Raw genomic sequence first — 124066 nt, 5'->3', positions numbered from 1 at the left:
CTTGTCCGTGTTAATGTTGCAGCACCGGCTAGATCAGAGATGTGAGATTAGTACATTACCATTTGTAGACTAGAACTGAATTCTGACCCAAGGATTTGTGAGTCTGCCAGGACCATGAGCATGTCACAAGGGTGGTAATTGCATTAGCAATTACAATAATGAAAGACAACTTTAAAAAACAAAATAATCCTAAGCTGTTTCTCTCAGAAATTCTTTCTGCTCTTTAAATCCTCTGAACAGTCAGACACAGACAGGATATCTAAAAGGGCGCTGTCATTTATGTAGCTCTCAGCATGCTGCATGCAAATTACATTTGCTCTATCTAATGGCAGGCGGCAGGGTAAAGTTGTAATGTTACGGCGTCAAGTAGAAAATCAGGGTGAGAGAAAGTATGTCAGTGGTAAGTCTCAAGGAACCATGACATGTCTTGAGGGAATTTTAGTGCAGATGCCCAGCAAAAGGTCAGAACCCAGCCTCCGGACAGGCATTACTTATGAGGCAAGATGTCCCTTGGCACCTTAGCGGCAGGACAGAGTGGAGAGCTCCTTCACGTGGTGCTGCAGAAGGGAGGACTTGGGCTTCATCACTGGGATGCATCAGGTCCCTGAACTGCAATGCGAGTAAGCACTCAAATGTGTCAGTTTTAAATGTAGAAATTCAAGTGATATATGAATAATTTGGGCATTTCAAAAACACATGATGAAGAGATGCTTTTGAGTGAAGCAGATTTTTTGGCAGTGGTCCAATCTTTCATCAAAAACTTAGGACTGAAAATTTATAAACAGTTGTTTATTAACCATCCCACTACACTGAATAGCTTTTTAAAAAATCTGCCAAAATACTATATAAGTTGCATTATTTAAGTTTTCTCAAGACAGATTTTCTAGACTTGAGATCACCTTGGTAACTTAAAACCAGACTCAGTATCTAATTCTATACAATAGTAATGTTGTCTATTCATTGCTTTTTTGTGTTTATAAACCCAAAGACTGCGTTTGCTCTTTTTGTTCCAGCACCTGATGCAAGTTTCACAATGAAATGAATACCTCTCATTACCCAGAAGACACTCTCAGCATGGCAAGTAGTGGGCAAAGCTTAGGACTAGTTGTCTTACCAAAAAAATATGAAGGTTGAGGCTTTGCATTCTCTGTAAGCAATTTCTGCTTTTTCAGTTTTGTAGGAAAAGCACATCTGAAAGATGAAAGGGAAAAGGCAGAGAATACAGAAGTTCTAAACTTTGATTTTGGTATTCCAGATTTGACCAGGTTATTTAATAGAAACAGAGTGAATACCATGTTTATCAATTGCCATTGATCTGTCTTCCTTGAAGGCATTCAACTTTCAAAAAGTGCCAAAGCACATCTGTTTATTCTGCTTCAAGCATAGCTCTTGCACAGCATGTCCCTTAGAAAGCTATTAGAGCGCAACATGGTAGAGTGCAAATACTTGGTCTCAGAGAATTCCTGGTCTCCTGATGAAGAAATGTCATTAACAAGGCTGATGATTTGCTATGATCCAGATTTTGTTATAAGTAAAAAGGAGAAACAGAAAGAAAATGAGAGTTAACTATAAATCAAAAGATTAACCTTAGTATTGCTTCATATGATAAATTAAAAATGGAACATGCAAAATATTAAAGCCACTTTAGTGATTGTTGAAACCTAAGACAACAAGAAGAGATTCTGTAAGTACACAAGTAGCAAAGACCAGCCTTCTGTGATTATAAATCCACTGAACTACTCCTGCAGCAGTCTATCTACTACACCCATAGAAAACCAAATCTGTTAAAATTAATGCAGGATATTTTCCCTATGGCAGACTAAACAAGGTGAAGAGAACTTTTTTCCCTCCTGCAGAATCCTGAGAGCCTCTCCTCTAACTTAAGTGAATTTCATGCAGTCAGTCTTTGAGTTCTTTGACTACTTTCTACCCGATTTAAAACAGAGATACTAAGTTTGTGCACCTTTAATAAGAAACAGGAGCCATGTAGTGAATGCAGCATTTGGCGGCATCTACCACCACCACGCCCTGACACACACCGATGGCAAAGAGAGGTCATCCCTCACCTGAGTTTCCTCCACCAGCTGCTCAGTCCAGATAAACTTATGAACTTGGCAATCAGAGCCCAAGGCTGCAAACCAGACACATAATTTGCTAAGTCTTACCAGAACAGAGAGACTGTGGGTGGCTGGTAGGAGTGCTGGGAGCAGTGAGGACAGGGAAGGGGAATGAAGACAAGGAACTTAAGGAATATGGAAAGGGAGCAAAAGTACTGCAAAAGAGGACTCCAAGCATTGGAGGAGTACCTGGGGGCATTGTAATAAACATAACTATTGGGAAATCTGAGGTTACTGTTGTGTTGCTGAAAGCATAGAGGATGTAAGACTCAAAAGAAAACCAGGGTTAGTTTCATTGTTTATCAAACAACTTGCTGTACTACAAGGATTGTTTCATAAATCTGGATACAAATATTCTTCTTGAAGGAAGTTAAAAAAGTTATGAGAAAGGAGGGAAAGAAGCAATCCACTCAGGAGAGTAACATTCTGAAATTCAGATTACCTTCAAATTCTGCAATATGAAAAACTACAAGGAAAAAAGAATGAATTACTTAAATTTCACTAATCAAATCCTCATTTTTTTACCTTTGTTACAGTTACAGACCCTAATAGCAATGTATTTGAATGTCTTATAGGCAAGGTTTTCTCCTAAACCTTCAACAGTTATTGCAATATTTGATCTCCCTGGACACAGACACTGAAGTAAGTGGAGTTTGACAAAACATTGCCATTATAAAATGGTGCAGATAATCACACTTTCCTGTCTCTTTCCAGTTCCCTTGTAAAAGACTGTATAGAAACCATGCTTGCTTTGCTTTTCATTTGGTGTTTAAATAACAGCAATGGAATATGCTAACTAGGAGCTTTTAAGTAAGCAGAGTACCTTTCCTGCTGATATCATTAAAATTTTGGTGAAGGGGAAAGAATAGGGGGAAAATAATAGGGCATCGCTGACCAGTGAGCGTAAAAACGACTCTGCATTCATTCAGGCTAGTAGAAGCATCCTTCATCTAGCCTGGGAGCATGGCCTCCTCTATTGCTAGAGCCTACACTTTCTGAAGTACCCACTTTCTGCTTCTCCTAGAGCAGATCTCTTTTTGAAAAGACATCCAGCTACAAATCACATCTTGGCAAACACTCTAGTCTATTCATGTGGGCTGTGAGACACAAGTATGAGAGCATATGTAACTTGAACTCATATAAAGGGTGAGACAACACACGCTATCAAGACCTCAGTGAGGTCTTAGCTCTTACCAAAGATGGAGATAACCCTAATCTGGTTGCATGGGAGAGCTCTACATCTGCCATATGATTGTACATAGTACCATTCCTACACAGAATTGTCAGTCTGTGCATGCTCTACTAACATGAAATGTGCTGGAGGAACATGCTGCTACCAGAAAAAAATCCTGTATGTGCTGCTGCTCACACTCTTTCCCCAGTGCAACCAAAGAGAGATTAGCTGTCCCAGCAGCTGCAGCCTGCTCCTGAAAGTTCTCCTTCCTAGAAACCTCTACATCATCTCCTGTCAGATGATGGATGAGCATGTGTTACTTCAACTGAGGTTAATAGTCTTCATTAAATAAATGTTGCCTTCATTATACAAATTGAGACTAAGGAGCTTCAATGGAATACAACCTTTTACACTAAACATCTGCTAATGCTATATATAAATGATAATTACTGGCAGCATCCAGCATCTGTTGGATCAGACACAATGGTGATTATTAAGCATTTCATTAATAACAAATTAGTCACATGGATCACTCATACTGTTTACATACTTATTCTTACCCTTACATATACTTAAATTAAGACTTGTAAACAGTCTATCCATTCAGAAGCAGATCATCAGCTATAGGAGAATGCTTTTTCCAGCAGTCGTCAAGGTTTACCTGCACCATGTGCCAAAACAGAATTGAATGAATGGATTTCCAGCTGTGTTCAAAGATTTGTCACTTTTTTTGGACCTGCAAACTCGACTCTCATCTAGCAGAGATCAGAAAATGTTAACATTTATGATTTTTAGACATAACAATCCTTGACTGGTCAAATACACATATAACTTGGTAGTTCTTACAAATATTCAGTATTCAGATAGCAATGGGGTCAAGATTGCTTGTATTTCTTGGGCTAGAAAATCTGTAGATCTGTTCTTTGTTGTTTGTAATTTGGTCTCTGGAAACAGCCTAAGCTCTTCTTCACTACTTAGTGTGCTTTGGAAGTACAATAAAGATCTTGACAGTTCTGTTACAGGATTGTAGATCTACAATTCAGAGCTTTATTTTTTCACTAGTCTTGCCAGTATATAGTTTTCTAACTTTATATTCACTTGGAAATCAAATCTGATAGAAGTAATGCCTCCAGACTTACAGCATTGTTTTTAACACTACTAATACCTCTTGCAATGGCTGCTCTGAACCAGATGCTCAATACATCTAGCTCCCAGGACTATTGAATCCATCTAAATGCACTCATTACATGACCATACTAAAGCTCTGGTCTGCAATACAAAGGTTTATCTCTAAAACTTGTCTCATGTTATTGAATTTTGAGTTAACAAGTCTTTAGATTCTGCATTCATACTAAGTCACCTCTTCTATTGGAAAAAATCGTGTACCAGCTTTCTTTCCTGGTACAATACCTATCCTCCATGAATACTTCCTGCTATTCTTGTTACCGCAACTGAAAAATTGTAAAGAAATAAAAAGAAACAGAGAGAGCTGACAAAGATAAGAGACAGATTCTGTATGAAGACAAAGTAAATTATGATTCTGTAGCTTGGAAAGCCACAACTGAATGCAAATGTGATACAGATCTATAAAAGTATGAAGGAAGGTGACTATTCCATAGTACATGAATGTAATATATCAAAGGACTTACACTTTGGATCAGTTTGGTCAATGATATTAACCAAAATTGACTGTCCTAAATTTACATTTTTTTACCCAGTACACTCTTCACTCAATAAGAATGGCAAAAGTTACTATAAAGAACAGTAGATTTTTTTACTGGCTAGGACACAGAGCTAATGGATGCAATTTGAAGCACCTATTTTACAGTTTCTAAAAACCACTGCTCCTAATACTAGGTATATCTTAATTCGGTGCCATTGTTATTCATACACTATGTAAGTAAAGGCATGATTCTATGCCTTTAAAAAATCAGATATCAATAAATGTATCAAAAGGATCATTTAGTTGCTGAATTCAATTTATGTAAGCTATAAAGATATTTATGCTATCTAAACCCTGCCCTCTGGTGCAGCTACATGATAATGCATAATGGTAGTATTTCATACTGGGTGACTCATTCAGCATTTAATCAGGACACAGCTAGTAAAACAGTCTACTTTCTGGGCAAGATATTTGTCCTCTTGTAATAGAAAGTGGAAGCTAAAGACTAAGATATTAAAAGACTAAGATACAATGCTTCAAGGAGGGAGGATATCTCCTGGAAGAACTGTTTTTACTCCTTAGTTCCTACCTGATCCTGGGAAACTAAATACTCATTTCAGACATTCCACTCTTTTAGATACCCAGATTGGGAGCACTGGTACCTGATATATGGATCTTCTGAGCACTACAAAGTCAAGGAAAGCTGAAAGCGATCAGTGAATCGGCAAGGTAGTATTGTCTGCTGAAGTAAGTACAGTTCTGGGCTTTCAGAGAATCCACATGACAGTCTTACTGTGTCACTTTGGAACACGTGTAATACTGGCCTTAGAAATGTTCCTCGTTAGTCTTAAGGTAAATTATTGCTAACAACTGTAAGAAAACAGAATAAGGATTAAAACAGTAACCATTCCAAAACAGAACTACTGTACTTCCTGGCAGACCGGTTCCTAAAATCCCACAGTCCCCTTTAGGACCAGGCTCATCTTGTTGTCCCTAAATAAAAAATAAAAAAATTAAAAAAAAAAAAAATTGAATTTAGAATAATTTTTCTAAATTGTTTGACTTCACTGACAGCTTAAAGCAAAGATGACCAAAGTTTTTACGTGCAGTGATCACATCATCTGTTGTGTAGCCATTTTGTGGCTGCAAAAGATTATTATTTTGAAAAAGTGCTTTGGTCAGGCTCAGCAATATCAGACTACATATTTTTTCTTTTTTGTAAAGTGAAATGCAGCAGCAGACTTTCATAACTTAATTAGAAACTGCTATGTCTATAAAAAGTCAGTGTTTACATTGTGTTGCAGCATGTAAAACTTCAGTAGTATTTAGGTATTCTGTTTCCATATTCCTGAAAGAATTTGGCTAGTTTGGCTAGTTCCCCTTGGCCAGACATGACACAAATACAATAAATCTCAGAGATGGACATAAACTAGAAGAAAAGCCAGCCTTCCAGGAATCAAATATGGAAAAGCATAACAAAGTTGTATGGAAAAACTTGTTTCCAATTAATATATAAAAAAACATTAACTAACTTTGGTATACCTTGATCTCTTAGAAATTTTAAGAGACTTTTAAAGAATAAAAGAAGCTCAAAATGGAACTTCCACTGTACAAGGTCCTTACATGATTAAAAATTCTTAAAGAACTCACAGACTTGTACATAGAGCAAACTTGGAATATTCTGCAGTCAGAATTTAAAAAAATGTAAATTTATACCTCATCCATGAAGAGAAATTGCTGAAAATAGTTTGAGATACAACTGCATGAAAGCAATTCTCAAATATGGTATTAGAATTAAGCAGATCTTACAAGGAATATAAAAGGGATTGATCAGAACTGTAAGCAATGTCTGAGAGGCCAGAAAATGTATGATTAAAATATGACTTGCCAAAAGTCAATCTGAATTAGATCCTTAATGATTTTTTTTTTTTATGTGTAAGTTTATTTAACCATATCAATCACAAGGAACAGGGAAATATAAAAAGCAGCTATTATGCAGTGGTGGTGGAGATATTAATAACCATCTAGGTACAACCTCAAAACTAAACAAATATTCTGGATTATTTATAAATAATGATGCTGCTATTGGACAAAGGTGCAAATGTAGAGAGAGCTACAGGAAAACTAAAAGTGGAAAATCACAATATGGAAAACAGAAGGAAAGATCCAAGACTTTAAAAGGCTTAGACACTTTTGAGAAATTCACAGCATCACTAACCGAATACTGTTCCAGCATTTATTTTGAGATCAACATAGGAAATACAATGATCAATTATAAAACATGCATGTCCCAACAATTCATGTGATCTAGTAACTGTGATACAGGGGTCTCTGAGAAGGTGGAATTCTTTCGCATTCTTAAACACTGAATAGTTCTTGTGTTTCCATTAAACTTGCTTGCTACCTATCATTAGAGTAACACCACCATTTACTGGTTCAAAATAGAATTTTTAATTTTTAAATTTCTCTGAATCTCTTTTGTGCCAGACACACAGGAAATGCCTCTTCTGTAGTCTGTGTGTATGTTAGTAGTGTATTTGGACAATCATTAGGACTCAAGAAATGAGTAATATGTCACATATTTAAGGTGCTGATTCCCTAGTAAAGAACTTCCTCTTAAAATCAAAGTTAGATGATGTGATTATTGCAGGTATAAACTAAATTTGTGTCCCATACCTTCCTATGAAAAATGTCAGGAACACACAAACTGAAGTTCATCTCTGTTATAAAAAGAACCAATAGGTGACTATTGGAAACAGATGTGAAAAAGTCACTATGTCGCACTTCAACAGTAGCAGAGGAAGTGGAATGATGAAAAATGAAACAGATAAGCATGAAAATACAGGCTGCCAATTTTGCCTTTGATATATGATAGACTACTCTATTTGAATGACTCTTAACTTTTCCACACATTTTGGCCTACTTTATTCATCAAAACAATCGCTGAGTTCCTAAAGATTACTAGTATTAAGGAAAAAAAATGCTGCTTTTATGAGGAAAAATGCTTTTGAAATGGAAGGAATATTAGAATGAAATCTAAGCCAACTGAATGTTATACCATTAGACCACATTTGTGGCTTAAATTAATAAACCCTGTGAATATATAACACATGAAATGTAGTTTCGTGAATAATACAAATTCTCCAGCATGTTTAGAGACAAGAAAAAACAGCCAACAAACATTCACACAAATGATGGAAAAAGCCAGTCCTTCCACATGTTTTTAAATGAGGTACTGAATGCAGGGAGATTATTGGAAGGATGGAAGAACAATGGTTTATCATATGTTTTCTCTAAAAAGTTTTGCAAAGCTATAAAAACATTGGAAAGACCATTAAAAATTATTTACTGTAACTCAAAAGAGAAAGCAGAAAAATATTTAATAAGGAAGCCAAAGGCTATGTGTTTCCTTTGTTTTCTCAGAAAATAAATAAATATGAGGCAGCTAAAATAAGGAACTAAAATCCTGACTCTAACAGTGCCAAAATGTGACACTTAAATATTTTCAGGCCATCTATCAGCCTTTGTATCTGAAGAAGGAAGTTATTCAAAGAGAACCTGAATTGTCCAATTAGTAGTTCAGCTTATAATTTCTATTTCAGACAATTTTAAAAAGACTCAATAACAAATAAAGGAGAAAAGGTAAAAATGCACACCTCCATGGCCTGCAGAAAAGCAGGTTCTGAAATCCTAATCACATAGGACCAAGGAAATCTTTTTTTCAGGTAATTTATAAATAAGAAAAAAACTTTATTACTGTGAGTGTGATCAAATACTGGAACGCGTTGCCCAGAGAGGATCTGGAGCCTCCATTCTTGGACATACTCAAAAAAAACTGGGCAACCTGCTCTAGCTCACCCTGCCTTGTGCAGGGGAGTTGGACTAGATAATCTCCAGAGGCGCCTTCCAAACTCAGACATTCTGTGATACCAGGCCATGTTTCACTGAGAAACTAGCCTGTATTTCAGACATTTCACTCAAAGTACAAAAACATTCTCATAATTGTACCTTACTCCCATTGCAACTCCTCAGCAACTGTGTGGGTAGTGTCCCAGACTTACGAATGTGTACCTATTTCACCTTACTTTTCAACCATGATGTTAAAAAACTTATTTCTGATCTTCTGTGAATGACATGAAAACGCTTATCATCCCTTCCTCTGTTAAAAAAACACCAGGTCTGATAGTGGGATAAACCATACAAAAATGCATCACTACATAGAAGCACTAAAAGTCACAAATCCAATAATGAAAAACATAAGTAAATCATATTTTTGCTCTGTCAAAGCAAAATTGATGACCTAACTACACAGATTTGGCAAGAGCTGACCAAGAATGCAGGCATGCCAGAAACAGCGTGCTGCAATTCAGATGTCTCCCTGTTTTAAAGGTCTGAGATCAGCTCATTTGCTTAAGAGGAAAGACAAACAAATGCACATGGGTTAGGGTGGGCATGCTTACCTGTTTAATAGCTGGTTTTCCTGCATTGTAGTTTTGAGCTGACCACTAATTGAAAATGTTACCAGCTATTTTAACAGCTGTTCTCCTTCATTTAAATAATAAATTCTACTCTATTAAGTTAATACCTAAGGGACATGTAGAAATCACCAGTATCTTACTTAAAAGTGTCTTACAACTCAAAAATTGAAAAAGTATTCCAAATAATCACTCTTTTATGAGGCATTTATTTTTCTTTATGAAATAATGTAACTTACTGATATGTAATTGTCTATAAATACATTAATATAAATTATTATGTTATTTGTCGCATGTTTATATATTCATTGGTGGTTGGACTAGATGACCTTTAAAGAGTCCCCACCAACCCAAATTCTATGATTTTATGATTTATATGCCCATTAGTAAGCAATTTATTCCCACTATTAGCTGTTACAGTAACTTATTGGATCAATTCTGATTTAGTAGAATATTCATCTGCTTTTACTTTTCAGCAATTGTTTTGTTTGGTATGAGAAGTCTGTAAAATATAAACAGAATGTAGGCTGTAATGTTATGCAGCATTAATGTAAGTCTTGAAATAAAGAGATTATAGAAGCAATGATCAAAATAACTAGTACATACTTAAAAGAAAAAGGTAATTCAATCATCTGGCCTGCTTCCACCTTAAAAAATTATTTTAACAGAAGTCAGTTGTGACTTCACGTGGAAGACCAGCTAATATTTTAAAGTATACAAATTGAACATTGCAGTAACAACTTAATTTTTGCAAGGAAATGCTGACTCCTTTGTTTCTCTTGTTAATCCCTTTCATGGCAGATCTTAAATCTCCCAAATCCTTAATGTTCTTCTTTCGTAATTAGCAAGGATAACAAATGTTTTTTCTTCTTAGACAGCAAAAATTTGCTTTTGTTAAAAATACTAATGTTGCGTGGTATTGTAGAAATGACACTGTTCACTATAGGGAAAACTGAGTGATACTGCTTTAAACTACCCAGAACAGAATTTAGGACTAAAGATTCATGTTCTGACTCAAGTAAATTCTCCTTAAGTCCCTACTGTCTTTCCCAACCTCAACCATTCTGTGAATCTGTGATATTCTGTATTGGCTGTACTGTTTCATCTACTCCAGAGATGCTCATGTCCAGGCAGTTGCACTGCAGTACGAAAATTCTGTCCTCACTTTGTCAACATACAGCGCTAGTAGTATATGACAATGTTTATGAGATCCCTGTCACAGTAAGCAACTCTCTACAGATTCCTGTCTCCTCTCCAAAAAGACTGTAGAAGTTAAAATACCCAATGGCTGCTATAAGGCCTTCCAGCAAGTGCTGCGACAGAAAACATCAGCGACCTGCCACTGACAACAGCCAATGAAAAAAAAAGTGTTGGGCAATCACTACCAAGGGGACTCTTACTTTTGATTTTTCTCTGATTCAGCACAGAGTTATTTAACAATCGCAGCATTTTGGAGACTGCTTGATTGGTTTCTCTCTCTTCAGCTCTTGGAGGAGTTACTTTGTCAGTCATTCTGGGACGCTGTGGAAGCTGCCACTTAGGCTACTTGAGTAGCTTGCCAGAAATTTGAGCAGCAAGGAAAATGAACTGGCAGGTCCTCAGTGAAAGGAAAAAAATATCACAGCACGTATGGAGAGCCCAGCTGAACAACCTGGCTGCAACAACACAGCTCTGTGCCCTGTGCCAGATGTGCAGCAAATTCTTGGAATTACCAGAATGCATTAGTTTTGTCCCCAAATGTGTATCATTTAGCAACAAAATTAGATTGTGTATGAAATGCGAAATGAACTCTCAGAAAACCACCTAAGAATACTTTTAAACCTTATTTTTCACTTACCTGAGGTCTCCAAGGTCCTTCAGGGCTAAATGGACCTTCCAGTCCCTACAGATTAAAAAAAGAAAAGACAAAAATAAAATATTTTTCTTTATTAATATTCCTTAATAATGACTAATAATTTGGTTGGACTATCAAAAATTTAAAAGAAATTTAAAAAAAAACATGTTCAGTATTAATTCTTAAATATTAGCTTAACAAAAAAAAATCAATTTTAAACAATGTGCCAATATTCTGCATTGAATACCCTGAACTGTCCTCCTTCATACCAAACCAAGTCTTTTGTTGCCCTTTATAACCTTTCTTAGTTCATTATAGTTTCTGATAATTTATAGATGGCAAATGCTTGTTTCATCATTAACTTTTAGACGTTACCTAAAAAAGTTTTATAATCCTCCCCAACAGATTCAAAGTAAAGTTTTCTTGGCTGCTATTTTACATTCAGAAGGCCCTCAAAACATGTGCTGAGTAACTTCCTGTTATCTGACAAAACACTTTGTCTGGCCTCCTAACCGCTTAAAGTTTAAGACACTCTATGCCTTCTTTGTATGAGAGATAAAATTATTCTTCTCTTGAATGATGTTTCAACCGTTGTTTCTATAATACCCTTATTCCTGAAAAGATGTTACAAACCCCAGAGGAGACACAAAGTTCCTGTGCCTTCAAAATGTTACCATGACACAGTTTTTTGATTTATTTTTGATTTCTTTCGACAAAGCTTCTTGCTTGCCTTTGAGCTCTTTATTGAAATACTTTGCTTAATGACAGCTCTGTAGGAATTTACAAACATTTCTACTTTGTATTTGATATAATGTATAGAATGTAAGGAAAAATACTCAGAATTACCATGGACAAGATTTAGTTATGATCTGCATGATAAATCTGAGCAATGACAATAATCCCTATTTTTCAGTATTTTTTTACTTACATATGTAAAAGTGAGATAATTATAGTTTATCCTACATATCTAGGTAATACAGCCTCAAAATTGTTCTTCTCCTGGGCATGTTTATGAGTCTATGAAGTCAAAGAAAGACTGCTGTTTGGCATCCACAGGGCCTGGATTAGATTCCATATACACATGTAATTCCCATCACAGAGCACATTCAAAAACAGAGATGAAACAAAGGACACATCTAGAGAGCATGTATAGAACACATCTGTATAATCACTGACAAGCTGTGTATGACACCCTTTAATTAAGGTTGCCCAATATTTCCTATTTAAGACTCTGCTTTTTGTTGTTTATAGCTTCATGTAACTTTAAAGACATAAACTGAAACTGTTCATGCCAGATGTTTTTCTAAGTTTTAGTCAAAGCAATCTAGTCATTTCCAAGAATAAGGCTAATGAAAAACAGGTGTTCTTCTTTGGTCAAATAAAATCTGCATCCTTAACGTTTTAGAGCATTGAGGTACACTTGGTAAAGTATAGAGCTTAGGGGAGGAGAAAGAAGGTGAAAGTGGGATGTACTTGCTGTAGTTCCTATGCAAATCTACTGAATTTTGGCCAAACTGTAAGCCTTTGAAAAATGTAATCTGTACCCACTCATTCTTGGGGTAGACTTGGACTGGAACAGGGAAAAGAACTTGGAAAGAGAGAAGCTAGAGGGACTAAATGCAAAAAGGGCTGAACATGAAGGTGACACCCACAGTCTGTCCTTGTGGACTGTATTCCTCTTCAGATCTTTTTACCAACCTTTTTCATCCCTCTCTGAGGATAGTCCACAGAAATGGTAACAATCTGGTGTTGCTGTCTTTTACTACATTAGCTCAAGAGGTAATGTCTGGGTGGAAGATTTCAAATCTTTACCTAAGGATAAAACCTGATCTTGATGAAGTCAGCGGTTTTTATGGAGAGTATAGCTCTATCATTAGCAGTTCCTTCTGAAATACAACCTTTTTTTTTCTGAAGAAGATATGTTGATAAGACTTGTAGGGAGAATGCCTCTTGTATTGACAAAATTTCAGCAAATTATTCCTGCACTATATCCATAAAATATACAAATACAATATACAATGAAACAGTTATTTTAGTTGGTTTGAAGAGTTTGAGTGTTGGAAAATACTACCGTATCTGTTATCTGTTCCAATGATTATTAGTTCTGCAAAATGTGTACTCAATATTCTGCTAGAAAATGTCATGTTTCCATTTCCAGCCACAGGCCCTCAAAATGTCTTTGTAAGATTAGAAAGCCCTCCAGTATCAGGTATTTCCTCTCTTCATAGGTAACAGCTGACAAAGTAAGAAAATATTTTTTTCACACAGAAAATACAGAAATTTTTTAAGTTTATTTTACTTGTTTTCTGAATAATTACAACTCCAATTAACAAGTCACTGCTAATATTTTAGGTCAATTGTCATCTGCCCTCTTCTGACTACAGAAGTGGATCTCCAGGGGGCTCGCACATCTTGTTATTCAGCACTCTCTATTCCATACTGGCAAGAGAGAAGTTCTTAGTTGCAACAACTGGTTTGCAGATGACGACCATCATAAAACACATCCCAACTGTGCCACAACTTGGAGCAGAAATATTCTTTCAATGGCACTACTATGTCCCAGAATTACTTTCAGAGAAAACAAAACTATTCCACATAAAATCAAAATTTAATTTAGGAAGATGCCCAAGATTCCCACCAGAAACAGTTTTAAACACAATTTCTTATCAGACCCACTTATCAGTCATATACAACTCTTTTCATGTTTGCAGAGGTATTGCACTTATCACATATGCACATGAGAAAATCTGTATTTGTTATGTTGCCAATAATGAAACACTCAGAAAAATCAGAAGCTAAGAGAACTACTGCTACCAGAAAATATCTGTGTCACACCCCACTTCTGTGTGGGAAGGGTTCTGAAGAACCATTTGGACAGCAACGAGGCAACAGCAGGCTCCAAACCAAATGAGATTTTCTGCGGCTTTGTCATCTCGGTTCATACCTGCTGCAATTTTCAGTCGCTCCTGCTTGCTAGTTATTTCCACTAAAAAAAAAAAACTGGGCATCCTTGCCACCATTAGGCCTTTTTCCACCTGTCTTTGACGTGCTTATCAACACTAAACTCTCAATGATGGCAGACATTGGACAACGTTACATAAAGCTGCAAGAGTACGTCAAGAGATAAAGCAGGGCAAGCATCAAGCACTCCTTCCCCCGCTCTGTCACTGGTTCGCAGTGTGACCTGTTTTCCTTCAGCCGTACCAGTTCTTCTTTCTTTGATTAAAAAGACAGCTCTTCAACTTTAATCAAGCCACCCAAACCCAACCTGGGACTCTCCGTTGGCCAATCTACGTGAACTTTGCCGGCCTTGCAGCTCCGGCCAGCGCCGGTGGAGGCGCCCCAGCCCGCTGGAGGCCGCCGAGCCCCAGCGTGCACGCGCCGGGCATGACATCACCGCTCCCAAAAGCCGCGACGGCACGGAGGGGAGGGGCTCCCGCGGACCAATGAAAGAAGGCTGGCCCAAGACCGGAAGTGAGATCACGTGTCCGTCCGGCGGAACACGTTCTCCGTGGGCCGACCCTCACCTTTCCTCCCGCCCCGCGCGCCGGAAGCGCAGCATGTTTTCTTTCCGCGCGCGCCGGAAGTGCCACATTTTTTCTTTCCCCGCTGCCCTCCCAACCGGAAAGCCTCGTGCGCCTCCCGTTTTTCCTCCTCGGACGGCGGGGCCGGCTGGCGGCGGGTCGCTGCCCGCCCCTCCCCTCCCTCCCCGGCGGTGGCGGCGGTGGTGGTGTCGGAGGGCCCCGCGGGGTGGGTGAGCAGCTGCTGCGCCCGGTGGAGGTGGGGGGTGGAGGCTCCGGTCCGTTCCCGCCGTCGCGGTATCTCTCTGCGGGCCTCGGAGGCCTCCACGTTCGGCGGCTCCTGCGTCGCGCCGCCCTTGGGCGGGGAGCGGCGAGGCGGGCCGGGCTGCGGCCGGGGGACCCTGCGGCCCTCGGAGCGCGTAGGAGCCGGGCTGGGGGTGACCAGCAGAGACACAGAGGAGGCACGGGAGAAGTAAATAGCGCTTTGGTTTCATGCTTCCGAATCTAGTATGTCCCTCTCTCCAATAATAGGCGTTTGTAGGATCTGTGGGGTCTTTTTCTTTATGTGTAGGCACGTGTAGTGATTCTGGACGTACAGGTACTGAAAGTGTAAATGATAATTAACAGCAGTGTAACCTTATGAACGCTGCTAGGCCAACTACGCATGAAGAGAATGTGGCGTTGGGGCAGCAGGTGGGATGAGGAGCAGTAGAATAAGATGATGAGTGGAAAGTTGTATTTCTGTAGAAATCTTGAAAGAGGGCGAGTCTTTCTAGGTGATGGAGCAGACTTCAGACAAAACAGGTTCTAATTTTTGTCAATTACTGCACATAAATTAGGCTGAGAAGTTTTCTTCTACATGTTTTAGGGAGTGGCTGTTTACCAGCAGCACACCCACATACCATGCCACATCATATTTCAGGTAACTCCTCCCTCCATAAGAATAAAATAATACTGGTGTGGAGTTTGTAAACGCAGCAAATCCTGTTGTTAGTTTGTGGGTGGCTATGTTGGTTCTGTCTCGGTAGGTGTATCCCAGCAAAACCAAACCATGCTGCTGTGGAGACGATTCAGCATTTGGCCTGAAATGTGTATGTGGTAAACGCTTGGGCTAAAAGTCATTCAGAACTACATACTTTTTTGTTTAAAGGTAATATCAGATTACAAAAGAATTTGAGGTTTGATAACATTCCTACAAATGATTTTCTCAACAGTTTCCATATGAATGGATATCACCTGAATCTTCTTACAAGAGCTTAAATTGCTTGTAAACTTACCCTAAACATGAGTGGCTCGAAACCCGATATCTTGTGGGCCCCACACCACGTTGACCGATTTGTTGTATGCGATTCGGAATTAAGCCTTTATCACATTGACTCCGCTGTAAGTTCAGAACTCAAGGCAGGGTCCTTGCGCTTATCAGAAGAAACTACAGCTACACTATTGTCAATAAATTCAGATACACCATATATGAAATGTGTGGCTTGGTATCCAAAGTATGATCCTGAATGTCTCCTTGCTGTTGGACAGGCCAATGGTCGAGTGGTACTTACTAGCCTCGGTCAAGATCACAATTCAAAATCTAAAGATTTGATAGGCAAAGAGTTTGTTCCCAAACATGCACGTCAATGCAATACCCTAGCATGGAACCCACTAGACAGCAATTGGCTTGCTGCCGGGTTAGATAAACATCGGGCTGACTTTTCAGTATTGATCTGGGATATCAGTAGCAAGTATGCCCCAGAGACTGCAATTGCTGCAGAGAAAGTAAGACTTTCATCAGGAGATCCGGAAGCAGGACTGGTAGTAACAAAGCCACTGTATGAATTAGGACAGAACGATGCTTGTCTCTCTCTCTGTTGGCTTCCACGGGATCAGAAGCTTCTTTTAGCTGGAATGCATCGAAATCTGGCTATCTTTGATCTGAGGAACACAAGCCAAAAGATATTTGTAAACACCAAGGCTGTCCAAGGAGTGACTGTCGATCCCTATTTCCACGATCGTGTAGCTTCCTTCTACGAAGGTCAGGTTGCCATATGGGATTTAAGAAAGTTTGAAAAGCCTGTTTTGACCTTGACAGAGCAACCAAAACCATTAACAAAAGTCGCATGGTGTCCAACAAGAACTGGACTGTTAGCTACTTTAACAAGGGATAGTAATATCATTAGACTGTATGACATGCAGCATACTCCCACCCCTATTGGAGATGAAACTGAGCCAACAATAATTGAAAGAAGCGTCCAACCGTGTGAAAACTACATTGCTTCATTTGCCTGGCATCCCACAAGTCAAAATCGGATGGTAGTAGTCACTCCAAACAGGACTATGTCTGACTTCACAGTTTTTGAAAGAATTTCTCTTGCGTGGAGTCCAGTCACATCCTTAATGTGGGCTTGTGGACGACATTTATATGAGTGTACAGAAGAAGGAAAAGCTAGCTCCTTGGAAAAAGACATAGCAACCAAAATGCGGCTCAGAGCTCTGTCAAGGTATGGTCTTGATACTGAACAAGTTTGGAGAAATCACCTCCTAGCTGGAAATGAAGATCCTCAGCTGAAATCGCTTTGGTACACTCTGCATTATATCCTTTATTTTACTGTAGTTTATATCCTAAGGAAGTGATATACCTTTATAGTTAAACTAGCTATATGAAATGCATGGAAGTCTTTAAATATAATGCAGCATCCTGTTAATACTTCACATATGTTAATAGGATGTGACTTTTAAATTTGAAAAAAAAATTTTCAAACACTGGGGAAAAATTAAGCTTCCTATACATGAAAATACTTATGAAGCAGTATACTGAAGATATGGATCAAAAACTTACAGGAAACAAAGGTCCTTTAGTTTATGCTGGCATTAAATCAATTGTGAAGTCATCTTTGGGTAAGAATGTTCCAACTTTTGATAAGTTCTACTGTAGTATCTTTACATAATGATGCACTCATGGGTTTGTCTTCAAAAATCATTGAAAGAAGCTATTTAAGCAGAGTATTTTTGTTTGTGTTTTAATATATCTAAGTTAACAGTTTATATTACAGTAATTTCCAGAATTTTCAGTGTTCTTTGAACGTTAGTAATCATAAAACCAAAATATCCTCAGAGGTAAATCATCAGCTGAACTATTTCAAGCATTTGGGGTTTGACTGTGGTGCTGAAAAGTCTTGCTCCCCACATAACTACTTTATTTTTGAAGTTCCATATAGGGGTGTAGTTCTAGGAAGCTGACTTTACTGTAGTCACTGCTGATGTACTAAGTAGATTTATATAACTATGTTTAAATAAGCTGCCATGTTCTGAAGTGGTAATCACCTCCAGTGTATCACGTTATATCTCTCACGCTCAGTGAAGTTTTTATGAGTATAAACTATTATTTGAATCTTTCCTTCTCTGTTCATTATGTGTCGTATTAATATTTATGCTCCCTGGAGCAAAAAATAGCTCTTTCGTGGTGGGAAAGCTTCTAGCACATTGATGCTTGCTGAGAAGAAGAGAACTAGTAGAGCAGGTGCTTGACTGTGTATTATGTATTTTCAAATTGAACATACTGATCACTCCTCCCAACTGTATAACAAGAATCTCCAAAATCTTAGGGGGTAGAGGAAAGAAAAAAGACTTAGTATGGAATATGTGTCAAGTTTAGATGCATGATTTTAGCAGATCAAAATAATTTTCTGTATGCTGCTCCTTACCATGGAGTTATTAGTGATGTTAATTTAAAGTACTAAAACATGATACTCAGCTTTGTACTCTGCTTTATGATTGAAATCGAAAGTGTTGCAATTGCAATTTAAATTGTGATTTAAGCATAATTTAACTCATTTCCCATTTCTAGGAACAACGGAGAACCTCAGGCACAGCAGGAGTGGATCTGATAGACAGGCAGATATTATTCAGTACCTGAGTGAGGAGAGATCCTTGGCTTTGCAGCTGTGTGGGTGGATAAAGAAGGGAACTGACTTAGATGTGGAACCTTTTTTAAATTCATTGGAACAGGAAGGAGACTGGGAGCGAGCCGCTGCTGTAGCACTTTTCAACTTGGACATACGGCGGGCAATACAAATTCTAAATAAAGGGGCTTCCTCGGGAAAAGGTGTGTATTGTGTTTAGTATCTTTTACTTTACTTCGGTGTTACAATACCTTAGTAGATTTTTTTCTGTAAACAGAATTACAGAAGATAGTACAGAAAAGAGGCCTGTTGTCTTACAAAATAGTTAGTTGAAGTGGTTGTATTGGAGCCTGGGAAGCTGACAAATCCTGATCTTTCGCTCCTCAGACTATCATATACCTTACTGTCTAGTTAAAATAGATTGTATGTTTCAGAGTTACCTATTGATACATAGACCAGAAAGTGTTACACTCAGAACTAGTGGATTTATTTTATTTATTTTAATGGAATTAAAATTTTATAATAATTTTAATTCCATTTATTTTAATGGAATCGCATCGTGGCTAGACGTCATGTATATCTGCTTCCGTCAGGCTGTATGCAGCTTTCCGCCAACACGATGGCTGTGGAATAACTGAAATGAATATTCAGGGTCTGCAGAAAACCTTTGTTTTGGAGCAATATTTGATAAGAGTTGCAATGTGTGAGGGAAAAGTTAAGATACTGGAGCCAAGAGACGGTGGTATTTTTGTTATGTTTTCTTGACAGCATTCCTCCTACAACTCCAGTTGGCATCTGTATTCTCTTACTAAATTTAAAAGACTGTCTTGCCACTAAAGTGGGTAGGTAAGACATGAAGGGAGCAGTTAAGGTTCTTTTAAATTTAATATTGCTCCAAAAGGGGTGGGGGGAAGTGTGTGTGTGCTTTCCATAGGGAAGGTTCAGAGTGGAGACATGCTATCTTTAAATTAAAAAATAAAATTGAACTTTCTGACAGAATGAATATTTAGATGAAATGGATTTAATGTTTTTAGGAAACTTGCTATATGCAATTGTCATCCTCCAGTTAGGTCTATTAAGTGATGGATGATGGCTTTATATATATGTGTGTATATATATATATATGGGGGGGTGTGTGTGTGTATTCTTGTGGATATGAATTATGGTAATGACAGTCTTTTGTGATAGCGATAGGAATACATTTAGCAGTTCAGAACTATTACAAAATACCAGAACCAGTGTGATGTTGCTTAAAGTATAATTCAAGGTGTCATGCATATGGGCTTTTGACTTTTAGAGCTGTTAACCTGAACAGGGGCGTTTAAAACAGAAACTGAAAAATGCTAGTGTATGCACGTTTATTTTAGCTAGTGTTAATTCTGCATTTTGTCTTGCATCCTGACAAAATGTTCTGTTTCAAACTAATGTTTTCAATTATAGTTTTAGTTGGATGTATTTTAAGTCCTTAACTTGAATATTGTTTCTCTGATTTTTTTTAATAAATAAGGTGATCTGAACCTTAATGTAGTAGCAATGGCTCTATCAGGCTACACAGATGAGAAGAACTCACTTTGGAGAGAAATGTGCAGTAGTCTAAGGCTGCAACTGAACAATCCCTACTTGTGTGCTATGTTTGCTTTCCTGACAAGTGAGTCTGGTTCATATGATGGTGTTTTGGTAAGTAAATTTCTCTTATGTTAAAATAACTTTAAGTAATAAGTGCATATATATACACACATATATAGGAGAATACTCTATTAATTAATCAGATTAGAATGTATTACTTTCTTCTGATGTTGGCAGATACCATTTTTTTCTCTTAAACAGGCATCTCATGTTAGTGAATGTTGTGTTAGTGAACAGAGTATATAAAAACATGCATAAGCAGCCAAAATATTCAATATAGTCACACAGAGGAATTATTTTTATTTTGGTGTGGAATTCTTAAACCATTAGAAATACAGTATCAAAACAATTTAAGCAGGAAGAAAAAGGGAGAGAGAGGTTGATAATGGAAATGCACAAAAGAGAGTAAGTGCAGGTGAGTTCCCAGAACTTTCACCAAGCAATATTTGCATTGAATTATATTTTATTTTTCCTTGCCTACTTGTGAAAATAATTTTACTGTGTTGAAACAATAATAGCTTCACATCTTCTGAGATTGGCGTAAACTTGCCCTGTGAAGAGCAAACTAAATTTTTAATTGTGAGATATTTTGAGCCTTTATAGGGGTAACATACTTGGTCCTTGGTTAGAGAACAACAGAAATACTTGATTCAGTAGGAATTATTTAGCTCAAGAGAGGACTCCTGTAATGCAACAGGGCAAGTGTCCTAAAACTATTTGAAGACAAGGTTGTCATAATATCGTGCTTTTAGGGTATTAAATAAGAATAAGAGAAGAATCCCAGGGGAGAGAAACCTGAGTCTGGCAAGAGAGAATGCTTTTGTTCCCTGGATGTTATGTAATATTTTTATAGTTGGGTTTTTATAGTTGGGTTTTTATTGATGAATTGGAAACTGGCAGACCATAAGGTTTTGACTGGGGTTTTTTGGTGGTTGGGGTTTTTTGCTTTTTATTTATTTTTATTTTTATTTTAATGGAACCTGGTGACATTTACATGAAAAAGATTTTGCCATGCACATCTCCTTATTTTGGCAGTGTCAATCACAACTTCTATTCTGAAAATATCAGTAGGGATAAATATGGGCACCGATAATTACCAGAATTAATCTAGTTGAGGATTTTTTTCTTAAGTGTCAGATCTAGTAAAAGGACTAGAAGCAGAAAGTAAATGCTATTGTATTGCTGTACCTTGAGTGCCAATATACTTGTGAGAAATCCATGTTCTGGGTGTTTGGGTTTTTTTGTTGTTGGGTTTTTTTTTTTAGCTTTTAGTTGTGATTTTAGGAAGGAATCGAGTGGTTAGGCTAGTTATTTTGTAAATATGGTAAATGAAAGTTTGTTTGTTTTTCTTGCCCCTGTGACTGGGTGAAACTCTTGGCTGTATGTGCTAGAAGAACTATGTGTCTTCTTTGCCCAGCCCCACATGTCTTGCAAAGTTTCTGTATCCAGGGTTTCAAAAACAATGTAGGATGTGTTGTACCAGGCTTTATGCCATTTGAATAGATTGTTCCAGTAGTCAGACTGGAACAGTCTGGATATATTCAAACTGTATCTGAATATAAATGATTAATCTGATAATTAGTGTTAGGTTTCTTCAGGTGCGATGCTTTCTTTGTCCGTTATCAAATTCATAATACTAGTTATACAGTAGCGCAAATGTTTACATTTGCATTTACATTCAAATTACATTTACATTCAAAAAGAATGTATTGAAAAAGTGGAAGCTTGAATGTGATGGTAGTATTCCCATTTTTCTCTCTGAAGTACGAAAACAACGTAGCTGTACGAGACAGAGTGGCATTTGCTTGCAAGTTCCTCAACGATGCTCAAGTAAGTCTGTGGTTGCACATTTAAGCAAACTGTTAAGCTGCATTTTATTTGGAGGCAGAAGAAACTCTGGGATGGACAGGGGTGAACAGTGGAAGCAATGAGTCGTGAGCGATTGTTTTTCTCTCATCACAATAGGATATAAGGTGTGGTATAATCTGGTCTTCAGTTTGTACCTTCAGCTTGATTTTTGTCTTTTTTTTTTAATATTGATGACATGCTAGTTTGTTGAATGTTACTGCATTAACTGTCTTACTGGAGAGTATTTGTACTTATTCAGTATTTATTTCCAGGTATTTATCTTCTCTGGAATTAAGGCTTGGTTTTACACCAGGAATGCTTTCTTTTAAATTCACTGAAGTATTTAAAGAACATGTAACTTCCCTCTTTGCACTTCATATCAAGAGGCTTAAAGTTTGTTGATAAATACTTTAATTCTGGCAATATAGTGGGTGTAGCCATATACTTTTTTCTTTATAACATCCATCAAGCAATGTATTCTGTTAGCAAAAGACACTCTTAAAGAAAGCTATTCAATTACTGAAAGTTTTTACATAGACCAATGTAAATGAGTTAGGAAGGGATGAACAGATGGCACAAGTTAAGTAAATTATTATTTGTTTTAATAGCTGAACAGGTTTATTGAAAAGTTGACAAATGAAATGAAAGATGCTGGGAATTTGGAGGGAATACTGTTAACAGGGTTGACAAAAGATGGAGTGGACTTAATGGAAAGTTATGTTGACAGAACTGGAGATGTCCAGACAGCAAGCTATTGTATGCTACAGGTTAGTGTTTAACTCAAAAATAAATGTTTATAGAAGACAACTAAGCATAGTTTCTTTAGCAGTATAGAATTGAATCTTGTGAACTAAAAAGTATTTTCTATAATAATTTGTGACAATATATACCATGCTTTTTTTGTGGAATCATCTGAAGCACTCAGTGTTAGCCACAAATGTGTATCTTCACTCTCTCTGGTTGAGATAGCTTGAGGAGATAGTGGTGGGCATGCAAAAATTAAAAATAGTCCTTTTCACTAGCTGAACTGGGAATACTTATTCCCCTGCTTATTGCTGGTGTGTTTCCTGATAGGTTTGAAACATTTTTTTTTGCTTCAAGATTTTGAAAGAGAACCGAAATGAGGGTTTGTTGTTTGACTGTAGGTATTGGTTTTGGTTTTTTTATGATGGACTTGTCTTGGCCCTTACACAGTTGCAACTATTGCCAGCACTGTGTTTAACTGCATATAAAATCATAACAATGATCTAGACTCTGATATGTGACAGAATTTTATAAACCTTCATCTGACAGACAGGGTTTTTAGTAGGACATGGCAGCACAGGTATTTTCAACTGGAGAGGCGAACTGAAAAAAATTTTTATTAAACTCACATTACAGTTTAACAGAAAATGAATATTCTTCTAGACAAATTACACTGTATTATTTCCCGTATCTTGTAGTATGCTATGTAAAGTCTTTTGAAAAAGTGAATAATACATGTTGTGTATCTTCAGTGTGTGTCTGACATTTTTTCCTGCCTGATTTAGGGTTCTCCATCAGATGTACTTAAAGATGAGAGGGTTCAGTACTGGATTGAGAACTACAGGAATCTTCTAGATGCTTGGAGGTTTTGGCATAAACGTGCAGAATTTGATATCCATAGGAGTAAGCTGGACCCCAGTTCAAAACCCTTAGCCCAGGTAAATGTAATTCTTGTATGAAGTTTGACCAATCCAGAAGGGAAAGTGGCATGGTACTTCCGTAGAAAAAAGTTGCTGGCTGCACCTTGACTTATGTGAAAGATTCAAGTGTAAAAGAAAGATTTCAACTAAAGCTGCCCTAAAAAAGTAGCCCTGTTTTTTCAAAGTAATTTTTGATATAGACTACAGAAATATGGTAAACAAAGCTACATTTCTTCATATCTAACCTAGGAAATCAGTTCCTTACCATTTTTATTCAAGTGTTGGGGTTTTTTTTCTTTTTTTAAGCCTTTCTCTTTCAAATAACAGGCTGTCTTTCAGAAACTGTAACTTTTCATAACTTTTTCTGGGGAAACCGTTTTTTTTCCTCCCATGTTGAAAAATAAAATCAGAGATGTATCATCCAGCTGAATGCTGCATCATGATGAGGATGATGCTGAAACCAGGGAACTGAACAAAGAAGCAGTTCAAATTGGCTCTGTTTTAATTGAAGCGAACCTCAAAGCTATTTTGGAGCCCTTGAACCTATGCTGAAAAGTGAACAGCAGCAACTTTCATTATCAGTTCTGAACATAAGCTAAACGAAAAACTGACGCCCCGTCCAAATGCTATCTACTTAACATCTGGTAGCCTTTCATATGGTCTCACCACAGCACCTTCCACTCCCTCATGTCTGCCAAGCATTTGCATTACAAGCTTTAGGGCCCAAGGGTTTCTAAGGAAGGCTTTTTTGGAATTCATGTATCCATCAGAGCTGTTTAAGGGGAGCTGCAGCTATACTGCTCCGAGTGGGAAGAAGTTGAGTTTACTGCTCCTTCCTTAATGCGATCAACATAAATAGCCCCTAAAGAGTTTAAAATGTGTGCTCATTGGTATCAAGTCACTACTTGTGGCATAAGGAAAATCCTCATGTTAGGGACTCTAGAATGTGTCACCTGACTATAAGGAGGGAGACACCAGATTTAATGGAGTGAACTTCATTTCTTTCCTTACTGCAGGTATAGCTTTTTATTATCTTAAATATTACCTTTCCAAATATTAGCAGTTGTACATGTTTTTATGTGCTTTTGAGGTAAGTGGGCACCATCAAGGCCTACTTCTCAGGACTGTGTGTCAAATCTGTAAGCCAAGATGTTAGGAACTCCTTCACAAGTAGCCTTGGCTTTCCAGGGCACTTTGTAGAATATCCAGTAAATAAGGCTTTCGTAGCTTGAGCAAATTCACTCATAGTTGTAGCAAAAATGGAACCAGACAAAAAAAAAAATTAATGTGTTTTTATTCACTTTAGGTGTTCGTGAGTTGCAATTTCTGTGGAAAATCAATCTCCTACAGCTGTTCAGCTATTCCTCATCAGGGGCGAGGTTTTAGCCAATATGGAGTTAGTGGTTCACCAACTAAGTCAAAAGTTACGAGCTGTCCTGGTTGCCGTAAGCCCCTTCCTCGCTGTGCACTTTGCTTAATAAATATGGGAACACCAGTTTCCAGCTGTCCAGGTATGACACGGTGTGTTTTAGTTACTCAGCTAGAGTACTAGTTAGAGGCCTAATGAGCAGTTCCTGTTGGAATACCTTCAGTTGCACCTTTTTCTTTATATTTGTATTTGTACTATAAATATTCATATCTGTCATTTTGAGGGAGGGAGACCATAATCGAAAACTTGTTTACATACCATTGGATTTTATGATGAAACCTATGTCTCAGTTCTTTGATGTCAGACAGTATGCACAATTACTTGGTTCTGACTGTTTTCCCAGTGAGATTGTCAGTAAAATTCCATGGTTAGACAGAAGCAAAGATTCAAGTATTGTGGTGGTCAGTATTGTGAGCCTTAAAACTGTAAGAAATGGGAATTGAGATTCTTGAGATGAACTGTAGGGATGCTACAGAAATCTTGGAATGTAAATGAATTGATTTTTAGCTGGAAGAGGAAGGGAAGAATAAATTTAATGTGATATACTTTCTGTCAAAAATTACGCAAAAATGTATGGGTCATGCTGTCACAGCCAGGAGATACTATGACTGGAATCGTTTGGTTCTAAACATCTTGGGCTCAGTGTTATACAAGGTCTAAATGAAATTGATTTTGTCCATATTTTAAAGTCAGTCTTGTTAAAGAGCCATGTGCAGTTGTCATCTATTTATATATCCTCATTCTTTTACTGATCTGTTATGACTTCTTTATTGTAATTGTTTAGGTTAATAACTTAGATTTTTTGTGGCTTTATATTTCTTTTTGAAGCAGAACATTTCATGTGCAGTAAAACAGGTCCATAATTCACTGGAACATAAATCAATCACTGAAACATAAATCACCATTGAAAGAGATTCTGTCTGTACAATTTGTTTAATAAGCAAGTTTAACGTGTCCATAAGATGTGAAACAGCAGCTCAGCAGTATAATTCTTGTTTTGGCTTTTCACCAGTTCTTATCTGTTTAATAAGCTTACTGACTTCCCTTTTAATTAAATCAGGCCATTTTTTCACATGATGTTTCTAATTTCAAGTTTGTTCTAATAGTGTTACTAAGACTGAAATATAAAAGAAGGATAATGATTTACAAGCATATTTGTGGGTGTGGGTTTGCCTCTGCACAGGAGGATCCAAGTCAGATGAAAAAGTCGATCTTAGCAAAGACAAGAAGTTAGCCCAGTTCAACAACTGGTTTACTTGGTGTCACAACTGTAGGCATGGTGGACATGCTGGGCATATGCTTAGCTGGTTCAGGTAAGTTGATGTTAAAATCTTTCTTATTCCACATGTGTATGCTGCACTGAGTAGGACATGCCTTGTTTGCTGCATCTGTTATTAGAATGTGTGTTGGTTCAGAACATAAGCAAAACTTAACTATGATGCTGAGTTTTTCTGAGATACTGTTTCCCTGCACATACTTTAACGTATAGCTTACAAAATTCTTGTTAGTTTTATTTTACCTGTTTTTTCTTTTTTTTGCGGTTGTTATCTAGGGACCACACTGAGTGCCCGGTTTCTGCCTGCTCTTGTAAGTGTATGCAGCTGGATACAACAGGGAATCTCATTCCAGCAGAGACTGTCCAGGCCTAAATATTATTTTCAAATGTGGGGCTCTCTAATGGATGTCTGTCATAGTCCAAGCATGTATTTTAGACAAAGGTCATTTGTGACTTACTGACTGTGGAAAAAATAAATTGCTATCTGATTAGTAAAGCGATGTGTGTATGACTGCTTGGTAGAAACAGGTATTCCTGAAATGAGCCTCTGTGGTCCTTGCTGAGAGGACTGAAGCAGTTCAGTTAAAAAGCACTCCTGGAATTGTGAATGCTTTGGATTTGCTAAAACTTTTAATAAAGTTTTCAGGGTAATGCTGATCGACCCTTTTCTTTGTTTTCCAAACAAAGCAGTGTTATATGCTGTGTTCAGTGAAGGTGGGCTTTCAAAATAAACACCTGAAAAGTGTTCTTCAGAAGATTGTGATGCTGTGGATTCCTCCACTCATTGTTTGATCACACTTTCTTGTCTGCAAACCATCATTTCCTTGTAAGTTCATTTGAAGTGCCACTGTTAATTGTATTCTCAAGATTTTTGTGTTAAAGGAAAATCCATTTCCTTCTGTTCCCAAGTTTTGTTAATCATAAAGCAATATCTTTGCAATTCAAGGTCTTACTTAATTTACCTACATACCTAGCTGATGTGAATTTTAATGATAAAGAATTCTGGGGTTTTGTCTCCTAGAGATGTCTATATCCTAGAGAAGAGTTCTCTGGAAAGTCATTTGTCTGTTTCAGTGCAGAGTGCCGGTAAACTACAGGAGGTTTCATTTGATTAATTTTTAACATAGTACTGTGAAGAGCTGAAGTCTCAAGGACTGGAGACATGTAAATATTTAAGTTTTAAACTACATGCCGAGTCTTGACTAGAAAAATATTTGAAGACTTCTGGGTAATCAGCATTTCCACGTACTTCTGAAATACGCTGGGAGGTATGAAATCAACCTGTGTAAATCCTGATTTTGGTCACTAGTGGACACCAGTCTGTTCCCAAAAGGATGCACTATTTTAGGTCATTGACCAGAAGTGGTTCTAGCTATGTTACCAGCTGGAATTAAGATTATTTATTAACTTGAGGGAGAGTCAATGATATTTTACTAATACTGTGCTAGGACCTAATCGGTATTGTTGTCCTTGATTTTGTAGGCAACAACATTCACACAAATTAGGGAAAAAAACCACCTGTTTTAAGGTATGTGATAATAACATCAGTTTACTTGGTGTGTGTTTATTTACTAGTAGAAACAGTATATGAGTTACTTAACACTTCTGTGCTATGAAATACTAAATGGAATGCTAGCAATAAACTGGTACCATATTGCCAGGACTGTGAAAATTGGTGTTTTGAAAGAGAATATATTGTAATATACCACTAGTTCTAAGTGCTCTAGTGTAGTTGCAACAAGATGGAATGTGGAAATGTTTTCTGTAGATGTAAATGATGACATTCAGGACTTTGGGTTGTATTTTCTTATTAAGCATTAATATTGTAATACATCTGCTACATTTATTCTGATCTAATTTTCTTGCCTAATTGGCAAAGATCTTTTAAAAGTAAAAAATCTAAGAGGTACTTGATATTTGTAGGCATGGGAGTGCAGTTACTTTTTTTTTCTTGTTAGAGTATTTATTTCTCTTTCCTGTATTTTTGCACACTATGTTGCTGTTGAAGGGCTCTTCAAAATGTTCTCCATTTATAAATGTAAACTGGGGGTTAATGTGTGATACTCTATTTATATAAAAACAGACAATAAAACTTGCTTTATGGAAATGAGATTTTGTAAGTATCAAGGATATGTTTTTATTCCTCTGTAGTAACATTTAGTAAATTTTCATGATAAATTCCATGTCCAGGTGATGGCAACTACTAACTTATGAGGTCTCATTTTCCTATGTAAAAAAACCCTCATTTATAACATTTTTGACTTGACTATACCTGTTTGTCAAATTCTATTAGTTCATTAAATTAGGTGCTTACTTTAATATTCAGCATGTCTTTGAAATGTTTTGGATTATGAATATGTGCATATTCTGGCACAGTGTAACTACCAGTTTTGGCTGTTGTAATTGGTAATCAGGCATGTTTTTAATGATCAGATTTTTTCCTTGTTTTGCTTTTAAATTAATAAAGCTGTGATTTTGGGGGTGATTTGTTGTCTTCTAACAAAAAGTATAGCTACAGACATTTTATTTTATAGGTCCAGTTACTGTTACATTTCCTGTTTTCTGATACCTGCTTTGATAGAGTTAACTAGATGAAGGTGACCTTGCATACTACAATGTTTTGACCCTATGGTTCATGCTGATTACATTCCATTATTTTCATTTCATGATATGCTCCAGCCTTGCCTCCCTTCCCTGATGAAGCACATTCCCCCTCTGAGCTGTCAGAACAGAGAGGGAAGTCACAGTAGCTTGCTGGCCCACAGGGCTGCTCCCAGCTTTACCTCGGAGTCCTTCTGTCCCGCTGCCAGGGACTTTGAGCAGGGGTGAGTTCTTAACCACTGAGTGAGGATTTCCATGTCGACCAGACTCACCAAAGAGAGGTTTGGCTTGAGAAAGTGGGGGTACCTGGACAGCAGCATGTCCCTTGTTACAGCGGCAAGACCTTGTGACTCCACACAAGCGCCAGAGGAATGCAGAGATTCTTTCATCCCATGTGTAGGTTCCCTAAATAAAACTCTGTCACCTGTTTCATAATTTTTTTGCAGTTTAGCCTGCTGGACAGCTAAAACAGACTGATGGTTTAAGAACTGTTTCTCAAAACACAGCTCTTCAGTGTTTCATGAAGACTGGACCACCTAGCAGTCCCTGCAACAAGGCAGGCACCCTTAAGCTGCATCTTATTTTGAAGAGCTTAGTAACCAGGTTCTGCTAAAGCCTAACCTCCACTGCAGCCAAGACAGTGCAGTTTGGGACCTGCTCAATCCCTTCCACCTTTCCAACCACTATCTTGCCTGATCTGTGCTTCCCCGGTGCCTCTGGCAGATGCCCCTTCTGTACCAGATTTGTTTTTTTCCAGTTACGGTTACTTAGAACAGGCTCCTGCCAACTATGCCAGATACTACAGGAGAAGGCAACATGACAGCATCCCCCAGGCCAATGTTAGGAAGGGCAGGGAGAAGGGTGCGAGGTTCCAGCAGTCACAAATGTGATGGGAGCAGTAGGCTTGCTGTCCTGCTCCAAATGACAGGAACCTCTCCCAGTCAGCCCCTATTGCATCATTCACTTCATAACCCCCTTTCCTCTCCCTGCTTCCCACCCTTTTCTACCCTTGTGTCCTCCCAAAGAAGCCACCAGCTCCTCTTCACACCTTCCATTACTGGCCCTGGTTTTGGTGACGTCCCCTCTTTGGTGTTTACAGTACAGTTGCCCTGGTGACTCCTCTTTGGTCAGCGACCCACAAAGTCACAATTTCCCATTTTATTATAGCTACAAGCTCTGGCAGTTTCTCACACCTTTATTTTCTTAGTGTAGTCCTGAGGGTTAGCAGGCCCCATGGTTATTCCCTTCCCATGGGTATCTGGGATGGCTGGCAGTTTCCCATATTGCTATCCTGGTTAAGTGCATGTATGATCTGAGCATTACTTGTCCTTTAATATAAGCATATTTTACAGTTCCTTGCATTGCTGTCTTGTTTGTATAGCTATATAGACAGGGTAGGCCATTTATTCACAAACCTTGACAGTCTATAGAGAATCAGGTGACTGAAAAACACATAGAGGAAACTTTCAGTTGTATATTGCTTGCCTAGCCACATATCGTCGCTGCAGGACTGCACGAACAAGAAGAGTCTTGACTGAAAAAGGGAAACTGTAGCATTTATCACTCGGATGTGTTCAAGTATTTACAACACAAGACCACGTATCCAAGCATGGTCTCTGCATGGAGGTAAAGTGCTATAGCCATCTAGTGGTAGATTATTTTATTAGGCCTGGATAGTCTTGGTAACTGTACATAACATTTTTACAGAATATATATACATGCACAAAATGCCAATTTTCTGAAGTAGAATAGTACAAAATAATTTTAAATGCTCCAAGTACATGCATGCAGTTATTAAGAAAGACATTTTATTTTACTGAGCATTACAATATAGCAGTGTTAGCACTACAGGACAGAGCATGGCATCATGCCACAGGGACCTCATGTTCTTGTTTGCTATATGAGACTGACTCATACTTCAGAAGTCCTCCTTCCCAGTAACAGTAACTTTGTTATTGTCTGTCTTCTAAGTAGAGGGGAAAAAAACAGATCACCTGTTAACTTTGTCATTCACCCGTTTGTAGTAACTTTGATAAACAAGAAGTCTTTAAAACATAAATTCCTGGAATGAAAGCAGAGATGTCTGTTTATAAATAAGCACAAAGCTAGCAGTCTTAATAAGGCACTAAATCTAGCTATTAAACCAGAATCCTGTTTGTGTGAAAGATTAATGAACATGGCTAAGGTATATTTAAAATACTTTGATTTTATTTATTCATTCACAGACAATATTTCCAAAGTTAGATGTCACTTTGATTGTATTACCTTAAGAGATGTAAGAACTCTGCTATGTGCTGTAAGTAGCCTGGATAGTAACAAAATAGGGAACTATGTGGAATTCTGTATGTCATCATGACAAGCTGGCTGAATATGGTACTTCTGCTTAGACTCCCACCAAGGATGAAGGCTGTGATGGGAACTCAACAGCACTTGAAATCCACAAGCCTAACTAGACATCTCCCAAGCATTTAACATCAGTGCCAAAGGCAAGTACCTTGTACTCCACTTACATCTGTCAGGTAAAATAGAACAGGAGTCGCCCTTTATCACTGAAAACAGCACTCTAACATGTAATACTGACATGAGTAGTTAAATTTAGTCAGATCTTTTTTATTGGAGAAGAGACCATTTTCAAGACACAAAATACCCTCCCCATGTTCAATAAATTTATATCAAAGTAAATGAAATTTAAAAAATTCTTTACATTAAAACCCCACCAAATGTCTTCGAGTTTCCTGTGAAGTATCCTGGAACCTCTGCCAACAAAAAGATGCCTACAAAACTTCAGTTTCTAGCAAGTCCAATCCTGCAAGAGAACACTCCTCATGGATGCAAAAGGGTTAGATATATACAGACAGTGAGATATCCACAGAAGTGTTCTCCTTACTGCATAAATTAATTTTCAAATAAAACATTCTTCAGTGGCCATACATGGCACACATAACAGCATCTTTTCAGTTTATTTGTTGGAAATGAATGCAACTGTTAACATGCTGTCAGGCAAGAAAGCTACGGTACTGTTGTCCCCTCTGAAACTCTAAATATATGCTAGGAAAAATCAGGTGTTCCGCCCAGTACCAAACGGGAAGTATTCAGGGAATTCATGAATAATTTTCAGTGCTTCATTGTAGAGTTCCAGATCTGAAACAGGGCAAAGAAAATTGTTATGATGCGTAAGCTAAACCCTCCACAAGCAAACGACAGTATTAAAATGCTGCTTATTTTAAAGCACTACAGCTGAGTGTTCCCAGTTTCCCTCATCCTCCCCAGTCTTCCCAAGGCAGTCACAGTCTCATTGCTTGCTTTCTGGAGGGTTATTTTTAGGCCTGCTAGCTGCACAAGCACACAGACAAGGTCCAGTGCAAGGCAAGAACCACATGGTTGGGAGAATCACCAGACCATGGCAATGATCTAGACTGGCTCCAGCTTTGAGTCAGTCCCTACAGTCTGACAGTAAACCAGTAATTTTGTACGTAATTTTTGCCATGACTCTCTTTTTCTACATTCTATTCCATATCTGGCAGCTTGAAGAAAGACCTTGTCCGTATGATAAGGTAATCAGGCCTTCCCTTCTTACTTATCAAAGAATAGTTCAGAACACAAAATGAATTTGTCATAATGTATATTCTTACTTACCAAATGGACTTTTATCTTCTCTGAACTGAACGTATGACATGCACATGATGGTTGCTTGATTTGTTACTCTTCCCACTACTTCAATAACTCCCGAGATCTCTTCATCTAGCTAGAAAATATACCAAAAATGAGATTAGTATTACCAAATCAGCTGCTGTCTCTACTGCACAGCACTTGAGCTAGGAACACTTCACAACTGAAGGTTAAGGTTTGTTCATGACAACAGATTTTGTTCCATGTCAAACAGTACAGTACTACTGAACAGCCCTGCGCCCCTCCCCCAAAAAAACACTACAAAAGCCTTGAGCAACTTACAGATTTACAGTTTTTGTAACAGGCAATTCAGGACCAACTGAAAAAAATTAGGAAGAAGCAAAGGGAAGATACCACTTTATAAGTACATAAAACTGTATAATTTAATCACTGAACAGAGACTAATCTAGGACACAGAGGGCAGAAGAATATGTATTTTAGTGCATTGCCTTCAAACCCGAGTAAATTATTGAACTCTGCAAGAGCTAAGGAAGTATCACACATGCCAGAGAGCAGTTCCAGCATTCCAGGTTCATGAAGTATAATCGGAAATGGTTTCTTAAGTAACCTGTCGGTAAGTGTTCAGAATATGAAGATGTTGACAATAACAAGCCTTTGGTTGAATAAGAAAGAAAAAAAAAGCTAAAAATGTTGTCTTACTCCAAAGTCATATAGCTTGAACGTGTTTTCTTTCTTTTTCTAAGATACCCATTTTAAAAGTACGGTACTATTTCAGTAATACTCTTCCAATATCGAACTCTTACTTTTAACTTTCTAGTAAGTTTCCTGGAATACAGCAATAGATTCCCTCCCCATAATTTTGGGGTTTGCTGTTGAAAGAAGGAACTACACACATGCAAACAAATGAATCTGTTACAGGGGGGGTAAAAAGTTAGAAAGCATTTTGATTAGCAAATCTAGAAGTTCCTCCATTTACACCTGGGGATCCAGAAAGATGAACCCTGCATGTTTTTTCTGTGCACACCACCTTCCTCTCCCTCACAGGCTGATACAACAGTGGAACACAGACTGGGAAGCACCCAACAGTGCAGCTATGCATTTATGAAATTTGCCCATTTAGTCTGTCATGGCAAGTTGTGGAATTGTTGGTCAGGTGCTGGCATCTGAAGTTTTGACAACCTAAGGCAGGAAACCTTTTCATGAGCTCAGGATGGAGTTAGGAGACAGGCAAAACTTGTAGGAAAGCCTTTTTTGTTTTTCAGTTTGAAGATGAAGTCAGCAAGCTTCACATTTATAAGACAAAACTCTTTGCGAGATCAAACTACATTTTTCATCAAGGAGAGACTCCTGTCTTGAAAGTCAAGAGTACCGTGTACAATTATTTCACATGGAAATGGCAAGATTTCTCAGCGTTTAACAACTCATTCAGAGAAAAAAGATGGAAAGGCTACATACATGGTCAGTTAAGTTAGAGCATTTGCCACCACAATGAAAATAATCCTTTAACTACAACATTTGCTAGAGGAAAAAAAATACAGACAAACGAGAATGCCAGGGCGTTACTCCTTTACTAGCACATGGTAACAAAGCAAGCAATATTTTTGTGCAGTACTTACAATCAGATCTTATACACATTGCATTAATTGCTTGATTTTTTATTTTTTTAAGAAAGAATGCTTCAAGCCAACTATGAAGTTTACTGGAATGATATGACAAGTGTTCTAAGAGGATATAGAAATGTCAACTCAAAAGCCTCTTGAGAATACCATATTCTTGGGGTTTTGGATTATCTTCACAAAATACTCTGTTAGGCATATAAAGGCAATATGAAAAAGAAAGGAAAAAGTGAAATTAAAATAAAGCTAATACATGTAGTGGAATATATTACACTATAAACAATGAATAGAGTAAGACAAAGTAGCCAGACAAGGATGTGTCTGTCAAGGAATGAGTTCTCTAAAATCAGCTGAAAATTGATGAAGACCAAGGCAGTTCATGAATATGAAGGCTGCAAGTTAGCTAGAAGACGCAAGAAGCAGAGGCAGTGAAACATAGGTGAAAAAGAGAGAGACCATTTTTTTGGCTTTTTTTTTTTTCCTTTCCTGACTAAAAACTCAATACATGCAAGGCATGCACAGGTTTCATAAGGGAAAAAAAACCTCTGGTATCCACCAGAAGCAACATCAAGTATCTACAAAGTATTCCTTAACTCACAGGTTCGCTCAGCTCCACAGTCGTATGTTTTCCTTCTCCATCCGAAAGCACGAAAAGCTTCCCAGTAGGATGAATCTACAAGACATTAGGCCTGTGCGCTCAAAAGGCGGCTGTAAGCGTCACAGCTTTGGCCGCCTCCACCAGAACTGCGCGGCGGGCCTTCCTCCGAAAGATCCCACCGCTACAGCCGCCCCCCGCCCTGGTCCCGGGCCGACTAGGGCTGCCGGCCTCCCTCAGGCCGGGCCGCGACAAGCTGCACCAGGCAAGGCGACACACCGCCCTCTCAGGGCGCCAGCCCCCCGCCATAGCCCGCTCACCCCCCGCCGGGCGACAGCCCGCAGCGCGCGCCGGAGCAAGGCCCCACTCGGTCCGACAGCGCAACCACCCGCCCTGGGGCCCCGCGGCGCAGCCCAAAGGGCAGTAGCCGACCGCCGAGGAGACACGGACCTTCTCGACGCGGCCCACGAAGCAGACGGGCTGCCCGATGTGCTGCGCCAAGTGACCGGTGGCGATGCGCGGCCGCGGCACCTCATGGACGTCCCCCATCGCGGCGCGATTTCCCGCTCTTTGCGGAGGGGAGGGGCGCCGTTACCTCTGGCAACGGGGGGGGAGGGGGAAGCATCGGGGCGGGACTTCCCCTTCGCCTGACGCGACCCGGAAGCGGAGGCGGCGGTTGGTGAGCGGTGGCGGCGGTGGCGGCATCGGGCGGTGGGTGATAGCGGAGCGGGTGTCGCTGCTGCCGTGGCGGGGAGGCCGACGGGGGGCTGAGCCCCGGGCGAAGCCGAGGAACCCGGGGCTCAGCCCCCGCCGGCCTCCCCGCCGCGGCCTTCCAGCTCTATCCTGTCATTTAATCCTTTTCTCTTAATTACCCCTTTTTCCCCCTCCCTTTAAATACTCGCTCCCCTTAGGTCACCGCTGCCCAAGCCAAGCATTCCCGTCACCGGTCTGTTAACCCTCGCTTGTTTTACAGGCCGTAGTCCATACGCGAAACGTTGCGTGTTAACGGCTGCCATGCCCGTTTCCACAGACGAGCGTCATCTGGGTGAGGAGCGGCTGGAGAGCGGCCCTGCAGCAAGGGGCTGGGGTGCTGATCGGCAGCAGGCTCAGCAGGAGCCAGCAGCGTGCCCTGGCAGCCGGCAGGGCAAACCGCATCCCGGGCTGCCCCAAACGCAGCATAGCCAGCCGGTCAGGAGAGGGCTAATCCCGCTGTACTCAGCGCTGGTGCGGCCTCACCTCGAGTATTGAGTGCAGTTCCGTGCACTGCAGTTACGTCCAGAGGAGGGCATCGAAGCTGGTGTAAGGGCTAGAAGGAATGCCCAATGAGGAGCGGCTGAGGACTCTGGGTTTGTCTGGTTTGGAGAGAAGGAGGCTGAGGGGTGGCCTCATTGCTCTCTACAGCTTCCTGAAGAGGGCAAGCGGAGTGGGAGATGCTGAGATCTTCTCCCTGGTATGTGTGGGAATGGTTCAAAGCTGTACCAGGGGAGGTTTAGACTGGACAACAGGAAGCATTTCTTTACTGAGAGGGTGGTCAAACACTGGAACAGAGTGTTTGCTAGAGAGATGGTCGATGCCCCAAGACTGTCAGTGTTTAAAAGGCATCTCCACAATGCCCTTAATAACATGCTTTAGCTTTTTGTCAGCCCTGAAGTGGTCAGGTAGTTGGACTAGATGATTGTTGTAGGTCCTTGCCAACTGAAATAGTCTATTCTGTTCTATTAATTTCATTTCACCATTACTGAGCTTACACTTGATTCCCAGGGTTAGAGCAACTGATGGGCGTAAGACAGGGCTAGCATCTGGACATGGCACTCTCACCATGTCTTGCCTTTTTCCGTGTGTTTTCCCCAACTGTCCCTTGTATGGAGAGGTTCCTCCCAATTGCCTTTGCAGCAAAGGCAGCTAATGGTATCCTGGGCTGCATTAGACATAGAGTTGCCAGCGAGTCGAGGGACATGATCATTCCCCTCTACTCAGAACTGGTGAGGGCACACCCAGAGTACTGGGTCCAAGTTCTGGGTACAGGGGAGACTTGGACATATCGGAGAGAGTCCATTGAAGGGCCACAATGATGATTAAGAGACTGGAGCATCTTACATATTAGGAAAGGCTGAGAGAGCTGGGATTGTTTTAGCCTAGAAGGCTCAGTGAGATCTTACTAATGCATATAAATACCTGAAAGGAGGGCATAAATACCTGAAAGGACAGAGACAGGCTCTTTTCAGTGGTGTCTGGTGACAGAGCCAGAGGCAATGGGCACAAACTGAAAAACAGAAGATTCCCTCTGAACATCAGGGACCACTTTTTTTGCCCTGAGAGTGACTGAGCACTGGCACAGGTTGCCCAGGGAGGTTGTGGAGTCTCCATCCTTGGAGATAGTCAAAAGCTGTCTGGACATGGTCCAGGGCAACCAGATCAAGAGGGCCCTGCTTAAGGAGGGGTTTGGACAAGAAGACCTCTGGAGGTCCCTTCCAATCTCAGGCCTTCTGTGGTTCTGTGATTTCCTTTCTGTTTCCAGGACCAGTGTTTCAGGAAATACCAGAAAATACTTCAGAAAATCTAACTCTGCTCTGGCTTAAAAGGGTGATGCCAACACTGCCTGTGTGCTGGCTGTCTCTTCTAATCAGCTGTGCGTTAGTTCAGCTTGCTAACCAGCACAAAGTGTTTTTTGTTAGTTGGCTGGGTTAGTGCTGTGATGGCTTGGCAAACTGAATCAGCTTGCCAAGGAAGCAAGCTGCCACCAGCAGCTGTGCAGAACCAGCATGTGGCCGGGGAGTGCTGTGGGGTTTTATCTTTGATGCGGTGTAGCCGGTTGTCATCTCCTCCGTGTCATTATGCCATTCACCTTTTCAGTAGTTTATTTGCAAGAGCATATCGTCATCTCCTTAGCATATCTTCAGAGATTTTAAAGGACAGATCTCATAAATGTAAATGAGCAAGATGCAGCAGGCTGCTGCAAAGTGAAGGGGTGTGTAGTTTGTGAAGTGAAGTTTGAAGGGTCACCTATTAGAAAAACGCATTGTAGAAGTTCTTACAAACGTGTCTGTATCATGCTTAGCAGCTGTTGAAGGTTTGCAGCCAAGAGAACTGTTTGCAGGGAAGGAAGTAGGCTTCAACCTATTGAGTATGATCTCTAATAAAGACCTCACTTTCTATTTTAGCATTTTCTACTTTCTTCAGGGTTTTGGATGTTTACATCGATTTGAGTACTGTTATTTCAGTCCTGGCTTTGCCTTTGTCGCCTATACTTTTATCGTCTGACTTGACTGTCGTTGATTTTTATGATTCAGCATCTTCGAGTGTTTTTAGACTACAGTAATTTGGTGTAAGGGATGTCCAACTGTAAGGGATCACCCGGCTAGACCGGTTTCGGAGCACAAAGGCGAGATGCAGGTACTTGTGAATCGACTCAGCTTGAGTCTCACCTTGACAGATCCTTATCTATGCAGAAGATGACTTGGGGGGAGCTGCAAAAACGGCTCAGCCCGGGGTTGCCTGAACCATGGTAAGGACCATGGTAAGGACCAAAACCTGAATGGAGCCTTCAATAATCCCGTAACAAACAAATGCCCTGAGCACCATTCCACCACTTTTCAGTTACTTGGTGTGCTGATGCGCCATCACACCACCAGACTAAACATATAATCCACTCAGACGAGTCCTGCCCACACCCATCAAATCAGGAGATAAAAACCGTAAGGTTTGGGCAGAAATTGGGGCAGTCTTTCCGACGATACAGCTGGCCTGTAGGAGATTCCTCCCCGCCTTGTCCAGGATGCTGGACAAGGTAACTTCCCAGGGATTAAGAGGCCTTACCTGAGAGAGGGTGAGTGATTAAGAAATATATGTATGGTATTTGGCATGCTTCAAGATTGTGATTAGTGCACTCTTTTTAAGGTATTAATATGTAGAGCGCCTGTGGTTTAGAATTGCAATAGTGCATTCCTCCGTTGTATTCATAAAACACTGCAATAGTGGCGTATTGGACCTGTGAGTGAAGTTCAAATAAATTGTTAATTTGAACCTTACATTGAACCTTACAGTGAGGTCTCTCTCACCGTCACATTTGGGTTGCATAGTTCTTGGTATTTCTGCTTCCCTTAAATTTTATGAAAACTTTAAAAATAAATATTCACATTTTATGTAAGTAAAAAAGTCTTTGTTAGTGTTTTGTTATATGTATATCCCTTTTTTGTATTTATGTTTCTCTTGACACTTCCGCTGTCCAGAAGCACAAACTAAAGGAATATGACTAACGTTAATGCCACATAAAAGAAAGGATACATTGTTTGGGTTTTTTCTTCACATAGTAACTTACACTGGGCCAAAAGCTTTAAACTGTTCTTTTCGTGTCACAGAGAAATCTTTTCGACATGCATATTCTTGACTTGGTTGTTTTCATGTCATAAGCAGGTCTGTACAGGGGTGTGAACATCTTGCTCTTTTTCTGTTTGTTACTTTATTGGTGAGTCACAACAGATGCTAATATGGAAGAGAGAATTGCTCTGATGCTCTCTGTTTTCTCCTTCCACAGATTATATAGCTTAAACTTCTAGCTGTGAAATTATTCTGGTTCGTTCTTTAAGGTCAGTGTTTGTATCTTGTACTGACCTCATTTCATCATTTCTGTAATTACCGGCAGTGCCACTGCAATTCTATTTTGCTGTATTGCTGAGCATCCTCTCTTTATCTTAGTCTGCATCTTTGGTGTTTTTAATATTAAATTACCTTCCTCGTGCTGTCACTTGTGAACATGCAGGAAAAAAGCTGAAAAGTAATGCTAAATCTGCTAGGATCTTCATTGTATAGAAAAATTTTACTGGATTTAATGTATTGGTTTGGTTCAAAGGTCACCCATACTTCTTGTCAAAGAAGACTGACAAAATGCAGGAGGAATAAATTAACCCCTTTGTGCAACTCTGTAACTCATCTTTGTCCAATCCCATGTATGTTCTCAGAGCCTTACAGAAAGACAAAACATTTTTTTCAGCCTCATAGAATTGCTGTAGTTCACAGTTTATTACTTGCTAATGGCTGCAGCAGTGCCAAAAGCATTATTCTTAACTATCAACGATTGAGATTGTAGAAAGAAAAAATCATGTTTACTTTTTGGTGAGGGGGAAACATGAGGAGAAGGGAATTGCATATTCCTACCAAGGGAGATTTTTATCTTTAGGCAGTGAATTCAATTTCAGGTCTCCTATAGAAATAAAATTAATCCCATCTGGAAAGGAAAAGTGCTGTGCTATATAGGAGAAATCACTGCAGGAACGTGGTACTATCTTTAAAGGGCGGGTGTATTTTCTGTGATTTTGTGCTGACAGCTTTTAGAAAAAAACCCAGCACAACTGAAGTGGTTTTTTTTTCTCTAGTCTGTGTGACCATGCATCCAGGCCCACAAACTTCAAATTTAATTTTTACTCTGAAATGAAACTTGTGCAGAAGCCGGTTGTTCTCAGCTTTCGTTAACTGAAACCTCATCTTATCTACAAGTAGTAAAACTCTAGCCTGATTTCTGCAAATGCTTAAACTGTGTTCTTATCTTCAACAGCACGAGTGTTTCCATTCAACTCTGTTTCTTTGTTGGACAGGGGCTTTGTTCTGTTTTTAACATGTAATTCAAGAAATTTAGTGGTTGCATTTCCTGTTGCTGGGAGATTTATGTTACTTTTGAAGTACCACAGTTGATAAAATTCTTAAGAGAGCAAATTTTACATGTCCCAGCATTGCCTGTCTACAGCTTTTCCTTTACCTACGCCATACTGTATACAGCTCTACTTTTTGTTTCTGTCCCTCCCCCTTCTATTTTGTTAATTGTTCTTTGTTATTTAGTTTAAATTTATTATTGTGTTCGGCAAAAGTACTAAAATACTGCAAGGAGTAGTTGGCGAGGTCCTTCCACATCAGTTACACAGACCTGAGATCTACAAGCACAAGTTTTGTTTCTAGGTGGTGAATAGCGAGAGAAGGAAGCAGCCTCACTAAGCACGTTAGTCTTTTTAATATGTGGATTCCTTACTGTCTCCCCAACGTTCACAGCCACAAAATACAACATATGCTATTTTCTTACTGCTGGACCAGTGGTTTTATCAGCGTAAGAACTTGAGGCCTGAGCTTAGGGGGTACTTTTGTTAGCTTTGTTTGCTTTTCTGCTTCAAGCAAAAGGACGTGTGGGGTTTTTTTATTTTGTTTTCTGTTTGAGCAAGACTAATGGCAGTGGATTTAAGTTAAAGCTGCTTCAGAAACTGAAAACTACAAAGTAAAGATCAACCCTCATGTATGTAGGTAAGATGAATTTTCTGGGTTTCAGAAAAAATGAGGATACTCAGGCTGCCTTCTATCAATGAAAGGAAAAAATGTAGTATGTGAAAGTGCTTGTAACATTAATTTAGCTAGATCAAATTGTACCGATTGTTAATTTACTCTGGATTGAAATGTCTGTTGTCTTTTAAGCAGTGAAGCTTGAGTATGTTAAATATGCAGAATTTAAAAGATGTGACCAAACGCGTGGTTTCCTATACAACTCTTTTGTGCCACGCATATACTGATTAAGATGCTTTTCTTTGTGCAAGAAAGAAGAGAAGGGGATCACTATGTGATAGAACTGAAAACTGTACAATAATGCAGATCTCAAAGAGAAGAAAAAAAAAGTGATTGGAGCAACTGCAGCTCTGGCACCTGAAGTGGCTGACTGGAATCTGAGCCTTTACCAAAGCCATCGGTTAGATTTTACACATCAAGTTGATTTTGCTTCTTGTTGTTGCACACTTAGGATGAAGGTAAAATTGCATTTTAAACTGTTCCACAACTGCCTCTCCTTCATACATCATCAGAGCAGAAACCTGACTCTTGAGCATTACAGCACAAGTTTTTACCACTTGAGCTATGGGACTGACAACCCTAATTGGTAGCAGGAGAAGACTTATTCCCTGAGGGCTGAAAAAGGAATATGCTGCTGGCGCCATGTGTTGAGCCTGAGTGTGGGGGAAGGTAACGAATAAATGAGGTAATTAGGAGTTTCTACTGTGTAATATCCACATAACTGGAAATATCAGTATTTCACATAGGTAGGAAAACAAGCAAAAAGGAATAAAGTCCAGATAAGTAACATTTTTTTTAATTACTGCATACCTGGGATTGGATGATTTGTTCTGTTCTTGTGTACATCAGTGCGGTTTATTTGGTTGCTAGAAATTGCACTGCGTCAGCATAAGCAAGCAGTAGCTGGCCAGCGTGAGAGGTATTCGGTCTTTAAATCTCAGGTATCAGGCCACAGTTTGAATCGTTTCTGCTTTTGCCATGTTATATACTGTTTCTGAAAGCCAGTCCTTTACACTTCATATAGGAATTTCTGTGATCTGGACTATGGAATGGAAGTGTTTGTTATCACTTGTAACAGCAGAGTGTGAGGCAGCTTGTATCTGGTGAATAGTCAGTGTTGATTGTGCAGTTAATTGCTACAGGTCACTGGCTAGGGCAAAAAAAGTCTTGCTTACAGTACCATGAATATTTGGGTGGGAAGTCAGGAATTTCCGCAAATCTTTAATCCAGGATTTTTATCTATCTTTCTTTTCTTTTCTTTAAATCCAGACACTACATGGTAGCACTCTTGTCTCTTTCCCACCTTCTCAAGATTCTTTGTTAAATTTAGTGTGAAATAATGTTACTGAAACATGACACTGTACACCTCTTTTCTTTAGACTGGACTCCTTTCCTCTGTGGGAGGTGTATATTAGATGTTGCTATTGGTTTGTCAGTCCCTTCTCCTTTAAATCATAGATCATAGAATCTTTGGGTTGGAAGGGACCTTTAAAGGTCATGTTGTGCACCCCCTCCTGCAGTAAGCAGGGACATGAACAACTAGATCAGATTGCTCAGAGCCCTGTCCAACCTGACCTGGAATGTTTCCAGGGATGGGGCAGTTACCACTTCTCTGGGCAACCTGTGCTGGAGTTTCACCACCCTCATTGTTTAAAATTTCTTCCTCACATCTAGTCTAAATCTGCCCTCTTTCAGTTTAAAACTGTTGTCCCTTGTCCGGTGGTAACAGGTTCTGCTAAAAAGTCTGTCCCCATCTCTCTTATAAGCCCCCTGTTGGTATTTGCAAAGTAAATTCTGCCCCTCAAACTCTATTTCAAACTTGAAATTACATTATTCCGCTTTTCCCAATTTTATATTGGTATTTTAGTAGGGAAGAGCTCCGTGTACCTTTCTTTAAACCCTTTTCTCTGCATTTGGCACACAGCATGTTTCAGCCAGGCCACAGCCTGCTCCATAGGTTGGTGTTGTCCAGTGATCCAAGTTCAGCCCTGGACTGGACGCCAGCGCACCTTCAAGAGGTGACTGCTGCTGTGGTGCCTCTTTCCTTTTCTCATTGTCCCAGTGCTATGGATGGAGCTGCTGCTGGAGGAGGAGACTGGGGAGACTCCATTGCTGAATTCTGTGGTGCCAGTTGGGTAGAAAATAGAAAGTAGGTGGTGGTATGTTGGTAGTCCTCTCGATAAGCTGAACCTGTTAATACATGCTTTGTATCGTTCTGTTGGTTATTCTTCACCAATTTTTCTTCACAAGAGTAACGCTTCCTTATAAAGCTTTTCTTATCGCTTTTCTTGGAAGAAGGGAAACTTCCTTAAGTCTACATCTTCAAGTTCAGAATAATTAGAGAATTTGCTTAGAAGAATGTTTCATGATGTATCCATGTTTATGAGGTGGTTCATAGGACTTAATTTTCTAAAAGCTGGCCCAACTGCCTATCTTTTGGATAATGCTCGTGGGGTTTTTAATATGAATTTGTCCTTTTTAAGCTTTCAGAATTGCTTCTATGTAATCTTCCAGTCTTGAGAGAGAAGAGATACTCAGCGTAATCTTTTGCAGTTAAGGTTTTTATCCCACTGGTTTCCTTTTTATTCTAGCTGTTGTGAACTCTGAGTTCTTAGCTGCTTTAGAAGATTCTGTGATTCTTTTCATGAATTATTGTTATGAAAAAATTACAACATGATTTTGTTGCAGTTTCTTTTAAGGGAATCGATGGTAACTGTTAATGAAATACACCCAAGTGTTAAGCTTTCTCTAAGACTGCAAACTGGAAAAAGGAAAATAGATACTGGGTGACGGTCTTTATAATTGATGCACGGACACTTAAGACTAAAAATCTCCAGTGCAATTTTCTTCATTCAGGTATTCCTGAATTATAAAGCTGCATTTCCTAAAGGATCATGTTTTGAGCTTCAACATTTAGATGCTTTAAAACTAACTCTGATGAGAAAGCTTGTGTTACAAGAGTTCGAAGTAGCAGAAAAATATGGAAACATGCTGGATAAATGCTGAAGGGAGTTTCTTTCTTTCACTTTCCTTTAGAAAGGTTGAAGGTTGTCTTTTTAATGGTTCCACTCCATTCATCACTTTATAGAGAAGTCTTTTATATTTCCCTCTCTTTTTGCTTATTGAGGTCAATTGCTACATCAAGAAGGTAATCTGTCTGACATACAGATGCCTGATATTTCAAATCTGGTAACAAAGATTAAGCTGTAATATCATTTATATGACCTTTGGCATGGTGTGAACTTCTTGTGGTAAATTCTGTTATCTACTATTTATTTAACCATGTTTTGTCTTCATTTTAGATAACAACTTAGAAGAAAAAAAATAATGTTCAGCTTCTTCCGAAAAAGTCAAGATTCAAAGAAGGTTACAGTGCCAGAGAGAGAAGCAGATGGGTTTGTTATTGTGGGTAAGTGGTGCTTCTGTATAAAGTGATTTTTACCATCTTTGAAATGTAAAAATTTATTTGAGATGCTTAGACCAAATGAAACATTAAGAGAAGCTGGATAAAAATTGTACAGAATTCTTGCTTTTCCTGAAGGAGTTCATACTCCTAGTCTCATCATTTGGACTAAATAGCTGAAGTTTTATTTACATAGGTATGAACTGTTATTCAGGAGCATTGAAAATGTAGTTTCTTGTTTTCCTCTCATATTGTGAGCAAGAAGTTATGTCCCTACAAGACAAGAAACCTCAAAGTTGAGGCTTCTAGCTTTATGATTAGAGTTGTGGGAAGAGAATATCTCATTGTACTTGTTAGAGGACTTTTTTTTTTCCTCAGGTTCCTTTTAGTTTTACCCCCAAAGTCTTTTTATATTGGAAGCCAAGAGGCATCTGTGTATTTCTAGTCACACAGCGAATGTAGATACTCTGTCTCAGAACCTGACTCTTGCTTAGTTTGATGACAATTAATTGGTTTATGGTTTTCAAAGTCTTTTTGCTATTCAAAAAATAACCTGAAGTGTCCTCACCTGTGAACTGGCTAAATTTGCAGCTTTAATCAAGCCTTTTCATAGTCTTGTAGGATGGCTCAAGCATGCAGACAATTAAGAATTTATTGCTGTCAGGCTGTAACTGATCCTTTTCTTTTTCCTCTTTTGAAAATTTGTGTTTTCCTCCTTGTAAATCTGTCATTATCAATATTCAGCTTCTGCTGCTCTGATTTACTGACTTGTTCTTACAAGGAATCTTACAGTGTTTCTCTATTTAAGTGTTACTTCTTGAGCATTTTCAAGTCACAGAAGTCTCTAGATTATCAAAATCTAACAATATGAGACACTATTGGAACTCTTTCTGAGGAGAACTTGCTTACATTCTTTGTAATAGTTCTCCACTAAAATGGATCTGGTTTCACATCTGTGACTCTGTGTTGTCTTGTTTAATGGTGGCCTTCCACTAGATGTTGTTCATCTGCACAGGTTTTGATGACTACATCAAATCACTGCAGCACTTGCATTGTGGAAGGGTCAAAGGAGACCCATTGTCATCCCAGAGAAGTCTGTAGACCATTTAGAGTTTCACGTTCTGTAATAGGCAGTGAGTTCTGCACCCAAATGTTGATTATGTCCCACAATTGCTGATCCTGGTTCTGCATTCAATTTAGCTTCATTCCTTTTTCCTGAAATTCTGTCAGTGACTATTTAAACTTTGTTCTTATAAATTCATATTAAATTAATCTGTTAAATATAAACTTAAGAACTATTATTTTTTCTTGAATCTTCTCTTTATTTCTATTTATTATTATTTTTTGCTCAAACAGAAGTTAGCAACCTGCAACAAAATGGGCTGTATTTTCATCTTAATTAACTTTTCCTGGGCAAAAGAGTTGCTGTCAACCTTGTCAGTGGAGCATATCACTGTCTTGCTAGATGGATGTAGTTACAAAATTATAGGTCAGCACTTAAGCAGATACTTTAGAAGTTTTGGTTGTATAGGAATAGTGGCAGTCCAAAAAACAAGCACAAAACTACACCACGTAGCTATTCTGCTAGTTACATTTTTATTGCTCAGATGGGAGGTTCTGAAGCTTTTTTAAATTTAGGTGTAAAATGTTCTAGAATACCAGCACTAAATGTCTTTAACAAATCTCAGTAGGATTATAAGAATGTTAATGTGAATACTGCTGTAGGCAGTGAACGCTCTTGAAGGGAGTGAGAATTTAATTTCTTACATTTGAAGTTGGTTCCTAAACCCAGTCTTTCGTTCAAAGCATGTAGGAAGAAAAAGCCTAGCTTGGTGATATTCTGTGGACATGAGAGGAAGTGCTTTGCTTTTCTTTCCTGGAGAAAGAAGAGGAAAAATACATCCTCAGGGGACGCTTGCTTCTGATTTCCACTGTTGTGGTCAGGAGAGCTTGTCTGTCGCAAATCCCTTGCAAGATTGTTCACACCACTGATAAGGGCAGCAAGAAGTCTTACTGGAAGTCTTATCAAGACTTATCGACAAGGAATCAAATGCCATGTCCATTAAAGTATGAAAGAAATCTATTCAGTAATGTAGTGAAAGTACTGAGCATCACAATTAAATGTAGATAATGAAGTGTGGTTTTCCTAACAGTATTTAATTATTTTAATCTCTTTCTGTATCATCTGATATTTTATAAAGAAGGAAGAAGGTTCAACACTTCATTGAGAAAGATCCACCAGAGCTATCACCCTGTCAAATCCTGAGGATAATTTTGGGGTTTTTTTTTTTTATAACTCCTCCAAGCCCTGTTATATATTGCGATATTTTAAATCTGCCTTTGCTTGTAGAATATCAACGCATTTGGAATTTCAATATCTGAATACCTATTCTTTGACTAGAAAGATGACTCATAAAAACACCGTAAGCAACAAAAACAACTTTGCAACATAGTAGGTGAAAGAAATTCTCTATTTTAGCTTTTGGGGCAAACACTATATGTGTGGGAGTCAAGAAAAAAGAATTCATAATTTACTCTTTACAAAATAAATATAAAATTAATTTTCTATGAGGGGCTAAAGTGTTTTTATGTCTAACTACCAGCTCACTTATTTTCTAGATACTGGTAATCTCATTTGTTCATGCAGCCATAAATGGTACTTTTTCTGTAACAAGCAGAACTATTATTCTGGAAAGGGAAAAGAAGCTTATGAAATGTGCACAACACATGCAGTTGGTTTTGATGAGTGAACCAATTGCAGAAATATGAAAAATTCAGGGGTTTGCCTGATCATAACAAATTGTTTTTAAAGCTAACATTCGAAATGCCAGAATTCAGAGAACAAGTAAGTTTTCAGTTATCTTGGGGATTTTGATGAGTAGTAGTTTTTAAGGAACTTGTCATGTTTTGTGGCGTTTGTTATATAAAATACATTGCAGCCTACCTTCCATTCCTACTGTTTCTAGCCACAGAGAATATGACAGGTTAGTGCTAGCATTTTGGTTGGGCACACAGCTGAAGATCTCCCATCAGGTCTCAAAGATGGCTGTGACTGCTAGTCCTAATCTCAATCTAAGATCAGGAATTGACTGAGGAATTGAACTGAGGCAGCAATGATGCTTCCCACGTGTGGTTGGCAAGAAGGTCAGAAGCTCTGCAAACATGGTGCTGATAGGGTGGGTGGTGAGTGTATTTTGCTTGAAGACAACTGAAATATCATAGAATGACAGAATGGTTTGGGTTGGAAGGGACCTTTAAAGATCCTCTAGTCCAACCTGCCTGCCATGGGCAAGGACATCTTTCAGTAGATCACATTGTTCAAAGCCATGTCCAGCCTGACTTTGAGCACTTCCACTGATAGGCATCCACAACTTCTCTGGGCAACTGGTTCCAGTGTCCCATGACCCTCATCATATAAAAAATAATAATTAAAACATCACTTATAAATAAGTGATAATAATAATTAAAAAAGAACTTATCCCAGAATAATATTGTTCTGTATGTACTCTTTAAAAATACTGCTAAATGTTAATTTTTTTTTTTTTTTCAGGTTTAGTTTAAGATGCTGATGTGCAGGGTCTTAGTTACTTTTCCAGAAAAAGATGAGGTAAGCCTGTGTGAGGGAGCAGCAAATGCCTGTGGCTCCACCAGGCAGGTGAGCCCGCAGCTGAGTGAGGATGCCAAGAGGCTGGGGCTTAGGCAAAGACCTCGCTGACAAGGGCTGCAGTCCCATGTTGCCTAAGCAGGGACAGCAGAGAAGGTCTGGTGATGGTGACCAGGATCATCCAGCGATTACCAGACAAGTCCCCAGGACAAGGCAGATCTGGGGCCAGGCTGGGAAGTGAAGTCAGGGGGTTGGGGTCACCGAGGTGCATGGACAGGCACAGGCATCCCTGTGGGGTGACACGTGCAAGGACCAAGGACCTGAGATGAGTCGTCTCCTGCAGCTGTTTGCCTGAACTCTGAGGCATGTTCTCAGGCTGCACCTCATCAGCGCTGGCCATGGGCAGGGACAGCCAAACCCCCAGGGCTGGGGCAGGGGCTGTTGAACCAGGTGGTGCACTGAGGGCTGGACAGCCAGGATGGTTGTGTTGGCTCTCACTAGCGTCTGGAGGCAGCACGGCCTCTCTGAGGAGCTGTTGATCTGAGTCTTTGACCGTGCCGGAGTTCAAGTGTGCTTTCTTTACTTTTAAATTGCGTTTTAAAGACCAATCTATTCCATGGATTTAAGAGTTGTTAGGTTTTGTTTTGTTTTCTTTCAGGAATCTCTTTATGTGGTAAATTGGAATGGAGTAAATGGCTTGGAGAAGCAGCTCAGTTACTGGTGCTGATAAGCCTGATTTGTAAACATATTTAACTTCTGTTGCTTCCTTGAACTTAGGACAGCTTCCTGTTTCATGTTTTTAGATGTAAATGAACATGGATTTTCAATAATGACCAAGGGCTGTTATGTCAGAGCTCTGCTCTTAGCCTCAGGTGCAGATCCCTAACAGGTGGTAGGGAGTATTGTTATTGACTTCTAGAGAGCATTTGACTGTCGTCTGAAGGTTGTTTTCTGCAATTCAACAATTCTGGTGTAGAGTTTTTCAAAGTTGCAAGAGTAAGTACCCAAGTCAAAAAGGACAGGCATGGGATTCTTGTCAGAGTGGAGTGATTGTCAGAGACACAGACAGGTTATGGCCATGGTGAGAAGGGTTGGCAGGAATTTTATAATGAAGATATACTCCTGCTCTCTAAACTTCCCTTTTCCCTACAGTGCTTTCTTAGATGTTTGGAGGACATCTAGAAGCAGTAAGCAAATTTTGGATTAACACTTATTTGTTATGCTTCTCATTACTGGAGCAAGCATGATTTTTGCCTGTTATGTTTCCTCTCAAGAGAACATAAATAGTCACAGACATAAGAAATTAAGTGATTTGAAATCTCTTCCCAATAAGGAGAAGGACATGTGGTGTTTAAATGAGTCCTGGATCTGTTGAATTAACCAACATGTACCTTCCGTTTCAATGGTGATGTCTGGAGAGAAGGAGCTCTACAGAACACATGTGGTCAGACCTGCACCAATATCTAAAACTTCACAGAAAAGGAGGTGGGAACTACTGTTTTTCATCCTCTGAGATGAAATACAGTATAAGGAAAATATTTCTTCATTATTAGGAAAGTAGAAGAGAACTGGTATTAGATGAAAGGTGGAAAGTTCAGGAATCTCTGTGAGAAGCAAGGTGGTATAGAAGTCATCACTACTACATGCTGTGACAAAGTCAGGAACATAACAGGATGCAAAAAGAGAACATGAGCTTGGTAAATTATGATGGATGGCAGCAGATATTATCTTAAAATATTGGTGGTCAGGTATAACTTACTATTTTAAGCTAATCTCTGCAAGGCATTTGAACTTTGGCTTTATCTTAAATGAGTTACTTGAACCTTACTCCACTGTATTCAGTATATGTATTACTAAGTTAATTTAGTATTACAGTTCCTTCATATGGGATCATCCTCATCTGTAGGCAGGAGCATCCTCACTCAGCTGTGAGACTATGAAAAGTATAAGTTACAGCTAACTGAATGTTTTCCTTTGTTAACTGCACTTATATTGCAAAATAATATCCTTAACAAATCAGGGGATCTTCTGTACTGAAGATGTAAAAAAGTAAAATGATCAACACTAGTCAATCTTTCGTTCTGGAAATCTTGTCTCTGTTTTTCTGAAGAGCAATTTTACATATATTTGGTCCCTTTCAACTCCCCATTTCTGTTTTGACATGAATTTATTCTGCATGCAGATATTATTTGGGGTACTTTTTGTTGTGGAAGGATTAATTGGATAAATTGCATATTTGAATTAAGGGACATCCCCACTGTCAAACAACATGTAATAAAGACCTATTTGTTTACATATTGATCTTAGTAGTACAGATCTCTGTATGTGTTTTTGAGAACTTCTTAAATGTTTGCTTCTGAGAAAAATGTGCAGTTTTAAAATCTTCAAGAGTGAGTATGTTATTAAAACAAAATTTAATATACTGATCCTCACAAATCGAAGGACTACCCCATACTAATTTTCTACTGCAATTCAAATAGGTTGGTTTCCCTACTCTGCATACACATTAAAAAAAATCAGATGCATCAAGAGATTTGTAAATTCTTGGTGTTTCTGCTGCTGTTTGTTTTCCAGGAGTCAGTAGTAATGTGTAGTAGCTTCCTGTGAATCTCTATGTTGTTTTTTTCATTAATATTTAAGGAGCTTTTAGTGGCACTAGTAAGGAAGGCTGGGCTGCTGCAGTGTTTTAAAATATACTATTACATTAAAGAAATGCACAAGGCTTTGTGCCAGTTGGAAAAAAGCAGTGTCTCAATGTCCTTTCACTTTCTGCATCAATGGGCTTATATTACGTGGTTTTTTTGTATAACAGTAAGTGCTTGTGTAGTTTTTTCCAACCTTGCAGTTTTCCACTAACCAAGCTACTATTTCGTTATGTTGTTTAAGTTTAAAAATACTTACTACAAACTTTATAATAATATGACATTTAGAGAAATATTTAAATATTTTTTTATCTGAAGAATACTTTAGATCTGTCACCCTATGCCACTTTAAGTGAACGCTTTTGATGCACACCAAGATGTTACTGTATTGTGACCTGTTTCTTAAAGTGCTGTTTTCTTGGTTTTATACTTAAAAATTGTTAGTAGCTCATTTAGGCATTGAATTTTACTGTCAGAGTTGACTGAAAAGGGAGGAGGAAGAATTCGGAAGAAACAGCCCTCTCCTGTTACCGATCCTTAGTTGCATAAGGAGGTAATGGCTACCCTTCATTCAATAATGAAGTCAAACTAATCCTCTTGGGTACTAATTTCGCACAAAAACAAACTGCGTTTTTCAGTAGTACCACTAGATGGGGATTTCTCTTGTATTCAAGAGTTGTAGGGCTTTTCTCTCTCTCTTTCATGCACACACACACACACAGAGACGAAGTGGAGTAGTAGTAATTATCAGTACACCATTTTATTAGACTGTAGGTTTTCGACAGATTTATAAAAAGCTTTTGAAAGCCTAATATCAAATCTATAATGGCATTCCAAACTAATAAAAATAATGAAGCTTGAAATGTTGACAAGCATGTATCTAGATGTTGGCTTATAATTCCTTCCAAACAGATCTGTTGAGGCCCATGTGGGACCTAAATAACACAAAGAAGTAAATTTGCATATTTTACAGCAGGGGGAAAAAATAGAATGCAAAAACATGAATAATTAGGAGCACAAGCTTCATGCTATATTAATACTGTTGAAAAGCATGTGTTGATTGTATTCTGAAAGCCAGTAGTGATTTGGTTGAGTGAACTCAGCATCTCTTATGCAGATTAAAGGAACTGGGTTACAGAACAACTGAAATTCATTGTTTTGCTGTATAAGGAGGTATATTTCTTAAAGGAAATATTTTTTTTCCTGGATTGTGTACAGCGCAGGGAATCTTTTTTTAATGCCCCATCAAAGGATGCTTTTGTTGACAAAGGACTGTTCAATTCTTCGTTTACTTGTATATCTCTAGATTTTAAAAATAGTTCTCTCAGCCACAAATCAGCTGTTAGTATTTTTAGCACCTTAGTGTATGTGACCTACTTACTTTTCAGTCCATTACATTTCCCTTTTTTTGCTTTCTAAGGCTTAAGCCCCTGAAACACATTCATGATGCTATGTATTTGATTATTTTTTACTTTGCAAAAATGCCCTTTTTTAAATGTTAGCATACAGGCCATTTTATAATCTGAATAATATGAATCATTGTGTTGGCTTCTATTGATTGCAACAGAAGATGTATGACTTACTTTTTATGGGAAAAAAGTTATTTACTTAAAAATGGAAAATAGTATTAAAAGTGATTTATTGATTGCTTTGGCTGAATATTGTATTGGCCCCTGAACTCACAGCTATCTCAAAAAGTTACCTGGTTTTGAACACTGACTCAAGGGACGAGAAAAGAAAGAAGATGAAGACTTCTTGTTTAACAGCAGTTTTAATTCAAGGGAGAAAAAAGAAGTTAAAGTATGTGCTTCTGTATTAGAGAGCTTTATTTTGGGGCTTTACGACAGACAAAAATGCACAGAACCAAACATTTTCAATCTGTCTTTTAAATACATCTTCTTAATTTGCATAACCAAAGGAAGAAAATGGTAAAATGTACCAGTCTTTTTAGAAGTTGATGTAATTGTAAGAGGTTAAAGAGACATCTGGCAAAAGGTTGTTTTGAGGTCACACATGCATCTGACAGTTTTCTGCCAGCCCTTTAAGAAAATATTGGTTGTAGTTGTGTTCCTGTTTTTCATATTAACTGCTTTCTGACTTGATGTATAATAGTCACTTTCTACATGTCCAGGTCTCCAAACTGATTTTAACTCTTGCAGGTAGTGATGGAAGTAGAATATGCTGAAGTAAGAAAATCCTTTTTCTGCTAGGAATTTATCCTCAGAAAAGATGAAGGCATTTCTTGGACATGACTATTCTGCAGTGATATATTTACATAGTTGACATAGTATTCTTTAACCTGTGCGTATAGTGGGGTGATTGCTTTTGACACCTGGGTTCTGACAATTTTACTCCCTTACATAGTAGTTTATTATCTAGTAGTAGTGCCTTAGTCTATTGGTTCATATAGCATTCTTAAAGCAATTTGCAGTTGGAATATAAGAAGGTAAAATAGTCATTGCTTATTGTAAAACAGACTAAAAATAGCAAAATGTAGTGTAAAAGTCGGGATTTTCAAGTGCTGGTTGTAAACTTTGTTTCCCAGAATATGCTGGTCATTAAATCTCTTTTACAAGTAAAAGCTGCTTTGCTTTATGATGCAAAGACAATTGTTCAAGATATGGTAATACATCTTTAGCCCAAGTCTGATTTTCCTCTATAAGGTGAACTTACAGCTAGGGCTAAGTGAAAAACAAGAGGTGGAAAATGTGTTGCAGGAGTGCAAGCTGCTATTCTGGCAAGTGATAAATTCAGGTTGAAGTCCCTCTTTCAGCAATTTACAGCATAGTTAGAAGATCATTCTTTGCAAAGAGAGCCCTCGTCATTAGCCCATGCAATCACTGCCTGTCTGGTTGGAGTCATTCAGACTTCTACAGATGTTAATCACGGTTAATTTTCTCTGAAGGAGATGTTATGTTGAGATGATTTTACAAACACCCCTCCTTATCTTTGGCAAATAAATGATTTTGTACATTTTTTTTTTTCAGTGGAAGAAGAAAAAATACTTTGCCAAAGATACATTGCCTTGTTTATTTTTAATTAGGTAGTATAAAGAAACTCAAGAAGGTTATGTTCTGTGTTTCACAAGTGTTTCAAGTCAGTCCTGTCATATGAAATAGTAACATAGTGTAAGGCTTTTCTTTATAAAATGAAAGATGACTTGTCACCTTGTGCATAAAGGTGTTTTTTCTTTAGCTGCTCTTTCTTGATATACTAGGTTAAGTACTTTCAGTGAGGGCCAAAGAAATGAAAGGATATAGGTGATTTATCCAGTCAATTGTTTTGAACTTCAGTGCTATTTCATCTGCTGCTGCCATAACACATCTTTGGTGGTTGCCAAAAATGTAATGTGCTTTCTGATCTCTGCTCACACAGCTGAATGATCTTCAGCTTTTTCATGCTGCTTTTCCCCCACAAATGAGGGCTGCATAGAGTCAGTTCTGAAATTATTCTTTCTTCCTTCAGTCAAAAATAAGCATTTGCTCACAGCATTGACCATGGCTTGCTGGGGAAATTATACAGTAATCATTTTTTGTGACCATGATCACTTCACTTTGTGCTTTTTATATCTTTTAGTAAATTATTCTAGTGCTATTTCCATTGTCATGGGGATGTCCTCCTACGTGATAACAAAAAATAGAGAGGAATGCAAAGACCTCCTAGAAGTAGTGGGTTGCTTCGTTTGTGCAGTTTGTTTCTTCAACAATTAGTGCACACTTTGCTGTTATTCCAGTTAACGATGTACATCATAGGATGTAATCACAGTCTTAATTCTGTATATTGTTTCCTCAGTTTACGCATAGTTATTTGCTACAAAAACTGTATGGGGCAAAAATTATAATGGACAAAAAATAATTTAAAAACTTAAGTGAGTTCAACTCGGGAATGTTGATACAGTGTGAGTGTTTCTCTGTCTTCCCCTCTCCCAGCAGTTGAGATACATGTGGGACTTCAGATACCCTCAGATGTATACAGTCTCTTAATTTCCTCCTTTTTGTCAGGGTGTCTAGGTGAAGTTAGGGGAATATGGATTTTGTATTATGTCTATAAGAATGCAAATACAAATTGCAGAGAGAGCTCTCAGAATTAGTAGTATTAATTTGTCAATGGTGAGGATAATTTGGTGGGTTTTTTGTTCTCTTTCAATTAGCCCCAGATTAATAATCAGGTTTTTGAGCATGTGACTGCCATTAAACATGTAAAATATGTTCATTTTTGTCAGTTAAAAAGGGAAAGCTTCCTTAAAATCATCCAAAGTCCCAGGCCTTTCCTGGAACAAAAAAAAGATTTTTGCTGTTAGACCACGTAATTCTAAATCTCTTTCTGCTGAGACCTGTCTAGACCAGCAATATGCTGCAGTTGTTCAGGAGTTTTCCTTATTCCAGGGTGAACAAGGGAGAGGAAGAACTTAAACCCCACAAGATTAATTTTTATCCTTCTTTCATTTTGTATGAAACTTCAGTTTTTTGAGAGGGAGGGAATGGGACTTCATGGCTATTTCTTTACTGTTGTATTTTTCCAATGGGAACTTGCCTACATAATTTCTCCTGAATGATTTCATCCTTAGGCCTTGCAGAAGGGGAAAGCTATGACTATGGAAGATTTGATTTACAAAAGCATTAGCAAAACTATTATAGCAGAAAACAGCCAAAATTATCTTCAAATCATTGGTATGAAATACACATACCAATGCACCCTTCATTGTGAGAGAGAACTGGGCGGGGGGGTTATTTGGTAGAACTGTTTTCTTTTACTAACCCACAAGTTATGTCAACACTGTTCTAAAAAGATGCACAAAGAGCTTCCCTTAGATTAAAAAAGAAAAAAAAGTATACTGACTCCAGTTGAATATAAACTTCAGTTGGATATACCAGCTCTTAGGAAAATTTACTCCTCCTTTACCACTGAGTGAACCAGAGGTGAGACCCAGGAACGAACCGGTAGTAGTTTCCAACTTGTGCATTATGGGTTTTTTTTTTTTTTAAAAAAAAAAAAAAAAAGGAAAGAGTGAACCAAGAAGTAGAATTAAACATCTCCGAAATTCAGTTTACAAAATGTGTTTTGAGCATATTTACCTAGAATGACCCACAGGCAAAAGCAGAGACCAGCAGTAAGCTTGAATTCTTGGTATGCTTTGGAGCTGAAGTTCTGAATTAAGGCACCGTACATCAAGCACATCTGTCCACTTGATTCAAAACCAAAAGCTGAAGTTACAGCGTGTTCTTCTTGAAATATGTTTGGTGTGTACTTGTGCTTATTCAGGCATTCATCTGAGAAACGAGAGACCTCAAATCTAGTTCTGCATAGGCTTAGTGCAGTCAGATGCACATCTACTAGCATCGAAGTCTAAAATAGTCCAGTTAGGAGGACCTGCACTGTTTATATTGGCTGCACAGTGGTTCTACTTCAATAATGCAAGATGTAGGAGCTTTTCTGATCCTGCATTAATCATTGAACTGCAGTGACCTGGGAGTAAGGAGAGTGGAATACTGGTCTACTCCCTAGCCTGTGTGTGTTGCGGGTTTGCATTTTTTTTCCTTAAACTGAAATGAGTAAAGGCTAAAAAAAAAAACCACCACCACACCCCAAAAACAGCAGGAAGAGACGAGTGTGTTGACAACTCTTAGGCATCAGGCTCAGTGTCTTTCTGATTTGTTTTACCTCTGTCCCAGGCAACCTTTCTTTTTTGGGTGAACCAGGTCTAGCTTCAAAAAGAAGGGGAAAAAGGTGCCCCGAGCAAATTAAAGTGTAGCTGACCAGGAGAGTTCTTTGTGGGAGGCAGAAGCTTGAATACCTTCAGACTAGGGGGACCAGTTCTCAGGTCTGTTGCTTCTTGAGTGGGACAGTTAGAAGGTGAGGGGAAAAGTGTGATCTGCTCTCGTTTCCCCTGTTTTAATTTTCAGAGAAAAGGTGCCCTTTATTCCTGGAACATGCTGTGGGGGAGGTGAGGGGAGGTGGGAGTTAAGCTGCTTCCCGATCAGATCCAGGACGTTTGTGTTCATGTGCAGAAGCGACAGCTAATGAATTTAGATCCGTAATGCATTTTGTGGCTTCTGAGACAGCTGCTTTTTTAGCTTATTGTTTCAAGTATGCCTTTCCAGGCATCATACCCATTCTAATCTTGTTGATAGGAAAATATGCATACAGTGTGAAGATAATGAGTTGTGGTTTGTCACAATATGCTTTTAATTTTAAATAGCATTAAACAGCAGTCAAATTCTGTACTTGTGAGTCTTTGCTATTAGAGTAAATTACCTTTTTAGTAGTATTAAGAAACTATTAGAAGAAAGAAGGGGGGGGGAACTCTAAGAAAAATAATTGAGGATCATATTTTCGGGTGATGTTCAACTTGTCACAGCCGCAAATGCATTCATTATCTATCAAAAGTTGATTAAAATAAGCCCTACTCTGTTGCTGGGAGGTGTGTTGCAGGCGCAGCTGTTTGGCGGAAGAGGGTGCGTTTTGTTTTTGTGTGCTCCTTCTGCCCGCTTAGTGAGCCCCTGGGCACGAACCCCTGGCCCCCCTGGGGGGGCTAGGGCCAGCAGCGCTGGCTGGTGAAAGAAATGGGATCTTCTTCAGTGTAAAATAATCGTAAAAGCTATCCAGCACACACTGATTGCAGGTTTGATTATAAGAAGTTATTGAGAACTTCAGATTGTAAAATGTCTTTACATTTTATTGACCTGTATATTGCTTTTTTAAACCTGAAGCACACAGTAAAGCGGTAAAAGTTGGTTTAAAGTTGATGGAGGCCATAGTGCAATAATGTTGGTCCGCTCCTTATACTCCTGAGCTAATTTTTCCTGCAGTGTTTGAGGTTTTTTTTCAGTCTTCCGTTTTAAAACACAAAGGCAAAGCTTTTTTTTTTAATCTTATTTTTTAAAAACACCTTTGCCCCCCTATTTCTTATGATGTCTTTTACTGGTTAAGCAATACAGGCTTAACCTGCATAACATAAGCAGGTATCTTTCAGCGGCATATCTTACACCCTGACCTTCGTAACAGCTGCTCTTGAGCAAGAAATGCTTTCTTTTCTAACCTCTGTTGGATGAATCAGATGTAACACTAAGGATTTCTGTGTTGCTCTATTGTATTTTTATTTCAGAAGGTGTGATACATGTAAGTGGTCTTGTCTACTACTTCTCTTTTTTTTTCTACCCTTTCCCTTGGGTCTAGTGAAACCCTGAATCCTCTGGGTTTTTATTTTTTCAAGTCTTCAGCACATTCCTGGCAGCATAAGCCATCTGTTTGCTTACGTTCTGTAGCTGAAGTTAATGAACTTCTTGTGCAGAGAATGAATTATGGAGTTAAGACATTTCTGGTGAGACCATGTCTAGGCACTTTTGATCTTGACTCTGGAGATCAGGCTTAACATGGTGTGCAAAGGAACACCCTCTCAGAGGCTCTTGCTTTAAAACTTCTATTTCCATTCTGCTGCTGATAATTTTCCTCAGATATACCCTCCATTACCTTTGCCAACTGGAAAGCAACCAACAATTAATTTTTGTTGTCTGTCTGTGTGACTTTAAGTGCTCCGATGTGATACCTGGAGTGTTAAGGACCAGTCTGTTGATGTCGTATTTCAGGAGTCCAGTGTATTCTGCCTCTTTTGAGAGGATTGAACCATGTGGTATGCTGACATGCTGCAAGCAGCAGATGATAGCTGGTATACTGTGGGGATATTGTTTGACTTTTGCTTTTAGTTTTACTTTGTAAGTATGTCTGAGATGCTTTTTAGAAATAGCCTGAAGTGCATTTACTTTTGACAGTTGTTAAAATCCTGTCTACTGTTAGATATTCCTAGCTTCTGATGTATTTATTAACAAAAGACAGATAGAAGAGTCTCGGCTTGTACACTTGATGGACAAAAGGATATCCAAAGGAAGAGCCTTCTATATTCTTAGGTTCCCCACATTCTAGTGGGGTACTAACTAATACATAGAATCATAGAAAAGTTTGGGTTGGAAGGGACCTTTTAAGGTCATCTAGTCCAACCCCCTGCAATGAGCAGGCACATCTTCAACTAATGCAGGTTGCTCAGAGCCCCGTCCAACTTGGCCTTGAATGTTTCCAGGGATGGGACATCTACCACCTCTCTGGGCAACCTGTGCCAGTGTTTCACCACCCTCATTGTGAAAAATGTCTTATATCTAATCTAAATCTACCCTCTTTTAGTTTAAAACCATTAGAAACTTGTTATAAAACTGCTGAAATGATCCGTGAAGAGTGGTACAAGTTTGTTCCTAGGCAATCTCTAACAGCATCTCTAAAAATATTGCTGCTCACACAGTCAAGCAGCTACCCAGAAACCCTTGCCAATCACTGAATGTTTTTCAGGTGTTACTGCCTATCTCCATATTCCTGGGCTATTCCCTTCTTCCTGGGGCTGAAAAAACAGAGCGTGTTAAGGTATGCGCCACCTATTTGTATCCTAGCTGTGGACCATGGGATCTTGGAAATGTCCTATATAGCCCTGCCCTGAGCACAAATTGCAGTGTACATGAGAAGATAGATAATTCATGTCAAAGTCCTTCCATTTCCTGACAAATTCCTTCTATTCTTGCCTCATACAAATCAATTTTTCTTCTTAAATGGAAACATCTTATTTGTACATATTACTATACACTCTGAAGCTAAGCATGATGGACTCTTACTAAGAGATGTGGTGAGGAAGCTCAGGAACAGTTTGTAGATTCCCTTGAAACCTTAGGGATGTGTTTGTTTGGGGTCATGTCTGTGGCCCTCCTACTCTCCCAAGGTGTATTTATGTACAATTATTTTTGTAGGTAAAACTGATGTTCTCTTGCCAGTGAGCATAATTCATGCTATAGTCATGGTGGAAGTGTTTGGATGTTTTAGATCTTGATGTAACCTTTGTAGATAGATCAAATAAATACAGTTTGAATAAACAGCATTACGTATGGGGGAGGCTTTGTTATATTTAGCTTATTGTAAACTGAGTGTCTGGTTACCCTTTTTGCCCCTGTTAAGTTCTGTCCCTATTTCAGCATGGAGGGTTAATTGTTGCCTTGCTTACACCATGTAGTGGAAATGTTGGACTATGGAATTGATCCTTATGGAAGACTACTAAAACATTACTGCATGTGCATCACCTGCCTCTGAACAAAATATTTCTAGTAAGCCATGGGTATATGCCTTTCTATTGCCGATGAATTATTTTCAGAACAGTGAACTGAAGCAGTAGCCTCAATTAAGGTAAGTGTGTGCACTGGAGATAAATTTGGTATAATGCTGAAGTGGAAAAGATTCAAAGCTAAATGTGGAGTTAATCAGGTGAAGCAGAGCTCCACAGTCTTGACTTTTTCCTGTGAGATCTTCTGGGGGAGATCTTCAAGCAAAGTTCTTCACTGGAAGAAGTCAGGTGTGTTAGTATCATCCATGATTATGCCGTCTTAACAAAGGGAATTTCAGGATGTTAAACATTGCGTATGATGGAACCACTGCAACTAAATCCTCTGTTAATGCCCTAGAACATGAGAGGAAATGGGAGAGGGACCAAATATGTCTTTAATTTACCTTTGAACTAACTGATTTCAGGTGGCCTGTCTAGTAGGTTCGTTTGTCCATGTAAATTAGAGTGCCCTTTTGACCCCAAAGCTAACAAATTTTAAAATTAAGAGGTAGACAGATAGAAAAAGGGTAACTTAACCAAAGACATGATACAAAGTGTTAGCTATCCCTGTTCAGAATTCAGCTTCTGTTGTTCGTAAGACTTATATCTTACAGAAACCAATAGCTCTTGGCCAGTTTCCAGACACTTGGGGGAAACTTTAGGTTATAATTACGCTTTACAGCTTCTTTAATTAAAAAAGTAAAAAGCAACTTCATGTTGCCAAGAATTTACTTGTGTCTAGGTGCATTCATTAAAATAAATATTGTACCAATGTGAAAATTTAGTTTCACAAGAAAATGAGCCTAATCTTTAGGGGTTGCTATATGTGAATGTATTTCACAGAGATATGTATTACCTATGCAAATTGTTGGTTTCAAGATTTGGCCACAGTAAAGGTTTCTTTCCCTGTGTAAACTGAAAGCAATGTTAGTCTACTTATGAGTATGTTTACCTGTTACTTTTTGCATTGCATATGAATTGAAAATTGATGACATCTATTTTGTATGCAGCTGTCTGTGTGTTTTCAATATAGGAGGAAATACAATCAGTTCAGCATGACTGGATTACTATAAATAGTTCTAGAAAATACCTTCATTTCCTCTCCACATTTATTTTTGTCATATGCCTTACCGACTCTTTAAAAATCTGTATGATGTAATCAAAGTTGAGTGTTATATTTTTATTTTAAAATTTCAAAGTTACGATGCAGAGTGGTGCCAATACTGGAGAAAAATAACAATAAAATACAGCCCATCTTATCAAAAAATTTTGGGCATGTTTTGCTCATTGTTTTTTTGGGAGGTAAAGAATTTAATTATTGCAGATAATAATGATGAAAGCAAGAATGCAATATATTCTTGTGCTAAAACCATAAAAAGTTATTTTGGGAACTAAATAGTACATTTCTGCATTAGTAGGAAAAAATACAGATTTCAGTCTTTTTTTTTTCCTTCTAGTGAAAGCTAATAGATAAAAATGATTTTACTGTACTTCTAACTTAATATTCATTTGTAGGTGGGTAAGTTGAAATTTTAAGTAGGATAGTTGTCATTTCTAGGTGTATCATCATCTGCTAAACAAGTGTGACTTACCTGCTTCTAACTAGCTATGAAAACTGTGCATTTTGTGAGTCAGATAAGTGCAGGCTGCAATAATGTGCAGTACATAACACATCTGAAAGGAAAAGCACCTTTCAAACGAACTCGTTCCATTACAAGCAAAGCCCATACAGCCTGCTCTTCTGTGGCTTTACTGCTCACTAGCCTTAGCCCTCCTCCTGTATCCTCCTTCAGTCCCATCCCTTCTCCCCACAAATCTCTCCTTTAATGGCTTGGCAAGGAATGGCACTTCGAGACTAGCTGGTGTGCTGGTCCAAAGTCGAGTAGCCAGCATGCGGGACAGCAGCCACCCTCAGATAAGCGCAACAGAGTGCTTGGCTTTGGGCCGCTGGTGGGTAACAACTGACTCAAGAGGCTGCTTGCAGCCATATAACCCTTGGTTGTGCTGATCTGGTTTAACAGCTCTGTTTTAGGGACCTGGTTGAAGCTTAATTGACACAGGCCAATGATCACAAAGGTTATTAATGAATAACAAGGGACAACACACTGGCCATCCAACTGCAAAAGCCTTGTTTTTACAAGAAATTTTAGCTGTGTACTGCTTGAAGCTTTAAAAACACAAGTATTTTTTTTGTACCCCTTACCTGTGAGGGGGTTTGTGGTGTTATTCTAAATTAACTGTTTCTTTTAGAAAAAAAATTCAGCGTTTTTAATCTTTTACTTTGTTGTAACCATTACATAAAACTTGATTAAAAGTGGGAAAAGTCAGATTTTCATGCCGAGTTGCTGTTATTTTTGCTTTCAAAATTGGGTGGTTCAGCAATACATTCTTTCACTGGTATAACAGTATCATTTATTTATACAAGACTTGGTAGATTGGTTTTACATTTATAAAAACTGTAGCTACTGAAGTATTGTCATACTGGATTGATACTAATTCTTTTTTGTTTTGTTTTGTTTGATACTATTTTCATCCTTTATTTGTAATTATTTCACTGCCTAAACTCTGGTACGTTTTAATGTAAACTTAGTTTGTTGGTTTTTATATGTGCTTTTTTAGTCAAGTCTATACTACAAAAGTAACTTTCAGGAGAGCTATGAAAAGGTCATATGTTTCAATTGAGAAAAACATTAGCACTGACTGTTCCCAGGGACTTCATTCTCACTGTTCTAAATGGCAAGTAAGTTTTCCATCGTTTGTGCCCATGCCGGCAGAAGATGACAAGCCATCTAGCCATATAAAAGCTGAATGTTAAGGGGTGTGCCTTCCTGTTATGAAACTTGCTGCAAATCCCAAAATTCAAAGTAAATGAGAATGTGTGCAAAACATCAAGAACAACGCACTAAGGGAGCATGCAATGAAATAAATGTGCTGGAATGTAGATTGATCGGGGTGACTCTCTGCAGAAATAAAGCTATGAACTTTGCTGTCCCTAAAAGCATCTTATTAGGTGAGTTCAAAGCCTGTCACTGGTGAGCTCACTGGTTTGAGTAGAAACAACTATAGGCAACTTGTCTGAAAGCAACCATATGCCAGAAGCTGACTTAAGAGTATGATAAGCCAATGATGTTTCACAGATGCATCTTTCCATAAAAGAAAGTTGCTTGCTTTTGCAAATCTCTGTGCTAGCTAGATACCTGGATGGTTTCATATCTCAAATTGAGTCCTTAAAAAGGGAGGAAAGGCAAGTAAGTATACAAGAGAAACATTAAAAAAAAAAAAGCATGTTTTTTTAGGAGCTCCATAAATTGGGAGCAGGATGTCACTGCTTTGTTCCTGAGAACACAAGTTGCCACCTGGAATTGTAGTGAAGGTGGTTGAGAATAGATGGGTGAAATGTGATACATAGTGGAAGAAAGAAGTCAAATCTACAGAGCTATTGCTTGATAGATTGAGAGACACTTAAAGCCAAGCATCATCCAAAGAAAGCAAATCTCTAAATCAATCAACATTGTTGGAGAAAATGCTGATGTAGTGCCTGTATAGAGTTGTATCTGCATAGCCACTGCAAATTTGTTGTTTAAGCTGATAGATTCCAGGCTGTTTTCAACTGTAGTTTAGGTAGTTTTACTGGTGTGTTTAAGATGCTTACTACAATACCTTGATACACTTAAGAAAACATGTTTTTTTAAATCAGAACTTTTTCACAAGGGGAGTGAAAGCAGGTTTTTTTCCCACAATGAATTAAGTACATGTGCTGTGTCCCACAGTGAATTCAGGTTGAAGCTTGGAAAACTTATTCCAGTGCTAATATGAAAGATGTCTGATTATCAGCAGATTCAGGTGAAGTTAGAACATTTTATAAGGCTGCAAAAAAACTGTAAGTCTCCCAAAAAAGTAGTCATCATCTATTTTTTCTCCTTTATGTGCAGATCAATCTTTTTTCTCCTTCCTCCATGTTGACCAAGTTACCTTTCGCTAAGACTTGCAAAGTCTTGATATGATTAAGCGAAGTTTTTAGAAAGTTAAACAGTTTTATATACTTGACATGTTGAGATAAGGTGTTTAATATTGCCTATAGATAGTACCTTCAAGTTTATTTTTAGATGTAAGTACTTAAGAATTCCCAAGTGCTGAACAGAGCAGTTGTCACCCTGAAAGTTTACAGTGGCAAGTTTTAGCTTGTATTAACTCAGACTGGGGAGGAGGCGTATCTTTTAGTTTATGTGTTCACCACAGTGACTTGTGAGAATGAAACGGTGTAGTTGGTAGATCTGGTTTGATATTGAAGGAGTTCATCCATCTACATTGTCTACATTGCTATATGTCCTTCTAGTGTGTGAACATTGCTAAATTTTTGGGGCCTAGAAAATACAGAATAGAATCTCAGAATCACTAAGGTTGGAAAGGACCTTCAAGATCATCAAGTCCAACCATTAATCCAGTGCCACCATGATCCCTAAACCATGTCCTGAAGCACCACATCCACACGTTTTTTGAACACTTCCAGGGATGGCGACTCCACCACCTCCCTGGGCAGCCTGTTCCAATGCTCGACCACTCTCTCGGTGAAGAAATTTTTCCTAATACCCAATCTAAACCTCCCCTGGCGCAACTTGAGGCCATTTCCTCTTGTCCTATCACTAGTTACTTGGGAGAAGAGACCAACACCCTCGTCACCACAACCCCCTTTCAGGTAGTTGTAGAGAGCAATAAGGTCTCCCCTCAGCCTCCTCTTCTCCAGACTAAACAACCCCAGTTCCCTCAGCCGCTTCTCATAAGACTTTTGCTCCAGACCCCTCGCCAGCTTTGTTGCCCTTCTTTGGACACGTTCTAGCACCTCAGTGTCCTTCTTGTAGTGAGGGGCCCAAAACTGAACACAATTTTCAAGGTGCGGCCTTACCAGGGCCGAGTACAGGGGCACGATCACTTCCCTACTTCTGCTGGCCACACTATTTCTGATACAGGCCAGGACGCTATTGGCCTTCTTGGCCACGTGGGCACACTGATGGCTCATGTTCAGCCGGCTGTCAACCAGCACCCCCAGGTCCCTTTCCGTTGGGCAGCTCTCCAGCCACTCCTCCCCAAGCCTGTAGCGTTGCATGGGGTTGTTGTGGCCAAAGTGCAGGACCCTGCACTTGGCCTTATTAAACCTCATACAGTTGACCTCTGCCCATTGATCCAGCCTGTCCAGATCCCTCTGCAGAGCCCTCCTACCCTCCAGCAGATCAACACTCCCACCCAACTTCGTGTCATCTGTAAACTTACTGAGGGAGCACTCGATCCCCTCATCCAGATCATCTGTAAAGATATTGAATAAGACCAGCCCCAGAAGCATGTAGCTATTTCTGCTGTAAATTAAAATGTGCCTGTATTTGAGACTTACTGTCAGGAGTGCCACCCACACTTTGAAAATAGATATTTGGAAATAGCTGAGTGGGCAGAGCAAATGCCAAACAATTGCCCATTTCCTGAAATCTCTGGACAGAAATTTGGAGGCAAAGTAATACAAAGAAATGTTCAGTATAAATGTGAGGGAGCTGCAACAATTTACAAGATGGATTGCATTGAGTAGGTCTAGAAGTTGACTGCAGGTCTGGCATAGAGAGCTTCCGTTGGCTGTGCTGATCAAAGCTTAATATTAGTATTGGTCAAGAAAGGTTGATTGACTCGTCTTTCACTGTCTTGATGCACTTCAGTTGATGAAGTGTTCTGTTGCATTTGAACAATGGTACCAGTAGGCATTTTGGCATCTTTCAAAGAATGTAAGAAAGGCTGTTAGGGATTTCGGGTCTCTATACTCTCATGCGTTATTGATCCAGATTTCGTATGATGTGTCTATAATAATTACAGATATTCTTTCATACCTTGTTCCATTCCATCCTGTCCAAGTACAAACTGAACTCTAGTTCTGTATTCCAGTGGCACAGCAAGTAAATCTGTGTAATATGTATTAAAATAACTTTTTCCTAAGCGTTCAGTGGAGTGGGTTCCAGAGCAAGAGATCTACACCTGCCCATTTGGCCACATGCTGGCCACACTGTCATCTCAGAACCCTCTTACTCTAGACGGTCTTGCTGGTTTTACCTATTGCTGCATCTGAGGTGAGGATTTCCTAATAACTGGAAGACAAATGGAGTCGTATTGATTCTAGACGGGCAACTTTCTAGGTGGAGCAAAGTTCTTTCTGGGTGGAGCTGTTCTAGGTGGAGCAAAGTTTCCCCTCTCAGTACATAGTTCACCAGGGGGAGATGAACACCAAAATTTGCAAGACCATACCAGCAGAGGGTTTGGCTAGGCCGGCCTTTTTGCATCTGAGAGTACAATACCTTGTTGCCACCTCTGTGTGTCAGAATCAAGATGTGGAGTGGTGGGTTGTTACTTGTACTCTTGAACAAAGAGGCAGGCCCTCACTGTATTTTTAACTTTTTGCTGCTATACCTTTGCCCTAGTAAAAACCTTGTAGGAAAGAGAATGGTAGTGATGTTGCTATGGATTTTCTTAAGCCTTTCTGCCTGGGTGGCCTGTGACGTTTGCGATTGATTTAACTTTAAGTTATATCTTCAGTGTGTCTGGGTTTGTCTGTATGGATGAGTCCAGACAGATTCTGGTTCACTTTGCCTGAAATGACCGTATGTCCCAGGTTGTCTGGACATGGGACTTCTGTACTTTTTAAAATGGAACAGTGTTGAACTGTGCCTGAGCTGATGACCTGGCTGAGAGGAAAGTTTTGCTTACCTTGACGCTAGTGACACTGTAATGGAGCTACATTGTCTGGGATGGAGCTGCCTTGACTCCTGCCGGTGTAGAAGGGTTGGCAAAGGAGTTTGTCTGTCAGCATATAGTTATTTAGGCTTATCCTCAGTCTCAAGGGCAAGTGTGTGCTGTTTGGACACCAGTCTGGAAACCAATTGGTGTAAAAGACTTTTGTGATGAGGTGGTTCTTTAGGTGTAAGAGACCAACAGAACTTAAAAAACCTGAATTTGGGACTAGTGGCTGCTACAGAATTTATACTGTAACTTTCTTTACGGTGTCATTCCAGTAAAATGTAACACAGGGAGGCTATATCTGAACTATAAAGGTCATGTGTCTTACAATCTTTTGAGCATGTTCAAGAAAAGGAAGTCCTATTAAATGCCTTTTTGGGGCATCAGTCTTGTTCCAAACCTGTTATTTAATAATAAGTTCACTTAAATCTCTTGTGAACTGATACCATTATCAGTGATTATTTTTAGTCAAGCATTTTAATTGAAATTGGGAGCTTTCGTTAAAGCTTAGTATTTAACTCAAACAGTTTTAACAGTTTGTCATTCTTAAAGAGCATATGTCATGATAAAGCTTTTTCCTTCAGTTATGTGTCCCACCTTTAGAAACGGAAAGCAGAGTTGTGCTTTTTGAGGTTTTTTTGGTGGTTTTGTATTGCATCTTATCATTGATCAAGTGATCAGAACAGATAATTTGAGTTTTAGCATGTGCTATTTGTTTTCCTATACATTAGTAAACAGAAGAACTGGGAAAAAGTACTTATATGTAGATTGTAACTCATTTTAGATCTTATTTTTAATGGCAGGTCGTCCATATTATCCAGGCACACTATAGTATCTTACATAGCAGTGTATTTGTGAGTCTTTTCCGGTTTTTCATATTTGCTTACCTGAAATCTGCTGGTTTTATAGTAATGATGTCAATAGTTCTGACCCAGTTGTCAGATAAATAGATTGCCCAGAATAGAATGGAAATGAACATCTGAGAATGTTCAGACTTGCCAATGAGTAGTTGACTTTTCCTCAAGGATATGTTTAGCATTTCCTTAAAAAAAAAAAAAAAAACCCACAGGTTTTACAGCTGAATATATTAGATATGGCAATTTTCTTGATTGAGATAAGTTTAAAAGACTGAGCTTCTCCTGCTGTGTGATTCTGATACCAGGGCACAACTGCACTCAGTTTTTACAGATGTGTCCTTTGGTGTCCAAAATACAAGCTGCTTGGGGATACCTAGAAATATTTTGCCATAGATGCTGTCATGTTCTTTAGAGATTTATTTTTAACACTGTTAACGTTAAGACTATAGTAATTTCCATTTTATCTTGGTCTAACAGTGTTTCATAGTAGTAGCTATAAAAAAAAAAATTGAAGTTGTAGGGAGGGTAGTGGGTTTTTTCCCCCCATTGTTTAACATGGCATAGCAAAATTAGCCAGGTTGGCAGGGCTTGATGTAGAAAGTCTTATGAGAAGTTTTCCATTAACTGGAAAGTCCTGTAGATGTCAACTTTAAAAGTAAAATAGTTGAAGTTGTATACAACATGTCGTAAATAGTTGTCAGGTATATTTACATTTGATTTTTGCCATGGTATTTCTGGCCACCTGCTGATTTTAAGAGAGACACTAAAATTGCAGATGTGGAATATTTTGAAAGACTTTTTTGGGTTTGATTTTTTTTTCTTTGTTTGCTCAAGTGATATGTTCTTTGACAAATAGGACAAATCTGCTCTAGTGAATGGTTGTACAGTTTATCTGTAATAGCTAAAACTGTGTTTTCTAAAGATCTTGTCTGTTTCTTTACTGTTTGTTTGATATCAAGGGCCACATTTATCAACTTGGAAGGTATGGGGGAATCCAGGCTCTTACCACTAATTGTTTCCCTCTTAGACTTTTATCCTGATCAGTGAGTTTTATGCTTTGGGTTTTTTAATTGTAAATTTCTATGGTAAACCACATTAGTTTTCCACTACATCCTGTGATAAGTGTGTTTAGCTAACAAAGAACCTCATCCTTGATCTTTTTCTTTCACTTTTGTGTTCAGCTGCTCCTGAATAACAGACTAAAAATAAACTAACTTTACTGAGATCGCTTGTTGACATTTGTGTTCAATGAGTCATTGTAGTGTGTTGCTGTATGATTAAGATCTATTTTGGCTTTTAATCATACATCCATGTGGCGTACTCTTGAAAACAAGTAATTGAATGTTGAAAATACTGACTTCTGTCTTACCAATTTATTGAAGCCTCAATCTGTGTATAATATTAAACTTCGTAGCTGTCTGTTGTCTGAATATATCAGGACTCAGCTACACTGCATTTTTTCGCAGTAAAGACTCAACACCTGTATCAGCAATAACATGGATAGTTTCAGTGACCCAGTACAGACTCTGTAAAAAAAACAAAACAGGAATTTTCATTGAAGTGTGCCAATTAAGGACACTTTTGGTACTTTACAAGAAGAGGACATCTAGAATCTGGACTTCAGCTAATTAACTTCAAATTATGCAAACGAGAGATTTGTCATAAGACCTGTGTTTTTTTTAACTAAGATTTTTGTGCATGCAGTGTTAAATTTTCTGTAGAAGGATTGTAGGGCTGATGTAAAGGATATATAAAGAAAATGAATATATCATTTGCCAAATAGCATATATGGCAATTTATATAAATTTCTGCATAGCATTTACTATTATCCACGACATTTGCTGTCTTTCACACTATTTTAGGATAAGTTTTTGTTAGTCTGTGGTTCCATGGTTGCTTTTTGCAAGCCTGTATATGTATCCCCTGAAGAGTGGCAGCCACATACATTCCTTGCGCCAACATTGCTGGTGTGGCTACACAAAAGTTGGATGAGAGAACTGATCAACTAATCAGGTACAGGTTGAGAGTCTGGCCCGAGGGCAATGACGCAGTCTGGCTGGGATGGGGATGCGGGTGGAGAGGGAGGGGATTTCAGCTGCATCTTGCACTTAATGTTGGTTAAATTGATTGTGAAACCAGCCCTCAAGGTAAACCTATAAAGCATATGTGTACTTACTACACTTTTGTAAATAAAAGTGCAATGAGGAAAATCTAGTGCTTCTTATAAAATCATTATTACAGTTGTCTGAATTTTCATAGTAAAGGTTGCTGTTTTTCACAAGCGTGAATCAGAAAATGTGCGTAGGCGATGCAAGGGAGGCTTGTTTATAATAGTAGTTCTTTTTCTGAAAGCTGCTCACTTTTGAAACTCAACATAGAAAAATGTAATTAGAAATATATCTTAGAATCAAGTGGACAATATATTTAACAGAAATGAAAAATCAGTTTTAGAGTAGTGTGACTGTACTGATTCCACTAACACAGTTATTCAGTAGTTAGCTCTCTTAATGGCCTGGCTTGCTGCTCTTACCCAATTTCCTTGTTTTTTTTTATTACCCAGCTATATCCATCAGACTAAATCAGTGAGGAGGTAGAGACCATGATACATCTGTATGCACATCTCTTGTGGTTTTTGAGTCCATCGGAGGCTTGGCCAGAATTTCCTGTAGGTGCAAAATTCTGTCCTGGCACAGTTTAAGGCAAATATGAACCTTGGTTTCTTAATAAGGAATATATTTTAAGCAGCTGCAAGATTCTTGGTATGAAACCAGAATTCTTTTTTCCATGAAAAATCATACCAACTGAAAAGTCCTGAGTCATTAATTTATGGTTCACCTTGTCAATCTCTGTATGACTAATTTTTCATGCAGTATCTTTTTTTTTTTTCCCCCTTCTTGTTTTATTGTTGCAGTAGAATATCACCAAACTGGGTGAAGATTAGTACATTCTTAAACTTCTGAACTCTTTTTTTTTTTCCTAAGCTGGTTTACTGTAAAGATTTCAAGCAGTTACACTTAACAGTTTAAAACCGGGACATAGTGCTTCAAAGAAAGTCTTGCAAAATCAGGGAGCTATATGTAGGAAAACCCTAGTAAAACTAACTACTTACTTACATCATGCTTCAGTGCTGTACAACATATTTCAAGGTCACCGAAGTTAGCACAGATGTAAGATTTATGTATGTATGTATGTGGGAGGGTCCTCCCCATTTCAACTATAAAAGAGTTGCTGCTTTATTGTACTAGTGGAGTTATTTCATTACCATTTTAATTTTCTACGTATAAAACACTGCATGGAATTATTTTTATGCATGTTTCTTCAAAACAGTTTTTAATCATATATTTGTACTTTGCAGCTTTGCTTAAAATCACACAAATGGAGCAGATTCTTAAATGTCAGTGAAGATGTATGTATTCATACACTTCATATGCATGGTATTATAGCTCTGTTTACAGTGATAGTAGGGATGTTTTGTATAAAATCAATATTTTGGGAGATTGTCTGGTTTGTCTAGTTAGTTGATTGCAACTTCCTGTTAAATGACAGATTATTTCAAAATCTGTTTTTACCAAAAAGTTCTGTTAAACACAGAGTAAAAATAATTTATTCCTTAAAACTGAAAAAGCAGAGGTTTTTTTATGTCTATTTGACACTTATAGAATGTACAGTTTTAGTTGACCAATATAAAGCTTTTGGCTTCGATCTAGTCCTATGTATGAAGTTCCAGCACTCACAAAGCTCCAGAGCATGGGAATAGGAGCATGGCAGATAGAATTTCTCATCTATTGTCACTGCTCACTAACCTAAAGGAACCATGCAGATACTGACACCATTGTTTCAATCTTGATCAGACATGCTTTAAAAGACTATATTAGTTTGTCAAGAATTAAAGCTCACTTTGAGAAATACATGTACATTAAAGTTTCAACTTTCAAACAGTGTGCAAGTAGCACATGAAGGAAACTACATAATGAAAGAAAAATCACCTCCACTTTACTGTGTAAACAATGTTCTTATAGAGCATTGCTCAAGTAATAAATCTTCATGTTTACCAAACTTTCATGTAATAGAAATAGATGTCCAGCTGATAAGAGTTTGTTTTTTATAGCTTCATTTATGGCCCTATCACTATCCACAGAACTCAGAATGTAAGAAATTACTCCCAGAAGTAGATCAACTAAATTATAATTTAATGCAATAGTGCTGGTATAGTGGAGGAGTGATTACTGTGCCTGAACACTCCTGCTGGCTCGTCATTAGAGGAAGGGACATTGGATTATTTTCTGAGCATCTAGTTCTGAAGTCCTTGCTAAAGCAAAACACTTTGTTTTGGAGGGGGAAGGATTTTACTGTGTTACTAAAGGGACTATAGCTTGAAAAGAAACAGTCCATTAGAGGGAAATACAAGGTAATAAACTGGATTAATTTCTTCTTTGGTCATGGACATGTTTAAGGCCAAAGCAAGACATTCTTCACTTTAGAGATGGAATAAAAAAGTTGTGCATAGCTTTCAGAATATTGCAGCTGCGGTTACTTACTCTCTTTTTCATACCATCCCTTTAGCCTTTGTAGTAAAAGCTGTATTTCTCCTCTGATTTAAACAAAATCGTTGCATAGTAGTAATTCCTGTTTGGCAATAACCTTGTTTTGTCTAGTAGCCAACTTTATGATGCAGTGTTATGGAAAGTGTCCCTGTCCCAATAATTTGTCATCTTAAAGATAGATAAGAGTTGCACGAATAAAAAAAAGATTGTGGAGGGTTTTTTCCTTTTTAAAAATAAGGTTAGAGTGGTTGTTGCTAAGTAGCAACCTGGTGTACGTGTTCCAGGGAGCAGAATTTTGGGAATTGTCTTGAAAACTCGTGTGAATTTTGTTTTGTAATTTCTCCCATGCGTGGCTGACGACATCTGGGAATTCATCAGAGACACCAGCTGATGTTATCTTCATGGGTACATTGGAAAAGAAGAAATAGCAGCAGTACAAATGGTGAAGGCTTATTCAGAGTTAAGGAGCTAATGTGGAAAGGGTGGCAGTGAGGTGTAGGAGGAGCTCAGAGTGATTTTGGCATTAGCAATAATTTGGTAATTGAGATACCTGGAGCAAATCTTCATGGTTGTAGCTAAAATTATGCCTGCGCCGTGCATAGGGACAACTTGCAGAGACTAGTGGTGACTACAGATTTTTGTGCATTACATAGAGACTTTTTAATTATAAAGTTACTGTATTAACTGATGCAGTGAGTTGCCAGCCATCATGGATCTAAGACCCAATTTTGTTAACCTGACTGTCATCTCAGCAGAAGGTTATCATGCCCCAAACTAGCATATGCTTGAGCTTCGATTACTGGCTTTTTGGACTGAATTGTTACCTATGAAGTTTTTTTCTAATCAGGCATTCTATTAAGACCATTACTACCTTTTAAAGTACAGGAAACTCAATTAGTTACACTAATTGTTATTAATTTTTCTCCAAGAAAATACCAAGTCATGGTATTTTCTAGGGCAAATAGGCTTAAGATTTTGCTTGGAAAAGAGATGAATGTTCTGCATTCATGTTCTGCAGGGTTGGTGACCAGCAGCTGTGGGGATGGGGACTGCTTGAGCTGCTCCAACTGGTGTCAGCTATCCTTACTGCGATAACATGTGAGACTGTATGTGAGGTTTTGGCCAGATGGTGTCAGTTATGGAACTGAGAACCAAACTCAGGAAATGCAGAAGTTAAGGCTTGATTACACTGTGTTAACTGTTTATCCATACACATCATATTAACGTGATTAATGACAGCAGGCTATTTTAAAATAGAAATGTTTAAGCTGTGACTGGACTTTGCTTTCTGGGCTTAGAAATGATCTTTGCCTTATGCTATGGATTCTTTGCTTTAATGTCTTTGAATTTAAAATTGCAGAAATTTAATTGAATTTGCCTCAAGTTTCAAAAGCAGATTAGTATTTTAATTTTTAGTGCAGATTTTCTCTCCCTAAACCACAGTATATGAGAACATACTTACATGTTATATTGAAAGCTTCTGTATTTCTCCTCTGCTTCTCAAAGGAAATGTTGAACAGTTGTAACTGAGATAACCTGATCTCTCAGTAACTGGTATAGAGTTTGTCTTTCAGAATTTTCTATTCATTCAGATACTTGGTATTTTTGTTTGGTAAAACGCCGTTAGGCAGAGGTAATATATCCTATTAACCGTAAGTATCATTAATGAGACAAACTAGACTACCTTTCTGGAGACACCAGCGCTTCTTCAGGTGTGAAAATGAAAGCTGCTGTTACTGCTCCTCAGCCAGATAGCATCTGAGACAGTTGCTCAACATGTAGGTAAACTAAATCATCCTGGGAAGAAAAGAGAGTTGATGCTTTTGAAAGGAGAGGAAGAGCTAGTGAAGTGGGAGGAGAGGTGATAGGGACCCAGATTTTTATGGGAGGGAAAGGTTAGTAGGGGATGAAGATTTAGAATTATTGTAAAGCAAAGATCTTTCTTGAGGCCATGATTTTTAATGACCATCAGAGAAAATAACAGATACTACTTACAAACTGTGCAAACCTGTAATCAACTCTTAGACAGTCATTTTGCGCTCATATTCCATTTTCAAAGCTTAATTGCTCTGGTTTTAGGCTTAAAGGACTTCTGTGACCCAAAGCCTGATATTGCTGTCTACCCTAGTTGATATAATAAGATGTATTACCTTTGCTTATAGACTTTGTCCTTGCCTGAGTTCTTAGACCTTTACAACTACAACAAACCACCACTACAGTTATTTTTTTAAAGCCACTCGTTATTTGTCCATACTCTGACAGATATTTATTATATTCTGGTAGTTGTCTGAGACCATGTGTGGAAATATTAAGAGGTCATCTTGGATATTTCCCCCTTCAATTTTTCTTGACCACCATTTTACATTTAACACAATCTACTATTTGGGTTCTCCAGCAGGCTGGGCTTGTTTTTCAGTGAGGTAAGTAGACAATTGTTATTACCCCAAAGATAGGTTCGTTGTATTGTTACTGGGACCAAAGCAAAACATGCACTTAAACTGGCAAGTTGAGCTTATTTAAAGTGCCAGCCCAATTTAACTTTTTTTGCATTCACGCTAAATGCAGCACTTGTATTTGTGTGTTGTTTCCAAACCAATTATTCGCATACGTTTAAAAAGCAATCAGATCTGGTCTGTTAGGTCAAGATAATATGAACATAAATGCACATTCATACAAATAAACTGCCCTAAAATATAAAGTAGAAAAACAAATGTAGTGTGAAATGCTATGTAAAACACAGACATGGCATAATTAGCAAAGGACAGTAGAAATGCTGTTTGTTAGGACTTGAATAGTAACAGTCAATTAATTTCTCACAACGGGAAACAGCAAAGCATTTAACAAAGAAACATCATCTGTCTCTACAGCATAAAGACTATACAAAAAATCACAAAAGTGAGACAATTAATAGATCATAAGTCATGAACTAAAAAACCAGAAGGGACTGACTTCATATTTCTTTGCAAAGAAATCTGTCTCTGTATATTTTAATAATTGATGTATTTTGATTTTTTAAAAATAGTATATGAATGATGCTATTTTATATAAAACAAGCACATACACAAAGCCACAGCTAGGTATGTATGTTTTGTTAAATAACATGTACAATGTAATTGTAGGCTTGATAACTTAGGCATAGCCATTGTTATTCAAACTAAATGTAAAAAACTCAGATTATCAGTTAAAAGGTAGCTAGTAAGGATATGATTAATGTTTCTTCCCTTCCTTTTCCTCAGTACCAGAATAATGGAAGTGATCTAAGTTAGATAAACAGAGAGGCAAAGCAGCATTGTGTTAGATGCAGAGAGAAAGCAGTTATAAACAGATCAAGACCTCAAGCTCGTGTAATAAACTCAAAACCTGTGATAAAACATTTAGTACTTCTACTTAAATACCTTGAATTGCCCCGAGAAAGCTTGGTGACCATGTAAACTCACTAGGCTCCAATTTAGGTACCTTCATTGAATTCCTTGTATTGGATCATGTGGGTATCTGTGACAAGCTTATTTTCGGTATACAGACAGTGGAACCTTTCTCCTGTAGTAGGCTTGATCTTGCATCAGTAAAGTTAATTACTTTTCATAGGACCAGGATCAAACCCCATGAGAGGACACAAGGATATTTTAAGGGTAACACAATTAAGGGAAGAAATAACATTATCTGGAAATGTTCTGTTATCTGGAATTTCTGGCTTTCTTCTCCAGAGCTTTTCCAAACATCCCATGTCAGGACTGTTGGGAAAGGTACAACTTTCCATTTAGTTCCCCAGAGCATGTGGGGATCTGCTTGGCAATGATTTGTATTGGGGTTATTCTGAGAAAGGCTGATGCCAAATAGATATTCAGTAGATTTTTAGTAGCTGTGCTAAGTTGGCTAGTGATACCATGGGTTTTGATGGTGCTGCGCTTTACTCTTGTTTGCGTAGTATTTTCAAAGTCCTGTTACAAAGCATATGTAACTTGGTATTACTCCTCTGGTTATTTGGAAAAAACCTCAAATCCTTCCCTCTCCTCTTTCCCCACCCAACAACAACAACAAAACAAAACAAAACAAAACAAAACAAAACACCCCCCCCCCCAAAAAAAGGAAGAAAATATTGGGCCTCATTTAAAGTAGAGAGATGAAGGCTAATGTAAATCGATTCCAGAAACAGTGGTTGAGGAGAGAACAGGGAGGAGGGGGAGAACAACTCGACTCTACATTGCCTCTTTTACCCACAGAGGAATGTTGCCAACAAGAATATGGACTTGCTGGAAATTAAGTAAAGTGATCCTTCTCAGAGCACAAGAAAAATAAAATAAATATGCCTTGAGTTGCTGGTTTTTTCAATGTTTTTTATATCTGCTTCTGGGCCAGTGCAGCAACACAGTATTCATTAGTCACGGCAATCTAGTCCAACAGTCATACACAGAGTGAAATATGCTGGATCTAGTGGTGCTGCAGTCAGATATGTGCATACAAATGTTGTCCAACAGTTAATGTTTAACTTCACTGGTTTGCCTTTGGTTTGCATGTTTACAACTGTTTTTTTTCTTCTGCGATGTTTTAAGACATTTGTCCACTGTAGAAGTACTTTAATACTGGGGACCAGTGGCACCATCTTGGAAATTATGAATGCCTCAAAATACTTGGTAATAAGAGATTGAAAATGTACCATTATCTTGAGGAATTATGGAGTCAAATGCAAATGAAATTTAGGGTATACACAATCTGACATTTTGTACTAAATCCCAGGCTGCAATTTAAAAAAGTAATTTGAATTCTATTGGACATGCATAAAATGATTTTTTTTCAATTCCCCTACTTCATTTTCAGCAGAGCTCTAATAGCTTTTTTTCTCTGTGGGGATACTACTCTGTCATTGCAACTTTAAAAAGCAGCGGCTTCTGCTGCAAAGGATTTTAAAGAAACATTCTACTTAGGGATAATTTCAAAGCAAGAGGAAGAATCTGAAAACAGCCCTTCATATATGCCCCTGGAGATACCATTCACAAATATTTAATATGAAATTGCTGACTTTCAGTTCCGAAGACATGGTGCTTTTTGATTGGTATATCTGCATATTAAAAATTAGTGCAATAAACAGTGTTGCATTATGTGTGATAAGTGATGAAATTTTAGAGCTCAGTGAATTGCTGATTTTTAGTTGATCTGCAGTAAATGTCTGTCGGTGCTCACACACACACCCTTTCTGAGGCACAGCCTAGTATTAGCTTTGAGTGCCATTCTTACAACATCCTTCTGTTTAAAAAAAGAGGAGAGATAATTTATGAATAATGGGAAAATAATCTTGTGGGGCTTTGCCCAAGAGGCTTCCACTTAAGGTACAGATAGGACTGATGAGTTCATTTAACAGATCACTGTCACCGAGAGGGGCTGGCTGTTTCTCCCCTGCACCTGAGTCAGTCTAGCCATTTGTCTGATTTCTTTGTGATTTGATTCATTTCACTGAGCTGGTGAAAAACAAGTGTGGCCTCCCGCCCCCCGCTTTGGGGTTTCCTGCCTGCTTAATAAACTGAACTGTCTCACCAAAGCATCAGATGTACAGAAGTTTGAAGGACTGGCTCCTTTAAGTGAACTTACCTTGGCTTAGCTGTCTTAAAACTACAGGCTAGGAATGACTGCATGGTACATAATTTATAAGAAACATAATCATGTTACTTCAGGTAAATACTCTGTAAAATCAGCTTGAGATACTGTTCAGAAGTCATGTGTTTTGAGTTGCAGTAAAAATGCAAAGATGTTCTGCTGCTGTTGAACAAGTATTTGCAAAGATGGAAAGTAGTAACGAGAGCATAGAAAGGAAGTGGCATAACTGGGAGATAAAAATGCATAGAAGAGCTTAATTAAGAGCGAAAGAAGACAAAAGGTATTGAAGGAAGGGGTGGCTTTTTTGTTCTACTAAAAATAGTCCTCAAAGACAAATATTGCCATCAAGAGAAGCCAAATTAAGCTGTGTCTAATAGCCCAAAGGAAGATGATCTTCCCAAATGTTGATTCCCATTTGCCTTAACTTTTACATGGGCCCAAACAGCAATATGGTACATTTTTCTGCTGTACATATAAATATTTTTGAAAAACATTTAGCCCTTTCAAATCCAGTATCTTCATGCTTGCATTGCTTCGTTAGACTGAAGTGACTTAAAACATAAATTGATCACTGAAGAAATGTTTTATTAGTTAAATGGGAGCTTGCAGGCAGTACTTTGCTGATTCTGTATACTGGTTACTTTACTTTCTCTCTCTCTCTCTCTCTCTCTCTCTCTGTAAGAAATGTGTGCGTGGTAAAATCAGCCCTTGCCAGTTCTCTGAAATGCTGCAAATTTAGTGAGAAGTACAAACGAAAGTGTGCAGAAGCCACTTGGCCACCAATCTAATGCTGGAGAAAGGAGGTCACTGTGCAAACTGGGTGATGAGTGTCTTTGTGAAATTTGAAAGTGGGAACTTGTCCAGGATGGTGACTTGTATAACATAGACCAAAGTCTTCACACGCTAGCAGTGTTTCTAAACCTTTTCAGAACAAACTTGTGTCAGTAAATACTCCTATGGAAAAAATCCCAACGCTATCACCTCACCATTATCTATAAAAAATGCAAGCTGTAAAACACATTCTGACTTTCTATACAGCCATTGCTGTAAGTTACTCCCCTATGTCCTCAACATTGCAATCCCTAGTAGGAGATCAATAATAAGGGGAGGATAAACATTATGTAATATGGAAAATGTTCCATTGCAGTAAGAAGAAACTGATGTTGCTTTGCCATATATATCCATTATTGAGAATAATGTGGTAGTAATGAAGCTAATCTATTGCCTCTTGAAATTATCTCTTTCTTTCCGTGTCCACACTGAAAATGACTTTTATAAGGGTTTTTTGTAATGGAAAACATGTTGTAACTTTTGAATCTGGTGGTATTACACTCTTTCAAATATCAGTATCAGCACTGCCATTTTCAAATTAGTGGAAGTGCAGATGACTGAGAACAAAGGTTCATGTGATTTAAATGGTTTTAATCCTGGATTATTTCAGTCAGAACTCAACCTTAAAATATAGTAGCACTAAGTGGGAGGGAAATACTTGGGATTTTACTGCTTTTCATAGTAAATGACAATGTGTCTATCTTGTTTAAAACATTTATAAAGATTTACTTCCTAAGAAAGGTTATGATAGTATCCAGTTGATTCCATTACTGCCAGGATATTTTATCAAAGTGGGAATTGAATCCAAACACTCCTTCTCGCCCCTTGAAATACTGCTAGGTCTGCTTATTTCTGATCCTGATCTTATTTTTGATCTAGACTTGGCAGGTTGTGCCTTGCACTTTATCACAAAATCCTGTCAATCTTAAATAGTTGGGATTTCAGAAAAGGTACTTTATAGCCTTGTGATACCCAGTACAAACTTTCAGACCTGCTAAATGATTAACAGAGCGACTGCTGTATATGCATAAAACATTTTGGTGTTTGTGACACTATATTGACTGTGGTTAGCTTTTATTTTACATATCTAAATGTCTAAGTTTAGCTTCTTTTGAAGCAGCAATGTATGAAGAATATATACTTGAAAATGTTGCTTCAAAAAGGTTTTGAGACCTTACTTAGATTTTTGACCTTAGTTTACATGGTCCTTACTAGCTTTCTTTTGAGCCCTTAAGGAATGTCACCTGATTTATCTTACTAACATTGCTGTGGTAGCAGGTCTTCCATCTGAGTGAACTGGAAAGTATTATCAAAAGTAAAAACTACAAAAGGAGTTTCATGATACTCTGTTACGGTTAAAACAACTTTCTTTACTTTGCATCCTAAAGCTGATTTGGCATTTCTTTTAATTCAAAACCTCCAGACTAGATAATGTTCTTGATGAAACTTTTATTAGATTATTAAAAATTAGACTTTCTTTTAAATTCCTCATTCTCCCCATCTAGAAATACTAAGTTGCCATAAGAAAATGGTGACATATGATATGCACACATAATAGACATCAAATGGGTTTTTCACTAAAAACTTTTAATGGTTTTCTCCTCTGGACCCTCTCCCCTGATGAATTCAAGTGAGACATTTTCCTGCTGACACAAGGCCTAAATCCATCTGTGATTGAAAATAAGGATTCAAAACAGGGGAACAGGCAGCAAATCAGTAATTTTGCCTCTTTATAAAGACACTGGAGGGCTTGGAGGAGACAAGGATCCTAGAACTTTTTCAAGTAGGCATTTTTAGGACATCTAGTACAATGAGAAATTATTTTGAAGAAACTAAAAAAAAAAATTTGAAAAAAACTAAAAAAAAAAAAAAGTTAATATAGGCTCGACGTGTAGGTCTACTCATTCCCTCCTTCTCCCCCCCGGCTCTTTGTATGTCGATCTTCCTGCAAATACAAAGAAGAAAAGTTATTGAGAGTGTGAATTACACTGCTGTTTCTGGTAGGGCTGGGATTATTGTAATCCTTACTCCTAGGGATTTTTCTCATTTATTGCAAAATCTGACTGAAGGCTTTTCTACAGTTGGAAACTCAATTTCTGTCTGCACAGCTTCCTTGTTCATGAAGTCTGTGAATATCTAATAATTTTTGAGACTTATATCCTTGTATTGTTTAGTTGAAATGAGTTGCTTGTTCCTCTTAGAAGACCAGACTGAAAAGAGGGGCTGTTCCGTGCATTGTGTTGAATGTGGTTTGGTTTGCTTTTCTCTTTCTTAATCTGGCCTGAAAATTGCTGGAAACTGTACTTTGGGGAAAATTTTAAACGCTGTCTCTTGACCGGGCTACAGTATTTAGAGAAATGCATGTAATTCTCCAAATACATGAATTTCAGAAACATTTTCATATTAGAGGAAAGGCTGGGGAACACCAATGCATTGGGTCCATTGACCTGGATTTGGTGGGTGCCGTAACAAATTGAAGGCTTTTCCTTGGCACTTTGCGTGGCCTCCAGACAGCCTGCGTCTTCCCTGTCTTCTCAAGTGACAGAATTGAAAATCACAAGTAAGGCAGGATTCTTCTTTGATACATGTATATACTAGAGTAAAACTAAAATGTGGATTCAAATTGTTAACTTTTGCTCTTAGAAGTATGACTTTTCAATACGTACAATATGCAACCTTACCATAGTTAACATACAGTTTGACAGTTTCTAAGGAGTAACTTTAAAAAGAAACCAGTAATTTTGCTTCAAGAAGTTCAAGAGTTGTGCTGAATTTAACTGCCTCGAAGACTTTAAAAAAAACCCAACAGCTTGGAAGTAGCACAATAACTTTGTGACAGGAGCTGTGGGAAGACCATTACAAATCCTTATTTTTCTTAGGGTTACAATTTGTTTATAGAAAAAGAAAAAAACAAACATAAAAAGCCCCAACCAAACAAATCAGTTCTTACTATGAAGTACCAGGTTTTAAAAATGAAAGTAGTGTTTCCATTGAAATAGGAAATTATCATTTGCAGATAAACATTCACTTTCTGTTCATCTTTCACAGTGTCTTTTTTTTTGTTTATAGAACAGACTAGGGAAAAAACTTTAAAAACAATTTATAAATCTGTTAACCTTTTCATATGGCGTGTGTAGACTTGTGAAGCCACCAACTAGTTCTTAAAATACTGAGCAGTGTTGTCAGTTTGTTATCCTGAGTTATTACTTTCAGACTACTGTAAAAAAAGCAAAAAAATATGGAAATTTGCTTGTAATAGTTCTAAAACACTGCAGTGATACATGTAGCCTAAAACCAGTCCTCATTAATTGGCGACACAAAATCAAATCTTTTTCAACCCCTAAAGGTAGAATGAAAAGGTAGACTAAGTTTTTTGGTTTTCCTCTTCTTATGTGTTGAAAATTGCAATGTTCTGAAGCCTTGTGTAATCTCTAGTCTATATCTAACCTGGTGTTTCTAATCTAGCTCAAGTACAATAGGGATAAGGCAAAATAAATGAAATGGTGATAGGGAAGCTACAGACAATATTTTAAAGAAAAATCCTTAATGCAACTCAGCTTGCTTTTTTTTTTTTTCTTTTCATTACTGGGAAATGAGTGAATTTAAACACCTTGAAGGAATTGGTTCTCATTTTTGCATCAGTCAACATTAGCTTAGGGAAAACTCCTGAATATTTTCATTTTAATAAAAAGGGAAGTGTTTTCAGCTGCATCCGTACATGTCTGGCTAAGACATCAAATAAATTTCATGTAGCCAAATAACTAAAAAACAAAAAATCTGACTAGGCATTCACTCTTTTTGAAGTATAAGAGTTAACTTAGCTTTAAAGTGTTTCCTGGACATATGCTAGCCTGACCACCAAGAAAGGGTTATTAGGGTATTGTAGGAAACCTATGTAATGGTTTTGATTCTGATATTTTAACAAAAACATTTTCTACAAAGCAGAAAAAAATGCAGCATTTTTGTGGGTATGTTTTGGGTGTCTTATGTTTTTTATTATGATGAACATTTAGATTTTGTTATGTTTACCTAAAAAAATGAGGAGACGCATACAAAAGTTGTGCATTGCAAGTTGTACTAAACATGCCTATTATCCAAATTACATATTATGACTTAATTTACTGCGCCTTCACTGTAATGAGGTTGTTCTATGTCATATGTTGTAAAGAAATGTACGTTCTTGGAGAGTAAGTGATCGGGAGTTGATTTTTTGTCTTGATGAAGGAAATGACAATTTTTTATCACTGTGTTAATGTATATCAATAATAATAACAATAGTAATATTTTCCATGAGTTATCCTGTCACTGAATATGATATTTAACAGCTTCAGTAGTGATCAGCTGATTAGCAGTATCTTGGTTTGTTGGGTTTTTTTTTTTGAAGTGAAACATTGCCGTTCCTATTTAATACATCTGCAGGATTGCTGTAGATGGTCATTAAAAGTACCTCCAGGAACCCGTGTGGTGTGTGTATGCTTGGGGGAGGGGTTCGTTTTGGGTTTGTTTTTTTATTCATACAGGAACACTGATGTAGAAATCAAAAGCTCGGAGTAAAAAGAAAATACTTGTTTCCAGAATAGTGAAGATTTTTTTTTTTTGTTAAGTCTTTGAAAATTTGGAAGTAGTATGGTTTGGTTTTATTGTGAAAACTCTCAGGAAGAACAATTCAGAGTCGGTGCCATTCTTCCCAGCTGAATGGCGCTGGGTTTGTGAAATGGAGCAGCTGCGGTAGTTTTAGCTTGGCTCACAAAACCATTTGCTTTTTAATCAAGAACTTCAGATTCTGTGGTGGTTGTTCATGATGGAGATGGCCAGCTATGCCCTGTGAGACAGCTGTAGTATAATTGAGACAGACTATGTGAAGCAAATATAAATGCTGCATGGAGGTCTTAAAAGCAGAATATTCACTAAACTGTGACTGAATTTTTAAAAGGATGAGAAACATTTATACAGGCAAGAATTTATTACATGATGGAACATTTTATGCATAGAGATGTTCTTACATATATTGCATAAAACAGGGTTTAAGTCTTCAGCATTAGCATTCAAGTTATACAGTGCAATAATCCAGGTTTTGGTGAAGTGTGTATATAACTGCATAATGAGAAATGCCCCACTTTTTGAAAAACGTTATCACAAATATAGTTGAGGTCTCTTTCTTAAATTTTCTGGGGTGTCTTGTTTGTCTGAATGCAGATATATACGTCACACATTGACATAACACTTATTTTAAGAAATAAAGACACTTGTATTTTATCAAATGGAATAGGCAGCTCCTGGAGGCACTGAGAGGAGTCATTAATCTTTGGTGGCAGTTACGGCAACTACACGTTTAGAAAAACTTTTTAAAGCAGGTAGGTATTGGGGAAATAAGTGCTCCATCTCGTGTAATGTAAAACCTCAGACTGACAGTTTGTTTTAGAAAGGATTTTTCTAAATAGCAGTGTTTGACTAAACCAAAAATATCTTGTTTCACATCACAAATCAAAAAGTGCTGCCCATATGTTAAAAAAAAGGTTAAGTTCTAACATTTTGTAGTAATTTTATAGTCACAGTTAATAACTATTTTGAACTTGGAGTGGCTAGTTGTATGTTTCATGCTGAACTATACATTCTTCATATATGTGACAAGTTTGTTATGGATTAATTATACCAATCAGAATGTTTCATGCTCTCCAGACAGGCTATTCCATTCTCTTGCTGCCTTTTACATGAAGTTCAGCTTAAATTTAAAAAAAAAAACCACAATTATTCCCAAGTAATATGAAGATAATAGTCCTTGTGGAAGAATATGATGTTGTTCCTTGATATTCTCCTTTGTTTTCAAACACTTTGTCCCATTTTATGTTTCCAGTGTGTGCAGTCTCAAACCTCTTTGATGCTGACTAATTGGGGGGGGGGGACGACGACACGACAATGTAAAAGGGTTAATCTGTTACATTGGTATTAATGAGTCAGCTGGATCCCTGCCATTCTCTCATTTCTGGTTCACTTAGCACCAGTTAGCACAAATGACACTTAGTTTTGTGGGAAGCAAGCTAGGAGGGTGGTAGGTAATGCAGACCTCAGATGAGAACAGCCTGGTCTCAGGTTAGTACAGGTAAATAAATCCATGCTATGTGGGTTGAGATAAGAAAATAATCCTGTTTTTCTGCTGGACCCCTGGGAACACTGAGTGTGTTGGCAGGGCTGGGATATTTTAAGCTCACACGTGGTCGATCAAAAGGTGGTCAGGTTTTTTTCTGAACTCCATTCTCTAATGTGCTGCTGGATATAATGAACTTTGGATATACTCACCTGACACCCATGCACTAGAATTAAGATAGTGAAAGAAAGTCATTATTTGCATGTCTGTGCAACTGAGAGCCCATTTCTTAAATCTGAGACCTGTTGTGACAAAGTTTTTAAGAGGTCTGATTGGGTATTTATACAGTAGTAATGTTTCTATGGTCTGTCCTGAGCTTTTAATTCAGGATTCTGGGACAATAGTAGAGAGACACTAATTCTAAGATGTATTGTATTTTCATTACTTTTGATTGCAACTGTAATGGTAAATTGATTAAAGCAGCAGATGGGGAGAAGGAAATCGTGGTTCAGAGCACATGTGTAGTCCAGTTACTTTTTACGATATTTTTCATTAATTTCGGAATAAATTCAAGCAAGGCAAACTCAGAATCCCTCTACTACACCTTCACTCAACATACACGCTGAAGTCCAGGTGAAGCTTTGACTCCTGTCCCGTGGTGCTTCTGGCTTGGATCTTCCCATGATTAAAGCAGAGACCCCTGTTCCCACCTCATTCCTTCACTGCAGGCATCCTTTCACTTGCACTGATGCCTAAAAGAAAACACGTGCAGTGGGCTGCAGTGTGGGATGGACCTCAGGTAACTAGAGAGGGGTTGGAGTGTCTCTTGTGCCAGAGCATTTGCTTACTCACCAAATCTCTTCAGTTGCTGGGATGCTCTTACAGGCATGCTCACATCCCATGTCTGAAACTCTTCTCACTGTAGCAGAGCTTTTCTTCCAATTGCAGCCTCTCAGAACAGTTGCCTAGGTTTGGTCTACCCTTCATGTTGGAGAATGGTGTAGAAATCATTAATTAGGTCCCTTACAGGAGTATTTGACTTCAGATGTCTTCATCTGAGAGCAATTCTTCCAGTTTAGTCACTGGATGGAAAGATGCTCCCCTGCATATGGAGCAGGTCTTTAACATAGGTGCCTCCTGGTCACCTTCTGGGTAAGCTTGTTAGTAATAACTGTGTGGGGAGCGTGATCTCCTAACTTAGGGGTCTATGTTGCAGCTGTTCCCCTTTCCCAATGAATTAGCCCCAAAGCATTCTGTGTGTTTGTACACCACACCTACATTTTAACAAACTCATCTAACCTCCAAGCGGTTTAGAAAGTTTGAGACTGGTTGATTTTGAGGCCTTTGTTCCTAATGAATCCCTTTGGGGCAGGACAGTAAAGCAAAGGAATTTTTTCTAACCACAAAAGCTTTAAAGTTAAGTAGTGTGGGATATCTCAAAGGCAAAATCCTGTATGCTGTCTTCTCCCATGTCTGATCTTACTCATGTAAGAGTTGTTTGGCCAGCAGTGGTTTTGCGAGAGAGGATAATCTGATTTTATCAGCTTGCTGCCACCCAAAAGCAAAGGTGCTACTTTCCTCCACTTGAGTGAATCTTACTTTGCCCCAGCTCTGGTGTTTGCTGGACTTTGTCAATTGGCTCAATTCCCATTAAAAGATGGGTTAATAAGCGGAAAGTCTGATGTTTGTCAGAGTCAATGCTAGGGCAGGGCCTTCAAGTGAGCGGAAGAGGAATTCCCCTTCTTCATGGTGGTGAGCGATTAGATCAGCTTGCATGGTCTGACACAACTCCACCTTTATCCAGGCAACATTTAAAAGACTGATCATGTTGCAAACAGGAATAGTTGCTTTGTTGAGAAAATCACACTGTCTTAGGCTAGCTCCATAGGTAGCTGAACTGATCTTTTGCCCCCCTGAGGGAGGGCTAGGTCCTTCATCCCACTTCAGAGTCTACACTCCTGCCATTTCATTTTCTACAATTTTGTGAACTTTCTTTGGGATAGTGTTGTGCTGTTCTAGGAAGGTGAATTGGCTCAAAGGTGTTGAGTGATGGAGCCAGGTAAGGTAAGACGGCAGACAGAAATGGGAGGTATGAATGTATCCTTGGGCATTAGTGAGCTGCTTGATTGCCTCTTAGTGTCTCATTACACAGTACTATTCAGGTATCTTAGGGAGCCAGGTCTGTGTACTAAGGTGAGGGCAAATTCAGTCAGCTGAAACAGTTCTGGATTAGAGAGCAGAGTGAGAAGCCAGGCTAACCTCAGAACGGATGAGAGGAATGGCAAGAGCAAACAGGTCAGGGTGGAGAGGAAAGATGGGTCCGCCCATTTTGACAGCATTGAGTTGGTCTGATGGCAACCATGTACAGTATCTGCCCTGCTGTGGTGGTTGTGTGTGTAAACCTCTAGGCAGTAAGCCTGTGGTCCTCACCTCTTCTCAAAAGACATACAGAATTGGTTGTTCCAGACAGAGGCCGTGTCTTTGGGGGAAAAAGGAGTGTCATTCTGTGTTTGTGGCCTTGGATTTTTTTTCCTTCTAGTTCTTCTGCACATCAGGCTGCATACTGATTGTGAGCAGATCACAGTGCAAGGATTTCAGGTTCTGAATACAGGACACATTCCTGAGTAGAGCACACTTAAAGCAATAACTACATCATGGAAACTGAATTCTCTCTTGTTTTGTGAAAATCATTAATCTACCGTGACAGCTGCCTATCAAATACAGGGTTTCAGGTCTTTGTGACCTAGAATGTCACCTGCCAGTTTTCAACCAGTTGAATAGGTATCTGGGAACACAGCCTTTTGTGCATGGGATGGATTGGTTCATTGGCTTGTTTTATAGGGACGTAGCAGGCTGACATCGTTGGTCTGTGCTTTTCTCCGACTACTGAGCTCAAAATGGAGGTGGTAAGGAGTATGGCTAGAAATGGGAAAGAATATGACTGGTCTGGATCTCATCTTTGCAAAATTCCTCATGTTCAGGGTTCATGTAAGTGCATCTTAAACAGAACTTAGAAAAATTGCATGACCTTACCTACTTTTTTACTGCTATACCCACAAGAAATGAAATACTTGGATGGATGCTTTGCATTGACCAAGAAAGATTTCAATTTTTTCATAAAATTACTTTGCCCATAGTAATTCTTAAAGCCGGTTTATGGAAGTCCTGAAAGAGTTGTCATCCAGACTAATGCTGTTTGCTTCCAGAGATGGCTCCTTGAGCACAGCAATTCAGCTTTGTGTAGTAGGTGTTCACTTGTCTGATTCTCTGGGATCGCCAAAGTAAAAGTGAAAGCAGATTTCTCATGAGGAGAAGGCAAAAGACAGAAAACTAGATGCACTGTGGACCCCGTAGGAAGAAAAGGAAGAAAACTAAAAATGTCTATTAATCTCTAGTTTCTTACAGCCAACTGAAATAACAAAAGGAGCATTTCCTAGTGTAATAAATTGGGGGGTTTGGTTTGGTATGTTTAAGGATTTCATCGTGTTTTTGATATGTGAGTACTAGCACACCTTTGAAATTTTCCATATTGATTTGTATAATGTCTAGAGTGGAAGCTGCTTTTAGATCCAAAATACTGCCTTGTTTTTTTCATGATGGAAAGCAAGACTAGTGCTATGGTAGGGTGTTTCCGCAGGACAGCTGAGCCACTTAGCTGTCTGAAGAATGGGTCATCCTGCTCTTTGCTCCTGGAAGCAGGATTACTTTCCATCATCCTCGTGCCAGCTCTGAGGCTCATTTGACATCTCTGATTTAGCTCACTAAACTGGCAGAAAACTAACCCAGCAAGAAAGGAAGTATGCAGTTACCTTTTTTAACCAGTTCAGTGAGCTCAGGTGGCTCGCAAGACCTGAGGAGCTACAACAAAGGGAACAATGGGAGCATCAAGGCTTGGGGGCAGAGGCAGGACGGCTCCTTTCAGCAGCACTGAGCTGTTAGCCTGACTCAGCGATGTAATGAAAACTCACCCTTAGGTAATAGTGTTCGCACTACAGGTTGACTGACAGTTTCTCAAATAGTAGCCAGAAGGGAGTTACCAGATGTGCACAGTTTGTTTTTGTAGGGTGGCCTTGTCTGTTTTTGGTGTGTTGTGTTTTGAAACAGATACTTGCTCTATTCTAATGGTGTTATTGCATGAAAACGTTCCGCAGAAAAACTACATGCGCAGGATGGACCTGTCTGGGAACTTGATGTTAGGCAAGTGGGTAAGGAGCCACAGAACCTGGAAAATTTTGTACTTCAGACTCTGGGACAATTTGCCCACTGGATTTTGGGGAGTTGAGAAAAACTTTGTACTTCTGGTCTGATGAACTTTGCAAGCTTGAAAGCCTGAGACAGAGAGTAATCCTTCATCTTTGAACACTAGGAAGTTTTTCTTAGAAGATCTGGTAGCTGCTGCTAACGTAGCTGCCACATTGCCATGGGTCTTGAGTGCTCATAAGCCTGGAGTTCACTGGAAGCCCTGGCAGCAGAGTTTGAAACCCACCGTAGCTCACCCCGCTGGCTCCCCAAGGCCTCTGGGGAAGTGGGTGGTTGCCATCTCAGGAAACCAAAAATGCTCCTTTTTGAAAACTGCCTGTCTGCCTTTGTGCTCTTAAAGATGGCGTGATCCTACGCGGGTGATTTGTTGTTGTTTTTTTGACAAATTGAAATGTTTTGGGTTCAGCTGGAAAATGCCATTTCTGTGCAGAGTTTGGGGAAGGGACTGATGTACAGTGCAGGCATAACTTGGCGTAAATGAACATAGCCCTCAGACAGTTCCACACCATTAGCAGCTGATGATAAAAGTTACAGCTGGCTGTGACTTTCTTCATTTTCTTTATGTATGATCAGAATATGGTACAAAGTCCTGGCAGATTTTTTTTTTCTTTAACAAATTAATTTTCATTTTTATTGTCTCTTTGCTTTGTGGGCAGTGTTAATGTCACTTTTTGGTGTACATGCAGATGTTTGGCAATTTCATTGAAAGGTGCAACCAAAAACATACCAACTAGACTTTTTGATCTGTTGCCCTCATACCTTTGTAAATGGATATTTTATTGTGGTACAGTTTAGACTTTGTAAACTAGATTTCTCTGATCAGAAATTTTCATTTGTCCTTTCCCTCCACCAAAAGTAACTTCTGCCCTTCACTTTGGATGTTTTTAAATAATTTTGCGAGTGCTTTTCTGTGCTGATACTTCAAATCTTTTCCTAACAAATATCCACTGCTGTGTTTGTGTAATGTGGAAATGCAATTGAAGATCCAAAGTGTATGAAGGTTTTAAAGCCAGAAATACTAAAACTCAGTGAATATTTGATGCTAGCTATCTCATTGCCTTTAAAATCTAGCATTGTAGCGATAACATGTTGAAGTGAACATTTCCATGTTGTTTACACACAAGTCAAAAGTAACCAAGAAGTTCCATAGTGTAGTTTCTTCTACAAAGCTGGCTTTAAAATAAAGTTCCTAGAAATACTAAACCAGCTTAAAGCACAAAAGTAATCGGAAAATAACACTCTAATCCAAGTTAATCCACATTATTGACCTATGTGCTCTAAAAAATAAATAAATAAAATTATGTAGTCCTTTAATCATCTGCGTGGAGCTGGTTATTCATGAGAGAAGTCTGATCCAAAGATTAGCTACTGTGCTGGTTTTTGCCATTTCTAAGGATGGGTTAAATTGATTTATGTTTTATTTTTGTGAGGAGACTGCCTATTTCTTAACCTGTTTTGTTTGTTTTTTGGTTTTCAGTCCCCTTCCTAAGACTGAGGTAGATCAGGAATTGGTAGTAATACAATGGAATTAACAGTGTAAACCAAAAATAAGATTTCAAGGAGTTACGGAGGCAGAGATATTTTGCTTCTGTCACTGAATAATTTGTTAAGATTGCTTTTGGTTCTAAGTTGTCCCTTTTTAAAAATATATATTCAGAACCTTTGTGTAAAAATCTTAGGTATGTTTGTAAACTTGTAACTACACAAAATGCAAACAGAGAGTTTACACTTCTTTTTAGAAGAAAACAAAATATGCCGTGTTCAGAAACACTCTGCGAGCATGTGTCAGAAATGCAAAAGCAGCAGTGGATGTAACATAAGGTTTTAGACTCAGAATTGACATTATATAGATTGTCATAGTGACATAAGATTGCCATGCTGCTGTCTAGAAAAACTTTCAGAAAAATGCAGGGAGGGGAACTTTTTGAGCCAGAGTATTTGTCAGCCTTGTCTAACGTGTGTCTGACAGAAGCTTAGATATTATGATTCCACTTTCTGCATCACATGTATTGGTACCTGTATGTCACACAGACACATATAAGCTGTATCCATATAACTTTGTGTGTGGTGTTTATGTTTTAAATTAATTCTGCTTAACTTTTTTCAGAACTGTGTGGGAGCTTCCATGCCTCTGAGAGGATGTAGCAATTTTAAGTAGGAAATTATTACTTTGGAGAAGATGGTGTCTTATAATTATGTCGCATAACAGTTACCTTAAATGAGTGTTCTGTCCTATGCATTAATTCTTGTCCCACAAAGTATTATCTCAGCTGTCTGGTACTTTCAGAGTTTCTAGAAGATGTGACAAAAAAAGCATTCTTAATAACCAACATGAATGTTGTAGGCAGCTGCTCACACATGAAGGCTAGTTATTGGGATGAGGTTGTATATGATCATTTGCTCACCACAGTGTATACAAAGATGTAAATGGCCCTAATATGGGTAGACTGAGTGATTGATTTACAAATTCTTCGGTGGGGTTTTCCTCTCTTCTTCATTATGTAAAAATTATTTCTTGTTTAAACATACCTGAAATGCTATCAAGATAGACTAAAACATGATGTTCGCTGGAATAGGAGAAATGATGAAGTTCAGTTTCTCAAGGACCTTCTTGAGGATCTCCTAGTCCTTCTACCCTGCTACAATAGCCTTGGCTATTTCCCTGCATTATTCTGGTGGCCTCCCTTGCCTTCATTCCCAGTCACCAACCACAGCAATATTTGCCAATTGACCTCTTAGCAGGCCAAGAAGAGCAGAGGGCAATGGGTTTTTCCTTCAGCAGGGTCATTACTCCTGGTCTCTTTTTACTACCCAGCTGCAGATGATTATGTTCTATAAACAACTTTGAGTCTTCTATCTGTGCCAGTTTCAACCACAATTGACAATGTTTTCCTGCATTATCAGGGACAGAAGATTGGTCATGTAAATCTAATTCCTTAAGAAACCAGCTTCAATTTGCATTATTTGTTTTGTGACATAATTTGCATTTATGTAGCAAGCTTCATATGCAAATATTAGGCTATCAGCACCTCAATTTTTGACAGGCAAATAATTTTAATGCATGCTGCACAGTGTAACTAAAAGACTGAGCAGGCAGACCACACTGCAGATTTTTAAGTGCTAGGGAAGTATCTGTCCTTGTCAAAGTGGGCTTCCATGTGCTGTTTTCATTCTGGTCAGGATTGCATTTAGTACCACACCACCGATAAAACAGGAGGAGGGCAGTCCTAATCTCATAGTTAATGAGGATAGTGAAATAATCTTAATTTCAGAGTGAAAAGTTGAATGTTATAATAAATATTTACCTTTTGAACAACACCTGAGCCTGTAAGCTGAGATAGGTTTTATAGGTTAGTTGAACTAGTGACAGGAGAAGTTGCTCGCCAGCAGTACTCTCTGTGAGTTGTATTAGTGTCTTCAACTGAGTTTGTTGTTATTACTAATGTTTCCTCAAAGCCTTTTACAACTCATCAGGAACTGAAGAGATAAAGACTTTTATTGTTTTGAGATTAAACCTTTTATCATTCTTCCAAGCAAAATAAGAAAATGCAGGAAGGATTGTGAAGACGATGACTGTCATATTCTCATCAAAGGTAAAGAAGATGAAGTTAGGCAAGAGAAATAGAACAAATAAAGGCAAATACCACTGTCTTTATCTCCACCCCTTGGAAAGGCAAAAACGATCTAGTGGGAGACTGTAACTATCGAAGAAAATGTAGCTTTCAAACTCCCGCTTCTTTTGCGCTTATTGCATACCAGACCATCCCTATAGCACAGTTGAATTGTGCGAAGTGTAGACATCTTTCACTACTGGGGAAGCAGATTGGAGAGTGAAGTGGAAAGGCAAGAGATTCTATAAATTAACAGTAAACTTTTCAAAATTTCTAAAAATTTAAGGGACTTCTTATTTTATTCTTAACTTTAGAACAATCTGTGGGATGATTGAGCTGGTCTAGATGACCATGACAATAACCTAACACTTAGTGATTATGTAAACAATAAATCTTAAAAAAAAAAAAAAGGTAATCAGCTTATGTGCTGGGATAGAGTTAATTTTCTTCACAGTAGCTAGTATAGGGCTCTGTTCTGGATTTGTGATGAAAACAGTGTTGATAATGCAGAGGTGTTTTCATTATTGCTGAGCAGTGCTTACTCAGAGTCAAGGCCTTTTCTGCTTCTCACCCCACCCCATCAAGCGAGGAGGCTGGGGGTGCACAAGAAGTTGGGTGGGGACACAGCTGGGACAGCTCACCGCAACTGACCAAAGGGATATTCCATACTATATGACATCATGCTCAGCATATAAAGCTGGGGGAAGAAGAAGGAAGAGGGAGGTGTTTGGAGTTAGGGCATTTGTCTTCCCAAGAAACCGTTACACGTGATGGAGCTGTGCTTTTGTGGAGATGGCTGAACACCTGCCTGCCGATGGGATGTGGTGAATGAATTCCTTGTTTTGCTTTGCTTTTGTGTGTGGCTTTTGCTTTACTTATTAAACTTTTTTAATCTCGACCCATGGGTTTTCTCACTTTTACTCTTCCAGTTCTCTCCCCTGTCCTGCTGTGGGGGGAGTGAGTGAGCAGCTGGGTGGTGCTTAGTTGCTGGCTGGGGTTAAACCATGACAGCTTATAAAACCTTTCTTTTTCAAAAAAAGTAGATTAAATGGTTTACTTCCCCAGAAAAGTATGATTCACTTGGGCTTGGAACATTGCATTTGTTTTGATATGAAGAGGGAGGGCTTAGCTGACAGATAAAGTGAATGACAGGAAGATTTAGAGGTTCTCTAGGAATGTCAAGAACTGCAACTTGATGCACGTAGAGACTGGCCTATGGTATCTAATCTCTGCCTTCCAGGCAGTTGTGCAGATTATTTTTTTTAGGGACAATGTTCATGATAAGTGCTAACATATAATAGATATGCCATGGGCTTATCCACAGAACAGTATCAGTTGAAGAAAAGAAGAGTAGTGAATAGTTTTGACGTTCTCCCTGAGGCATGGGCACACATGCCCGGATAAGCGTGATTGCTGGGTTGGAAGACTTAGAGGACATACACTTCTCTTGTGTAGCTTTTTTTTTCAACTTCTTTCTTATGAAATGATTGAACATGCCATAAACCCTTACTTGGACTATGTTGGTTGCTTCAGTACTAAGGTTGTATTGAGTAGCTGATAAGTCATGTTGCCTGCTCATTCTGATAGCAAAACTAGGTAAGAAAGCCACAGTAGCATCTAGGGTAATAAACTCTAGAATGGGGTTTCCAAACAGGGGAAGTGAGATCTACTGAAGGATATGCTGTGGTGAGGGGGGTCGGTGTTTCTGTGGGTTCCTTAGAAAGGCTGGTATGTGCATATAAGGGAGAGCAAAGTACTTTACACCAGTAAAACAGAATGAGATTGATCCTCATAATTTCTTTATGCTTGACATGGAAGTGTCATAAGTTAAAACCAAAGTAACATAACATTTCATCATAGGGGATCTTGGCTGATGGAAGAATTAATTCTACAGCTTGATTTCAACATGACTGTGGACCTGGAGGTAGCAAATAGTAGAGAGCACTAAAACTTAGAGATGAGAGAGGCTGTGGAATCTCCATCTGTCATGGTTTAACCCTAGCTGACAACCAAGCACTATGCAGCTGCTTGCTCACTCCCCCACAGTGGGACAGGGGAGAGAATCAGAAGAGTAGAAGTGAGAAAACTCGTGAGTTGAGATAAAGACAGTTTAATAGGTAAAGCAAAAGACACGCACGCAAGCAAAACAAAACAAGGAATTCATTCACCACTTCCCATCGTCAAGCAGGTGTTCAGCCATCTCCAGGGAAGCAGGGCTCCATCACGTGTAATGGTCACTTGGGAAGACATGCCATAACGCTGAACGTCCCTCCACCCCTTCCTTCTTCTTCCCCCAGCTTCATACGCTGAGCATGATGTTATATGGTATAGAATATCCCTTTGGCCAGCCTGAGTCAGCTGTCCCAGCTGTGTCCCCTCCCAGCTTCCTGTGCACCCCCAGCCTTCTCACTGGCAGGCCGGCATGGAAGGCTGGACAGTCCTTGACTGCTTAAAAACAACTGAAAACATCAGCACATTCTCAACATTGTGTCATCCCAAATCCAAAACATAGTCTCACACTAGCTTCTATGAAGAAAATTAACTCTATCCCAGCTGAAACCAGGACACCATCTTTGGAGACTTTAAAAATTCAACTGGACAAGCACCTGAGGAACATAGTTTCACTCTGAAGTTAGCCTTGCACTGAACTGGAGGTTGGACTAGTGTGACCTGCAGGTATTCCTTCCAACCAAAGTTTTGCCTATGAAACTTTGGCTTTTGAGTCATCAGCTTTCTGAAGGAGTTGGGCACCTCTTAAAAGAAAGCCGTATAAATGGGGGTAGGGGGAGTTGGAATGATTTAGCCTCAGTGAAGTGGTTGGAGGTGGAGTTGGTTTTAAACTCTAAGGGTCCATTGTTTTAGGATCCAGGAAGGCTTTGAAAGAAGTCAAACTTTTAAGAAGCTTGAAATACAAAAAAGCACAGAAATAAAAAGCTTTTTGCAAATGTAAAACTATGTAGATCTGGGATACTGAAACTCCACAGGAACCTCTAATCCTCTCATATAGTTTTTCCATCACCATCTTCCTGAAAGGTTTTGTTTGGGGAAAAAGGTTTCTGTAAGGGAGTTTTTAATCTGTGTTTTTGCTGTGATCTTAATAGTGGGATGTGGGTTGAGAAGACCCTGACAGAATTGTTTAGGAAAATGGAGACTCTACATTCAGATCATCTGCAGAAGGCTGGGATACTACAATGAAACTGGGTGGCAATTTGGAGTGCCATTCCCATAATCTTCAGTGGCATGTGCTGTAGTTGGATTTGTTATTCCTCTTAATTAGGAAAGGACTGAACCTTGTTGCTTCATGTTTGTAAATGCAGAAACACTCAGGATAATGTTTACATCATTACAGTTTCCCCATTCCCTTTTACAAGTTTGAAGAAATCAGTCTTTCAGGGTTCTCACTCTGCAGGGTTTATATAGATTTTTCTCATGGTTCATCAGGATAATTAGAGAAGATACTGGTAAGTTCTACTCCTGATCAAAGATTTATTTGTAGGACCCCTTTATAACCCAGCTATAAAAACACTGTTGAAACTTAATATAAGGCTGCCAAAGACTTACCATGTGCCAGCTTAAGCTAACACAGACCTCTGCCTTAGAATGGGCTTACACAGACTTCCTTCTCATTCACCCTTATGCAGCATAAACTCTTAAACTCTTGTTTTGCTGAAAGTTGCAGCTGTGGAGAATCTTTTTGCTGATATATTGGATTTTTAGGGGGTATTATTAGCTTGCTGAAATGAAACTGCTGTTGATACGAAAAGCTTTAACATGAAACCAGGATGAGGTGACCTGAAACTAGGATGACTTCATTGTTTTACCAACTATACATATTCTTATAAGGCTATTATGTCTTGGCCATATGTACATGGAAGCTAATGAGGATTAATGTGTAGGTTTTATAGCGCTAATGCTAGACAGAATGGTAGTCCCACTTTAAAGAAAAGAGAAGAACCACCTATCCATCAATGTCCCATCTCTCCCATTGAAGAGGATAGCAACTGGGTGGTGCCTTATTTGATTCAGATGAATCATTGAGTGGTCTGTTAATCACCAAGGGGAACTGTCAAATTGCATACGGTTTATTATATTTAACTATAATTGTGTACAATCCATTCAGGGCGCTTGGACTAGATGATATTTAAAGATCCTTTCCAACCGAAACCATTTTTTTATTCTGTGCTCATTAGCAAATATTTCTAAAGTTCTTCCCTCCATCTTCTGTTAATTGTCTTGATCCCATAAAAATAGCATAATTTTGTGTTCTGGGTACTGCCGTAACTGCAGTCCCCAGCTCGCTCATTCACTAGGAATTGGCTGGTAAACATATTTGACTGATATTCTGGATTGGCAGCTCAGCACTCTTCTTTGCTACTAAATGTAGCTATGGACTCTTCTTGAAAGGAATCAGGGCGACTGAGATGAGGCTTGAGGATGAGAATGGCAGTGAGAAGAACAGCAACTTGACATCCATTGCCGATTGCCCATCTGCTGTATGCACAAAGAAAGGAAAAGAACTTTTTACTAATACATTTGCAGCGGTGCTGGAAGTAAATGGAAGCTGTTGAGACCTTGTTAGTGGGTGCTAGAGAAACAAGTAGAGCTGGGAAGAGACTGAGCAGAAACAAATTTCATCCCTGCTGAAGGAGCTGGAGGCTATTTTAAATGAGGCTGAGAGAAGAGCAGGACTCAGAAAAGTGATACTATCAAACTCCTTTACCCAAAGTGCAATTGTAGGGACTCCCGAGACTCAGATGTTCGGAGGAGAGAGGGAGTTACAGTACTTCTTAAATACCTCCCTAGATTGAAAGTGCTGCCACTATCAATGGACTGAAGCCTGAAGTTCTGTTAGTTTATTCTGGATCAGGGTGACTTAAAATTCGTGTGTCTGGCCTGTATTTCCTCCTTATCTCAGAGAGAGAGAGAGAGGGGAAGATTTATGAGTAAGAAAGAGGGGCAAGAAGCAGCAATAAAACCTTGGTGCTTCCACAGTGTCAGCCTCTTCCGTTTCCACATCCTACTAATCCTCTCTCAAAACTTTTTGTCTTTTTACTTCTAAGTAGAAGCCAGAATACTCTTTGGTCTTGCCATTTCCGTGCAGGATAAAGAAGATAATGACAGGCAACCAAGAGTTAAGCGACTAACTAAACTATAATGGAAAATAGCTGTCTTCTTGTTGAAGCTGAAGGTGACTTTTGAAAATCCATGTATTTGGTAAGTAGTTACTGCTTGCTGTGTTGCATATGCTTCAGTGTCTCATAGGATTCTTGCATAGACCAGGACAAATGGCAATCTAAGTTATAGAAGACTCTAAAATATATTTACAATTGGCTTTAATTTTTCAAACAGAGGGTAGAATAGACTTTTAAATGCCATCTGTTGATTGAGAGACTGCACAGCTTGAGGATAGCAAAATGCTGGAAGAGGAAAGAGTATAAATAGAAACCCCACTTCCTTGTTGTGTAAAAGCCAAACTTGTGGTTGAACCTTTCTATACGAGAGTTTGCTGAGGTCCAGGTAGGCAGCCGAATGCAGATTTCTGAAAAAAACAAAAATTCTTAGGTCTGAGCGGGGATATACATAGTACCTACTGAAGACTGGACTGGGTATTTCTTTCCTGCACAACACTTGGCTGCACTTCTTGGAAAAAGAAGATACCAGTGGAACTTGGAGAATGTTGGTGTAAATCCAGCACCAGCTCAGTGAAAGGAGAAATGTATGTCTGACTTTTGAGTGCAACACCATTTGGGCCTGGAAGAGCCTTAATACAACTTAAAAACAGCTTCCCAAGACTGAGGATTTGAAATATGGGCTTATCTGTACACTAGGATAAATATGTCTACTGCTTTCTTTTCAAATTTGAAAATATTTTTCTGTTGATAAGGGAATATTTTATAGCAATAAGCATGATTATTTTTTCCTCATAAATATTGCCAGTAATGTCCTGCATATTACAGATTATGCTGCTGATGTTTAAACCATATTACAGTTTGTGTAGCCCTTCATTTATAATTCTTACAGTCTCTAAATAGTATATGACATTTTTAGATATATGACTTAGATTTTTTTTAATAGGAATTTTATGATTAAAACTTTGCATAATGCTTTTAAAACAAGGGATATACGAGGCAGAATCTAATTGTTTTGTAAAATGGATAATTGTGTTATTTCTTCATTAAAGCACAGCTTTAAAATTGCTCTAGTGCAAACAAATTAATTCAAGAAATCTTATGGACTATATTTGTACAAGAGGTTAGGCTAGATGATTATGGTGGTTCCTCTGGCCTTATCTATGAACATATTTGCAGTTCAGTTTTGATGAAAAACTTTTTTGGGGAGTGGGGTGGGTATTTGGTAGCCCTTCCTATTAAGGTCATGTGTTTGTGATTTTTTTCAGAGCCAGATTTCAGTTGCTTAGTTGGACAAAAATGTAATTATATATCTATTTACATCAGGATTGTGTAAGGGGGATTGTTTGGGGTTTTTTCAGGGTGTTTTGAAGCAGGGGTGGTTTGTTTTTTTCCCCCAGTCAAAAACTATCAACCAGAATGTGTAAAGTGCTCAAAAGAACCCACATTAGTTCCTGCTCACAAAGGTCTGTGCTGACATGGGATGTCTGTCTATTTGGTGTTTACCTTCATCCACCTTCCTAACATGTAGGTAGATGGGAAGAGGCGATTGCAGGGTTGCAGTGGAGAAGAGGAAAAGCCAGATCAGAGGGAAGCATTTGAAAGACTGAGCCTGAAGAAGGAAGAGAAAGTATGACTTCCAGTTAAGGGAAGAGATTAGAATTGAGGTCAATGGGATTAGAATTGAGGTCAATGGGAAACCAAGGCAAGCTGAACAAAAAATATTTGGGGGTGGCTAAACAAGATGGGTCAGCTATGACAAGCTTGATAAGTTGGGAACTGGTGGAGCTGGAGAGGTATGTGAGAGTTAGTTCATTATTTGGGCTAGTAGAAATAAGGATGATTCATCTGTTTGGGTGTTTGAGATAGGAACCGGTGAAAGAAGTACACTGAAAATACTGATTTCTTTGGAAGACTGTTCTATTTTAGTGGACATCTTGGGCAGCTTGGTGTGCAGCTGCCTATAACTGTTATAACCCCCTTAACTCCATTAACTCAAATAATAAGCCTGTACAGTAATTCATGACTTATCTTTGCAGGACCATACGCCTGAAAATTTGGCAAGATGTTGGGGTTTTCCCATTTCCTTCGGGGGGGGGGGGTGTTTGTTGTTTGGGGGGAGGGTTGGGGTTTTTTTGGTTTTTTCTTAGCAAAGAAGAGCGCTGCATTAAAGTTCAGTTTACAAAGGCAATTTGACTTGTGAAAGACTATAGATATTGCTACATTTTGGCCTCCTTAAGAACTTAAGACCTCTGGGAGTTGAATGTCAAAGTTCTAAGTCAAAAAATTTCATTTCTGTCCAAATGAGCTGTTCTTATTCTTCCTTTCCTGTGAACATTTTTACATTTTTGACCTTTTGGTCCTGATTGCAAATGAAGATTTCTTTTCATCTTAAGGAAAACTAATCACAGGGAAAAAGCGTATTCTGGATAGCATTTACACACATGAATTTGGTCTTTTGGTTTTTTTGCATATAAAAACTTCCAAGTGCTTTCTCAGGAACAGTATATAAAGACAAGGAGTAAAAAGTTGGTTCCTATGTTTCATAAATCTCCCATGTAACTCTCTTTCAGTATGTTTATGCATACACCCAACTTTACCTAATATGAGTGATCTCACTGACTTCAGTTAGTTGTCCCTTTGCTACTGACTGGCTATGCAGCTCTTCGCGTACACACTGGGTGAGTCTTTGTCCAGCTTGCTGCGGTCTACTTGCATCTTCACAAGTATCCATGCAGCCAGCATAAGTTCCCTTGACAAATCCTGGTTTTAGGGAAGGATATCCAATGGAGTCTTTCCTCCTGCATCCTTCATGGAATGTAGGAATAGAAGGGAACACAAAAGATTATTCATGTTCTTTGTCTTGGCAGGATTGAAACCATTCATGACAGATGTTTCTTCAAACTACCTCTGAAATCTTCTAGAGATGGACCACTGTTTAGAGAGACCATTTCCTTGGGTTGTTTCAAGTGCTTAACTAGCCTTAGTCCTGGAGAAACTGATCTAGCCTAAATTTGGTACAATTTAAACTTGTTTGCACTCTCATCCACAGCAAATGTACCAAAAATCTGTCTTACTGTCCTCTTCGTGTATCTATACCATTTTCTTGCCTCCCCAAGTTTTTACAGTCTTTCATTGCAGAATGCATTTACAAGACCTCTAATAATTTTTCTTTGCAGGCCTCTCTACTTCATTACAAATGTAAACTAATGGTCCTTGGGGGCTGAATAAGGCATAGGGCAAGCATGTGTGGACCTGGGTTTCATTGGCTTCCAGCTAACTGGGCAGGGGCAGAAGCTGGCTGCTGTTCCCAACAGCTTCTGCCAGGTGCATCAGCTCTAGCTAAACCTCTGGAGAAAGTGGAACAGGACAGCCAAAAACACAGGCTTAGCAAAGGAGTTAAACTACTGTAACTTGAACCCTTTCGTTTAGAATTGTTGCTGCAGGACTCTTTAAGGTTACAGACTTCAGAAATACTCCATTACAGAAAGCAGTTCAAATAAAAGTAAAACCAGAATTATATGACTAAATCTTTCACCTTTCTAAAGTGTCTTCTCTTACAAACTATTTACTGAGTAGCACTAACAGCAGACGGAGATGATCCACAAAATATTTACAACTTTACAATATGTACACCCTCCCACTGAGAAAAAAAAGATTGGAAAATAGGCTAGGTGGATATTTGTTTTACAATATCTGAGAAACAAATGCTGTGTTTTTTATTTTACTACCTCTGCCTTTATAATAAAAATAATAATTGTACCTTTTGTCTTTAAAATAAATTTAAATATGCTTGTCTCTAGTTCATTGCTGTGATCTGCCCATCTTAGATGGGTACCAGCTGCAGCTTTTGGGATAAACCAAATCATGTCTTCTCAGTAAGATCCTGGGCAGAGGTAGCCATGTCTATGCAGTGGGAAGAGGTTAGTGCCCACCCTCCCAAGTAGTCATTGTCCCGGTATGGTCAAAACCAGGCAATTTCTCTCAGTATGTTGCATCTCTCTTTCAGCACTCGTGCACAGATCCTCTGTATGGAAAAGAGGTTATAAATGAGGATAGAGTAACAGTGCACACATCCTCCTAGCCTGATGTGGGATTGGGCCATGATGGATGCGGGCACCTGGTATTGCCTTCACACCAGATACTTGTACTGCTGTGTCCCCTTTGTTTGACACACTACTGTTATTAGAACTTAATGGTCCTAAAGTGTGCAAAAATAGGGGCCCTGCTTTTTTTTCTTTCTCTCCTTTTTTCCGCTGAATTTTTCCCTTTAACTAATTAACACAAATCTATTCACGGGTTTTGCAGACCACTTGTCAATTTTTTTCTCTTTCCTCATGTTCAAAATTGTAAAATACAAATGTGGCAACAGAGTTCCCCCTTTCCCAGGGAATTTTATAATTTGATTTTAGGAAGACTCGAGATTTTTTCTTACTCCATATAAAATATGAAATATTTCAGTGATTGAATAGGTATTTTTTCACTTTGATAGGTGAAACAACTGATGATCAAAGTAGAGAGTCAAAGGATAAAACTTCATTTCCGGAGACCAGACCAATGTACAACCAATCTCCACAGGTAGGAGACTATTTCCTTACGCACACATAATCAAACTTCCTTAGCAGCTCATTTAAGAAGCATGAATGTCCTGCAGGAGGAGGTTTCAACACATTCACATCTTCCATAGACTTGAGTGCCTACTCAGCCTTCCTTGTCATCTATCATAAAAGAAGCATTTGCTAGTAATTAGATGGCAATATTATTAAAGCCACCAATCTTGATTTGAAAAAGAAATGGTAAGAAGGCTGGGCCGTATGCTGTTGCTGAGTATCTTATGTGCAAGCATGAAACTGTAGCTGGATGTTAATGGATTGCATAAAAGCATTAGTGTGGTGAGTATTGATAGAAAATGTCAAACATTTTCATAAGTAATTTATTTCCACAGCTACCATTATAACTAACATGATGTAAATGTGTAAGTATAATAGACAGTCTTTATTGTGTGTTTGCTTTCTGTTTCAGTACTGTGTGGCTGTAAATCTGGACTTCTTTTTCTTCATCTGCTTTTTTTAATATTTAATCCATGTATACCAAAGAGGGCTTTTCAGGATATTTCTGCATATGATGTACACATATTTTCTTCTCCACCTCCTCTGAAAACGTTTTTGCAATAAGTATGAGCCTGTTTTCCATTGCCATATAGTTTTAGATATTTGCAAGATAACTATGAGACGTTTTGCTTGGACCTTTTGTGCTTTTGTGGTGTTGGTTTTTTTTTGCTTCACCTATACTTTCTCTCTCTCAGATCTAGCCTTGGAACTAACTGTACCTCTGTCTGTCTCTCTCTTAATGCCATTTCAATACTTATTATTGCCAAGTCCCTTGGTGTGTCAGAGGTGTGTGGGATAATGTTGCATCTTTATGAATAGTCAACATGTGTGTGTGATCTGTAGTCTCCTTTTTTAATTTCAAGTTAAAAACTGTGTCTGATACAGAAATCTTTAATTCATCATAAGTAATGAGTGATGAGTGGTTTGCCTCTGATAATGTAGAAGTATGAATTAATTATGATTAATTGCAAAATTTTAGTCTGACTTCTGGATCCGTGCACATCTGAGCCAGGGTGTTTTGCAACTGAAGTCCTGCAATTTTGAGGCAGTATAATGCATTGATGTTGTGGTAACCTACTGTACAGACATAGTTTCCCTTAATGTGATCTTCTCGCTAGGTATTGTGAACTGCCAGTTATTGTAGCCTCAGTGGTTTGTTCAATTCCGTGGAATTTCAGTAAAATAGGAACTTCTGTAAACTTTAAGTGTTTATGAGTTAGAGGAAAGAAGCAAAGTTTTCAAAATAAAATAGCAGATATTACCGTGAAAATAAAACATTATTTATTTTAAGCTTTCTACTAAAAGACTTATATGTCCCAGAAATGCTTGTATGAACTGGCTTGCCACAAGATCAGTTAAATTAAGATACAGCATTTGCTGGTATCTGAGTTATAAGTTCCAGTCTAGATTTTGGTATTTGGACTTCACATTTCTTTGAAGGGATTCTCAATGTCTCAAATTAAATACAGTAACTTTGAGTATTATGAAAATGAAATTAATAATTCTGGCCGTTAGGAAAGCAATATTCCTATTGGCAGTGGTGAGTATATTTTTATACATATACTCTACCAATTTAGCAAAACTGGAAAATCATTGCATTACTTATTCAATGTCATTGAGACATAGAACATTAATTGAAATAATAAACTTGTTAGCATTAAACCAACAATACGTCATAACCGTAGTACGGTATGTTAAAAGAAATTTGTTAGACTGTAAAGTAGTATCAGATATTTGTCATGCAGGGTTGAACAGAAGAGTAGTTAGTTCTTCAACTGCATCTTTCAATTGTTGGAAACTTGCTTTTATTTTTAAACAAACTATTTTACAACTTCTTAGATGTAGACTTTGTAGAACATGGAAAGTGCTTTTAGAAATGTGATTTAAAGAAGAATAAAGTAATACTTTGTTCATGGGTCACTTCCTTATTCAAAAGGGAAATGAGGTTGGGTTTGATTTTTTTGAAGAAAGTATCTTCTGGAGTATTTTTTGGTAACTGTCATCGTCTTTGGAATTTCCCATTTACTTAGGTACTATTAGATTTGTTTGCTGTAGGTCAGTGGATTCTGAAGTACATTATTTCTGTATAAACTTGCATAACTTACTTAAACTAGTGCACAAATAAAAGCTGACACCAAGTCATCTTGCTGCAACTAGCAACATGTAACAGAGCCTCTTGTAACAACTGCAATACCTGCAGTCCGTGTTATTTTAAGAGGTTTTGATGTTGCTTGCATGTTAGAGGAACTGCAGATATTTAGAAACTTGTTGGAGGAAGGGTGTTCTCAATGGCCAACGTTAGTCCAAATGTTTCATCTTCTGCTGCAGAGAGTGGGAACAGAAGCTCCTGCTTTGAACCGGAATATCCTCTCCATCTCCATGAGTATGGATGGAGGTTTGGGAGGGTCATCTCGCCATGTCAATCCCAAGTCAGTCCTAGAGAGATGCGTTATCCAGCAGGGTCATGAGTGCTCTGGGCCTAATCAGGCATGTACCATCCCGCTGAAGTTGCTTCAGGCTGATGAACTAAAAGTCATATGCACATTTAAGTGCTTCTCTGGATTGGGGCCAAAATGCTTAGCACTGTGCAGGGCTGAGGACTTAAATTAGTCTCTTTGTGACTGCGAAATACAAAGCTTCTAATTTTAACTGCAAAACCATCTAGAAAGATATTATGGTTTTATTTTTTTGTGCATGGAAGTTTTCCATTATTATAGTAGAATTTCCAGATAATTCAATCTTTATCTGCTTTCACTGTGAATTTAAGGTTATAGAAGATAACAAAATGGAAAGATTAGTTTTGATCTGTGAAGAGTGCTAGAAGCCCTAGTAATGTGGTGGGTTATTTTTGATAATGAGCTATTCCACTGGTAAAGCAACTTAGTGCAACCATGTATTTTTGTCCTACTGTGAGAGCAATTATGTAGCATATCTATTAGGAGACATAAAAAGTATTTTTGACAGATGGTATGGCTGTGAATTAGGATTTATTAAGATTATTGTATGTCTGGTGTCCAGGACACCTGGGATTATTAAATTGATGTAAGAAACAACAACAAAAAAAATTACATTTCTGGTAATAGCTGCAATGTTTTGTATCTCCCTACTGTCACCTTAAGAAGCAGCTCGTGTTTATTTGATATTGCACTTCTTCATAATCTGACATGCGCTCTTCAGCCAACAGATGTCAGCACACTGAATGGGTGAAAACTGAACCAGTAAGTGTATTAAAATAAACTACCAAAAATGAGAGCCATCTTTAGATTGTAAATTAAGATTTTTCTCTTACTGTGTGTTCTTTTTTTTTTTTTCTTTCTTTATAGTCCTATTTCTCCCTCAAATACTTAATAGCTATTGCCTTCTATCTAAGGAGCTTGTTATACGTTTTCTAGGGCAAGAGAGAATCCCCCAAGGGATTGCTTAATCCATAATTACCTAATTTATATGTTGTTGTTATAGCCACTCTTAATTACATACCTTGCTGTGATACTTATCATCATAAGACATAGTTTTCTTTATGAATTGCAATAGCTCTGTTATACTTCTTGTGCCCTTTCTTTGCATAATTTCCTACTACAAACTGAGAACATAGCAGATAGAAAGATCATGTTTCCTGACGTAAATTTAGTTATCCATGTTTTTCTGCATATAGATATTGGTGTGCACTATTTTGGGTGAGTATCCAAATAAATTAGAAAAAATATTTTTATATCATAGAATTGATAGTTTGTGTTGGAAGGGACTTTTAAAGGTCACCTAGTCCAACCCCCCTGCAATAAGCAGGGACATCTTCAACTAGATCAGGTTGCTCAGAGCCCAGTCCAACAATATTTCTGAATTGGCAGATAATGTCCTCATTAAACTGATACTTTGTAAAGCTGCTATGTAAGGATTCTGAATAGACGTAAATAACAATTTCCTAGGCATCTGGTTAGGGGTCATATTAGTCGACTGGAAAGACAGAAATACTATGAGATATAAAATATGAAGGAAAAGATAATGAAAGTTGTGAGGGCACAATTGGGGGGGGGGGGTGAATTTAATTTTCTTTTTAGTCCTCTCGGGGATTTAGCAAGTATCACTGAAGTTGATAGACTTTTAAGATATCCTTTTGAGCAGATCACCTGATGTAATTCCAGGGCATGAATAATGCTAATATTACGTTGTTTACCTTTTTTAAAAAATAAAGATAACAATTAATTGGTTCTTCCAGATCTGTTTTTGCCCAGTTTTTATTAAAGCTTGGCTGTCCGGAGTATTTTTACAAGTTACTGGAAAATCATGTCATTTGTGATCACCCAGATCTTAGTTTATGGTTCAGAGGATCTCATATTTAAAAACTTGAGAAGGGTGTTCTGGGCTAGATTTTACTGCATAATTTTAAATTCCCTACATTTGCCTTAGAGGAGGTGGTTTATATTTCAAAATTATTAGCCAATGTTTGTGATTAGTTTGCTCCATTTTGACAAAATGTAGTGTCTATAGAAAATGTTAGTGCTTAATTGGCTTTTTTTTTTTAAGCACTCATTATCTAGAGTTCTAGTCATGGAGGACTGGTTAGATTAACTGCTTGTCATATGTCACATTAACTCCAAGATCTTTTTTTTCACCTATAAGTCCCTTAAAGCATGTTGGTCCATATTTTCTCTCTTCTTAATTGGGTATGTAAGCAATAATCACTTAATGAAATTATCCACTTTTAGAAGGGACTGGAATAAGTCTGCAGCAGGTCATCAAGCATGTACTTTTCTCTCAATACTGGTGCTGTCACAAGAAAGATCTTCTGTTTTACTCAACTATAGTGTATGATCATAAGCTGTAGGAAGTGAAGTTTTAACATTACCTTTAAAGAAGGATGACTAGTTTTCAGTGTTGGTGTCTGCAATGGACATCATCTTTCTTAGCTCCCTCCATCCTTTGCATATATAGTAAATAGCTGGCAATTCTTTGGGGGACCCGTGTGCAGCCACAGATAGAAAGTGCATACCAAGTAGAGCTGCCATATGGTAAGAAGGGCACAGTATATGGTTGTGACCTTAACTGAGAATGAAGGTAAATAGCCCAGTCAGCTAAAAAAATCAACTATTGCATACTATATATTACAACTATTACTATGCAATAGCATATTTACTTTATAAAGCTTCATTATATTGTAATGTTCATATTGCTATCTGTTTGACAATTGACTAAAATATTTAAGAGGTCTTTTCATATGAGGAAGACCTCCAGAACGTATGGACTGGTGGACTTCTGTCTGCCCTCAACAGTTGGACAACTTGGCAGGGAGGGTGTATGTACATATTACATATAAATGCATTAGATATACGTACATACACATGTAAAGTTTAAGTGACATGATCATCCATAAGAAAGTCTGTATCTGCATGCCACAAAGGATAAGTTGCAATGGCCTCACAAAGAACATTTTATAAACTCTGATTTGTGCAATCTGTTGACCCAGGGTCAACCAGTAAGACCTGGGGGTGTCTTGTAAGACTATCACCTTGTAGGGTTTTTCTCAATTCTAAAGTAAATAGTTCGACGTGTTATCTGTGTAAGATGATACACAGCTGGGGTTATTTCAGATACTTAGTAATCATAGTAACGTCAAGAATGCTATGTCCATTGTCTTTTTCTTAAGGGGAAGCATTATATTTTTAGATATAGGGAACTGGAGTGGGAATTGAGAGATATGAATTAATGTGGTTCTCACCAACTTCCTCTCTGAACTTAGAAAACAGTTCATTTCCAAAAAAGTAATGCAGTGCTCTCTTACAAGGCCCTTTGCAAGTGTGAAATACTGTTAAACCCTTTGTTGAACTTCAGTTGAGATTTCATTACTACAAGAACTGAGGAAGTTGTACAGTCTTTTAAGACGGGACTTGAATGTCCCATCTGGCCAGCAAATACATGTAAACACAACAAATGGATTGGAGTGTCCCTTCTGCCCACAGCCCTGCCAGTGCAGTCTGGAGTCAGTGCAGTGGTTGGTCTGTATGACTGGCGAGGTCTGAGCAATGGAAGACAAAACCACCTCCTGTAGCGGAAGAACAGCACATGAGCATGGTGTACTTTCATCATTTAGTGCCTATGAAGAGCAATGTACATATCCGCATGTAAAAAGTTCATAAAATAGTAAAACTGGCCTGATTGGCAACCTCTTCATTTTGAGAGCTAGGCTTTAGTAAAGGAACATACACTCCCAACAGTGACCAAGGCACATGTATCCATGTCCTGGTTTTGGCCCATCCCACCGGGGGAGGGCAGGCCGAGTGAGTTGCTGTAAAACTACTGATTATCCTGTATCTCTTGCCCAAACACATGCAGTTGGACTAAAAGCCAGTAATGCTGGTTTGCTTCGCTGCTGTCAACAAATTGATTGGTCAGTCATCCTGCCTCTGGAAGCAACCCTTCTGGGCTTTCCAAATATTAAAATTGATCTAAAATGCAATGTAGATCATACATCACTTGATGAGACTGAGTGCTAATACAAGCTGATGGTACAGTGATATTTACAACATGATGCATTAGTGTAAAATAGTGGCTGAAAGACTAGTATAGGGCAGCTTATTAATAATTACTCTAAACACCAAGTAAGGAAAATAACAATGTCTTCAGGTTAGTTTCAGTGCCACTTTCAGGGGAAGAAAAAATAAAAAGCACAGAGAGCAGTGGGCAATAAATTTTAATGGAAAGGAAGTATGACATGAAAACTGTCTTGTTTCAGTCCAAAGTGCTAATATTGATAAGACAGGAATATGTTTTTCTGTACTTTCCATCAGTGTGGTTTGAGCCTTTCACCATAATGTGCAATGTAATTTCAATTAAAATCTGTAATTTCTGCCTTTAAAACATCCCCAAGATTTCACTATTCTTCAGTCATATCAGACTTGTGAAAGACTGTGCATTGGGTAACACATAGTCAAATTTTGTTCTTAAGCACTTTTTAAAAATACAAGATAAAATGGAAAATATGTGTTTGCACATTTCTTTTCCTTGCTTCCACAGTATTACAGATTTCTAGTGTTGTAATGGAATTAGTAGACTTGCTTGATAAAAACAAATCCATTTTAAAAGAAAAAAAAAGTACCCTTCTTCCTTTTCATTATAGTCCAATTATCTTCCTTCCATAGAGAACCAGGAGGCTGAAAGAGGCCACCTTGATTTATCAAGATGACCAATATTTGTTTCCTTATTTAATTTGTTTCCTTTATTTAATTAATTATTTGGTCCTTTACTGCTTTAAGAATCATTGTGCTTTTATTGCTATATCTCAAAAGCCTAAGCAGTAGGTGCTGAGGACAACTCCACCTTGTTACTGTTTGTAGATTGAAGTTTTACAGACTGTGGCTCCTGGGAAGCTCTTTGCTGAAGGTGCGGTTGACAAGTGCTCCAGCTACACACTGTGTATGGAGGAACTTAAAGTCAAACATCCATCCTTCCTTTCTCTTATTGACTTGAATCTCTATGGAGGAAGCAGGTGGAAAGTTTTTTAGGAGATACCTGCCTAATTCACTTTTTTGGCATTAGAATACTTTAAATTTGTAAATAAGACATTGCTAGTCTTGCCACATGCTTGGATTTTAAGCAGCACAATAAAAACCTCGGAATAAAGCACTCATTACAGCAATTTTTATTCACACATCTGCCTGAGAATCCATTTGTGTTCTTCAAGACTGAGGAGAGAGACCATTAGGAAGATCCAGAGGTTTAGTTACCTAACAAAACTTCTGAAAGCAATGCTGAGGATGTTGTTCGCAGGTATTGCTGGAGGAAGCTTCACCTGGGTTCAGACTAGTAATTCTTTTCTGTTCACTGTACTCAATTAGCTTTTTCAGAAAACCAAATCAAAGATAATTTCCTTTTCCTTTCCTCTTATTGTAGATGGAAATTGTTATCCCTCTGTCTTTTTCATCTCACTGATATTACCGTTCTAGGGAGACATTTCACGGATGTTGCTGACTACCTCAATTACTCAAGGAGAGATTTCCGTTTCAAAACAATAACATCTGATTTAGACAGCTTTTCCCAGTTGGGCCAATTTGCTGAAAATTTTGTTGATTTTTTTTTTTGTGTGTGTGTGTGAAACCATGTTTGCTAAATATTTTCTCGCTAGTCTTTTATGTTTAATTGACTTTTCTAAAGCCTTTTCTTAAGTACACAGCTTCCTTTCCTATTCAAGTCCTTGGATTTTCATACACTTAATAGAATAATGAGAGAACACAGTATTATCCCTCTTTTTTAGAGGTTCTGCTCCATGGACATCTGCCATCTCAGAGATACTGTCATCTTTTTCCTGCCATAAGCACGTTATCGTACTGGAGCTTCTACAATAGCAGGGCTTGGGACCAAGAGGTATAGACATGGAGGCAGAGACCCAATTTCTCTAAGCTCCTCCTATTCAGGACATCAGCTTCCCAAAGAGTCTTCAGGATATTTTTTTGCTTGGAGCAGTAGAGAGAATCTTGAATCTTATTGTCACTAACTGCATCAACCAAATGTAGCTGCTAAATTAAAACTGAATATTTGAATACCATTTATGTCAATATGCAATTAAAGTTTTATAGAAAATTAATTTCTTGGTATATTCTCTGGTTATATTGAAAAGTTAAAATATAGCCTTTCGTCCTGATTCCAGCTCTGTTAAAAGAGTATTTTCTAGGTGGGTGTGTAACTTTAGCATCCTAGTTATTTAAAAATTTTTGCCCCATATACAAAGAACTCGTTCATGGTTCAAAGTTGGTTCAATAGATAACTGCATTTTAATGGTTAATATCTGTGTTTTGTATTACATCAGGAATGAAGGTAGCAGCAAAAATAAATGTGAGTACTTTGTGCTTTTGGATGACACTGAAGTTACAGCACAAATCCATTATCAGCATTTATCAGACTTCTCTATTCATTTTGCAATATACTGACTTGTCCTTCACTTCTGATTTGTAGCTGTGGAATGCACTGCTGGATGTCTAGAGCTGCCAGTATTTTCAATTATAGTTCTTCTGGCTTGAAGTTTACTTACTATAATAATTTTCATGAACTTTTTAATCTTTCAGCATACATGCTACAGGAAAAAAAAAAGAAGAAAAAAAAAGATCTGGCCTAGTTAGTAACATTTTCTGGCACTGGCAGAAGCATAATGTGCTGAATATTGTTCATGTTGCTTACTATAACGTATGAGATCTTTGCTATGAATAGCTTGCATAGTACATCGAAGGAACAGAGGAACTAGATAAACTGTTCCTTACTGAACCCACATCTCTAAGAGAATTCTTATCACAATATTCATGCTGCATAGGGGAACGTTGTCCAAAATTCACCTCTTAGAACAGTGCCCGAAGCTCAGGGGCCTCCAGAGAGGCACAGAGAGGCAGCAAGAACAGGAACCTAGCTACTGAGGGGTCATAAAAGCTGATACAGCTCATCAGTTATCAGATTCAAAAGTGCTAAAATTGTTTGGGATACAAGGAAAGATAAGAAAATAATTATTTTTGTTATGGTGGGAAATTAAGACTTTGCATTTTTAATAAAGATTTAGAATCCTTTTCTGCTTACTTCTTTCTTCTGCTTTCTCTTAGTTCTGCAGTCTTTCTTCATGTTGCATCTTATCCCCATTCAGAATTTTATAGTTTCTTATTAGAGATGCTCATGTTTGAGATGTTATGGTTCTCTGTCTTTAAACAATTATTGAATGAACTAATTAAATAATAGGAATTAAGAGTAAAGGAATAAAAATATCATACTATTTCAGTTATATTAAGTTCAATGTATTTGCTAAATTTATCATCAGCCCCCCTCCAAATATTTCCTGTGCCTAACTGTTATTATAGGGAATTGAGTAAAAACACAACCGTAATCTTTTTCTGGTTTGAGTTTGCAAAATTGTTAATGAAGAAAAACAATCTTTATTCTTGTAGGATGAACAAATGAGATAGTTGGTTTAGACACTAGATATGCAGTCTTTTGTGGTACTTAAGAATACTTCTTAGGGTAGAACTGCATTTTCCAAGTGTTTCATAAATGAAACTCGCAGGCATCTCTAGTATTTACTAGGATAATTAAACGAACACTCTTTAACCATGGAACATTCGGAGTATCCAGAGTTCAAATGGCAACCTCACAATTCTTCCCCTCTGCAGAGATGAACAGTTTTAGCTGTCTGAGAGAGCAAGGAGCAGGTACTAATTACAGAAAGTTCATTCTGCATTTAAACTATCAAATTGTTCCTACATTAGAGAAAAAGATAATTCTGAATACTTACACTCTTCTAATTGCTTTAATGCTGATAAGGATGTACAAATGTACATTGTTACTGATACCGAAAGTGTGGTTTAGCAAAGATTCCCCTACTATTCTTTGCGGGACAGGATACTCTGTGGGGAGCTTTGCTACAAGAGCGAAAAACTGTAGAATGTCACAGGCACTTCTCACTGTTTCTTTAGAATTTTTTTTTCTGTAATATTTCAGTAACATTAACCTGACCTTGATTGCGTTCTAGTCTAAGGAATGGCTGGAAAAGCATGCTTTAAAGTGAAAAATGAAAAAGAAAAACATCTAAAATGTATATCACAAATCAGGAAAAATATACTTAATTGCCTATTTGAAAATCTGGTTCTGTTTTATTCTGAACAGCAAGAGTGATAAATGGAGAAAAAACATGCTGCCTACTAATCACACAAAATTTGTACAGGTAGCAGCAGCTCTTTAAGAAAGACAAATCACTGCTGTATTACAGAACGAGAGTCATAAGAAGCTGGGAAACAACAGCCTAAAGCAAATGGGAAAGCTGATTTCCACTGACAGCCATTGTTGCTTCTAAAAGCCTCTCCAAGGACTCGATCTTAGCCTGAAGCTTTCAGCGTGGAAGTCTGCCCTGTTGCAACCACTGACAACACCAATCTTAGGCTAGTATTACAACCCCACTCGCTGCCTTTCTGTTAAGAAAGCAAGCAAGCGACCAGCAGCCATTTGGATACAGCAACAAGCTACTGCAAGGTCTCCAGCACTACTTCTTCCATCTACTTTTGTTCTTCCAGATAGAAATAACTTTTTTCTTGAGGGCATGCTGATTAAACTTTTGAAGTGAGCCTTGGAAGGATAGCAGCTCTCGTGAATCACGTGAGGTTTTCTGAACCATCTCAAGGGACATCTGTATTGTGCTTGTCCGGGTGGTTTTCTTCCTTCTTACAGTTCTGTAAGGATACAGGTCACATACTTATTGGTGTGTTGGGTGTGAGGGTGTTTTGTTGTTGATGTTTTGGGTTGGGTTTTTTGTGACATTTAAGAACTATTGTGTCATGTACACTTTCTCTCTTCCCCCCCCCCCCCCATTTACTGATCCTTTTCTCATAGCTTAAATTTTTTAATACAAAGTGCTAAACATTCAGAGCGTCTTGCCACTAATTTTTCTTTTCCCCTTTGTTCCTCTTTGCCATTACTGTTCATATTTGAAAAGTGAATCGTTGTCATCAACGGAGATGCTCACTCCAGAATTCCTACAAATTTTCTAAAAAGGCCCAGTGAATACAAATCATCAACTGAAACACAATTGGAAGAACAATCCCCTAAGACAATTTCCATTTCTAGATAAATCAGAAATAACTGCATAATGCTAGATAAATTCTGAGATACATTATGATACACTATTTGCTGTAATACGGCAAAATTGCCTGGAATAAATATATTTCTGTATCACCAGTAATGTTGTAGGTCTCTGTCATAATTATGATATTGCTGGATATTTACTAAATACTCTAGAAGAGTGAACATGCTGTTTGTTTCTTAAGGCTGTCTTTTTAAGGAAAATGGGTCTGCTTCTGGGAAAAAAAAAACCTTTTTTTTTTTTTACAGAAAGTACAAATTTCTTAAAATGAATCACTTTTTGCTAGAAAACAATGTTCAATAATTTGGATGATAGTAATGCTAGCACTGATCTTTGATTCTTCTTCAGAGCACCGTAAATCCAGCTTCTCAGTACATTGTAAACCATGCATTTTTTCTTCCTTACGAGACTCTTGGCAGACCTTATGGTTAGCACACAGAGATGCAGCAAATTAGATGTTTGTTAAAGGCAACTGAGAAACATTGAAAAAAAAAAAGCAAAAAGGAAGAATTTACTTTGGAGAATAATTTTATACTTCATTAGTTTTGAAATAGCTTATACCACCCTTGCTATCAGAGTGCAATTAGTATCTGGTGGCCAGCTACCATATATGTTTACATACTGTTTCTTTTATCCCTGTTCATTTGGATTGCAAACCAAGCATGAAGAAAACACCTTGCTTATTTGAATTAAATTTGATTACCATACGTTCTGTAATTTTAACTGATTTTTTTACTCCCTGGTATTTGGCAAAATAGCAATTGTTTGGTGATCTTCTAAGTGCATTCAATTAGTATTTTTCATAGCAGGGTTGTGTGTCATAGCATTTGGCAGTGCTTTGTTTAGCTAATGTCCAGAGAATATGCTCCGAATAGATTGCATTCTGGATAAATAAGTTAGGCATTTAAGTAGAAAGCCGTGTGACTAATTTGGGATATCAAATTCTCTAGGACTTGCTGTTCTATATATGCTTGAAGAATGCATGCGTGAAAACATAAGCCATTTCATAACCTTTACTTCGATTGCATCACATAGCTTTGTGCTGGTGTTTGCATTGTAACCAGCTTGGGCGATCTCAGCACTGATGGGTGATTGATGTTCTCTGATAGAGTGTCCAGTTCTTCATTACATTACCACAGTCACTATAAAAGCCTGCTGGTCAGGTTGGCTTCATCAAGGTCTTTTCATTGATGTGGATTCTCCAGCACATGAGTGAAATAAGTCTTAGCCCACTTAAAGAATGCCTTTATGATTTGGAAGCACAAAAATATGTCTAGCTTGATAAGATCTTGCACATGAGGCCGTTCTCTAAATGTCACTGCAAGAGTGCTCAGAAACAATTCTGCATAGCAATGATTGCCTGTAATGACTGTGCTAGGCAAAACTGAAAAATTACTTCTTGCAACCTGTATTGTTCAGGACAGGAACTTTTTCTTTGTATGTAGATACCTAGTAGATAATATGATATATAAATAATATAACATATGCTATATTTTGCATATGACATACTGTCTACCAGATAAAAGGATGGGCTCCACAGTATTCAAGGAGTTAAACTGCAAACGTGACATAGTTTTCCAGCAGCCTATCTTCAGTTAACCTTCCAGGTATAACTTTGGCCCGCATTTTTTCTACCATGTTTAGGTTTTGCATACTGCATTAAAGAATTGTCCTCTCCGGGTTTTGTATTTTTCCCATTGCGTAATTTGTTGGGATGTCATTTCAATAATAGTTACATAAAATTTGACTTGCTGTAAATGAAAAAGTGAATGTGAACATTTTAAGATGGTGAAGAATAGCCTTTTTCATGGGAGACACAGTAGTGGTTTATGTTTGAAACTGAAATAGGAAATCTTGAGTCCTTTTCTTACTTCTGCTATAAACTGATCTTGTCATATTGGACCCAAGACCTTCTCACGAGGCATTGGGTAGACTGAGACCCAAAGAGCAGGGGTTGATAGATCAGATTATGGCATTTGTTATACTGACCTGACACTTTTCTTTGTTCCTGACTTATCTGTACTTCATTGCTCGCAGCCATTTCGGGCTTTATGATACTGTTTTGACCATTCAAATAGTATCAGCATCTGTAGACTATTAAGAACCTCACTGGCAGTATGCAGAGATTGAGTATGGTAAAATGATGTTTGGCAGTAAAATAATCCTAGTGTAATTCATCCTTCATTGCTGCAGTCTTGCTTTGAAACATGGAGCGGGACTTGAGAGTAAGAAAAGCTGGTTCTTGCTCTATCGCTGTCAATACATGGTATCTGCTGTGTGCAGAAAGCATTTTAATTTCTGGGGCTGCCTATTTGGCACCCTTGTAACAAATGTAAGGTTTCTGGACCAAAAAAGATGATCCAGGATGCTTTGTGCTCTCTCCCTTTTTTTTTTTTCCCCTCTTTGAAGTTAGTTTTGCCACATGATAGTCTTAATTTGCATTGTAAATTGAGTTCATCCAGCCTGTGGGACAATTAAGATTGAAACAGGTGTTCATAAAAGTATAATTTGCCAAACAAAATAAACATTAGGTTCTAGGGATTTCTGATTATTATCTGAGCTATGGGAATAGGACAGCGAGTGAGGGATCATTTTTCCCTGGAATGTGGGAGTGAAGGACCCTTCTGCCTCCCCTGTTTAATTGATTTCTAGATGTAACCTTTTCCTCCTTTTCATTTGGGGCTTTCTGATTCTGCTCTCCCCTTCAGACTATGGGACCGATGTACTACAAGCAAATGCGAGCACCTCAATAAGTGCACCACAGGTTATTCCTTTCAAGAGAGAATGTAACAAATCTCTGCAGTGTTGAAATTAAGGGAAGTTTTTAAGTTTACAAGAGCTACAAATTTCAGTACTTATTTGAAGTATGGTGGTTTGTTGTTTTGGTTTTTTTTCAGATAAATATCGTTAACATAAATAAATGTTCTGCGTGTTTGGCAGTGTTCTTGGCAAGAGCATATGCCTATAGCAGAAGGATGTTTTTTAATTTTGTTATGATGCACACCTTGAGCCTATTTGGCCATGGCAAGAGGGAAAAGTTCCCTGCAAGTGTTATCAATTAGCAGCTATAGAAGCTAAAATCCCTTTTAAAGTGAGAGCTACTGATCTTTGACTTGGTGGTAACTGTACTGATTAGAAGAGACAAATACAAGAGGTTTTAGGGTTTTTCCTGAACTTGCAGACTGTGGTTTTTGCTCTGAGCTTGGAAAGCGGCATTAGGACAACTATTCAGGCTGTCTTCCTAATTTCTGTACTAGCTTTCCTATGTTCCCTGTCCTCTAAAGATACCAAGAGATCTTTATCACCTCTTGTCTCTATACTGTTGCATGTAGCTTTCTGAAGAGCTGTTAGCTAGTCATAAGAATACAGAGCTGAGAAAAGAAAAGCTAGGGGAAATGAAGAACAAGAAGAACCATCTATAAACTGTAGTTGTAGGAATTATGTAGTACAGACACGTCAGTATTACAATAGCTTAGAGAATATCGTAAGGAGAAACCCAGTGACATACCCTATCCGTAGAAGGCTGTGAAGTGGCCTAGAAGAACAGCCAAAGATGAGACTGCTCTTTCCTTTTTGAAACCTAGAAAGTAAAATAATGTTTTATAGCAATTAGCCAGAAGGTAATCTGGAAGACCAAGGAAAAAAAAAATCACATAGGATTTGTATTGGGAAGTGAATCCCAGCAGCTCAATAGGGAGCTCGTTTGTATTGGATCATAACCAGTAAGTTTAGTAGTTAAATCTAGCGGTCATTCCTTTTAATAAAACTTCTTAACCTTAAGAAATTTTACATTATTATTCTGTGACATAATAATAACAATTTTGGGAAGTTTAGCTTAAGCTTTAGATTTCTAGTCATTGTGAGTATAAACAAAAGCTTCTAAATGAGGGTCCATTTCAGAGCGTGCAGCACCGCTAACCCCTTCTGTCCCGGTAGCTTATGGAGGAGTGAGCTTCCTCTATCATCTAAGTATTGACTCTGAACTGACTTAGATTGGCAAGATTATCTATTTCATTGTTGACACTTTAATAGAAGGTTTACTGTTTGTTTATCTGTCCTACTAGATGAAATGTTGGGTTGTGTAAGGGATGACTAGTGCTCAGGTTGCGTTCAAGTCAAATGCAGTCCTTCCTTTGAGAAGGAGATGCCTTTTACCTGGCTAAAGGCTTAGCTGTGTTACATACTCCCAGGTTTAGAAAACAAACAAACGCAACACCACCCCAAAGTCCAAACTGTCCTTCTGTCAAAGAGCCACAACCTCAGGTTCTCTGTAACAATCAAGATCTGTTACATTCAACTCCAGCACAGGTTCTTGAGCAGTACAATTCCCCTAAAAGTCATGGAATGAAAGTGACCTCCATACACCTTGATCCAGTTAACTCTTATCATCAGTTGAACACCAAATTAACGTTTAAAGCTTTCAGTACTCTCCCTTCCCTAATAACATTGTAAGCTTTTGATTTTTCTGGCCGTGTGCTGAGTATGGAGGATTGAAGTCAAGACTGCAATCAGAAATTCATGTCTAATGTTCTTGGCTCTGATATGACTTGTTGAGCATGTTAATTTTATACAAATTACTGAGTATTTCTATATGTGTGCTTATACAAAATAGAAATCTGTATAAAAACCATCTTACTCCTAGAGATGACGTGAGAGCTATCAGTTTGCGTAGCATTTTATTGCTACAAATAGTGAAACAAGTTAGATTTGATTTTTAGAGGCAGAGTAAACAGTCTTTTCTTTATTTTTAAAACAGTATGAGTTTTAGGATAGACACTTAATAAGGTCATATTGGTAGGCCAATATCAAAGCTTGCCAGTCTGTTGGATCCAGATCCTATCTTCCTGGCATTTTCTGTAAATCATATTGATGACTTCTGTATGGCAGGATTTTCTGTATGGCAAGATATTTCACAGTTGGTTTTGATTCAGGGGTTTTTGTTGTTTTTTTAAAGTTTTGTAAACTGTGTTTTTCTATAAAGCACGTATTTGGCAATGCATATATTGCCATATATAATAGACCTCACCAGCCAGTCATGCAATTCCATTTGAAATTGGAAAGCAACATCAGTAATACCTTGAAATAATAGGGATAGGAATGGTTTTTAATCATCAAAGTCATGCCTTTGCTGAACAACTTCTGAAAAGGCACAGGGGGAACAAAAGATGGAGCTTCATCAGTTTATGAAAGGAATTATATGAAGTAATTTCCCCTAAACAAGACTGGACATAATGACAAAAAAGGTCCCACCAGCCTTATGGACTTCATAAATGCAGAGTAACGTTAGGTAGAGAAATCCCACTAATCATTCAGAAAAATGTATTGTTTCAAGTCAACCTGACCCAAAGAATTATATTGACATGTATTAAGAATTGCTATTTTAGATCTACCTGAACCAAACTCTGAAACTGATTTTATTGTTTTATTTTTTGTTTTCCATTTATTAACAGGTCATGATGGTTCTAAATACAAAGCCTTAACTGCCTGATTTGTAGTGTCTAAATTTCTGTTCTTCTATTCTCTTTAGGTAAATACAGGGCACCGATCACAGCTGACTGTATCAAGTGCAGAGGTGGGAAATGAAAGGAGTCAAAATTTGGAAAGCAGCCCTTTCATGTCAGATCTTCTGAGTGACGTACCCTTTGCCCTAGCACCACATGTGTTAGCAGTACAGGGCACCCATAATGACGTTCCTGACCGATTGCTCACCTACGACATCAATGATAATTTATCAAGATTTTGGTATGACTTTACACTTGAAAATTCAGTGCTTTGTGATCCGTAATGTTTTCTTTATTTTTCTGTCTGTGTCAAGGAAAAAGTCTTAAGGTGAAGATAAAGACTTATTCTAAACATCTTTATATTTTGGGGGCCTGCCACTGATCTATCAGATGCATTGGATCAAAAGGATTATTATTCACAACTGTGTTATATTTCTTAGCTTTAAGTGAACTGTAACCTACTATGTTAAGTATTCTGTTTATCTCCAAAGAAATCAAGCAAAACTGTTTCAGCCTGAACAGGAGACTGGCTGTTGGTATCTGCTTCCCGTAGGTAGGCTGCAGACACAAACATTTCATAACTTTAAGATGAAGTCTATGCACGTCTGCACTGTTTCGTTATTTCACTCGGATACTAAACACATGGGTCCTGTTACATGTGTTCAGATCACCTCTGATTTTCTACAGATAGAAACCAGTATTCATGCTAAAGCAATGCTGCTTTGCACTACTGGACACACATTTTTCCAGTCAAACCGAGTTTTAAAACTCGGACTTAATTATGAGTACTTAAATAATTAGGAAAACTTAATAGAATTGATTAAGCTTACCAATTTCAAAGTGCAAATCAGTTCCCTTCCCAGTAGATGGTATTTTTGTCCATCTCATTTTGTGCCTGGAGAAGTCCTCCCTGCCTGCCTGTTGGCTGCTGTTTGTTCTCATTACCACATGTGTTCCTGATTTATACACAGATCAGCTTTTCCATTTTAACCTCTTTGCCCCCTGAAGAAGGAAATCTCAGGACACGTACTTTTAATGGTCACACCCTTCTTTTTTTAATTTGTGTGCCAGAGATACAGATGGCAATGTTTAACAACAGGAAAACATTACATTGTTTCTTATCCAGCTAAATTAAATGGCTAAATACCTAAACATGCATTCTCACAGACCACTGTGTTCCCGGCTCACAAGCTTTCAGCATGTTTTTCCCGACTAAAACCAGAGCTGCTGTTGCATGAGCAACAGCTCTCTGATGTAACACCATGATTTGTCATGAATAATGATTGGTGTCACACAAAAAGACTACACTTGTTTTCTTTCTCGGGGCAGAATATTTCTATTGTGCCAAACATAAGTGAATATTTTCATATATTTTCTATGCTCTGGGATAGCTTAAAATATACATATTTTCAGACTTTTGTCCTTTTACAGTATTTGAGCCAAATACTGTAAATGATGGAGAAATTACATTGTGAATATGTCTTAGGTTGTTAAATATTCATGTTTTAGATTTTTTTTTAAAATGTAGCTATTTAATATTTTTGACAGCTATGTTCGTGAATGTTTTGAAGTTATTGTTTTCAGGGAAAGTATCTGTGCTGCACTTCAATAAAAAAAAAGCTAAATAATAGTTATTTTTTATGTGTGAGAGTAATTGCTTGGCTTCATCTGTATTATTTACTATAGCTGTGACCATTCAGACTTCATGGGAGCTTGAACTTGGAAATTTAATTTGGAAATCTTTTCAGTGTCATTTAAAAACCATGGTTCTTCTAATCAAATACATCACAGTTCCATTTGATGTATTCTGTGTGCTATGTTAGGCGACTTGCGGTGGGTGGTTTAGGTGGCATCCATGACACGGCTTTGAGGATAGTATGGCTGGGTGAGCTGGGAAGTACTCAGACCTCTTACAAGAAAGAATTAATTTTACCAAGCTGTTTAGAACTGTTTTGTGTGCTCAGTTTTCTAGTTAACATGTACCTGAAGCACTAAATTGAATTTTTGTTATTGATTTATATTTAATTGTTAAAAAATTAACCATTCTGCAAATAGCATATTTCTGTTCAAGTTGTCCATTTCAAAACTGAAATGTTTCTGCAGCTCAGCTGATCTAGAAGCAGAACTGTAAAACACTGTTGAAGAACCAACAAACTCACAATACATATTCTTTCCTTGCTAGCTGAGTTGACATGATTTTTTGGCATTAATTTTTTGCTTAAAGATAGATAATTTATCTAAAAATCACATCTTGTCAGAATCATGCTCTGTTACACTCACAAGCCGATATGCTGTTCTTTCAAAAGAAAAGAAGAGGCAAAAGAGGGTGGGGAGAAGGTTGTAGTGAGAAATGTGGACAATACGCTGCATCCTTAATGATATTCTGTAAAGGGTAAAATTTACACCTAGCAAGAGCACTAGTAATGAGCACTGGGAATGTGTCTCCTGACTGCTCTCTTTAGCAAGAGCTGGGGTCTCCAACCTCTCCTTTGCTTGACATCATCCATAAAAAGTGGATTGAAGCCTAGTGGTATCCAGAGAGTAAAGGTGAATTTCTTCCCACTGGGATAAGAAAAAAATACACTTAGACTGTTATAAATCAGTAAGATTTATGGATATTACTATTTGCCCACTAATAACATGAAGATGGCACAAAATCTCCAGAAAATTAAAGATTTCAAAGAGTCTTAGCTCATATAAAAATGTCAATTGCTTGTGTAAGGTATGTTTAACATCATACACTAAGTGATTATTGTGTAGAATATATGTGAATATATGTGTATCCATCACTGTCAACAAATACTGGATGGTTCTATGTATTGTCATTCAAATATTTGACCACTGATGAAGGAATATAATTATTTTTAATGAAATCTATTAAAATATAATCAATATTGATATCAAAATAGTAAAATGCTCTGGCTGTCCTTTCTGTATATTCTGTATGTAAAAATGAGAACTTGAATACAACTGTCTGCTTTGTGTTATGCATATATATGTAAATTGTTTAGACAGAGCTGAAAGATATTTCATAGCTGATGTCATTAACGTCAGAATTAAGATGGGTTGTCAACTCTAGAACTACTAATGAAAGGCTGAGGTTTGATCCTGGGCCAGTGAAGTGCTGTAAATGGGAGCTTTGTTGCTGCCATTAGTGGACGTATTACTAGGCCTGCACTCCTTTACTAAATAATTTATTTAGAGTTACTTTGGTTCATGGGAGATTTGAATTTTGTTTGCAGTTCTCTACGATTTCCTTGCAAGAGACATCCTCGGCACTGTGTGATAGCTTCCTTATGGAACTTCCTAATAAATCAAACGTAACAAGACACTTCTTATTTCCTCTGGAAAAGTTGTAAATACAGGCTCTGGAAAAGTCTAATTTTAAATGTAGAAAAATGAAAGCGAAGCCCACATGTTCAAAGGTAAATCAAAGAATAATTGCATCCAGAGCTGCCTGACAGAAGGCTGGGCGGGAGCTGATCCCTACAGACAACTCCCTGGTGACAAACTCAGAAGTGGAACCAGACAATGCCATGTCCGGCAGGTCAGTCAAGGAGGTGGTTACAGATCCAGTTCCTGATGTTTTCTGTTAAGTATGATCTAAACCCTGATACTGCAGTACTGCAGCTGGCAGATACATACTTGTGTGGTCATAGATGAGACTTTTTGACCCTAGAGCAACTAAAGGAAAAAGGCGAAGAGTATATTCACTGCGGTAATTACAGTATCTCAAAATAAGAGAGAGTTTATTTCATTTTTAGCTGGAGAACCTGTTATGTTCACAAAGGCACTAAAGCAGCCTTCCAGGCAAGATGAGTAGGTTGTTCTAAAAAACAGCATTAAACTTGCACTTGAGAAACCGCTCGCCTCTCCTCCCCACCACCCCCCTTTTGTTATGACATGATAATTCATCTTGCTTTGAGTTTTCTCTCCTCGGCCTAGTGAGTATGGAGACGAACCAGAAGTACAACTCGTAGGGGTAAGTCCTTCCCTTCTTAGGTAACTGCAGCTCTTCTACTCATGACAGGACAATTCCAGATTAACCAGATTTTCTTTCAAAGCCAGAGAGTGTCTGTTACAGCAACAGAGAGGCAGAAAATCTCCTTAAAATCCAAGGGTATGCTCCATAGTGCTGTAGGAAGAAGAAGGTTTAATAAGCCAAGCTGGGTTCATTCAGCCCATCTGCTGTGCTGCATCTCTTCATCGGCATTACGCTTGGCATTCTGTAACAAGCTTGCAAAGTTACAAGTAGGTACATCAGGCCTCATGTCTTCCCACCAATATGTCAAATTCCTTAGACAACAGAAAAGTATTAATCTCCCTGTATCCTTCATTGAGATCACATTCGTTCTCTACCGGTTAGATATTTATGTCCTTTGATTCTCCTAAAGAACTACCTCTTCCTTTTCAACATCTTTCACAGAGATCAGACTACAGAAAAGAGACCTGGGCTTCATTCTGCAAAAGGAATCTGTTCCCATAGATGCCTTCTTAGCCTCCCTTTTGCCTGAATCACAACCATCCAAAAGAAGAGATGTAAGCATTCATGCTTACTGGAAGGGGAGAAAAGTCACTACCTTGTTCCCATTGTGTTGACAGTCAACTTGGAAGCGTCAC

The 124066-nt window shown here is 38.2% G+C and overlaps 3 protein-coding genes across 4 annotated transcripts; 2 read left to right on the top strand and 1 right to left on the bottom strand.

Annotated features, from left to right (window-relative positions):
* Positions 1–16068: 16068 nt before the first annotated feature.
* On the top strand, positions 16069–27114 carry MIOS (meiosis regulator for oocyte development; the record flags this gene model as incomplete). Of its 2 annotated transcripts, XM_081996986.1 has the most annotated exons (10): positions 16069–17382; positions 17583–17670; positions 18620–18877; positions 20182–20351; positions 22065–22130; positions 22757–22915; positions 23678–23830; positions 25119–25323; positions 26425–26554; positions 26794–27114. In XM_081996986.1, the coding sequence occupies 10 exons, from the start codon at positions 16069–16071 to the stop codon at positions 26888–26890; spliced, it is 2640 nt and encodes an 879-aa protein (XP_081853112.1). In that variant the 3' UTR covers positions 26891–27114. The 2 variants fall into 2 exon arrangements, with proteins under 2 accessions (XP_081853112.1, XP_081853113.1); XM_081996987.1 differs by lacking the exons at positions 22757–22915; positions 23678–23830.
* Positions 27115–32176: 5062 nt separating this feature from the next.
* RPA3 (replication protein A3) lies at positions 32177–35508 on the bottom strand (the record flags this gene model as incomplete). Its single annotated transcript, XM_081996397.1, has 4 exons — positions 32177–32259; positions 32755–32863; positions 34963–35037; positions 35410–35508. The coding sequence occupies 4 exons, from the start codon at positions 35506–35508 to the stop codon at positions 32177–32179; spliced, it is 366 nt and encodes a 121-aa protein (XP_081852523.1).
* A 9099-nt stretch (positions 35509–44607) lies between these two features.
* UMAD1 (UBAP1-MVB12-associated (UMA) domain containing 1) lies at positions 44608–119730 on the top strand (the record flags this gene model as incomplete). The annotated part of the gene is made up of 3 exons (XM_081996642.1): positions 44608–44689; positions 102229–102314; positions 119473–119730. The coding sequence occupies 3 exons, from the start codon at positions 44608–44610 to the stop codon at positions 119728–119730; spliced, it is 426 nt and encodes a 141-aa protein (XP_081852768.1).
* Between the last annotated feature and the right edge of the window lie 4336 nt (positions 119731–124066).

The sequence above is a fragment of the Phaethon aethereus genome, assembly GCF_964289735.1.
Source record: "Phaethon aethereus genome assembly, chromosome: 2".
In the NCBI taxonomy this organism is placed as follows: domain Eukaryota; kingdom Metazoa; phylum Chordata; class Aves; order Phaethontiformes; family Phaethontidae; genus Phaethon; species Phaethon aethereus.
Note: the sequence above shows the minus strand (reverse complement) of the source record. Positions and strands in the feature narration are given on the sequence as shown.